Raw genomic sequence first — 144,179 nt, 5'->3', positions numbered from 1 at the left:
GGATGGGGACAAAAGTCCTCCCCTTCTCTGCCTGGACACTGATGTGGAGCCGCAAAAACTTTTCAAAGTCCGCACAGCAACACAAGAAAAGCCTTCAGGCAGCGCAAGTCGAGAGGGCTGGGTGGCTGGGTACTCAATTCCTCAGTCATTAAAGTCCCTTGATAAAACGAAAGTAGCGACTTTCTGTGAATTTTGCCGCCGCTCCGCGCCCCCTCGCAGATCCTCCTCTCTCAACTCTCCCATCGGCGCTCTTCTCAACGGTGACTGGCTCCGCGGGCCGTCGCCGGGAAAAGCGCGCGAAAAGTTAGCTCTTTTTTGTGTTTTATTTTTAGCCGGCGCCATTTTTTAGGCAGCCGCAGTTCGTAGGAGCGAGCTCCCTAGCACTCCGCGCTTGCACTTCGCGCTATTCGCGCTGTTTTAATTAAGCGCTATACCGAGCTGCTGCATATTTATTTGCACAAGCTGTTGTAAAAAAGGCTTCATTCTTTTCGCAATTCCTAGCGGAAAGAGGGCCACCATTCGAATAAAAATGTGGTTCCACAACATCGGCCGCAAGCACTTCACCCCGACGAAGACTAGTAACCTCCGCTGCTTCTGCGACGTACTGGGCATTTGTTCCAAGCGTCATGAAACTGCTTGCAAGCGCATCACAAAGCTGATAATCTCACTTAATTCACTGATCATTTTGCGCCATTATGCGCGTTATTGTTTTGACTTCATGGTTCCGCTCAACGTGCTATATAATAGCGACAGCTGATGCATACAATGCGCATACAATAGCCGCTTTAATTTCTGAAATAAAGGTCTTGCTTTTCAGCGCTAACGCGTGCAATGAGGGAAATTGTTAATTCATTAATAGGTTTATGTCGCAGGAGCGTGTAGGGGACTCTCGCAGAACTTGTCCAAAGAGTGTATATATATCCGCACATCAAAATTTTGTCTCTTTAGACCCACGAAATTAGACCTCGTCCTAATCTGGCAAAAACTGATGTTCGACCTAATTTGAATATTTACTGGTTACGTCCAAATTTCGGTGGGCCTCCCTCAGAATGTAGCCCCAGAAACCCCTTAAATTTGACCACTTCAAAAGGTGGCAAAATTAATGACCAACCTCATTTGCGTAGTGCGAATTCAGGGATTACCTCCAAACCTAGGTGAGCCATTGCCAAAATTTAGCTCTCTGGACCCCCGAAGTTTGACCTCGTCCGATTAGACCAAAATTGGTGTCCTACCTAATTTGCGTATGGCGAATTGAGTGGTGGCCTCCAAACCTAGGTGGCCTATTCCCAAAATTTAGCTCTCTGGACCCCCGAAATTTGTCCTCGCCCGAATTTGACCAAAATTGGTGTCCGGCCTATTTTAGTATGGGGAATTCAGTGGTAATCTACCAACCTAGAAGGGCCACCCCGGAAATGTGGCCCTCTGAATCCCCAAAATTTGACCTGGTCCGAGTCTGACCGGAAATTGGTGTCTATAACCTAATTTGCGTATGGCCAACTCAGTCTTGACTTCCAAATTTAGGTGGGCCCCCTTAATTATTTGCCTAGTTAACGGGCGTCATGTTCATTTTCGTAGCGTAGAGTAGCCGTCGGCCTTGAACCCGAGAGGTCTAGTGTGTACAAAGAAAACAATGCTGCTTGGTCTTGAGTTGACATAGGAGTATTTTGTACGTGCGCACCCTGTCGCAGTTATCGACATAAGGCCTGTACTTCTTCCACAGTTTGCCACTCAAGAGTTGAAAGCGTTGTGGGTCACGTTTCTTTAGTCTAGTCAAAGCAAAATAAAAAAATATTGGTCATACTAAAATTAGAGTTGGCACCAATGTGGATGAACTTCCGAAAAGGTGAAGTATCGGTGGTCGATAGGGCAAAATTTTGGAGTACGGACGACGGGAAATCGGTGCCCTGATCTTGGCTCTCGATTTCGGCTCGACGTCACTTCAAGGCTGCCGAAAGCAGGAGCTAGATCCGTTTCATTCTTAAGAGAAAAAAGTTGATATTCGATCGTTTTCAAGCAGCCGCGAAAATGTTTAACTACGAAAACAACTAAGCAGCTGCATGTGCACTGTGCGGTCCCAAACTCAGTCTAAACCTTATTGAAAAATTTTAGGATTACCATCAAAGCATTTGTTCCAGCCTCTTGCTAGCAACCATCGCATTAATGAAACTCCGCTCGTTAACAACTGCATAAACTTTACTTCCGCTAAAATTAGTTTGAGGTGAAAATACATTTAACTCAGCATCGGTATGCTGAGAATGTTCAGGAATGTTCAAATATATAGTAAATATTATGCTAAATATATTATGACGGGTTGAGACACACGGTAATGAAAAGTCAAAAGGAATGTGAGGTGTATGCAGCAAGCGGTTTTTGTTCATGCGGCAAGCGCTCGTAATTTGCACTTTCATTGCGCGTACGAGACGCTAATTTATGAGGCTCGCGGTGCAGTCAAGCAAGTCGCATGTCTTATTCGTGTCTTTATTCGATAACAGAGCGTGGAAAAAGCGCAAACTTAAGAGCGCGCGCGCGTGCCAGCCAATTTCCCGGACGGCGGAGGAGCGCTGCCCAAAAAAGCGTGCCGTGTGCAGCGCGCGCAGGCGGCGGGCGAGGATATTCGAGGAGGAAAGTGCCGGAGTGGAGGAGTGGCGTAGCCTGGTGGCAGAATCTGAACTACTTCCAAGATGGCGACCGTGGAACCGCCACCTGAGATGTGGAAAACCAGTTTCCTCCTCCTTCGCCGCGACCGGTCACCACCACTCCGCCGAGCGTCGGGGCAGCGCCGGCTGGGAGAGGAGGTCAATACCTCCCCTTGGGGGAAGGAGAATCAGCGATGGGTGCGCCACCAAGACGTCTACGAGGGTTCCCGCGAGAAGACAACAGGAGAGCTTCTGGATCTAGCCGGCAACGAGAGCGGTCGTCTCCCGCCGCCTCTCCCGGCAAATGCCGTGGGATAGCGGGCACGGAGTACGCTGCGCACACGGGAGGACCCGTCGTGCACGGGTGATGCTACATTCACACCAAATCGGTCTAGGGGCGGGGCCTCCGCTTTTCACGTGATCAGTGACGTCATGCCGTCGGCAAAAAATACATACCATAAAAAAGCGCGCTCCGCACGTTCCTTTCTGCCGTCGATCCGCGCGCGCGCTTCTCGATCTTCTCTATCCATTCCACTGTTTCCTCGCGACCCTGAGTGACGCTCCTGAACGTCAGGAACTCATTTTGCGACGCTACCTCAGCGACATACATGAGGAGGGAGGCTACTGACATTGATACCTGAAATGCGAAGAAGATTGTAAAAAGTCGGCGAGATCTCGGCTGACAACGGCCTTAAAGTATAGCTGCGCGGACTTCACGAGAGTTCGATGCGTCACCTAAAGGTAAGTTCCTTTCACAGTGACGGCGCTCTAGCCAGTAATATATGTATGTGTATGCGCATGCAAGCATCACTCGATTTTTCTTGTACCATTTAGCTGCAGCACGACAGCATTAAGGCGAACTGTGCAATGCTGTAATGTGAACTTTATACTGTACATAAGAGCAATAATTTCGCTTTTCGATTGTAGCAAGGATTGCGCAAAATTTATTAGCGTGCGCGCGAAAGAGAGAGAGAGTGTGTGTGTGTGTGTGTGAGTCATTTATACAAACCTGATAAATGCGTACCTCTTTACATGTTCTCCATGATTCATCATATGATGGAAAAATTCTTATGGACGTGCCTTTCCGGGTAGAGAAAGAAGTTGTAAAAATCTGCATCCTCGGCGAAGAATGCTGGAAGAATGACAACTCGGTATATGCAAGATTTGACATTGATGATGGTTATACCTAGCTGATTTTTTTTTATTCAACTAGCGTTAGGAATTTAGCCTTTCTGTAACCGCCTGTAACTACATATACAAATCTGCATGCACATGCATATAGATTCAAGAATGATATCAGGAGCCCTAGATATATATCTGTGTGTGTGTGTGTGTGTGTGTGTGTGTGTGTGTGTGTGTGTGTGTGTGTGTGTGTGTGTGTGTGTGCGTGTGTGTGTGTGTGTGTGTGTGTGTGCGCGTGCGCGCGCGCGCGCACGTATGCATATGCACTCGGTATTTCGGAAGCACTCAGTATTTCTTTGTTGAAGCGCGCGGGGAGAAAATATTAGAAATGGTGTTGACGGCAGCTTAATGATGTTAATTGAATTTACTATTACAATATATATGTTGTAAAAGCGGTATTATGCATATATTCATCGGCGGCAAAAATTTGCAGGACATGAGAAAATGTTTTTTTTTGTTTTTTTTTTCTGTAAAGTGCCGCAATTATGTCACAGCATATATGCCGGTCTAACTTTTATCTGTTTGACACCAGCTACATTGGTCTTCGATTCCATGACGCGTCCTGAAAAGTTTCGTCCCCGTTAGTACAACGAACAGAGCTTGATGCGAGGGCATCGACCGCGTCAACATTCCATGACCATAAACAGTTAAGAAATACTCAACAGAAACCTCTGGGGCTGCAGTGTTTGAGCCAGCAGTTCCTCCAGGGCCTTCAGAAATGCATAGAAAAATTGCGGAAGGTTGGGAAAAGTGCACTTCAATTTTTTATCATTGTCATAACGAGGAAGTTCTCTCCGAAACGAATTATTTTTTTTACTGTGCTTTCAGAAGGCTAGCCAGTTCTGTGCCAGAGAGTTCTGGCTTGCATGTGCAAAGTTCACCAGTAAAGGAATGTTCATCTCTGAAGCCTCTCCCTAAACGAAGGCACCTGTACGGCAAATGACCCCATTACAATCATTGACTTAGAAAGGCACAGTTTAGCCCTATTTCTCATTTCACCAAATAATTCAGCAGTTTCTTTTTTTTTTTTACTGAAGGGTATAGGATGATGCCTCAGTAACCTGTGATTCATTGATAATGGTGCCTTGACAAAGTAACTCAGGGGATGAATTTAGACAGGCAAGGTAGAGCAATAGGGCTAAAATTTTATATGGATAAAATGAAAGTAACACTTAACAGGCTAGGATTGCAAATAGGAGTTTACAATAGGTAGCAAGGACCTGGAAGTGGTTAGGAAATATGTCTTATAAGTACAGGTATAGCAACCGCCTGTCTCTTCGATGGCAGTCAAATAATTAGAAAAATAAAATTGATTTGGAGTACATTTGGCAGGTACTAGCTCTCAGATCATGAATGGTAGCTGCCCAGTAGTATACCTCAAGAAGTAAATAGTATATGTGACAGCTGTATCTTTTCGGTACTGCCTATTGGGCAGCAATGTGAAGGCTAAAAAAAGGTTTCAATATAACTTTTAGACAATGCAGACAGTTTTGATATAGAAAACGATAGGTTTAACACTAAGAGGCAGTAAGTGAGCAGAGACAGTGGTCAGGAATAAACGGGAGTATTAACATTCTAGTTGAAACCAAGAAGAAATGGACATTACAGGGCATTTCATATTCAGGCAAGCTAGCTGATGGTTGCTATAAGGTAACTGCATTGCATTTCAAGAGAAGGCAAACGTCACAGAGGGAGGCAGAAAGGTGGGCGGATCAGATCAGGAAGTTTGTGAGGACTAGGCGGGTGCAGCTGGCACAAGGAACGGTTAATTAGCTGATGTATACGGCAGAGGTCTTTGCCCTGCACACCTGATGGCAATGGTGTGCATTGAAAAGCACTCATAATACTTCCCCCCCAAAAAAAGAGTGTTTACCATGTTATGTCATTATTGCTATGCATACACCTGAGTCACGTGCACTGTATGCCATGTGCGAATGATCCTTTCTTCAGCTGGTTTTTACAGACAGTGCAGACTATATATATCTGGAAATTAGATTATGTTTCTGGTGCATTTCTAATTGCATGCATAGTTCATCTGTCTTTAATTCCTGCATATCGCTTCATTTTTTTGTTCTTCTTTGTAATGAAATTTTGTTCATTTCAATGTAAATAATGTACATAATAAATAAACTTGAATTTTCAATGACTTCGAAGTCTTCCCTGCATATCATGCCTTCTTCAAGAAAATGAATGCATCGATTGCTTTTACTTGCATAGAAAAGTTGATGCATGGTGTGAAAGCTACAGGTACTGCATGTTCTGCTAAATTTATGAAGGGCATGGGGTTATGCTTTCAGTTTAGAGATTTTGTTTTTAATTATATCAAGCAGAAATCTTCACCATTTGGGGTATAGTTTATGAGAAAATCCTCAGTTGGTTTCAGCTAGAGCCAGTTAGGTCCAGAATAGCCCCACGAGCTTAACTAGCTGGTCAAGATTTTTGTCCTGTTAAAAAAAATTGAATTGTTTAAATTAGAACGGTATGATCGAATGAGAGCAGGCATAATAAAAATGCAGCTTTGATGAATGCTGCTGTGAGAGATGGTAAACATTACTGTTATAATTAGCTTATTTTCTTTATTTCTTTTTCTTAACGGTGTAATTAATATTGTTAATAAGTGGAAGCAAACCATTTTTCTTGCCCCAGGATATGGTATTGAAGACTGCATGAAACACCTGAGCTGCAGCTAGAAGAAAATATGAGCACAGCATAAGAACGAACAAAGGGTATTAGGTATAGGACCATATACATATGTATAAAATGAAATAAAGTAAGATCCCGAGAGTAAAATGGATACACATTATATATATATATATATATATATATATATATATATATATATATATATATATATATATATATATATATATATATATATATAAAGATATGTGTGTGTGTGTGTGTGTGTGTGTGTGTGTGTGTGTGTGTGTGTGTGTGTGTGTGTGTGTGTGTGTGTGTGTGTGTGTGCCAGCTGGTGAATTCCATGACGACCTCATCATGATGGTTTTGTGCATGATCGAGGTAAGTGCCGACGAAACGCCATGCCAGCTAAAAATGTGCCATTTTATTAGCTGCATAGAATTAAGTTGCGCAGTATGCAGCTATAGATCGGTAAGCCTATAATTTTGATGATCGGCGTAGCTCCACAAATGCGCGGTTCGAATGATCACAATTAAAGGTATCGTTCAAGAACAATATCTCTAAGCTCACATCGAGTGCACATAGTAAGTTTGTATAATCATCACGCACATTTTGTTGCCGCAGCTATATTATAGTGTGAAACTGAACGAGATTCGCGCGCTCTTTCGGCGAAGATTTGCAAAAAAAAAAAGTGAATAAATAGCTGGAAAGAAAGACTAAAGCCCCTCATTGAGGGGCTTTAGGAAAGACTGCTTATGCTAGCATAAGGAATTTTAAGTTGCCGCTGCTGGCTAGCTACAACGAGTGCAGGGTACACAAGCGGCCGTTATGGCTTCAAAGTTGAAGCAGGCGACTTACCTCGGCGACGCTTTCCGCGCAGCCACAGCGCCGGAGCAAAGCTTTTTTTATGTGTTATGCCGATGCCATGACGTCAATGGTCACGTGAAAAGCGGAGGCTCCGCCCCTAGACCGATTTGGTGTGAATGTAGCATCGCCCGTCGTGCACGACCGCCCGTCTTCTGGTTCCCAACGGCGAAGCGACCGGTAAATACCGCTAGCTCTCGCCGCCTCCCACAGCAAACGCCGTGGTATGGCTTTGTCCGAAGAATGCGGCGCGCACGGCACGGGAGATCCCGGCCGCCATGTTCACGGCGCGCGCTAGTGACCGCCGCCGAAGTCGCACCCCCATTCCCCAGCCGGTGAATCAAAAGTCCTTCTTACGTAGCCTTGCCCTTCCAAGGAAAACCTTGTTGATGTATAGCTAGCCGGCATGCTCTGTATTATTTGCAAGTGCAATGGATAGCATTCGAGTATTAACTATGTGTTGTCCCTGTCCTTTGTCCCTTTGTTCCCTCCGCGGGTCGCTAGTGAGGACGTTGCACCTGCGGAGTGTGAGCGGGGTGGAATACCGTCCCCTAATAACCCCACAAGCGCCTGGTGCCAACATCAATTTCCCTCTATCCAAAATTACTTCCTTACCTTGAATTATAGGCCTTTAGGACGTCTTCCTCTACGAAGTGCAGATCACAAACCTTGCATTTCGAAGTCAGTTTTTAATCTTTTCTGTGAAGGGCTAGCTCCCATCTTTTAAATTCGATAGGGTCTTTCGGTGGCGCGAAGAAATGACGGCCTTTCGATACCCACTTTTGCACCCTGGGGCAAAGCAGGTCGGCATGGAAAGTACCGATGTCGCAAAATAAAAATAAAAAGAAAGAATTCAGCGAAAAGCAGCCGACGCTCACTGACTGGCGCGGGCACGTGTTTCAGAAGACTGCTGCAGCCGCCGACGCTGGCAGTGGGGCAGAGAGTGGCGGCGAGGGAGCAAGAGTAGTTATAATTTTACTACAGCCATGTAAGTGCAACGGCAACACGTCGATGGGTTATGTTACAGTCAACTAGAATATTGGGTAGTGTGCTTAAAGCCCAGGGGCTTTAAGTGTGCTCACTCCGCGGCGACTCTACGGGGAGCGGAGGACCCGCTAGCCCCGCGTCATAGAGTTAATACAAAGACTTTGTATTAACTCTATGCCCCGCGTACGTCGACAGGCGTCTGCTTCGCGGCGCCGGCACCAGGTGGCGCCACGGTAGACTTCACGGTAGGATTTTGCTCCTCCCGTCGCTGTCAGCCGGTTCAATTTGTCACTGCGTTGTGTGCATTTGTGGCTTTGTTGTTGCTCTGTAGTGTGCATGTTTTTTTAGCTCTTATCGGAGGTCACTTCAAGCATTTGTTCAGTAAAGGCCAGTTCAGTCTCTTGTTTAAGCTCCCGTCGAAAGTGAGTGTTCACTACACCACGTGCGTCGGTGTATGCGTGTTGTGCCTGGAGATCAGAACTCTTCATGCTTTTCTTTCGCACATGATGGGATAAGCGGACATGTGGCCTGTACTAACTGGTTACTTCACTGGGACAGACCTGCTAATAATAACAATTTTTATTTAGTATAGTTAGAACAAAATGCACATACGGAAGCGCCGAAGCCACAAGCGGGCTTGTGCGGCGACCACCGGCAGCCGCTGCAATCTTCGCGCCACATCAGAACTCCATCAGAGGCAAAAAAAAAGAAACATTTGGCACAACACACTATCAAAAATGCACTGATAACATCAGGACATATTATATGTTCTCTAACGCTTGAACAGCAACTCTCAATGTTTTGCGGGTGGTCAAAGGAAATACGTCGTCCGGTAGTCCGTTGAAGATGGCTGGAACATAATAGCGTCTTGTTGCTTTACCGTAATGAATGCGGACTCTCGGTTTAAGATAACGAGGAACATGTCTCAACGGTACCGGTTTCGTGTTTATGTGCCTGTATGCACTGCTCCAAAAATAGTTTAGTACTACAATTTGTTTAATAAGATTGTCAAAAGAAGGCAAACCGGCTGTTCTAAAGACACTGCTGGGCAAATTCTCCTGTGCCATGTAGAGGACGCTTGTAGCGATGTTTTTCAAAATCCTATTAACTCCATGTGAAAGAGCCGTTAAAAAAAAACACAAACCGTATCTTTAAACACTACCCCAAAGTATGGGCGATTAGTTTTCTGATAGAAAAAGGCATAATTGTTTTCAAATTAAACAACATGCAACACTTCTTTCTTACAAATGTGGGTCAACTGAGTATTCCTTGTCAGATCACTGTATATGGGTACACCAAGATACGTAACCGACGGGACGCTAGCTATAGGTTGACAAGAACACAGAGAGCAATATGAGGGGTGTAAATATATAGAACCTACATTTGGTAAATCTTTGTGCGGGTTACGAAAACAGACAAGTCGGGATTTGGGGCTATTTATTTGTATTAATTTTGAGACAAACCAATCACTAACTTTTATAGCGTCCTCCTGAATATTAGCCAGGACACATGAAAACTCAGGATTGCTTGATACTAGTAAAGTGTCATCGGCGTAAAGGAATATGGTGGATACTTTCAAGTGGTCACATATATCATTCACATATAAGTTGAACAACAAAGAAGGTAAAATAGACCATTGCGGGACAATAACGCACAACAGACTTACCGCATCACTGCAGATGGGCCCAAACCAAAATATGCCGGCCCGTCGTCAAAACCATTGCTACGCGCCGATGCAAGCCTGGCTATGTGCATTCTAAAGGTGGTCCAAAACTTGCCCTGTTCGGCGTTCCCAAAGATGACGATCTAAGGAAGCAATGGGAGATCAGCCTGACCGTCACTCGGACAAGCGGCTGGATGAGAGCTGTGCTGTTTGTGAGCTTCATTTCGAACCTCGTTTCGTTCTACGGGACTATGTTCATATTGTGAAGGGGGAAGAAGTCCGCATCCCTCGTGGGAAGCTAGCATTATCCCCCGATGCCACACCGACGCTATTGCCGAATCTGCCGGCCTATCTTTCAAAAAAGATACTGAAAAAAAGACAACAAAGAAAAAGGAAACCCACTGGCGTTGAAACTCATGAGCCCTCGAAAACAAAATTTTCAAGTCTGCCCGATATTCCCGTAACAACAGAGGAGTAGGAATCGGCCCTAGACGAACAAATTCTGAAAGTATTCTTGATATTTGGGAAGTGGTTAGAAATAGACTGCATAAAGAAGTTGGATGCCCCGTTCACGAAGAAGGCCGATCTGAAGAAGTAATAAGGTTTTATTAAGTCACCAGACTGCACTTCTATGTGAAAGGGGTTAATAAAAAAAAGGCAGAAAAACAAGAACGGGCGAAACACCTCAAACTAAGCCATTGCTAACGCTGCTGTGAAGTGCTGGAGCAAGTGAAGAAAATAAGCGGCAAATGCGTGAACATAAATATATGCAGCGGTGACAAATCTGTTAATATGTTTCATAAAGCAGTGACTTTATGTCTCTCCAAATAAATATGCATGTAGCTGCTAATGCTGTTTGAAAACCTTGTGGTGCGCCTCCTGTTCTGTGAAAAACGCGAATTGTAAATAATGCCTCTTCCCTTTTACTTTGTCAGAATTACGTGAATTCATTCCACCTGTCATCTCTATGTCCCTTTTGTTTTTGTGTGCTGCAGCTTGGGTGTTTGTGAATAAACAGTTGTTGCGGCCGACACTCCTTCATTCTTCGTTTATCCCTGGCATGAATCCCATGCTATAACTATTGACGTTAAGCATTAATGGAAAGAGCTGTATAACCCCCGAATATGCAGTGCATTATAATTTCTTTCCAGCGAAGCAATGCATGCACGAGTGACATACACTACGTGAACGTCCCAACGAGCCAAGCGCATTCATTAACGTTGTTTGAACATGTGCACAGCGCAGATGTAAAGTTCAGTTCAGCGTCCGCTTAGCCATTTCAGCAAAACCCACGCAAATGTCGCGGTAATATTTCAATTTGTCGGCGCGGCTATTGCGACGCCGGCCGACCGCAGCACTGGCTTTTACCCGTGGAGCGCGCGCGCTTCGAAGCACCTACCGTGGAGTAAAACCCCTCTATCTGGAAAGTAGCGAAACTCTCCTCCCTTCGGCTGCTTTCCTCCTCAATTCTCCTCTGATTTCACTCTCCCACCGGCGGGGGCGCTGCGCACGGCACGCTGAACCTGCCTGCGCTCGAGGGGCGCCGCGGAAGGGTCAATGATAGTGAATGGCGGGGGCTTTTTGTGCTGCCTTTTAAAGCGTTCTTTTAAATCTGCTTTGTACAGGTAACTACTAATCGATTTGAAAATGTTATGTTTGGTTTTAGCGGCACATATTGTTCGCAATAACAAAGAAGGAAGGAGAAGACATGCTCAAAACGGCAAGAAATGTTTGCACTCGGCATCGTGCTCGGGTACTCTGAATCATCAAGAACGGGAAATAAACTGAGCAGGCAATTATGGTTTCATCTGTGTTGGGTGACAGATAGATGACCCTGAATGAGAGCCAATGACCCCTTCAGAAATCTTCTGCATCTTTGCGCGTGAGCGGCAAACCGGCGAATTCTAACATGGATCGCTTCTGGCTAACCTATAAGCAAAAGCGTCGATTGTTGCATGCTTTCATTTTCAAACCACATCTGTAAGAAAACGATGAAGCAGTGTTCCTACAGCTGCTAATCAGAGGCAGTGTAGGTGAAAAAAAGTGGCTTTTATTTCTTCGCAAAATCAATTGATCGGCAAAATGACTCAGGCAAAATAGGGTCTTATTTTATTGTCACAATACTGGTTTGCTTTAAAGGTCGTAAGATGTGGCGCATACAAAATACACAGTTCCAAATACTGAAGAAATGTAGCGATAAACACTGTTGCACATTGGAACCAAGTAGCATCTTTGATTTTACTGACACATCACTGGTCGCTTTGAAAACGGTCCTAAGACTGGCGCAGGCACATTATTGAAAACACACATTTTCAAATAAAAATAAATGCACAGAAAAACACTGTTAGACAATTGGAAGATGCTGAGAAACCTTAACGAAATGAAAAGATAAGAAAACGAAGTGGAAGCAAATAATTTTCGTAGAAACATTTTTCACACACGCTACAATCCAATTTTAATTTCGATGATTATAAGCTTCAGATATGCACGAGAATATCTTTAAGAAATGCAAGCAGTTACCAGAAATTTTGAACAATTTACAGATTCATTCAGGCGACAGGCAAAATATTAATTGTATGCATATTTGCAAACCACAACTTTCACAAATGTTTCAAATTAATAAAACATGAAATTACGAATGCATACTGTCACCGAATCTGAGCTGCAGCGACCCGCATGCCTACGCTTTTGCTACCGTATTTACAACTAGTCACTGGAGATATTTTGGAGGCTTCATCTCGGACAAAAATCTGGATCCGTACTTTCACGAAAACACTCACAATCTCTTTTACAACATCTTGGCAGGCTGGGAAGCAAGATACCAATGAAATGCTATCTTTTATCCGGGCCTGCAGTTGTGCAGTGCTGATTGAATTTTTGAGGAGACCCTCTCTGTTACTGCGGAAAAAGTTCTCAGCAATTTTTACAGTTTCGATTACGGCTGGCGATGGGTTCGTCAGTGACATGTGAGACTGTGAAAAGTTCTACAACTCAATGAACCTTGCCGGTGCCGTGTTGGTAATCAGCGAAGCGCGGCAGTCGTTCTGTTCTACTTAAACACTGAAACGCGCAGCAGCACGGCATCGCGTGCACGAAACTGCACGCGCGCAAGCCACAGGAACGGTACGACGAGGCAGTTTAATGGCGGCAGCGAGAAAATAAAAAACAAGCAAAACAAGATTGTGCGCGCGTTGATGACGTATGGTGACGTGTTTGTTACGTCAGCGGGCCCGGCAGCCAACGACAAACCAGAAAACCCGCCCTCACTCTCTCTTTAGAGAAGGGAGCGAAGAGGAGCGAGGAGGAAAGCGCCGGGAGAGGGAAACGGCGGCAAAGATCTTACAATTTCGCTACTTTCCAGAGATAGAGGGGTTTTACCGTGGAGACGCGCGCAGCGCCACCGCCGCTCCCTGTCGACACCGGCGAGAACACCTCGAGCAGCGCCTGTGAGCACTCTAGTTCACTGTAGCTATGTGATACCTTGAGGCGCGGAGCCTTATGCAACCAAACCTCCCCCCATCTGACAACGCCATGGCAACACGTAACAGCTACGTGTGTGCCGGCCGCTCCATGCTTCCGCGCCGCGTGTAGCAGACGACGCACCCGGCAAGTAGCAAGAGTAAAGCAAGAGTAAAACCCCTTGATACTTTGAAAGTTACGCCAACGATTGAACTTTGCCGCCGCCGCGCTACCTCCTCGCCTCCTCCTCGCCCCTTGCGCGCCCCTTCGCTGAAGGCCGGCTCTCCGCCCGATTTCCTGAGCGACGATTGGTCTCCCTGCCGTTGCCCTTGGAAACCAACGCGCGTCCGGCGTTTTCCTTGTGTTTTCTTTTTCCTTCGCGCCATTTTTCTCCTAGTCTCGGCGAGCGAATATTGCGCGCTGTGCTTTTATTGCAGCGTGGAAACTCTATGCCGTGCTGTTGCGCGTACAACTGCAGCAAGCGGCCTGAAGATGGTTATGCGGTACTCATGATACCTCAAGGCAAGCGTGACGGCTTGCGCACGAGTCAAAGGATTCACAAGATTAGTCGAAAGAAGTTTATTCCTAGAAAGAACAGAGTTCTTTGCGACGTAAGGTGCCTTTCTCACTCCCCGTAATTACGCGTCACCTGATGCTGCTTTTTTATTCCTGCTTGCTCCTCAATATTTTTGCGGCGGCAGCATGTTCATTGTATAAAAATAGGGTTGTCTTCTGCAGCATGCTGAATATTCTGCGAGGCTCCAAGGCTCCATCATTTAACACGCTTCGACTTCTGTACAGTCAGAAACAGGGCGCTATAATCTGCTTTTTGCTGTCAGAAATAACTGGAAAATTACAGTCTCTCGATTGCATTTGTCGCGATTATGCTAGGATCCCTGGCCTCCTTCACTAAAAATCAAAATTCGGGCTTGTAGAGGAGCTAGCCTTTCCAGCTTGTACTTGTAGTGTGCGTCGGTTACTCGGGAGCAATTAATGCTGGCCCTGAAAAACTCTTTGGCAAGTAAACCAGAGGTATTGCGGGTAACCTGCACTAGTTAGGTCGTACGGCATATTTTTTTTTTCAATTCTTGAATGTGTTGCCACGCTTCGACGCACGCGTGAGTTAAAAAATATGCGTTCGTTTTATCAGGGATACGGCCAATGTGCAGGAGGTGTTCATATGATCACACACGCTTCACTTTGACCATGACTACTAGGCGTTGGCAGGTTAACTTCGCTTTGAAAGCTGGAGCTCTAAAACCGCGATTCCACGTGTTCATTTATTGCGAGAAAAGTTATCCCATCGATGTCAAATCAGCCGGAATCATTGCATCGATTTTCTGTATTTACGAAACTTAAACAATCAATAATGATTATAGTTATTATGTAAAAATAGGGGAACATTTTGCGAGCAACAATTCTTAACACTGTAACATATTACTCATTTCAATTGTATGCAAGATTTTTTTTTTCACCTAGCCTGAGTAATTATCTCATCGCTCTATGTTCTAGCTACATTTCACTGAAGACCAGTTTGAGCCACCAATATTACACGAACTCAAAAAAAAAAACAGGCTAAACGCAGTTCCATCAATTTTCCCTCACCGACCTGTCCTGAAGTAGAGGAAGCCTCCTCGACAGAGACATGAACCTCGCGCTGATAGTAGTCAGTTATTTCTGTGGCTTGCTCTTTTCCCACCTCCATTTATGAGAAAACAAGAAAGTATAAGAATTAAAAGTCAGTGTATAGTTGTCTCGTCAGATATTATGAGATAATAGAGATATGACTGACAACGTATAGTCAATGAAAATTAAAGTATATCAATGGGTCATGGGACGGCATCAGATTAAATAGTGATGGTTATGAATAGTGATAGGTAATGATGGTGACTGTTACGGATAATAATAGTAAATTATAGTAATAGGCCCGGATAGGGAGGTGCTAGTGTTCGTTGCGGATAGTAACAGTTACGATAGGTCTCTGGCATTAGTAGATATAGTGATAGATAGGATAGCGATAGTTAATGAATTGGCAGTTATATGCTTCCTCATTTCCGCACGTTGAAGACCTATGTGCACCTTGTAATTTTTTTATTTCATTGTTGCGTTCAATGAAATCAAGCTCTTTTACACAGCGCATGAGACCACAGCATGCTTGCCCCAGAACTTCAGTGTGTCGGCAATAGCGCCTACCACTTCTCCCAGTGTACCCTGCTGTCTTTTAACCACACGCGAAGTCAGTGAGGGGCCGCGTACTCATAAAATTATTTAATTCCTCCATCCGCATCATATCAAGACTGCCGTGGCAAACCTGTTCCTTGCCTCGAAGCAGCAAGGAACAGCTCAAAATTTGGTTTTATACAAAATTAACTAATGAACGCAGATTATCGCGGATCGCTAACTAGCACAGTGCCATTACACTTGGCCTAAGCTTTCCAACGGTATACGGTTCGATGTTGTAGCTAAAATTTAGATTTTAATTGCAATTTACTAAATATCAATTTGGCCCAGTAATTGATCGAAGCACATGTACAATTAACCAATAATCCAATCTCATGGTTGATCACGTGACATATACTATGCTTAGAGAGATAGCTTGACAGTAGCGAAATAGACTAAGTCCTGCTTTAACCTTCTTTAATCTTGAAGTTCAAGCAGGGGTGTGAAACTCCCTATACCTCCCAGCGGCCACGAATTACAGACGCTAGCGCCAAACTCCCCATTATAGGATTATAGCGGGCGGGGGCGCGTAAAAAATGGACATGACGGGGGAGGCCGTATAGCGGACTGGTCCAAAAAAACGGTGCGCTGAAGGGGGTGTCGGTAGGTTGCTTCAAGCAGCGCGGATCGCGCGCTCGCGTGCGCCCGCGCCCGGGAAAACGCTCTGCCCGTGGATTTTCTACCGCATCATCGTTCTGCCGCGGCGCGACCGGCTCGCGGCAGGAACAGTGTGATGGAAAGAAAAACCACAAGCATAGCGCTCTCGAGGGCACAGGCGCTCGCGAGCCAGCGTACCCGACCGCAGCAAGAAATAGCACATAGAACAGCAGATATTGTTTCTCTTTTTTATTAACTGCACGTGAAACAGAAAATGAAAAGATGCGACAAGGTATCCCTCACACACACGCACTTTACATAGCTAACAGTTTACAGTAGTGTTATGTGTTCTGCGCTAACATTGTAATCTTGCATGCTTGCTTTATCACTACAAAAGAACCGGGTTTGCGGGCAATGCTTCTGTCAGCATGTGTACAGTTGATATGAAATTAAATAAATGATGCACCATATTCATTCTACGCATTCCATACCATCAAAGCAATGTAGAAACATGAGCAAATAGCTGCGTTCTAGTTACTATAGTGGTTGGTATTTGATGCAAGTAATCACATGTCACTGTGCTATACATAACCAAAATGCATGATTAAAAATTTACACTACCCTTCCTGGAAGAACCGTCTTCTTCGAAACGCACGTCTCTCCACAGTAAATGAAGGTAACAAGTTCAACAACACGAAACACAGCAGATATCGCCGGCTGTAATGGCCAGCACAATCAGCAGACGAGATGGGTCCACGCAACGGGAGGTGCACGCAGATAAGTCTCTCGTCTCACGAAGGGGCGAAGAGCCAGCAAGAATGAGATGCACAGAGTAAAAGAACCGCGACGAAAAATCGCGACTTTGGCCGATAAGCCAACACACAGAGAATTCACAGCGCCAGGCTACGCAGACAACGGTTCCAATTCAAAACGAGCGGAGTCGTAACGGTTGCAGCGGTTCACGCGAGGACGAAGCCACGCAGCGCAGTCGGCGGCGCCGTCAGTGCGAGGGGAAAATTTAGGCGCGAGGGAGAAGTCCTCCTCCCAGCTTTTTCTTCCCTCCTTTCGCCCCCGCTTGGGAGAATTAGACGGGACGGAAGTGCCCCTGAGTTTCCGCGGCCTGGTTCAAGGCACCAGCCTGGATCGTTTTCCGAAGTTTTACCGCGGTGACAGATTTCACGCTCTAAAAAAAACAAACACAAAGTCAGAGGCAGTACTAGATTAAGTGCACAAAGTAAAACCTTATCATGAGACTTAAAAAGTGTCTGTAGCACAGAACTCGCCTGAAAGCTTTGTTTATCAGTATTCCCCATTCAAACAGTTCTAAGAAGAAACCAATCAATTCATGAACTTTACTTTCGGCATTCTCAATGCTTTTCTCGCAATTTTTCAAAAATTTTGTGCACTCCTGGAGCGCAGACCTGGCCCAAAAGCTCGCGCTTCACTCACTGCTGCGGCCGGCCGGCGGGCGTCAAGGGGAAAAAGCGTGTCGTGCTACTTTCAAATTATCAAGGGACTTTTCTCTTGCTTAAAGTCCCTTGATAATTTGAAAGTAGAGACGCTCTCCTCCGCACCGCGCTTTCCTCCTCGATTCTCCTCGCGCGGCGGCGGCGAGCGCTGCGCACGACACGCTTTTTCCCCTTGACGCCCGCCGGCCGGCCGCAGCAGTGAGTGAAGCGCGAGCTTTTGGGACAGGTCTACGCTTCAGGAGTGCACAAAATTTTTGAAAAATTGCGAGAAAAGCATTGAGAATGCCGAAAGTAAAGTTCATGAATTGATTGGTTTCTTCTTAGAACTGTTTGAAAGGGGAATACTGATAAACAAAGCTTTCAGGCGAGTTCTGTGCTACAGACACTTTTTAAGTCTTATGATAAGGTTTTACTTTGTGCACTTAATCTAGTACTGCCTCTGACTTTGTGTTTGTTTTTTTTAGAGCGTGAAATCTGTCACCGCGGTAAAACTTCGGAAAACGATCCAGGCTGGTGCTTTGAACTTTAAGATCAGAGAAGGTTAAAGCAGGACTTAGTCAATTTCGCTACTGTCAAGCTATCTCTCTAAGCATGGTATATGTCACGTGATCAACCATGAGATTGGATTACTGGTTAATTGTACATGTATTTCGATCAATTACTGAGCCAAATTAATTGATATTTAGTAAATTGCAATTAAAATCTAAATTTTAGCTGCAACATCAAACCGTATACCGTTGGAAAGCTTAGGCCAAGTGTAATGTCACTGTGCTAGTTAGCGATCCGCGATAATCTGCGTTAATTAGTTAATTTTGCATAAAAGCAAATTTTGAGCTGTTCCTTGCTGCTTCGAGGCAAGGAACAGGTTTGCCACGGCAGTCTCGATATGATGCTGATGGAGGAATTAAATAATTTTATGAGTACGCGGCCCCTCACTGACTTCGCGTGTGGTTAAAAGACAGCAGGGTACACTGGGAGAAGTGGTGGGCCCTATTGCCGACACACTGAAGTTCTGGGGCAAGCATGCTGTGGTCTCATGCGCTATGTAAAAGAGCTTGATTTCATTGAACGCAACAATCAAATAAAAAAATTACAAGGTGCACATAGGTCTTCAATGTGCGGAAATGAGAAAGCATATAACTGCCAATTCATTACCTATCGCTATCATATCTATCACTATATCTACTAATGCCAGAGACCTATCATAACTGTTACTATCCGCAACGAACACTAGCACCTCCCTATCCGGGCCTATTACTATAATTTACTATTATTATCCGTAACAGTCACCATCATTACCTATCACTATTCATAACCATCACTATTTAATCTGATGCCGTCCCATGACCCATTGATATACTTTAATTTTCATTGACTATACGTTGTCAGTCATATCTCTATTATCTCATAATATCTGACGAGACAACTATACATTGACTTTTAATTCTTGCTTGTTTTCTCATAAATGGAGGTGGGAAAAGAGCAAGCCACAGAAATAACTGACTACTATCAGCGCGAGGTTCATGTCTCTGTCGAGGAGGCTTCCTCTACTTCGGGACAGGTCGGTGAGAGAAAATTGATGGAACTGCGTTTAGCCTGTTTTTTTTTTTTTTTTGAGTTCGTGTAATATTGGTGGCTCAAACTGGTCTTCAGTGAAATGTAGCTAGAACATAGAGCGATGAGATAATTACTCAGGCTAGGTGAAAAAAAAAATCTTGCATACAATTGAAATGAGTAATATGTTACAGTGTTAAGAATTGTTGCTCGCAAAATGTTCCCCTATTTTTACATAATAACTATAATCATTATTGATTGTTTAAGTTTCGTAAATACAGAAAATTGATGCAATGATTCCGGCTGATTTGACATCGATGGGATAACTTTTCTCGCAATAAATGAACACGCGGAATCGCGGTTTTAGAGCTCCAGCTTTCAAAGGGAAGGTAACCTGCCAACGCCTAGTAGTCATGGTCAAAGTGAAGCGTGTGTGATCATATGAACATCTCCTGCACATTGGCCGTATCCCTGATAAAACGAACACATATTTTTTAACCCACGCGTGCGTCGAAGCATGGCAAGACACATTCAAGAATTGAAAAAAAAAAATGCCATACGACCTAACTAGTGCAGATTACCCGCAATACCTCGGGTTTACTTGCCAAAGAGTTTTTCAGGGCCAGCATTCATTGCTCCCGAGTAACCGACGCACACTACAAGTAAAAGCTGGAAAGGCTAGCTCCTCTACAAGCCCGAATTTTGATTTTTAGTGAAGGAGGCCAGGGATCCTAGCATAATCGCGACAAATGCAATCGAGAGACTGTAATTTTCCAGTTATTTCTGACAGCAAAAAGCAGATTATAGCGCCCTGTTTCTGACTGTACAGAAGTCGAAGCGTGTTAAATGATGGAGCCTTGGAGCCTCGCAGAATATTCAGCATGCTGCAGAAGACAACCCTATTTTTATACAATGAACATGCTGCCGCCGCAAAAATATTGAGGAGCAAGCAGGAATAAAAAAGCAGCATCAGGTGACGCGTTATTACGGGGAGTGAGAAAGGCACCCGACGTCGCAAACAACTCTGTTCTTTCTAGGAATAAACGTCTTTCGACTAATCTTGTGAATCCATTGACTCGTGCGCAAGCCGTCACGCTTGCCTTGAGATATCATGAATACCGCATAACCATCTTCAGGCCGCTTGCTGCAGTTGTACGCGCAACAGCACGGCATAGAGCTTGCACGCTGCAATAAAAGCACAGCGCGCAATATTCGCTCGCCCAGACTAGGAGAAAAATGGCGCGATGGAAAAAGAAAACACAAGGAAAACGCCGGACGCGCGTCGGTTTCCAAGGACAACGGCAGGGAGACCAATCGTCGCTCAGGAAATCGGGCGGAGAGCCGGCCTTCAGCGAAGGGGCGAGGACGAGGCGAGGATGTAGCCCGGCGGCGGCAAAGTTCAATCGTTGGCGTAACTTTCAAAGCATCAAGGGGTTTTAAGCAAGAGTCGACTGCAGCGCCGCTAGTTCTCGCGACCGCCACTTGGGACACCACCACTTGGGACGCGGAGCTGTGAAACTGAGTTTGTTCTAGTAACGTTGCTGCGAACAGCAGTACGCGGGGCCGAAGCTCAAGTATGGGCACCGTGCATAAACCCAGAGGGCGGCACTCGCCTAGGCACTCGCGGCGAACAGGCAGCACCACGAGTGAGCGCCGGATGAATTTTGTAGTGGCCCGCGCGGCCGCCTGGGTAGGGCGCGCGCTTGAAAAAGGCGGCCTGTGCAGCGAAATGGTGGCAGTTTCGCCCAGCTAGAGTGACGTAGCAAAGCACAAACAATACGGAAGCCACACGACACAACAGGGAGAGACAACGACGAGCCCTGGCCACCCGCTGGGCGTTTATTTCTAGGCTGGAAACTCGAGAAACAGAAGACGACAGGGGAAGTGCGCGCAGTTGGAAGAAGCCGAGCAAAAAAAACGAAGGAGGTGGGGGGGCGCAAGAAACACGGTAAAAATGTAAAAAAATACATAACACATTTGTAGAGCACACCCCTCCCCCAAGTGTTGTACATCTTCACAAAGGCCAGCCTCGAACGCCCCAAGCTGTGCTGGTTGAGGAAAAAAAAAAAAAGCTGCGGAATCTAGCGGCCGAGAAGGATGGAACGAGTATGGGAGAAGAATAGGAATTAATGAAGCTGGAGTCAAAGAAGAGAAAAAAGCCTAAAAAAAAGCGACAAGCTAAAAACTCGAGAACGCACGATTACAGGGGCCTGAAAATGCCGCAGGCACTTATATTACGCAGGCGGCGCTGTTTTTCTGATGAGGCGGTTGGCACTTTTCTCGATGATAAAGGAAAGGATGGCAGATGGCACGCGGTCGCTGATACAGCGATCATAGCTATGAGAATGGAAACCTTCTACAACACTGCACAACAAGCGATCTGCGGTGTCTAATAAACATGCATGTCTTCCTCTGTCGCATGTCAGAATTGTAGCATGCCTCATTTTCTCCTTCGTTGAAAGAACGTCCTGCCTGAAATCCCGACTTGAATGCTAGTTTTTCGTGTTTTTTTTAACGTTAAAGTCACAAAATTAAGTTTGGCAGGGGAAGGTAGCAGGTGGCAGCCAGCCGCTCGACCACTTGTTTGGAGCAGGATGGCGTGTAATGAATGCAGGATCTGTTCAGAGCAAATAAGTAAAAAAAAGGCATTTTTTTTACCTTTTTTTTTTACTATAGTCTCGATTGAGCAGTATGGCATGAGAAACAGCTCATCATTCGAGGTTCAACAGCTCAGTATAGACATCGAAATGCCATTAACACAACTAAATAAATAATGCGTATGGAATGGTAGACAGGGGCTTTATGAATCACATCTACAGAGGGCGAAGCGGACAGCTAGTACTTCAACGGCAGATATGGAAGCTTTTTTTACATAGTATCGTTTGGTTTGCAATACATTCCAGGAAGACAAGATGTTTGTCTACGTAGCTGAAAGTTTTAGCGAATACTTGGGGAAATGATTAAAGCGGGTTAGAGATATCGGCCAATTGTCCGATGTAGGTTGCAGAATGCAGGGCAGGCAAATAGAAAAGTTTACAGTTAAAGTGCGGAATTTGGTTGGGGGAGGGGGGGGGGTGCGTAAAAGCGAAGGATGGCAAGGGAAAGAAAACGTCAGGCTGGGGGACGGACAAAGGAAACCCCCAAGAGGAGAAGGAAAGTAGTGGCATAAGCGTGGAAGGAAAATAGGAACGAGCCGAGAGGAAAAGATATACTGAAAGCAAGCAAAAAAAAAATTGTCAAGCTAAATTTGCTAAACTAAGCGCAAGACATAGTAAATGCGCAATTAAAACGCTCTATTCCCGTTGATTACTCTGCGTAGTTTTGGTGCTCATGCAAGCTATCGTAGACAGCGAAATATAGACCACAGACCAGCTTGAATATTCAATTAAAGAGCACTGCTGAATCTGCATTGGAGTAATGTGAAAGCACGGATGCTGCTGTTGGTTGCTTCTGGTTGTTTCTAGTTGTTTAATTCGCTTCGTTTGCCCATTTCAGTCTGATATTTTCAACATGCGCGATAATCCCTTCCTATCCGCTTTTTCGGCTCTACTTCCGGTTGCGTGACGTCACATACTTTACCTCATATTAATTCACTTCTTGTTTAGCCATTTTTTAGCAACTTTACTTTACCCCTGTCAAGCGCGCAAAATAAAGTGCACTTACGGCGAGTGTCACTTACAAAAAGTGCACTCTACCGCTGCTAAACAGCTTAACATAAGTACACTTGCCAAAGTGTGCACTATAGTGAACTAGAATATTCTAGTTTACTATAGTGTGCACTCAGGTCGGAGCATGCGTTCGCAAAACAGACTTCGAGGGCTGAGCACGTAGCCTCGCCGGCAGAAATTTCTTCGTCACAAATGTATTATGTAATGAGATATGTATACAAGTTGATTTTACGTGTTTTGTGCATATTTTCATTTGATGAAATGTTTTATATTAGCGACGGGCAAAATATCAAATAACAAAAACGTGATGTAACCGCGTACGCAACTTCCACATTATGAGTGGTGCGCCACTGCGGCTACGCCATTTTCAGTTAGGGGGCGGTTGTTATTGTTCATGATGTTCGTTGATAAAGGGCATGGAGGAAGGAAATAACTTAGGAGAGGCCCTGACGTCACGTTTTTGAAGCTGGCGCGGCCGCGCCGCGACCGGACGCTGCAATGTCTCTCCTCCTCCTTTACCCTCCGCATTTTCTATCTCCCACGTAGCTCGGGCCCTTAGCAACGTTGTTGCTAGTGGCCCGAGTTTTCCTAGCAACAACTATGCCGTTGCTAATGGCCCGACTTGGCTAACCCTAAATTTTGACGTCATTTCCGCCACACTTTCTCCAATGCATTGGAAATGGCAAGGGCCTCTCCTAAGTTGTTTCTTTCCTCCATGATAAAGGGTCTACGAATCCTGGCCCGGTGTCAAATTTTAAGCATTTTTTAATGTTTTACTACTTCAAAAAGCAGTTCCCTGAACTTCGCGCTTGGAAGTTCCAATTTCTTTTTCAAAACATGTTTTTCAGTTGCTAGTTTCGTACCAACGAGTGCTTATGAGAGTGCACTTCGCTTTCCAGTTTAGCACTGCGTAGCGTAAAGTCTCTTTCAAACTGCGAAGTGCACTCCGCGGAAGTGCACTTACCGGGGTATTAGTCTTTGGTACTTTCAACTTGCGCGCTAATCCCTTCCTATGCCCCTTTTCGGCTCTACTTCCGGTTGCGTGGCGTCACATCCTCTACCTCACATCAATTCACTTCTTGTATAGGGATTCATTCCGCCGACTTTGAGCAGAGAGGAGGTGCGTTCTATGGTCTCAATCGACTGCGGCCGCTCGAGCACAAGTTGGATTCGACGGATTTTGGATATTCGACGAACGGACGCCGACGATATCAATTCTTCTAAGGTGGGCTTTCCTCGTCTCGTTCCGATTTTTGGGACTTTGATGTGTTCGACGAGCCACGTAGTGAGCTAAGCCTGAGATTAGGCCTAGCGGTGAGAAGCCACCGGCGGCGGAAGCTCCTCTCGGAGACTGCCTTAACCATGAGAGAGACCGTAGAAGGTACGGATATAGATACAGAAGAATTGAACGTGCCGGGACAATGGTACGTTAGTAAGAAGAAAGGGAAAGCGGCTGCCCTAGTGAACGACGAGGCACGCAATATGGAACGCCAGCGAGCCGCCGAGAAGCTCCCAGGCAGGAAGATGGCGGCAAAGTCGGTCGAAAGGCAATTTGCACGTATTCCGGACGGCGCCGAGAAAATAGTCATGAGGCCGCGCGGCGGTCTCGTACGTCTGATGAAATACGGAAGTGCGTATTTGGCTGACGTAATAGTTAGGGCGGCTGGTGTGAGCCCAGACGCGGCCGGGGAAGATATCATCTCATTCAATGTGAAGCAACATTCCATTCTTGTTGCCACCGCCAGCGCGGAAAGGAAGAGAAAGTACGCCGACTTGAAGCTCCTCGCGTTTGAAGGAGAAAAAATCGAACTGACTACGTACATCGCTATTCCAGAGGACTGCGGGAAAGGCGTCATACATGAAGTCCCTTTGTCCTTCTCGGACGAAGATATTTTGAAAAGGCTGCAAGTCCACGGGAATCCTCCGGTCCTGGGGGTGCGAAGACTGGGAAGAAACTCGAGGACAGTTTTAATACTGTTTGAAGACAAGGAGGTGCCGCGGTGGGTGAGACTCACGCCCGTGGCGCAACGCTGCGTTCTCTACCGCAAGAAGTTTGAAGTTTGCAACGGCTGAGGCAGGCTCGGAAACCGCGAAGACGTCTGCCCGGACCCCGCAAATGTGAAATGCCGTGGCTGTGGCATGGAATAACCACCACAAGACCATTTCTGTGAGTGCAAGTGTCAACTGTGCGGGAAAGGACACCCGCTTGGTGACAAAAAATGTCGAGAACTCTACCGCGTTCCATACGAGGTAAAGAAGAGGAAATGGGAACGCAAGGTCAACAAGCAACAGCAGCAGCAACACCAAGTCGAAGCGATCGTCGAGCAAAATCACCGAGGTCGTTCCAAGGTCAAGCGTGGAAACGAGGACTTTCGCACCAGAAACGACTCCTTCCCGAGGCTGGAGGAGACTACCGAAGGGCGACAGCTGCGCGGCCGATCGAGTTCCAGCTCCAGGGGGCGTTCTGGATCCAGACGCAGCTGGAGATCGAGTTCCAGGGACCCGGAGAACCCGTGGACTAAGAAGCGGAGCCTGAGCAGGGACCGTAAAAATGTAAGCTTTGAGAGTGGGGCTTCCCAGGCAAATGATAAGAAGGACGAGGAGATCTATAAATTAAGGAAAGAAGTTGTGGAGCTTAAAGATATCATTAATAACCCAAGCATCCTTGGTCGACCATTTACGTGTGGCCGACGTTCGGAAAATGGTCGGCAGCCTACTTAGTCGGCTAGTAAACCACGGCAAGCGGTGGGCCCGGAGGTGGCCGCCAGCCATTTCGGCAAGTAGTTCGCAGCGGGCTTTGGCCCGACTTTTTGGGCGAACTAAATGCCGGGCACGGCGCCAGGTTAATGGCAAGAGTGCGGCAATGCATCGGCCCGACTGTTGAGGCGGTACATTGAAAAACGTTATGAGCACGACTGCTACTTTTTTTTAAATTTGCCTGTTACTTGGCTTTGGTTTTTCGCGATGTTATGTAATTTGTGCTCAGTATGGAACACATGCTATTTAGTGTAAATGTTTTGTTACATTAATTAATGCTATTGTTTGTTTAACTTGTCGCTCACATTTTTAGTGAACCCTGTAGCTGTTAGTAAAATTATTTACCGAGTTCTGATAAACAGCAAGCCACAAGGTGACCGCGATTTCATGTGTAGATCATGTCATTATACTGTTTGCTTGTTACGAAGCGCAGCAGTAGGTGATGTAACATCAGTTATATTTTGGCGCACAAGCTCCCGTACACCCCATTTATCCCGCATCACTCACTGAAATTCGTCCGCTATATGGCAGAGCACTTGAGTAGACGCAACTTCGCATTGTAAGGGAGGAGAAGGCAATTGTGTAAAATAAAAGAAGCGGACAGATAGAAGAAAAAAAGAACACGGGGGCAGAAATTATGCGTAGGGCACTGGCAAGCCTTGGCCGCGGCGAACGCTCCGGCAGGCGAGCAAAATTCTAAAAACACGACTTCGCAGCTGGAGAAGAGAAATGCGTACACGGAGGGAGTCCCGAACGAAACAAACCGACCTCGCGCTCGGACGTTTCGAAGGAAGGGCGGAAAAGAGGGGGAAATGGTGGGAAGGGCGGGGAAACTGTGTCACCCCCGCAGCTCGATAGTTTGTAGCGAGCGTTCCTAACTGGGCGAGAGAAGAGATGTGTACACGCCGACTTTGAAGAGAGCATGCAGTTTTGTGGTATTTGTATACTATCTTTGAAGGAGCTCTTTTCGAACAAAGTTGTCTTACGATCAAATGCATAAAGAAAAAAACGAAGGAAAATGATTATTGTCCAGGTTATTAATCGCATACTTTTTTTCTCAAAACAGTCTGGTAAAGCTAAGAGCCGCGAGAAAACGGGCCAGCGTCCTTGTCATTTGGTTTTGTTTCTTTGCCTGTTGCCCATTCATCCTCTTTTACGACCTGCCGGGGTGGGACGGGCGGCTCTTTTCATTTTTTTTTTCGGAAGTCGGAGGGGCGCATTTTCGCAGCGAGCGGTCCGATTCTACAATGGACCGGAAACTACCCCCCTCTCCTCCCCCGCTTCTTGTCAACAGTTCTTGGAAGACTCGGCAGCTTGTGCTCGTGGGTGCGTGCGTGCTTTCAAGTTCATTGCAGAAGTGTAGAGCGCGATCAAGAGACGATCTCGAGCGCGCGAGGACGCTGTACGTGCGAACGAAATGTTGGAAATGTAAGCGCGTTTTCCAAAGTTGCGCGTTATTAATTAAAATTACAAGACAGTCAACTTTGTTACCTTCAATAGCTAGGCGCTGGACAACCAGACCTCTTTTTCATTCGCATTTATATATTGTCAGGACAAGTGACTGTAGTAGTTTTCAACCGCTGTATCCTTTCAGTAACTCCGCCAAGCCATCCTGAAGTAACGCGCTCCTCCGGCGCGTTTGGACACAAAAAATCGAAGATGCTCCGCTTTTTCTGTTTTTTTTTTTTCCTTTTTTCTTTTTGCTCAAATAATGGGAGTGTGGTTTCATAGGAACGAAACAGATGATTTTTATTTATTTTATTAGTATTTCGCTTTTGTTTTACAGATTGTTTTGAATTATGGCTTCTATATCTTCCTGCTTGTTACTGTCCACTCCTGGTCCGCGAGAGACATATTTTCTCAACACATCCTGCATATCAATATGAGTTTGAGACCCCTATGTGATACAGAGTGATTGAAAATTGAGAATATTTATTGAGAGCTACACGAGGTACGCGCAATAAAAGAAGCTAATTGAAAAGAATTCTTTCCTGAAGCAGCTGCCGCAATTTCGGGTTTTTGTTGTGGCTTGAAGACTAATAATATGGAGAACTTTTAGTTTTAAGGCGTGAACATGTATCGGAAGTGATTAAAGCGAATTATCTGTCGTACGTACTAAGCCGAGAGATCGCTTGTAGAATAGCCCTGCATATTGAAGGAATGCTGCATAGGTCCAGAAACTTAAGACTTCTGCTTGAAAAGTACCGGGATAAGAGAGTAGAAACTATCATGACGTCATAGGCGTGAACGTCAACCATTTACATAGCAGGGAACCAAAGAGATCTTATTGATAAACATGGAAATAGCAAAGCACATTGGGACAATAAATAATGTTTCAGTAAAACAACAAACAGTACCGAAGATATAAGGTAGCGGCAAGAAATATATAATGCAGTGGGTTTCTGGTCACACGTTGTATATAAATAATGCGCAGCTGCAACAGGACTCCCTCGGGAGCTCTGACCACCTAACAAATTTCCAGACAGTCGATTGCTCGATCCTTTGTGCTCACACATATACGCGTGAGCCGCAGGCTTGCGTCTTGCAAGACAAGAACCGAGTTCAAATCACTTCGCTGTACAAGTGACCTTCCTGAGGTGGATGTGCCGCGTCAACAACCTCTGGATAAAGCTTTGCTCTCCAAGAGCTAACAGCTGGCTATATCTAGGTGGGACGCACTAGCATGGGGAACAGTAGACAACGGGGTCACCGAAAGAATACGATCGACCGCGTTCCTATTCTGCCAAATTATCAATCCCACGGACTTCACCACACGTTGTTCGAACGCTTCGCGCGGCCTTCCACTGTGCGACGAAAAAGCTCACGGCGCTAGGCAGCGGAATGTCCAAGCTGCGACGCAGTCCTTAAGGACACGTGTGTGAGACCCGACCTAACCAAAGTTGATACACTGCGGATCAATATGCCAGCTGTAAAGCCTGTCTTAATTTGGTAGGGATCGAATACGCCACACTCAGTGCGCCACCGAAAGTCTCTTACAGCATACGGGAGATTGGGTGCAACAGGCGTCTCCCACTTTGCATACCTTTGGCACATATGTATAGGGGCGCAGAATAGCAGAGCGCTTCGCAGAGATTAGATACTGCTATGGCTATCCATGCTCCATCTACAAACATATCTCCTCTAACTATGCGAACACGTGCGCCTGTCTTTCCCCTGACCATGCACTACAAACATCTGCCTTCTACTTCCAAGCCAGTATAAAAGTTAAGGCCGCCCAACGTAACCTATGTGATCCACTAACTCGGATACCCGATAGCGCACAACAAAGGGCAGAAATGAAGACAAGGCGGAACCCAAACAGGCGCCACCACCTAGCTATAGTGAAAATATAATCAAAGTAGATTGATTTTGCAAGAGGAATACACAAGAACACACGTGCTAAGCCATGCAGGGTCGTATCATTGGGAGGCTGGATCAATAAACAATCAAGGAACACAGATGTGGGAAAGTTGGCACCTGTGTGCACTAGGCTTTATCAGAAGTTTCGCGCGTACGTTAATTAGCTATAACTTTAGGATAAACAAGATGTCCGAGATTATTGAGTTAATAGTCTATTCCGACATCGGCACGAAGCCGTGTGTGAGGCATGCACGTACGCACGCACGCACTTACGCACGTCTGCAGTCGCACAGAGTAAATTGTTCCACGACCTTACACAGTGGTACGATGGAATAGTTAATAATAATTGAAAGAAGGAAATAAAAATTAGGGGGACGCTCAAGCTTCCCCTTAACATTCGACGGGATACAACGCCTTCTCATTCTTCTATCTCTCTATTTCGGTGGACAACCGCAGTTAATTGTAAATTGGTTATAGGAAAGTAAAGACGCAGCATCTGTCACAGATCCCGGTGGAAACCTGGACCGCATCTCCATATTTACTACCACATTCCGAATATTTCAGACAAAATTCGACAATACTAAAGCGAAAACCGGGTTAGCGAGGTGGCTTTTGGACCAAATGAGCTGTAACGCTTCGCATATATACATATATGCTGCACTCTCGATAATTGAAACTCGGGTATATTGCCGACATGAGGGTAAATGGAACAGCTTGGGACAAATATTTGCTCGCCCCAGTTAAAACACGGGGATTAGGAAAGCTTTATTCCTGATATATCAATATGCCGAGGCCGACTGTCTTTATCCAGAACACAAATGTGGTCCTGATAGTTTTCACATAAAAATGGAAGGCGCGTAAAGAGCCGATCGCCCGGACGATTCGCCGTCGAACGTAACTTCCTGCGAACACAAGCATTGTGCAAGAAGTAACCTTTGGTTCTTTTGAGAAAATTCAAAGGGATTGCGTTTTGAGAATCCCGCGCAACATGATCGGATCGATCGGCTCCTGCACCAGTGGCGGTATACATTGTGTTAAATTCTTCAACGTCAGCCTCACACGCAGAAATATGGTATGAAATGTCAGAATATATATAAAGTTCCTCGAATTCCTTTTTCCCCAGCCGCGTATTCCCTGCTGCTATAATATATCATTAAATAACAATGTGCATATCAAAGTAAAGTCTCCTGCAATACAGCAGGTTTCCCCTCTACGTTCCATGAGGCAGTCGGCTTAGCAGGAGAAAAGTGGAAAATTCGTATAATTGAAACAGCTATTTTTATGCAATATTGAATTATACCGCGTGCATGATACATATTGACACTATATCATTTGAGCCTGCTGATAGAATTATACATTGCGCAACAGAAGGTGAAATTAACTGTTATTTATACATATTTTGAAATAAAGCTTTAACCGCGCGCTAATTGAGCCGCGGCGGGTATGGTACACTCTGTAGTTGATCGCGAGCTGTAATGAAGTTATGCTTGAATTTGTGAACTGGTAGGCGCTGATTGTCTGTTTGAAGCATACTTAGTATTAAGTGGGTAAGATTTGCGCGGTAAACTGCTATGAACCTAGGAGTGTAATTGTTCATTTTTTATGGTTAAATGGTAACCTCTGAATTTAAACAACCTCATCATAAAGTGTAGGGCCCGTGGCGCGCCGCGCATTCGAAGGCCACTTCCCAATGCTCCCTGCGCGCGGCCTGTTTCCCTCTCCCCGCTCGTTCGGGGATAACCGGTCCCGCGCGAGGGGGCTATAAAACAAGGCACGCGCCGCCGTCTCGCCCTCTCTTGGTCCCTGCCTCTTCGTTCCTGCTTCGCTCCTGCTTCGCGCCTGAATCTTCTACACGGAAGACGACCCGCAGGCTGCAGCCCCCCGGACGACGACCTAGCACCGACTTCGACGATCCCTGTGAGATTAAAGATGTTTGTTACACGGCCCGCTGTGTATTTGTCGTGCGTATCCCTCGGGCAGAGGAATAGTCCACATGGGTGCTAATTCAGCCCCACGTTGGGCGCCAGTTGTGGGCGCCCACAATTTCATCGTCCGGCGTTGCGCCACTGAGCTATGCTCCAGCATTCGCGCCGGCTCCTCCCCAGGTATTGCGTCGCTCATATGCCGAAGTTACTTCAAGTCCACCTCCTGAGCCAGCATATGCCTATGCTTCGCCCCCTATGCGTTCGGCACCAACAGCGTTTGCTCCCCCCTTGCGTCAGACACCATCTCCATGGCGCACTGCAGACAACAGGCCTATTTGCTACCACTGCGGCATCCCTGGGCACACTACATGCTACTGCCGGCGCCGAATAAATATGGCCTTTGCAGCGCGGCCTGCGCCACCTTATTTGGCCCCCCAATTCCCCGTCCCATCGGGTCCTCCAACAGCATCCCCTGACCCTCCGGACTTCCTGCCTCGTCGTTCGCCATCACCACGTCGCCGCTCCATTTCGCCAATGCGCCGACGACCCGCTACTCAGCCGGAAAACTAACCGCTGCAGTTCGCGAGGCACGAACTGCGTATTCGACAGAATTTCAAAGTCCTCGTCTTAATCCCGCGAATGTTACTGCTGTCATCGTTGAAGGTGTTCATACTCTTGCGCTCGTCGACACCGGTGCCGCTGTATCAGTTATCAGCCAAAAACTCTGCCGCTCCCTCCGAAAAGTGACTACGCCTCTCGAGGGACTATCGCTTCGTACCGCATCCGCTCACAGTATACAGCCGACAGCTATCTGCACTGCTCGCGTCGTCATTGCTGCAGCCTTGTACATAATCGAATTCGTCGTTCTTCCCACATGTTCTCATGACGTCATTCTCGGCTGGGATTTCCTGTCCCAGCATCATGCTATCATTGACTGCGCCAGTCCTCAAGTAGAGCTCATTGAATCGAGTGATGCACCGTCTGATGCCCTGCTCCACGAGCCGTGTCCTCGTTTTGCGACCAAACTCCTCGTAGCTCATGACACAACCATCCCACCCGTTAGCGCTGTTCTGGTTCCCCTCACTGCCTCTTTTACACCGCCGCGACAGTCCTCTTTGTGCCCTCTAACGTTGTCTGCCGCCGCCGCCACTTACCGCTGCCATTTGCTGTCCTTGACATGAACAACGGCGCTAGCACACTTCTGGTAGCTAATCCTCTTGCGTCTCCCGCTATGTTGATCGAAGGGGAGTGTCTTGGCCGCATCAAGCCCGTGGACCTTCTATTCGCCTTTGATGATGAGTCATTCCCTGTTTGCCAAGTTGACGCCTTGACCCCAACTCGTGTGGCTTCCGATCCGCTACAGCGGGACCTTTTTGACCATTCTGTGGACAGCGCTCTAGAGCCACGCAACCGCGAGCAACTTCTTGACCTTCTACACCAATTCCGCTCCTCCTTCGACATCCCGCAATCTTCCTTGGGCCGCACGACGACCATTTCCCACCTCATCGACACTGGCGCTCATCCACCTCTCCATCAGCGGCCGTGTCGTGTGTCCCCGACTGAGCGCCGTGTTATTGCCCAACAAGTCGATGACATGCTCCAACGCGGTGTAATTAGAGAATCCTGTAGCCCATGGTCGTCTCCTGGGGTCCTAGTTAAAAAGAAGGATGGCTCCATACGATTTTGTGTTGATTATCGCCGTCTCAACAAAATTACTCGTCGTGATGTGTACCCCCTCCCACGAATCGACGATGCCCTAGACTGCTTGCAAGGCGCAGAATTCTTTTCCTCACTCGATTTACGCTCCGGGTATTGGCAGGTGCCCATGGCATAGGCGGATCGTCCTAAGACCGCCTTTATTACTCCAGACGGACTATACAAATTTAATGTTTAGCCATTCGGACTCTGTAACGCCCCAGCCACATTTGAAAGAATGATGGACACTGTACTGCGCGGCCTGAAATGGAACATCTGTTTATGCTACCTTGATGATATCGTCGTCTTTTCAACCGACTTCCCGACCCACCTGACTCGACTTCGCGAGGTCTTCACCTGCCTAACCCGCGCCGGTCTTCAACTGAACCTCAAAAAGTGCCGCTTTGGTGCCCGCCAGCTCACAATACTCGGACATGTTGTGTGTAAAGATGGAGTTCTGCCTGATCCTGAGAAGCTGCGCGCCGTCGCTGACTTTCCGAAACCGACCACTTTGAAACAACTGCGAAGCTTCGTGGGCCTCTGCTCGTACTTTCGTCGTTTTGTTCGGAATTTCGCAACCATCATAGCCCCCCTTACACAGCTCTTGAAAGGCACCCCTAACCTCTCCTCTTGGCCGCCAGCCTGCGATGATGCATTCGCGACACTGCGAAATGTTCTAACGTCACCGCCAATCCTTCGCCATTACGACCCTACTGCACCTACAGAACTTCACACCGATGCCAGCGGTGCCGGCTTCGGCGCCGTCCTCGCCCAGCGCAAGCCTGGCTTCTCCGAATACGTTGTCGCCTACGCCAGCCGTGCTCTCACCAAAGCCGAGTCCAACTACTCCGTTACCGAAAAGGAGTACTTAGCAATCGTGTGGGCTGTAACGAAGTTCCGCCCTTACTTACACGGCCACTCCTTCGAGGTAGTTACAGATCATCACGCTCTCTGCTGGCTCGCGTCTCTCAAGGATCCGTCTGGCCGTCTCGGGCGCTGGGCTCTCAGGCTTCAGGAATACGACATCCGTGTAGTGTACCGCTCTGGCCGCAAGCACTTTGACGCCGACGCTCTTTCTCGGTCACCGGTGTGCTCGCCTAACTCATCGTCCCCTCCTCAAACACTCTTGTCAGCACTCACCATTGAGGATATGCCTTTCGAGCAACGACAAGATCCTTGGGTTTCTAACCTGCTAGATATCCTTGGCACTACTTCCGCGGCTACGCATCCTCGGGCACTCCGCCGACAGGCCTCCCATTTCGCCATTTGGGACGGCCTTCTCTACCGAAGGAACTACAACTCAGACGGCAGAACGTGGCTTCTTGTCATTCCGCGCCACCTCCGCTCCGAGGTTTGTGCCCACCATCATAGTGACCCGCAAAGCGCTCATGCCGGCGTCCTGAAAACCTATGATTGAATTCGTCAAAGGTACTACTGGCGGGGAATGTACAATTTCGTACGTCGCTACATTCGCTCTTGTACCGCCTGTCAACAACGCAAGATTTCTCGCCACCCTGCTGGCCCTCTTCAGCCTTTACCGTGTCCAGCTCGCCCGTTTGATCGCGTAGGAATCGACCTTTATGGTCCGCTACCATGCAGTGCCGCTGGTAATCGATGGGTCATCGTCGCCGTCGACCACCTGACCCGTTACGCCGAGACTGCTGCACTTCCCGCGGCGACAGCCCGAGAGGTAGCCCATTTTCTTCTGCACCACTTCATTCTTCGACACGGCGCCCCCCGCGAGCTACTGAGTGATAGAGGTCGTGTCTTTCTTTCCGAAGTAGTCCAAGAGCTCCTGTCGTCTTGTAAATCGATACATCGAGCTACAACTGCGTACCACCCGCAAACAAATGGCCTCACGGAGCGCTTCAACCGTACGCTTGGGGACATGCTCGCAATGTATGTTACATCTGAATCTGGAAGCTCCAACTGGGACCAAGTACTGCCATTCGTAACGTTCGCGTACAACACTGCCACCCAAGCAACAACTGGTTTTTCTCCCTTCTTTTTCTAATACGGCCGTGAACCATCTTGTACTCTGGACACAATTTTGCCATACCATCCAGATGCCTCTGAGTACAGTGCTTTGTCAGACATTGTACAGAAGGCCGAGGAATGCCGTCAGCTAGCTCGCACGTTTACCTCCAGCACTCAAGGCTATCGCAAAGATCAGCATGATACCGATACTCGTGCTCCCACGTTCCAGGCCGACAGCTTCGTTTGGCTATGCGTTCCTGCCACCAACAAACTAGACACCAAATACCACGGACCTTATCGCGTCTTGGAACGCACATCCCCTGTGAACTACGTCATCGAGCCAGCCACCCCTTCTTCCGACCACCGCCGTCGCGGCCGCGAGATTGTCCACGTTAGCCGCCTCAAGCCATATTACAACCCTCTGGTCGTCTCTTCTCCCTGAGTCGCCAGGATGGCGACTTCTTCACGTGGGGGAAATGTAAAGAAGACAAAGAACGGAAAACGCTGCGGCATCGCCATCACCATCGCTTGGCTCCGGCGCCCATCTCTCGTGCTGAAGCTGTGCCCTGCGGCTGGCAATTCGACCCTGCTGTGCCCGAATTACTGGCAGCGCTAGACGTTCAAACGAACTATTAAATCCACATATCAATATATATATATATATATATATTGGTGTGGGCACTGATCGCGCAGGAAGACTTGCTGAGCCGTTTGGAAACAAGGCTGCTGCTGCTGGCTGCGGTGGCAGAATTGGCTCATTTTGCTGCAGTCTGGGTCCTTGGGTATCTCCTGCCCCAAAATGCTCGCCTTTTAATATGAAGGGACACTCACTATACCGATCAGGTAAGTCCAATTAGCACATATTTTGTTCGATACGACAATATACTGCAACTGTTTCTGGAGCGCGTATATATATGCGCATCTTGTTACTACGTACATTTTTTTTTTTATAATCGATGTATGCGCATTGCGGTCTGATTGCGCAGGAAGACGTGCTGAGCCGACTTGGAAACGATGCTGCGGCGGTGGAATTAGCTCTTTTCGCTGCAGTCCGAGGTCCGATCTCCTCTGCCCCAAAACGCCCGTCTTTCACTTCTTCATATCGAAGTGCATGCTCTGACATGTGTACCGATCAGGTAAGTCAAATTAGCGCTGATTTTCTTCTATACGATAATGCACTGCAACTAATTATGTATTGTTTTCAGACTTATGCGCATCTTGTTACTGTAAATGCATATTTTGTAATTGGTGCGCGCGCCTTGCGCTGATCGTGCAGGGAGGCGATATCAGCTGATCTGGAAACTGGCTGCCACAGTGGAAGCTCGTTTCACCGAAGTCCGAAGTCCTTGGTCTCCTCTACACTAAAACGCTGGCCTTTCACTTCTTTATGGCGGTGCACTTGCCGGACAGGTATTAGCGCTGATTTTGTTCGGAAAATTCGATTATTCGAGTCACATCGATGGGACGCATGCAACCCAGTTAAATGTCAAATGCTATCACTGATATAAATATTGCAGCACCCCTCGCCATAGGAGCGATCAGAAGCTTTACAAGCATAATCGCTGCTGCCAAGCCGAAGCTCGTGTCAGGACTGAGTACAAGATTTATGCCGTGTTTTTTTTTTTCTGCTGTAATGATGTCTATACGTGAAAATTGATGATTGAGTGATGCGGTATGCTGGCAAGGTGAGCCAGCGCGTTCATTTTGTGGATTTTGGAATTATATATGTGATGCCCACAGATCTGAGCCGTTTCACATTGATTTTGCTCTGTGCGCTTGCTTTCTGGGCAAGCAGTTGTATTTTCATCGTGCGGATTATTTCCTGGTGCTCACATGCTCATGAGGTGTTCAACTAACTTGTTTCAAGCTTTAAAAATTTACAACGGGTTCTATAAGCTTCTACGACAGTGACCTAAGACATTTGCGGGTGGGCCTCATGCAAACTACTGTATACTGTACCATAGTGTATATATTTCTTTTATTTTTACCTACTCTTTTCTTTCTCCCTATCACTCACCTCTTTGATTTCCTCTACCTTCTCCTCGCTATCCCTTTATTTCCGCCGCCCCAGTTCAGGTGCTTCAGATATAAGATAGCAGATACCGGGGCTGGCAAACATCTTTTCTTTCCTTTGTACATACAATAAATAACCACTACACACAGCTTCTACGAGTTGGGCTGTCTAAATAGTCGCCTTGGCTGATAAGACAATTTTTTAGATAATGCTCGGTTGTTAAATAACGAAAATAAATCAGATGACTTATCGTTAAATATCCGTTCGCTTTTGCTGTAAAAGTTCCATCTAGTTCGAGAAAATTAAGCTGTATTCTACGGAATAAACTTATTGTAGGTTTCATGTAAATATCGCGGAAACAGTTTGTTCTGCCGCGTTGGAATCCCTCATACGCGCTCTATGACAAGCGCGGACACTTGGTTTTGCTAGTTTGGTTTTGCTAATGCTGCAAATGAATTGCAGCATTAGCATGCAAGAACGCGCTTCGGGAGGATAAGGTTTGAGTGCGCTACGGTTGCAAATTGCAACATCATGACTCCAGCAAAACGAAGTGATCGCGCCTTTTCCGCGGATTCACAGATCCTGATTACCTATTGCGGCTTTGCGCTAATGCGTTTTCAGTAGAGTCGCATGAAAGTCAGGCGCATAAAATATATTGATGTGATAGTGCAGTTGGTGGCAGTGAGCAGACATTATTTACTCTACTTTTCCACCCTATATTTGCCTGCAATGTAAAGGTCTAGACGAAAATGAAATATTTAATTAAAACACTTGTCTTCGTACAGCTGACCAAGATGGAACCTGCCGCAGATCCGACCAGTCGCAGACATCAAGTGATCGACAGGCTGCCAAAAGAAGAAAACCAAGCCTCAAGCCCATCTTCCAAATGTGGCACACGCGTGTTCTATAGTCAGTCATATATCCACGCTTATTAAAAAGCAAATCGCGAGCTTTTTCTGAACGCTGTTGACAAATAAATTTTTCACCAAATACTGCAGCTTTTGTTTCTTCATGGCATCATAAAAGCTACTGCTTTTCTTGATACATTTGCATGTGCTACCCCGTTATATATGCATGGACCACGATATATTAAATGCATGGCATGAATACCTGCACGAGGGGTGATGCCGGCCACTAACCGGCGTCGGGAAGCAACCGGCCGACGTACGGTCTTTCGTCAGCAAAATAGCTAGGGCAGACGAGCGGCCGACCATTCAGTAACGCTGGCAAATGGCCGGCCCATGTGCGGCAGGTGGTCAGTCACGTCGGGCCAAAAGGCCGGGCCGTAGTCGATTGCCGAAAATCGGCCGACGTTAGGTCAGTGTCAATCCCCGACGCCGGCCCTCATTCGGGTGCCGAAGGTCGGCCGGCCACTTTTTGGTCGGCGAGAAAGGTCGGCCCTACCTTTTGCCACACACTTTTTTTTTGCTTGGGAAGCTCACTCAAGAGTTGTATAGACCAAAAGGGCAAGCGCATACTGGGTCCCTCTCTCCCCATAGAGCGCCACCAAAATTGGTATCGAAACCTGCCCTGACCCCTAAGTCTGCGACTTCCACGCAGCCTGCGGCACCGGAGGAGGAAAATATGATTGTAGAATCGGCTAGACCGCCCCCAATGAAACGCAAAGGGGAAGACGCCGATCCATTGGTAGCACTAGAAAGAAGATTAAAAGCCAAAACCGAAGCTAAATTTGAACCTTTCATGACCCAAATTATGGGAGCAATAAACCAAATTCAAAGCCAGATCCAAACCCTTACGGGCGAAGCACAACTTCAAAGGGCAGAATTAGTTGCCATCGGAGAATGGCAGCAAAAAGCTGAGGAAAAATTTGATCAGCTCCATAATGGCCAGAGGCGCACCAAGTGAGTCTTTACTCTGGCAGTGGAACTGTCGCGGCTTCCAACGCAAGCGCGCGTTAGTGCAAGAGTACTTGACGCTATTAGATGAGACACCACTAGCTATAGCCCTGCAAGAGACGAGTAAAGCAGCAAAACTCTTGGGATACCAATCTTTTTCAAGTGACAGAGGTGAGAAATCCCGCGTCACAACATTGGTTAAGAGGAACATTGCTGCAATCATGCACGAAATCAATTTGAAAGAAATTGAGGCAGTGCTATTGGAAATTTTTACGGGACGAAAAGAGCAACCAAGCCTGTTCCTCAAATTTATATAGTACGCCACAGCAGAGAAAGGTGAGATTCAGGGCCCTCTTTCGCAAAGCGATAATCACAGCCGGGAGTAACCCCTTGCTAATAGTCGGTGACTTCAATGCGGCGCACCCGGAATGGGGTTACGCTAAACAAGATCCTAAAGGCAGGCACTTATGGGAAGACGCGCACGAGCTGGGGCTCACATTGCACACGGACCCTAGTTTTCCATCCAGGGTGGGTAACAGCGTCTGCGTAGACACTTCCCCTGACTTGACCTTCTCCAAAAATGTGAAAGACCTGAGCTGGCAAAATTCGGAGCAAAATTTTGGCAGCGACCATTTTATTCTCGCCTCGATCCTTTTAAAAGGAGTAAAGACGCGCCGTATGTGTCAACCGAGGGTTACGCAATGGGAACTATTTAGGGAAAAGCGAGAGAAGGCTGCCGAAAGGAAGATTACAAACATAGAAAAATGGACGAAGACCCTCATGCGTCACGTTGGAGAGGCAACAAAGAATCTTGAAGGGGACGATGCCCAGGAGATAGCTGATAGCAAACTGCCTCACATGTGGGAGGCAAAACATGGTATGGAGCGCAGACTAAAGAAGCAAAAATGGACCCTAATCTTAGAAGGAGGATAGCTAGACATAATAAAGAAATTGAAAATTATGCGGTTAAATTATGCGAACAGAATTGGTGCAGCAGATGCGACGAGATGGAAGGGGGCATGAGCCTTTCCAGAACGTGGGGTCTGCTGAGACACCTATTAGATCCGAACAACTCAAAATCCCAGTCAGTAATTATATTATCAAAAGCCAGGCACGCGTTTAAGGGTACAGACGCGGAATTTATGGATGCACTAGTCAACATGTACATTGGCGATACTCATAGTGCCCCCCTTCCAGAGTATGACTGAGCTCCCAACGAGGAGCTGGAGGCACCCATCACTGAGGCGGAGGTCAGGGCAGAAATATTGGGACTAAAAACAAAATCGGCCCCGGGCCCTGACGGGATAACTAACAAAATTTTAAGAAACCTGGATGATGACTCCATCAGCGCTCTTACTGAGTATATGCAAGAAATTTGGACTAAAGGGCACTGCCTCGGCAGTGGAAGTCGGCAAACGTAATTCTAATCCCAAAACCGGGCAAACCCCCGAAACTAGAAAATCTAAGACCTATTTATCTATCTCATGCATGGGAAAATTGATGGAGCATGTAGTCCAGACACGCCTGACGCGCTTTATGGAGAAACACGACCTGTGGCCGCACGAGATGGTCGGCTTTCGACCGGGTTTGAGCACGCAGGACGTGATGCTCCGACTCAAATACGACATAATCGACTCGCGTTCTAGAGACGCCAAAGTGATTCTCGGCCTGGACTTGACAAAGGCTTTTGAAAGTTAAACACGAAGCGATCCTCCACGGTCTCCAAGAAATCGGAGTAGGTGAACGAACATATGAGTACATCAAGGACTTCTTGTCAAACAGAACTGCCTGCATAAAGTTTCAAGACATTCAGTCCCCCACAGTGAAGTTAGGGAGCAGGGGGACGCCGCAGGTCTCGGTTCTCTCCCCATTCCTTTTCAACGTGGCGATGAGGGGCCTCCCAGAAGCTCTGAGGAGCATAAAGGGGCTAAATTTCAGTATTTATGCGGATGACATAAATCTCTGGGTTAACCAGGGTAGTGATGCGAGCATTGAGGAGCGCCTGCAGGCGGCGGCGGACACTGTCGTAGACTACGCTGCCAGTAAGGGTCTATCATGCTCGCCGCAAAAATCAGAACTATTCGTCTATAACCCAAAGTCACTCCGATCCAAGCGCAGCTGGGAATTTGACATTAAAGTAGAAGGAAAACCAGTTCCAAAGGTAGATCAAATCAGAATCTTAGGACTATTCATTCAGGAAAATGGATATAATGATGGAACAATCAGAAAGCTAGAGGGATTCGCCACACAAGCCATTGGAATATTTAGAAGAATCGCGTTGAAAGGACAAGGCCTGAAGGAAAGAAGCTTGCTTAAACTCATCCAAGCTTACGTAAGTCGCGTGAGCTATGCCACGCCGTTCTTAAATATCAGGTCGGAGGAGAAAAAGAGGTTAGACTCTCTCATTCGACGGTGCATAAAGAGGGCCCTGGGCTTACCAATTACCACATCCACAGAGAAGCTCCTTTCTATGGGAGTGCACAATAGCTGGGACGAAATAGCGGAGGCTGTCAGAGTTTCGCAGCTGGAAAGATTAAGTCGAACGACCACGGGCAGAACTATACTCGAAATGGTAGGCCTGCAGACAGATAGGGGACTACGAGAAAAATCAAGTATCCCACAGGGCTGCCGAGAAAATCTAATCATTCCCCCCCCCCCCCTCCCTCGTAACATGCATCCCATATTCAACACAGAGAGGAGGGAGAAGAGAGCAGAAGCACTAATCAGACGCTTCGATTCGATGGACAGCAAGTCGGTTGCGTACGTGGATGCGGCAAGTGGCAAAACGGGGGCGGCGGTCGCCTCGGTGGTCGACAGCCGAGGTGCCCCGTGTCAGCCGCAACGCTGAAACGGCTGAAGAAGTTGCAATAGCGCTCGCTTGCGTCGGAACGCAAGCCAATTTCATAATCAGCGATAGCAAAACGGCTATTTTGAACAAGAGCAAAGTAGAGTTCTGGGCTAGTTGGTAATACATGATAAGTGGGAGGCTTAGCGTGGAACAGACAAGGACAGGAGAGGCACACAGGACGAGCGCTCGTCCTGTGTGCCTCTCCTGTCCTTGTCTGTTCCGCGCTAAGCCTCCCACTTATCGGCTATTTTGAATTTTGGAAAGGGTAGGGTCTCGCCGGAAGCGGCAAGGATTCTGGCCAGTAGACGACTAAACAGGAAAATTCGCCTAATTTGGACCCCTGCACACACGTCCGTTTCTGGCAACGAAGTGGCCCACGAGTTAGCCCGAGCTCTCTACTTCCGGGTAACTGTGGAGCCGCCCGATTGCCGGAACATGGACGAGCGTCTGCAAAATTATACGGAGATTCTTCAAAATTACAGGTTAAGCATGAGACTAGTGCCATCACCGGATAAAAGTCTAAACAATAGGGAGGCAGTCGCATGGCGGCGCCTGCAAGCTGGGAACTTTGTAAACCCGGTCTGGGCATATTATGTCCAAATGGAAGATAGGAGAAACGATAAATGCAAGCACTGTGGGGAGAGAGGGACCCTCGGCCATATAATCTGGGAATGTACTAGCTCCCCATGGGCTAAAACAAATATAAATTGTATAGAAGCCTGGGAAGCCGTGCTGCGGAGCGAGGTCCCTGCTCCACAGTTACAAGCCATCCGCCTGGCGGAAAAAGCCGCGAAGAGCCAAGACCCTTTTGCCTGCTTCTGATCGCGGAGGTCTCTGCTCCCGTCCCTTAGGCCTGCCTGCTGGGGGCGGGAATTGGGGGCCTCCTTATCTGGTGGAAAATAAAGTTATCATCTTCTTGTTTAGCCATTTTAGTCTTTGACACTTTCAAATTGCGCGCCAATCCCTTCCTATGCCCTTTTTTTCGCTCTACTTCCGGTTGCGTGGCGTCACATCCACTACCAACGTTCTATAAACGATGTCCACTATGTGCACCCCATTCTCTTTCCGCCTTCACTCCAACCTTCCTCCCTTTCCTTACGGCGCGGTTCAGATGTCCACAGAACAAGTGTGGCAGATACTGTGCCTTTCCTTTCCAGTGAACCAGTCATTCTAATTAATTACCAAATTAACATATTGGCCTAATTATTTTTTCGGACACATTACGTCACCCTCTATCGATTGCACTGCTCGTTAACCTCTAGCACTTCTCTATTACTCACAACTGCTGCGGACACGATTTTGTGGGCACGGTCTGCGGACAGAAATCTGTTAATATAGCGAAGTAAAGCTTTCACATTAATAAAAATTGTGCAATGAACAACTACACCATGAGCGCGGCCTACTGGGCGCGCATGGCGGTCCCAGTAGACGTGCATTCCATTTGTCGGGCATGCCAGTTGGCAGCATGCAGATAGCGCTGATGCCTATGAGTTGCCCAATTTAATTCTTTTTTGCAGGTTAAGAAAGGATGCTCATGCAGGTGAAGGTAGTGTCCTCTTTCGGAAAAAATGCTTCGCGGAAAATCTGGACGCGGCAAGCCCGGGCATGATTGCCAGCTTACTGTTCGTTGGACGGCAGCGATCAGAACTTAGCATTGCTTCGCATCGTAAAGCTTATTCGGGACATTAAAAATATTTTATCAGGCCAGCGAAAATGTGTACAACAGCAGCAACCCAGGGACTACAACCTAGCAATTAATTTGTGGCCATAGAATGCCGCGAATCGAAAGAACGAACGGCGAATGCGCCTCACGCACAGCAGATCCACCGAGTCTCCGCTGCACGGCTGAGCGCACGGGCCACTACAAAAATTTGCTCCCCGCCGCGAGGGGCGCGCACGTCGCGCCGCGAGTTACTCCAGGGTCGGTATTACAAAACTGCGGTCAGTTCGGAACGCTCTGTGATTGGTTGGAAGCACTTCCGCTCAAAGCCTCGGAACTGAACGCTTTTACGTCACTGCACCTTCTGAGAGGCCTACGATATGCAATATGCTACAACGCCATGAAAATCATCTCGCCAGCGCAGTCTAGAAACGTCGACGAGAAGCAGCAGACATTTTACAAATAAAACATACAAATTTTACCTCACGTCCCGTAAGCATTTCCTCTTCACTTCTCTCTGCTGGCGCATGTGCAGAAGCGACGAAGCACTCCAATAACGAAGGTCTGGGAACCTGGACAGGCCGCGGAAACAGGGGCACTTCCGTCCCGTCTAATTCTCCCAAGCGGGGGCGAAAGGAGGAAAGAAAAAGCTGGGAGGAGGACTTCTCCCTCGCGCCTAAATTTTCCCCTCGCGCTGACGGCGCCGCCGACTGCGCTGCGTGGCTTGCTTCGTCCTCGCGTGAACCGCTGCAACCGTTACGACTCCGCTCGTTTTGAATTAGAACCGTCGTCTGCGTCGGTCGTCTGCGTAGCCTAGCGCTGTGAATTCTCTGCGTGTTGGCTTATCGGCCAAAGTCGCGATTTTTCGTCGCGGTTCTGTGCATCTCATTCCTGCTGGCTCTTCGCCCCTTCGCGAGACGAGAGCTAGACTTGTCTGCGTGCACCTACAGTTCCGTGGACTCATCTCGTCTGCTGATTGTGCTGGCCATTACAGTCGGCGGTATCCGCTGTGTTTCGTGTTAAACTTGTTACCTTCATATACTGTGGAGAGACGTGCGTTTCGAAGAAGACGGTTCTTCCAGGAAGGATAGCGTAAATTTTTAATCATGCATTTTAGTTATGTATAGCACAGTGACATGTGATTACTTGCATCAAATACCAACCACTAGATAACTAGAACGCAGGTATTTGCTCATGTTTCTACATTGCTTTGATGGTATGGGATGCGTAGAATGAATATGTGCATCATTCATTAAATTTCATATCAACTGTACACATGCTGTCAGAAACAGTGCCGGCAAACTGGGTTCTTTTGTAGTGATAAAGCAAGCATGCAAGATTAATGTTAGCGCAGAACACATAACACTACTGTAAACTGTTAGCTATGTAAAGCGCCTGTGTGTGAGGGATACCTTGTCCCATCTTTTCATTTTCTGTTTCACGTGCAGTTAATAAAAAAGGGAAACGATATCTGCTGTTCTCTGTGCTATTTCTTGCTGCGGTCGGGTACGCTTGCTCGCGAGCGCTTGCGCCCTCGAGAACGCTATGCTTGTGGTTTTTCTTTCCATCACACTGTTCCTGCCGTGAGCCGGTCGCGCCGCGGCAGAACGATGATGCGGTAGAAAATCCACGGGCACAGCGTTCTCCTGGGCGCTGGCGCACGCGAGCGCGCGACCCGCGCTGCTTGAAGCAACCTACCGACACCCCCTTCAGCGCACCCTTTTTTGGACCAGTCCGCTATACGGCCTCCCCCGTCAAGTCCATTTTTTACGCGCCCCCTCCCGCTATAATCCTATAATGGGGAGTTTGGCGCTAGCGTCTGTAATTCGTGGCCGCTGGGAGGTATAGACAAGCGTCAGCCCGTGACGTCAGTGGAGATGCGGCGGCGCTGGCGACAGCAGTGAGTTTCGTGGTGTAGGCAAAAGCATAGGCCGTCTGCATTGGATGCGAGGCGCTTGCTGCATTTTCGACCATAATTACCGATATTCCTGCAATGTGTGGTGCGGTTGGTTGCGCCAAAAGATACAAAAAAGAAAATGGTACCTGTTTTCACTTGTTTCTTGCGGTCGGATAAAGATGAGAGCGAATGACAGAGGCGTTGAGCGCGACAATTGTAGACCCTTCGGCGACAGGTTGCCTTGGAAGTTAACGTGCGTTGCACTTCTGCACTGAAACTTGATCAGTTCGTTTGCAATTTTTAAATGTCGCGATTGCTTTTCGGCCACATGGCGAATAGCGCAATAACAAACGCCTGCAGCTCGTTCATGTTTTGGTGTATATACTACCATGGATTCCGTGCGCGTATGATCTTAATCGAACGCAGCTAGGAAACCGCGCTGCGAGTTTCATTGATCTGCGGTACTACCATATTTTCGTACAGAAAAGGGCACAAAAGCTGCTGCAAAGGCAACTGCAGTTACCTTAAACTGTCACTCCAGCGCTATATATTGCCGAAACAGGCCAATATAGTTGCGAAGTAGCTTTTCTCTGTTTTCACTTTCCCGAATGTCAACGAGTGATGTGCACTTCATCAACGGTCCTAGAAATCGAGTGAACATCGTTAGGATCCGGACAAAGTCAAGCAGCGCTATTTCTTAAAGTATTCAATTTTATTTTTGTAGGTCACTAAGATCATAATGAACGAATTAACCACGTACAACCAGCTCTGATCGAGAAATATATTTAATTGTAGTATATATACGGTACATTAAGTTTAATGTCCTAAAGTGGAATTACCCCGCCGGGGCGGCGCAGTGGTTACGGCGCTCGGCTACTGTTCCCAAGGACGCGGGATCGAATCCCGGCCTCGGTGGCAGCTTTTCGATGGAGGCGAAAAGCAAGGCGCCCGTGTGCTGTGCGATGTCAGTGCACGTTAAAGAACCCCAGGTGGTCGAAATTTCCGGAGTCCTCCACTACGGCGTCTCTCATAGCCTGAGTTGCTTTGGGACGTTAAACCCCACAAACCAACCAACCTAAAGTGGAATTGACTATGAGGGATGAAAAATAAGCAGAATAAGAGACGCGCATTTGAATAAAAATTTCCCCGATATATTAAAAAATCCTCAGCAGATCGCGCAAATTGCGTTGCAAGTGATGGACATCGTGGAGAACATTGGGCATTTGCGCTCATAGTAAAAAAAAAAAAGCAAAACACAAAATACAGCATTCTTACAAGCCTTCACGTATATATTAACCTGTGGATGACCCTGATTACGTCTGTGCGGTATTCAACGATACTAAACAGACGTCGAACGTCTTTTTATCGAGCAGGATAAAACAAGTTGGCAGCGCGCCCACTAGGCGAATGTTACAAAGAACTAGAAGATTGAGTTCTTATTCAGTGAAATTATATGACTTAATTTGCTGGTATGCAGTGAGCTAAAAGTATGATTTCTAGTTCAGTATAGTTGCCGGTAATATCGTTATTTAGAGTCAAGGTGCTTGGAGCAGCAGAAATTCTACCCACCAAAATAGTCGTCATATGAAAAACGCACTTCCAATCATTTATATCATCGTCCTTGCATGCGCTAACAATAGGCCCGAAAGTTGGACAGTATTCACAATATATTAGTTTTTCTTATACATTGTGATTTCTCGTTTTCATTTAATTTAATGAGTCACTACAGTCCAACGTTGCTATAGTCGCCCACCGTAGCCGCGCGCTGTTGAGGCCACGGAGAAGGAAGCCAATGCAGCGCTGTTCGCCAGGTAATTCCAGCAATAAAAGGCTAATAAAGTGTTGAAGTACTCTCTAGATATAGATCAAACTATTTCTACCACAATCAAAGCTTACGCTTCAGAATATTTGCACGCGCGAACTGGTTTTGAAGGCGGCGTCGCTTGGCGCAGTGTAGGCACGCTGCGTTTTTGCCTACACCCCTTGTCGCTGCCGATCGCAGCGCCACCTTTGTTTACAAACATGACGCTTCTCTATAGACCAGCACCGTGTTTACAAACAAAGAGGGCGCTCGCGGCGTCGCAGCCGACTGGGAGTGAAAAATAGGGTTAGCGCCCATAGGAATACATGGAACCGAAATATTTCTAAGCAGTTTTCTCATTTCACAGGGCACCTGTGATGTCGTTATTCAGTACAAAGCAACTATGAACATCCTAGAACAGATGACGAAAGTATGAAATCTCATTAACAAAGCGAAGTATTTTTTAAATACCGCGAAACGTATGGGGGTGCAAGTTGGGAGGGCGACCCGTAGAAATACATGTAAACATAATTTACCGGAACATTTTTCTCATTTCGCAGAGCATCAGAAGTGGTGGCCGGTCGTTAATCGTTGACCAGCGCTTTGAAATGTGTGATAAAGTATGGTGCGTCATTACGAAGGCAGCCTGCTTTTAAAACTCCCCGAATAACCTGTGTTATGAATCCAGACACCGCCAAAAGGCAAGCTGGGTGTAGCGAATCGCGCAGTTTTGCTTACAGTCTGATGTGCTGCCGCTTAGGGTAAATAAGCTTGATAATACTGTCGCTCCAGTGATACGTGCTAGACAGAATTGCATTTAAAAAGCAGTTGTCAAACGCCATACGACAATATGAACCGAACGAGATTCGCGCATTTCAGCAGACGACAGCGTATCTGGCGATACCCACCGCGGCCGCCTCCAGCTCTAGAGCGTCTACTGGCGACAGCGCCGGTGGCGCATTGCCGTCTGCACCTGTGACCGGTCAGTTTATCGTGCTGTGAACTGTCCCGCAAGTCGTCATACTTGCAGTACTTGCAAGGGAATGCAGTGTGCCATGCAACATGATGTCAGGGCGTGATACAAGACGTTCAACAAAAAATGAGAAGGGTTCAACGCTGCTGAACCGAGTAAATTGTTGCGGTAAGTTGTGTTTACATGTGTTTCTATGGGTTGCCCTCCCAACTCGCACCCGCATACGTTTCGCGGTGTTTTAAAAATACTTCGCCTCGTTAATGAGATTTCATACTTTCGTGATCTATTCCAGGGCGTTCATGGTTGCTCCGTACCAAATAACGACATCACAGATGACCCGTGAAATTAGAAAACTGCTTTGGAATATTTCGCTTCCATGTATACCTAGGGGCGCTAAGCCTATTTTTCACCCCCAGTCGGACCACGCTGGCGATAGAAGCGCCACCGCATCGTGCCTACGTCACAGATCGGTGTTGGTGGTGTAGGCAAAAGCGCGAGCCGTCTGCATTGGATGCGCGGCGCTTGCCGTGTTTTTGATCATAATTCCCAATATTTCTGCAAACTGTGGTGCGGTTGACTGCGCCTCGAGGCACAAAAAATAAAATGGCAATTGTTTTAACATGTTTCTTGCGGTCGGATTAAGATGAGAGCTAAGGGCAGCGGCATTGAGCGCGACAAGTAGACTCTTCCGTGACGGATTGCCTTCGCGGTTAACGTGCGTTGCACTTCTGCACTGAAACTAGATCAGTTTGTTTGCGACCCTTAATTGTCATGATTGCTTTTCGGCTGCACGACGAATAGCGCAAGAACAAACGCCTGCAGCTCGTGCCCGTTTTGATATACTATCAAGTCAAGAAGTTTAGACGCGATATAATTCCGTGTGCATATATGACCCCGCGGGGAAGCCGCACTGTGAGTTCCATTCACCTGCAGTACTGCCCGGGTATATGTTCACACAGAAAAGGACACAAAAGCTGCTGCGAAGGTAATGGCAATTACCAATTGAGCGGTCACTCAGTGCGATATTGCCGAAATATGCACGCACTTGTATAGTAGCTTTTTTTTTCTGCTTTTACATTCGCGAGTTAACGATCTTCATCACCGGTTTTATAGTAAACATGTCCCGCAGCGTTATTTCTCATATTTTTTTAAAATTTAGTTTTGGAGGTCATTATAAGATCGTGACGAACGAATTAAATATCCACGTACAACCTAGCTCTGATCGAGTAGAATATTTAAGTATATAGGGTACATGGAGGTTAATGTCCCAAAGTGGAATCGGCTATGGAGTACAAAATCAGTAGAATAGGATGAAGCGCATTTGAATAAAAAATTTCCAAGTATATTAAAAACGCTCAGCAGTCGCGCAAATTTCGATGCAAGCGATCGTGAAGGAACATTGCATCTGCACTCATGCGTCTCTCCTATAGAGCAAAGAGAACAAAATGAGAGCATTCTTACGGGCATGTACATATTAAGCTGTGAATGATATTGGCTACGTCTGTAAGATGAGACAGACGTCAAACGTCTTTTTTATCGAGCAGGCGAAAACAAGTTGGCAGAGGCGAACATGTTACAAGAACTAAACGATTGAGTTCTTCTTATTAAATATGAAATTATATTACTTAAGTTGCTGGTAAAGGGAGCTAGAAATGTGATTTCTTTTTCACTATATATATATAGTTGCCGATAATTTCTTTAGTGTGAAATTGCTTGAAGCAGCAGAAAGTCAGTCAAAAGAGATGGTCATATAAAAAACACAATTCAGTCATTCATATTGTCGTCCTCCTTGCATGCGCCAGGAATAGGCCCGGGAGTTTAACAGTGTTCACTATTAGTCTCTCTTATACATTGCGCTTTCTCGTTTTTATTTAACTTAATCACTCACAGCAGTCGCCTACGTACCGTAGCTACGCGCTGTTGAGGCCACGGAGAAGGAAGCCAATGCAGCGCTCTTTGACAGGTAATTCCAGCAGTAATTGGCTGATAACGTGCTGAAACACTCTCTAAGCATAAACCAAACTATTTGTACGCACAAGCGAAGCTTACGTTTCAGGATATTCGCACTCGCAAACTGGTTGCGAAGGCAGCGTCGCTTGGCGCAGTGTAGGCACGCTGCGCTTTTGCCTACGCCCCTTGTCGCTGCCGATCGCAGCGCCACCTTTGTTCACATGACGTCACAGATGACGTCAGTATGCAGCCGACGCCATCTTTGCGTCCTGTTTTGACTAGTACTAGTACGGGGCGGCGGTTAGGTTAGCTGTTCGTGCGCGTCCGTTTGCTCTGTCACTCTGCCTCATGCCAGCACCGTTATAAAAACTCAGTCGGTATCATGAGTGACAGTTCGATTTATCAGCAAAGTGGGCGTGACGCGGACAGAGACCTGTACGAAACAAAACGGGTACAAACCCGTGTGCAGTCGATATGCGCAACTGCACGGTAAGCGTCGGCCTGTGCCCACGCATAAATATGTGCGACATTCATGAATTCCTTGTCCTACAGACGAGCTTCATCACAAGAAACCGATCGCAAGCCTACTGACCACTCGAAGAACGCAACTACGTTACAAGCGGCTGGGTTAAGAGCCGCGGTTGAAGCAGACGAACTCGCTCTTTGTGCAGTTACGTGCGTGCCGTCCAACGTTTATACCAACTAAACCGCTGAGTTTTTGTAGCTGATATTCTGCATAGAAATGGCGTTTAGTAGTCAGTATCTTTTATACAAAACATGTTTAGTGAACTTGCCTCAATCGATCGGAAGAAGTCGGATGTTTGCATCGTCTGTGGCGGTAAGGAAGCAAAAGAAACCGCTGCCACACGGCTGTCCACAGCGATGACACCGGTAGCGCCACCTCGTTGCCTTGCGGGCTCGAAATAACTTTTTGCAACAAAACTCTTAACATAGAGCGCAGTTTTGGCCAAGCTAAACTTGATTTGTTATTAGAGATAAATTTGTTTATAAAGTTCTCCAAACCTTCTGCAAAACAACTCTGCCCGCCTACGTTCCTTCGCCGAATCTGCATGCGGTCTGCTTTGATTAGCAGCCGACACAGACGATGCGAACATCCGACTTCTTCTGATCGAATGAGGCAAGTACGACAACACAAAGTTTAGCGAGTCCTCTTTGAAGGATTTTATTGCAACAAAATACGACGAGGAGGTTTTGGCGGCACGCTGAAGGCATGCGTATGCATGACTGCAAGCGATACATTGCCGCGCTGCTCTTTTACCGGGAATGTGTCGATATGTCTTCCGAGTGCGTGAAGAACAGTCGTGCACAGATAGTGACAACAGATGGCTGCTAGGACACGTCCGGAAGATTCCAGTCCAGCCCATTTTGACATACATTTCTCATCAGTTCAGTTCAGGCGTTCAGTCGTGTCCGACTCTTCGTGACCCTATGGACCATGTCACGCCACGCTTTCCGGTCTCTCACTATCTTCTTAACATCACATAGCTTCATCTGCAATGCCTCGAGAATGCCATCTAACCATCGCGTTCGCTGCCTACCCCTTCTCCGGCGACCCTCAACCTTTCCCAACATCAAATCTTTCTCCAGCGACTCCTCTCTTCTCATCAGATGACCAAAGTAGCTGAGCTTTAACTTTAGAATTTGACCCTCCAAAGAGCAGTCAGGGTTTATGGTCGACAATATCGACTGATTTGATCTTCTGGCAGTCCAAGGAACTCTTAAGAGTCTTCGCCAGCACCACAATTCAAACGCGTCAATTCTTCGGCGGTCAGCCTTTTTCACAGTCCAACTCTCGCATCCATACATCACAACTGGAAAGACCATAGCACGGGTTATACGGATCTTGGTTGGTAGACTAATGTCTCTGCTCTTTACTAGGCGGTCAAGGCTAACCATTGCTCTCTTTCCCAGAAGCAGGCGTCTCCTAATTTCATGGCTGCAGCCTCCTTCCGAGGTAATCTTGGCGCCCAAGAACAGAAAATCTGTCACAGCTTCCACTTCTTGTCCATTGATGCTCCAGGACTTGATAGGGCAAGACGCCATGATCTTCGTCTTTTTAATGTTCAGTTTAAGCCCAAACTTCTCACTCTCTTCTTGTACGCGCATCAGAAGTCTCTTGAGTTCCACTTCACTTTCTGCCATTAAAGTGGTATCATCCGCATATCTAAGGTTGTTGATACGTTTTCCAGCAATCTTCACTCCAGCTGAAGACTCGTCCAGACCGGCCTTCCTCATGATGCACTCTGCATATAGGTTAAATAGGCAGGGCGACAGTATGCAGCCTTGCCTCACTCCTTTCTCAATCGGAAACCAATCAGTAAGGCCATGCCCAGTTCTGACTGTGGCCTCTTGCCCTTCATAAAGGTTCCTGAGGAGACAGATGAGGTGAATTGGAACTCCCATCTCTTGGAGAGCTTGCCACAATCTGCTGTGATCTACGCAGTCAAACGCTTTCGCATAATCAATAAAGCAGAAGTAAATGGGTTTCTGGAACTCTCTTGCTTTTTCCATGATCCAGCGAAGGTTGGCAATTTGGTCTCTAGTTCCTCTGCCCTTGCGAAACCCAGCTTGCACGTCCGGAAGCTCCCGATCCACATACTGCTGCAGCCTACCTTGCAGGATTTTTAACATCACCTTGCTAGCATGCGAAATAAGCGCGATCGTGCGGTAGTTGGAACAATCTTTGGCACTATTCCATGATAATTGTGCGGTTGTGCCGTACCAGCCATACGTCGCATTAGTGCATCTCGGGGAAGTGTCTCGTTCGGGTGGAGTTGTTCATGTGTACTTCCGGAACCTTAAAATGCCGAGGTCTTTCGCGCAGCTCTTCAGCTTCCGTTGTTTACACTGTGCACGCGTCTATTACAGTCTACGATAGCTCAATAAACAACACATAGCCGCGGGTGCCACTGCTTGTAGAACCGCATGACAGCACTTGATACGTACGTTCGCCCTGTTCGTTCCGTGGACACAAAAATGGCCGATTGCGCCTCAATTACCCACAATGCACCGCGCACAGCGCGTCAGTGAATACCCCCTATAGGGAGTTTCACACCCCTGACCTGGACCTGGACACAAATTTCACAGCATCCTACACCGGGGCGGTCTCTCGCTTCTGTCACGTGCCTCACGTCACTACTCGGCAGAGCGCGTGGTCAGTCAAGTTAAGGCTCCTCCATTAGTCAAGTATGCCTGTTACGCCAACAGAGTTCGAGTGTCGTCTGCTTCTATGCTGCAAGGCAGCTTAGGGAGAAGCTCGAGCCTAGGTTATTTTTGTAGCGGACTAACCTTCCCCCATCGGGTACTCCAATCAGCGATGGTTACGATCTCATTTGTTCTTACTCTTTTCTTTTTGCGTACGCTGCTGACGGGGCACAAAGACGTCTCGACCAATTTGATACCACGGGTTCAACTTACTGAGATGAAATTTACCATGCATATACCACGCGGAGCGGGTTATGCGGTCGTTACAATTTTTTCGTAAATTCCTGGCTTCTTCATTAAAATATTATGTCAACATTGTCAAGTCCAGCCGTCACAAATGTAGAAATATTTTTACGTACAATGGAAACATGTCGAACGCGTAACGGGTTATTTACGTTGTCCTGCCTCAAAGGCAGAACCACGCACTCCTAATTCAATAAACAAAAGAACACAGAGTCAAATTTCTTTAATTAGAGTGCTCTAACAAAGTGCACACACTGCATTCTAAAAGGTGCACCAACAGTTCACATGGATTGCCCCAACATCACACCAAGGTCTTTCCCAATTTACTTTGAATAAATTACCTCCATAAATAATCGTACGATATGGCATTGTATATGCCGGTGATCCAGCTGTTGATACTCAGTATAAATGTTGTATAGTTTTGTAGTCAACACAAAGTAGCAGCGAGCAAAGCAGAAATTTCGGAGAGTTAATTTTTAAGTATTCATTTCGCTCAAAGCGCAGCAAGACGGTTTGTTGAGTTTTTGTCACCTTTGTCTTTCGTCCCGTCTTGGTGCGCTGTGATCGCAACAAATTCAATTGTAGCAGCATCGACGTTCAGTAGTTTAGAAACTATTAATCTTTGCTTGATTGTTGCGTTTAATTTTACTTCGGCTCCCTGCATCTCCTTAACATTTGAGAAGAATGTATTCACTTTTTTACGTTGTTTTTACATGTCGATTCTTTTTGCGTCTCATTTTTGGTGCCTCGTACATATTGTTTCGATGTATGCGAACGGAGAGGGTCATGAGAACTGCTTGAAAGTGTTACTCGCACCAGTAACCAAAACCAACATAATTACACAAAACAAAAATTTGTTCCGGGCTCTTTTTCCCTGCAATAACTTTTCTGTAATATGTCACTCCTAAAATATTCGAAAACTCGCACCAGTAACCAAAACCAACATAATTACACAAAACAAAAATTTGTTCCGGGCTCTTTTTCCCTGCAATAACTTTTCTGTAATATGTCACTCCTAAAATATTCGAGAAAATTTTCTGCATGGAATATGTATCGCTGTGTGCTCTTGCATGAATAGTATGTGCATTTAAATGGGCCTGAACTATACATAACTAGCCAAAGGATTGTATAAATATTCCATGCCTATTTTGCTCTTGTATTTGTTGCTAAATAAAATAAAATACAATAACAGCAAGCCACATGCTGGTCGGTCTTCACGTCGGCGCTGGAGCTTTTGAGCAACGGGCGCCTCATACACTCGCTTGCCTCTCTTCACAACTGCGGAGAGAGTGTTGAGAAGCATTTCCTTTAGTTTGGTCCGACGACCTGAAGCTTGGTTCGATGACCTGAACTATGGTCCAGCCCACAAAGCCAGAAACAGAACAAAAAAGGACCATTTCATTCAATGCGTTGTCGCGTGTGGAGATTTTTCGAGGCACCGGGACAGGAAGCGATGAGTATGCTACACCGCACTGCCCTAAAAGCGCCTTAAGAACTAGTCCAAAAGCTGTACCGACAAAAGAGCGGACACCCCGTCTACCGGTTCTAAACATACTGTGCGGAAGAAAGCTAATGAGCTTTGTTCCCACATCGCGGCCTTCCATTTTCATTGTAAAAAAAAAAAGAAAAAAGTTGGACTACTCTGCATGGTTCCAACATCCTAGGGCCAATGTTCGTGCTCTGTTCTTTTTGAAATTGTGCGTTCACCGACACTCTCAGACTTTCTCGCATCGCATCTTGTTTGTTGTGTGTGGCCTAGACGACCAATCGAATAATGGGTGACTCACCTATAAGCAGCAACTAATTTTCCAAAAGTACCTTCAAGACTTGCATCTTGAAGACGGCTATTGAAGAGAGTGCACACGAATTGACGACTGCATCTAAAGCTTTTTGAAAGGTCACTAGCCGTTGCAAACGTGAAGTATGCTGTACGAACTTCAAATGCATCGCCGAAAGGTAAGAGTATTCAACTTTTAAGATTGGTGGGTTAAAGGGCCCAAAGCAAACTTGTTTTCTCGTACAGATCTGATATATTCAGCTTTCGGATAGTTAGGATGATCGCGTATTCTGTGAAACAATGCTCAAGCTGGACAAGCGGTTTTTTAAACCTCGATCACTGCTTCAGGTGGGATGAAAATGTGGGATTCCCTACCATTGTACGCAATCCGATGAAATCCTTAGCAATTACCGTACTGCTGAAATGCACTGTAGAACCTTCCAAGGACTCAGTGTTTGAACCAGCGCCTTTTACTAGTTCGGCTACAGCACAGCAAAGGGATATTATAGAAGAGTTACAGAAATGTAATTCTCATTTTAGAGCACAGCTCTTCAGCACCCCCTCCTGCGTTTTGGGTCGTCATCGCCGTTGTCCCTCGTAACCAGCTGAGCAGCGCAGGCAGCGCGCGCTCCTGCCCCACCACCGTTTGCCACTGTGTTGCCATAGCTGCATATACCCTACCCCTCCCTACCTCCTCCGTGGCAGCAACCACGCATTTTCCAATTGCTGCGTGCACTCATAGCTGCCGCCACCGTTCGTCTCTGCGTGACCGCCCCCTTCCAGCGTGTGCGGCGGCAATCAGAGCGCCGGATCGGTGGCGGCGAATCTCGATATGTTCACCGCCCGAGCCGAAACGCATACCTCTATCTATCGAAACGTGAAATAGCTGATGAGCTGCGCTCAAATTTCGTATTAGGAAGTAACGTAATCGTCAGCAACATTTTTTTCCATTGCCACTGAGTTGAAACGCTGCTTGAAATTAAACATTTAGTTCAGGCTACTTTCCAGAAGATATTTATAGTGGCAGCCGTACCCAAAAATTCCGGGCGTCCCAGACTAACCAACGAAACGGTGCTCCTCCCTCAAGCCCTTATCAAAGCGAAGGTTCCCCCAGCCTAATTATAGCTATAATTATGCTAGAAAACAAACTTGCTCTGTATCAGTCTCATTTTGGTTTTATTCATAATTATTGCATTTTCCTTTTTTGTGCTGTTGGTTCCTCCAGCTTTCAAAAAGATTGTCAGTGAACAAATCAGTTCAGAATTTGGCCTTTTGTAAACTTTTGCTGTATGGATCAGGGCTGATTTGCAGTTTTTTCTTGTTTATTTTGCAAGGTGGCGACGAGGAAGCCGCCGCCGATATGGATACCCCCTTCCATCTCATCTCGACGAACAGCCTCTGCATCATGTGAGACGACGCGACAACGGCGCGACATTGGAGCGCGCGGATGCTGCTACGACTGAGGAAGAAAGGAACTCCCAATAAACAGCTTGGCACACTGGCTGTGCTTTGATGTGTCCTTCCCTGCCACGGATGTGGCCCGAGCTAGCGGCGCAGCTCAGCTCAGAACGCGAGCATCCATAGAACCCCCCTCCCCATTTTTTTTATTTGTTTGTAGACTTCGAAACCAGCACTCTAATCAAATCACATGCCAACATTTGTAAGCTTGACAAAGGCAAGCATGCATTGCCAAAGTATAGGACAGAGTACAAGCAGACTCAAGCACTGTTGAGCAGCTCAGGGAGCAGTAATAAAGCCATTTTCAAGCAGCTTTGGAGAAAAAATGAGTTTTGGAGCATGTTTCTAGGCTCAAACACTTTTAATAATGGCAATTTTTGCTTCCTGACATAAAAAAAAACCAACTTGATTCATTTTTATTCAACGTTCATTGCTTTGCTTACTATACATGCACCTCTGATAAGACAAACAGCCAAAACATGCACAGATCTTTAAAATAACAGAACTGACATCAGCAACAATTTGGAACAGACTAGCAACAAATGGAATGCTTGCTTTCACACTTCAAAACTGAACATCGTTTAATTAAAAGCTTTTCACTCTTGTGACTTGATAGGTTGATGTGGAGTCGACCACTTTGATGCACTCAAGCATCGTCACTGTAGTTTCAAGTTCACATTAATGAGGAACACATTTCTGCTATCTTATGCATATCCTTTTTGATTGTATGCCTGTACTGATAAATGTTTGTGCACTGGTCAGTAGTGCGTTCAGAGAGAGCAGGCAGCCCTGAAGGGTAGCCTTCTCTCCCTTCAGGTTCTTCACAGCCTTCTGCCAGAGGCTGTTAGCATTATCACTTGAGCTACAGTGAGGCTTCCTTAATTTCAACATGCTGGCAATAGGACCTGTATGGCTTTCCAACTGAGAACACTTTAATCTAAGTGGCGCCACCCCCATAGCAACTCAAGTACACTTTTGTCTGGCATTGGCATGACAGGCTCAATGGTGAAGTACCTGCTTGTTTTCACAGCAGAACCATTAGAACTCGTGTAGTTCTTTGCAGCTAGACAAGTTTCCTAACGGCTCGTGGTGGTTTGAGGTGTCTGCTTCGTTTACCAGCGGTGATTTAAAAGGCTGAGAGAAAGTGTTATATCATGCGCAAAGAGCATGTCTTTTGCAATTAATTCCGTCCAATCCGCCTTTTGACGGGAGTTTTCTGCGCATGCGCAAAGTCGTAGTGGCGACCGATGGAAACACATTGGAAGGCGTCGACGGCATTTCTCGGCGGCGCCAGTGCACGGGGGCTGGCGGCACCGGGCGGCGCGGTGACCGTCACAGGCTTGGCAAAGCGATGCCAACCACATCTGCTGCGTACGGTTGCCACTCTCTAGGCGTGCCGGGATGCAAGACGCGGTTTTGCAGGTTTCCTTGGGCGAGGCGCAACCAACAACGACGTGAAGCTTGAATTAGGGCCACCAAGCGTCAAGATGCGAATGGCCGACCTTAACAACCGACTGCGTACTCTCAACTGTGGAAAAAACACTTCGTTACAGGTATGTATGCATCTAAAAGAAATGTGCATGATGAAAAGTATCTACTGGAGTTTGCACCAAGCTTGTAACCCACCAGTGATAGCCGCAATGAGTATTTGTTCGGCGCATGCTTGCTTTATGTGCGACAGAGCCTGATGGCGATGTATTTTGTCATTTGTTTTCTTTATGTGCGAAGGGGCCGGGTAGTGCAGATATCACAGGTGGCTGTGTGCGCTAGACCGTAATATTTAGCATGCTTTATCGCGACTGCCGCCTGACTAAAACGGAAAAAAAATTGGGCGTTTGTTGTGATGCACCGCCGTTCGCGAGCCGAGTGGTTCAGCTGGTCATGAGGCTCGCGAACGGCAGTGCATTACAACAAACGGCGTATTTTTTTTCTTGTTAGTCAGGTGGCAGTCACGATAAAACATGCTAAATATAACGGCCTAGCACACACAGCCGCCTCTGATATCTAAGCTACCTAGCCCTTTTGCACATAAAGAAAATAAATAACAAAATACATCGCCATCAGGCCCCTGCGCAACTAAAGCAAACACGCACCGAAGAAATCAGTGCAGCCATCACTGGTGCGATACAGGCTGGGTGCAAACTCCAATAGGTACTTTTCATCATGCATATTTCCTTTACATGCATACATACCTGTAGTATCTGTTTTTGCCGCTCACCGAGCATATGACGCACTTGACACTCTTGCACGACGCACAGTATTTTTTTTTACCTTACAAACTCACATTCGTGCTCGCCAAAGCATTCGGATTTTGTTCCTTCGGTGTACTCAATCAGATGCACTTCGTTAGGGAGCTTGATAATCGTCGTCTTCATCCAACCGTTTGCAACAGCAAGGAAACCGCCAGGAACAAATAAGTCTCCTGGAGGTTTCATATGCTCGTTCACTGGCAGAGTGGATCGCTCTCGACGTAGAACAGCATTGGTTCCTGACCGAGATGCGCATCTGATATGTAGGATGGTTGGTTGGTTTGTGAGGTTTAACGTCCCAAAGCAACTCAGGCTATGAGAGACGCTAATAGATGCACATGTGTCACCAAGTCATTGATTCCGCAGAAATTGCGGCGGAGGCAGAAAAGTGGTGGATCCTTTCACAACAGAATGACCATTCTCTGTGCACAGAGAACCTTTGCACCACTGTGACCGCATCCATTCTGAGGGCAGAAACCGGCTACAGCACTGAATCATCCATTGGCAGAAAAATGCTGCGCGTTTCCTGCAGGTGCGCATTCCGGCCGGGACAATGCCCTTTTCAGGGGGTCTGTATAAGCGCCTCTCTGCCAAGCTTCGTAGAAGAAATCCTATACTCCGTTTCATACATCAAGTGCAACACTGCCAAAGATACAACTCAGGTTTGCGCTCTCCGCATCCGCGGTGAAAAATAGTGCCTGCTCTTGACGAGAGCAAATAATAGTTATTTTGTCTGCAAGCTTATTTTAGGTAGAAAGGATCGGATTTGGTGAATTTGTATGTTTTTATGTCGTTTTCGTTCGTGTCGCGTTTTTGCTGCCCCGCAACCTTGCCAGCTGTGCCACTAGATGGCGCTGACTGTGCCCTTCGCGCTGCGCATCGTTTATTTGAAAAAATGGTTCTTCCTTGTGCATTTTTTCTATAAGATCCGCATTGCGAAGATGTCTAGGCATGTGAAGCAAGTTATTGCAAACGCGTATGCTCGGAATAGAGTCCGTTTCCGCAAGAACCACTCGGCCACAAAACGAGCATGTAGTGATACGGCTCCATTTTTTTTTCTCGCGCACTACTTACGTAGCTTTCGCTGCGTTGCACCTGATGTATGAAACGGAGTATATAGCTGTACACTTGTAGATGACGCGAGGAGGGAGCGATGCCCATTGCACCATATCGGCGCCGCGGTGACCGCATTATGCTCGGTAACTCGAGACAGCCCACGCATATGCGCCGCTCTAAGTCATAGGAGATGATTCCACCTAACTCTGCCGCATCAACAACCCCCGGCTGCTTTGTCCTTTGAGATCCCTCTATCTCTCTCTCTGCCTCCGCGCTCTCCTGTCTGCCCAGAACCTGCACGCTAAGAGCATCTCATTCTGATGCATGAACATGATATGCTGCAATCACTGTCACTATTTTTCCGCCCCGAGGCCAAAAAAGGAGGGAGCTTTCGCTTTCTACCTGCGTTGGCGTGTCCATTTCGTATGGTGCGCTTTCGCGTCTGCTACACTGCCGTCCAATGTGTTTCTCGCCCACTCCCGCATGATGGCACCCCATCCTCTCGCAAAAGGCAGATTACTTCATTTTAAATTTACTCGTGAACAAACACTTATTATGCTCAATGCCCTTCTAGTTTATGAAAATTTTTTATTAGGCTCAGCACGAGATGCGCTATACTACGGCCACCAATGTGCTGCCATCATTTTGACTACAGCGGCCCCTGTACATTGCATTCGCAACACACAACATGCCATCACCCTGCTGCGTCTGTTAGTTGCTGAATGCACCGAATCTTATTTTTCGTAGGCAATACGATTAACAGCCCACTGAGCAGCAAAACTGTGCTCTGCTAAATTTGATGGCAAAACATTGAGGCAGCCCATTTGGAGCTGTTTTGGAGCAGGATGGAACAGGGAAAGCAGTTTAGAGGAAATGGAGCAGCATTTCCACCCCTGCACTTGCAGGCTGCAGGTGCTGCCGCACCACTGTAATACAAAACTGGAAGGTGATGTTGGCCTTGGATGCCACCATTCCCTCTTCTAGCGCCACGTGGCCCCTAAATGCACAACTCACACACTGTACATGAGTGCGGAAAGGCAGCTTGAGATCTAAAGAATGAACAAAAAATAACTAATATTTTATTGAACGTGTCCAGAATGTGCACCCTTAGTGCTCATTAAATAACAGTGCAGCATACAATGCAGCTCCAGTGCTTCTGTGCAGTCAATACTTATGTACACAAACAAATGCATGTAGGTATACTACAAAAAAAAATAGCAGAACAGAGGCAACAACTGACATCTTAATAGCAGCATGATTCATTTGCAGAAGACAGCTGCCAGGCAGGAAACCGAAAAAAGGGAAAAAAAAATCTGCCAAGGACAAGCCACTAAAGTTATTGCCAGTCAGGGAAGCAAATGGTATGCACATACGTCACAGACTGATCCACTTAGCCATTCGATTGCCTCATTGGTGCAAAAATATAAAGGCACCTTTGAGAGATTCACTCTCCCAAGTTCAACAACTGAAAGATTAAACAACTAACAGCTTTGCCTGCTAGGTAATAACTAGAACTGCCAAAAATTATGGTAGCCAGAGGAAAAGGCGCTCATATATCATAGCTCATGCTTCTTGGGACAGTAGCATGCTTGCTTCTGCGCATCTTTGTATGCCTTGCACCCCAAGTAATGGCTTCCAGTGTAGAAGGCATGTGCCGCAGCTTTGCAACCTGCAAAGAAAACAGCACTTTTCAAAAAATGCTGAGGTAATGAACGGCACCTGCCTTATTAGCTTGTTGTGGCAAGCACCGAAATGTTCCACAGGTAGGTAACCTGCAGTCAGCTAATAAGTGAAAGTAGAAAACTCTCCAGCTGAAAGTGTCTGTTGCTAAGAATGCTTCCTTGCTATACACTACCTTTGCAAAGTTATCTTTCTTTAAGAAAGCTGCAAGCAAGAAAATGCGCATGACACTGATAACATTAATTTTTATCTTCCCCTGCAAAAATAATCCAATATATATATATATATATATATATATATATATATATATATATATATATATATATATATGTTGCTCAGTGGCTGTGTACAAATAGTGCATTAATATAAATGTTGTAGTACACTTATAAATCAATCCTGAAAGTAGGTTCAACTAAAGGAGTAAAGATAACAAATTTTTGGTCACATGTTTTTTTTTTGTTTTATATGGAGCTTAAAACATTGCTTTCATGGATCATGAAGTGGCATCCGCCTATGACCAATAAATAATTTTAATCTAATTTCTTCCTTTCCGTTTTTCGGTTTGTGGTTGCTATGACGTAGAAGATATTGTGACAAAGGAAAGAAGAAAAAAAAGGTGCCATAACTGCTGGTTCATCATTTTAAAGGGATAAAACAGTGGAACTTAGGCATCAATTTTTTTTCGACGCAATAAAAAGATTGCTGCCTAAAATGTTCATTTCCACAGTGGTTTTGGTGGAAACGCTTAATTTTTACCGAGAATTTTTTTATCAGTACATGCGCCCCTTTTTATGTAGTCCAATTCTGGAAACCATGAGCAGCGACTGCGATGACAACTGGTGGCCATCAAAAAAAAGATGCACCGAAAATAAATATAAATTTCACTTGCCAGACAGTAATTAGACATTCGTCAGCAGTGAGTAATGTCCCTTTCAGTTTCCACACTCAAGGCTATTACGCGACAATAATGTCCGCCTCATCACCAAAGGTTTTATGGGACACTATCATTGCTTCATCCCCGGAATTCAAAACACTGTTGTGCCATCTAGTGGCAAAAGCTGAAAGCATACCTCTTACGATGCGAGAGGAGTGGTTTTTATTTAAGGACGCACTGAAGAAAGTGCAAAATATAATAAATTATGACAAGCACACAAAGGAGAAAAAAGAACAGTGTACATTTACAAAAATCAGCTATATTCTGCTAACATGTAGTCAAGTGGGGTACTAAAGTGAAAGTAATGGGGCTTCTCCGCAAGGTAGCATCTCAGTTGCTTTTATGCGAGCAAATTAAAATTGTAAACTTTCTTTTTTTTGATACTGTAGTGCTCGATTTATACTATATGAGGAAAGGTGTAATTTCCACCATAATCTAATGACATATTTTGGCCAGTGTTCTGTCCCTTTAATATATTGCAATGGTAAAGGTAACCTGCTTTGCGAGCCAGAATCCCAGTGAGTGAAGAAACCGCCATTACATTGCATTTTCCTTCATGCCTCAAGTGAGCTATCCTCCATTGTTGAAACACGAAGTGCGAGATGTTAAGAAGGAAATTCAATTACAAATTTTTTATCAGTCATAAGTAGGGGTGTGTAAATATTTAAATTAAAAAGAATATAGGGGAAAATGCCTGCGAACATCGAATCGAATATCCGAGCAGTGGAATAAAATAAATTTAAAAAATAACAAACACTATTCATCTTGCTTACTTCAGAATTTACATGGTATCCGCAAATAAAAAAAAAAAAAAACTACAATTGCACAGAATTGTATATCATACAAAAAAAATTCAGCATAAATTTTATACAAGACTCCATACACATTTTTTCCTTTTCTTATGGCTTGAACATGCATGGAACTGGGTGGAGCCATCATATTGCTGCTGAATATAGTAAAGGGACCAGAAGAAATGTCCGAATTAACTGAAAGATAGAATGGGCCTGACTGCCGGAAATCATTTGCATCACATTAATTTCTTTCGATGAACACCTGCACGATGGCTGTCTGCACTAGGGATGAAACCCAAGTGAGAACGACGTTTCTTTTTCTTTTTTTTTTCCTCGTTTCGTCAAGTGGTTCACTTGGCACACACTATCATGAAGGCCTTCTTCACAAATGGGAAGGTAGCACTTCACAAAATGGCCCTGTCATGTTTTCAGGATGTTTCACTGCATAGTCCATGGAGTCAAGCATTGTGGTGAAGCGTACAGTGCGCCAAAACTATGGTGAATTCCAAAATGTTGGTGAATTTGGCAATTTTCAAACAGACGAAAAATTCTGAAAATCACTTTTTCAAATACAAACACAAAGTGAATAACAAACATATTCGATTCATATTCCAAATTTAAATTCGCACTACCCTAGCCACAACCAAATACCACGTGGTCATTCATGTACAGTAATGTTTTGCACATCATTATAAAGAAGAAAGCATGCACTTGAAATATGATGTCTAAACTCCTCAGAAATCCCAGCATACTATGAGTACAGGTGTACAACTGTCTAGTCTTTTAACAGTATCATGTGAGTAGTATTTCAATGCCGTCCGATTAAATGTAGCCGTAAAATGTTTAACGACACATTGGTGGATGCAAGCATACAGCCACAAGACAACAGGCTGTCAGGCTGCTCAATTAATACATTACTTTCTATACTGCTCATGACCATTCACCATCCGGCAGAGGCAAGCAGGTAACGCTGATGCAAGTAAAATGAAAAGAAAAATTAACAGCATGACACAGTAGCAGTACATTTCTTATGAGCCATAATCAATAAAACGTTTTCACACATCTGTTCAATAATAATAATCATAATAATTATTATAATTATTATTATCATTATTATTATTACAACACAAAATAGCATATAAGTTCACAACCACAGGCCCATCAATACCAGCGTGGTGTATGTTGGACTTGGCCCAACAGATGCAGCCAGATACAGATAAAATAATGAAATAAAAGGATTCGAGTTACTAATTAAGAGATACATATCAACAAAACATAGTTTCATAGGAGGTTCAAAAACAGAAATACAAGACAAAAAGTACTTGCGAGTAGAGACAGTACAAGAGAAAGAGTTCATTCAGACAATCTGTGTTCCGATATCACACAACTGGAAAATTGAGTATTTTTGGCCTTCACAGTCTTAGTGCTGTCACATTTTGGGAGGATAAAGAAAATGTGAGAGATGGAGTGCAAATGCAGTATAAGTAGATACAATACAAATTATGAACAGGAGAAATACAGGTGCCCAAACAAGCTTTTGGAACACGGCATTTACAACAAAGAATAATTATTTGGAGGTCTAAGCATATGCATTGCACTTTACAGTGCGACCTGCACATTACACTCTGCAGTGCTTGTCTGTATCTCTGGACAGGGAGGAAATTCAGCTTTTTCATACTGTTTGGAAAACTTGTAGCATGCAACTCGTAGCAAATTTTGCAGCACACTTGCCAACCTGGCAATATTAAAAATCGGGAGATTTCACTCATGCTACTAAGGTGGGGTTGGCCATGTTCAATGTTTTGGGGGTGGGAGGCAACTGCGTCGGCCTTACGTTTCATACATTATCCTAACAGCCCTTTCATAGCAGCATGAACATTGCAGCTATGCCTGCTTTGCAGCAGCTGCTTTGGGAGCCTCTTAACGAGAGCATAGATTTTGCCACCACACCACTGCAAAGCATTCTAGAACACTGCATCAGTACAACAAGCCACATTCACTCTGCCTTGGCTTGATTCGGCTTTGTAAAGTTTCTTACTATTACGTAGAGGGAAAGCCAATGCCATCATCTATGCAAGTTCCCAAGGCAGCCCTTCTACCATTAGGATTATCTACCATTAGGATTATCTAAGCTTCATAGGAAACACTGCTACCAACTGTAGGACCATAAATTCTTGCCAAGAAGTACTACAAAAACAAATATTTTAGTCACAAATGCCCTAGCATTTAATATGCTGCCTATAAACTGCAACAACTGAGCAGAAAAGCATATAGGTGTAAAACTTGCTCAAAATGAGGGATTGCCTCCTCTGCTATTGGTCAAATATATAACACCACAGAAAAAAATTTTTTGCGCATAACAGGCACACTTCTCAGAGCAAATATTAAAGAAAAGAAGATACATTATCACTTGAACACTTGTAGGGGTTTTTTTTTTTTTTACTGACATCCAGGAAAACAGAAACATCCCAGTGATGTCATATGCTACTGCATTTTCACCACTATTGTTTTTGAACACTATGCTCGCACTTTGAAAAAGTCACCTAAGTGCCTCAAGTCACCCTGCCCTGCTGCGTTGTACACATAAAATAAGAAGCACAAAGCTGTTCTACTTCACCTAAGAGATATATAATATGGTGAGGCTTCCCAAAAAAAAAACAAATTATTGTGCCTCTGTCATACTCATGCACTCAAGTACAGCGTGTGGACATTTAGGTGAACACGAAACCACTTCTGCGTGCGTTGCGCAGCCACCACCTGCCTTCGAAATCTGCGGGGAACAGAAGTGTTACTTATCACAGTACCTTGTGCATCACAAAATATATTTTGCATCATGCACCATCAGCAATCACAGTAGCCACTGATGCATGTAACCTATTTGTCACCCTGGCTGAAATTGAACAAACTAATAACAGTTTAAAAAAATGTGGATTTGTGTTTACCATCCTCCTTTACTTTTTAATCACAACAGAAATTTCTGACATGAATTTTCATGAGCAGCTAATATCCGCGTTTTTTAAATTAGGCAGCTAAATAATGCTACTCTACACATTCAAAGAAGTCTGGCATTCCCGCACCAAGTATGCTGCTGTTCCGTGACACTTAGAGAGAATCAGAAAAAAAAAACTATGTTTGGCTTTGATAGTTTTCTTGCAAGATGAAACTGATAGCATAAGTGCAGCTGCTGATGGTGATGCTGGCGATTACAACGTGGCTGCAGGTTCCAAGGAGAGGTCTTACCAAAACTGTTTCCATGCATGTAGAAACAATGTTTTGGAACATATAATGTAGCGCTCAGTCAAAACTTGAGAGTATTCTGAGCAGTTCACTAGTGTTGGCAGCTGTGTTTGTAGGCACTTGAACAAGATAGAAGTTACACTAGACAAATAGACGCAGTAAATCACAGCTCACAATATTAGGCAAAGAAATTAAGTGATAACTGGATGAAGCAATTTTCCTGGCGACACGATGCACAATGGTGATAACCACTGCCGTCTGTGGTTGCTAGTACCTCCACACGAAACGATGAGACTTGGCAATAAAGCAGCATACATTCACTGCTGCTTTGTTTCCGCTTCTTCACTGCTAAGTTGCCTCACGTCATCAGGGAAGTATATCAGTGCTTTTTTTAAGGGAGGATGCGGAGCTAAAATCACAATTTTTACTAAAAAAACATGTTCATAAATTTTTATTATTTTGCATTGTTCATGTATTAATAAAAATTTTCACCAAGTTTGCTGTCATCTGCCCTGTAGAAAATGAAAATAATGTTTTCTTTTTGTGAGATGGGGCGCAACTCACCACTAAAAACGCCTATGAACGCTGATTTCAAGACTCAGCCGCAGAGCGGCCAAGAAACTGAACACGAAGTGTACCCCCAAGTTAGAATGCTTGTTTTTTGCGCTCTCTAGCCAAAAAGGGCCTACTATCAAGAGTACATTAGTAGAAAAAAAAAAAAAAAAAAAAGAAAGAAAAGGCAAATGTTGGGCCGTAGCGACAGAGGCTTGGCTGGTAAACCGAAATAAAAGTTTGGATTTACAAAAACACAGCATGTAACCTACGAACGCTGTTTTTGCATCACTGGGAGCCTTTCTAACCAATGTGTTCGACAAGCTTGTGGGGAACGAGCTCCCATCGTCCCCTTTAAAGTCGGCTTTCCCCCATGGTAGTTACCCTAGCTATCACAACATGGTGCCAGCGTGCATAACTAACTGTCGAGAGATGGCGCCAGCATCGCGGCAGCATGAGTGCCAAGGAAGGTTTAGTCCCTGCACACGAGGGGAAAGCCAGCTCCCTTCGGCATCGAGAACTCGACGCAAGCGGAACCATCATCGCGGCACTCCACAGTCGTCAGCAAAGCGAAGCCTTAACGTGACTTTTCCCGCCTGGTCGCCCTATCAGGCCTCGGAGCTTATCCCCTGCCCTAGCATGGGCGAACATCCACAAATTCAGACGACATAGATTCATTAGCGTGTTTTCTTGCTAGCTGGCGTTGTTGTTATTGCAGCAATAAATGCCTCTTTGTTTTCAGCACGCAGTGTTCCTTTGTTCCCAAGAGCACGGCCCGTAGTGGTCGGCGTGAGCTCGGAAGCGCACGCAATTATTGGGTGGGGGCAACGGTTTGAACTGTCAACTGCGACTAAGCGGGGAAAACGTATTTATTCCCCTATTACAACCCCACAAGCTGGAGATAGAATATGGAGCCTAGACGAAGAGGAATGCACAGCAAGCAACCAAGGAAAGAATTTGACGAGCGTAGACAAAAGCACTGGGCAGCTGTAAAGCTTAAAAAAAAAAAAATATAGGCAACTCGAACCAATCACTACAGAGCAGTGTCGTGTTGAAAAGGACGGCCCAAAGTATGCACCAGGTCATTATGATTTATTAATTAAGGTCATAAATGTGAATAGCATGTTCTGAAATCTTTCAACTCATTTTTCTCAGTTCGCACTTTTTACAAGATCACAACCGTAAAAAAAAATGCCGGGCTACGCGAGGGCTAAGTCAGGCAGCTTGTCCAAGCATCAGCACCCTGTAAAATTCTATATACAATTCCATACCTTACTCTAACCTGTCGCCAAAGACATCAGGTTGAGGTTGCGCTTCATACATTGTACAAGGCTACCCTTAACGTCCCTGTACATACATCCACTGAGCGCCTATACTCTATAGCGGTGTTCTTGCCCCTGGGATACCTCATAGAGCAACATCGAGACTGGCAAATGGCACGTCTTTCTAGCACCAAAAAGGACATTGGATACTTCAGCAAGTTGCACTCAAACCTATTGGCCTCCCTATAATTACCCCTCCTTCCCCATTCCCAAATAAACTAACCCCCTTCCAAAAAACGTTGCACCAAATACTAACCCAGGCAGACGTTCCACTCGCGTTTCCAATCATGTTCATCTTACTGATTCCACAATCGTTTACACAGATGCATCCCGAACTAACATCGGGGTGGCTGCTTACTCAATTGAGAGCTGCAACAAGGTAGTGACGCATACTCATGGACCTTACATAGATGCTCGTCCTACAGCGACTCTTGAGACCCTGCCAATAGTCACCAGTATTCAAGACCTTGCATAAGCACTACCTAATCCTTCAGGATATACCATATACACCGATTCAATACAGGCTATACGTGCCATCCATACGGGTTGCATTCCTGAAGAACTGCATAATGATCTATACAGAGCTCTTACCAAACTACGTCCCCACACTGTTACACTGAGGTGGATTCCTGGTCACGCTGGAATCCCAGGCAATGAGGTAGTGTATCGCCTCGCCCGCGAACTTCAGCACCGGGTGCCTGGGATTCCCTGGCCTTATCCACCCATATGGCACGCTACTCTTTTCTCAGAGCAAAACAGCGCAAATTTCACAACAGACAGAGAAGGGCAGACGAGACACAAAGCGCCTGTGTCTCGTCTGCCCTTCTCTGTCCGTTGTGAAGTTTGCGCTGTTTTGCTCTGTGATGAACCAACTAGCTCGAGATGCTTTCTTCAAATTTACTCTTTTCTACAAAAAAAAAAAAAAAAAAAAAAAAGAAGAAGAAAATTCACTATGACAACATTAGGGAAACCCTTCGTACACTTCCTTTTCCTGACAAATCCCTCCCTACCACCCAAATACACATTCTTCGACGCAAACAATTAAACACACTCCTTACTCCTGCCCAATCGTTTCTATACTGCATCAGACATTCCCCCACATGCCCGAATTGCTCTGAGCACCATGCAAACTTGAAACACTGCATGTTTTCCTGCCCTGTTGCAATTCAGTCACCCCACTTTCCACACCCTCCTACCCCAACGTGGCGAGATTGGTTAGCCTTTGACCAGCTGAATGACCAGTTGGCCTTCGCGACCCTGGTCTAGGACATTCTCGATGCTTAACAGTATGTTAAATAAAGTTGCACGGACGCTCGATGGAAGCGCACTGCGTGCGGCCTGCAGCGTTGCGCCGCCGTCAATGGGCAAGCGCGTCCTTGGGGAGTTTACAGTGGCGCCCGCTATTTCTGCTGCGGGTGCCACTGTTCGGGGACACGTCGCCGCCGGGGTCGCCGGCTCTGAGCGCGCGGTTTGCTTCCTTTCTGGACGCGTTCGCCTCGTGTCTGCGTGGCAAACGCAAACTTTTTTCTGTGCACGTGTGCAAGCATGCTAACGTTGAGATGGGATGCATTTGTTTTTTAGAGCGAAAGCCGTTCTAGGCTCATGGAGCGAAAATCTGTGCGCAGAAGCTGAGCCTGTAATCTGTGCGTCGCATCTGTGCACTGGTGTGTCAGTGAGATTAAGGAGGCAAGGAGGGAGATAAAGAATGAAAATGATTGATGGTGATAGGTAATGAATAAAAGCTGTAAATAGACATTGATAGAGGTAATGACTAATGCTAATGACTAATAATGGTTAATAATGACTAAAATGATTTGTAATGACCAGTATATCAAACTATGACATGTAATGACCGCAATTGATTAGAAATGAGTAAAAGTGCTTAGCGATGTGTGGTAATGACTATAATAGCTAGGCATGACTCATCATTACTGATAATGTCTACAAAATGACCAATATGTGAAACGACATGTAATGACCACTGCTGATTCTAAAGGAATAACCTGCTTAGTTATGAGTGGTAAGGGCTACAATGACTACGCAGGCAGACTCATCATGACTGGGAAACAACCAATATATCAAACGACGACTTGAAATGACGAACTGTGGCAAACGATGAGAGGCAAATGAAAGGAGAAGGGTAGGCTTTCGCCGTCCTCCGCTTAAGATACATCTAAGAGACCCCCTAATTTTATCTGCTGAGCTCGCTTCAAGCAAAGGCAGCAGCAAGGAGTAGAAATGCACTCGCTTCCTCTGAAATGAAAGTGGCGCTGAGGTTAAAAAGTCCAGATGCTGAAGCAAATGTCCTATCAGCTGCCATTGAATTTGCTACAAGGGACAGCAGATTGGACTTGTTGGCGATTAATTATAGGTTAACAGTGCAAATAACATGACGGGAATACAGGAGAAGAGGAGGACACAACCGCGCTAGTTGAGTCGTCCTCTTTTCTTGTGTTCCCGTCACATTGTTTAACCTATTTAGTTACCAGGGAGCTGGCCAGTGAACTAGGATTTTTAACGATGTGTTGTGAAGCAGATAAACACGATGAGGCAGCACCAGAAGCTTTTCTCGCAGGTGATGTTGCGAGGACATATCAGAAAAAGGCACGAAGAGTTTTTTTTTTTATATGCATACAATTTGTTCTAAATTTTGCCGCGCTAGTCTGAGTGGCCTTGCAAGCAAAGGAGCCTGTGCATACGACATTTGTTTATACTCTTCAGACTGTCTGAGCCGATGCGATAAACTGAAAGGCACGTTCCACAGAAAATCCGGCGCCCGCTCTGTTGGCGGAAAGTCGGAAAAATACCTCTCTGGTAAGAGGCACTTTAGTTGGTGGTATGGCCAGACACCTTTGGCACAATGAGAACGAACACATGACATGTTCAATGTGGCAGGAGCTGCCAAACCAGAGAGTCAATAAGATGTAAGGGTGAAAGCAGGACCTTTAGATCCCAAGTCAGGCACACTATACTCCTATAGGACACGTTCATACGGCTTCAGTAAAGAGGGGCTTTATATAGCTATGTGTAGGGTGGCTTAAGGCTGCATTCTAATGATATGTGACAGAGGCAGCAATTACGGGATACGGTGAATAAGCAGGTAGCAAAGTGCGGCTACTCCCATGAGGCTCTGCAAGGAGATTTAAGAACCCCAAGTTTTGTTTATCACTACCAGGTTGTTGCTTAATTTATGTGATATTTGGTAATAGTTTTGAGGCGACATGTCAGTCGTGCAAGAGCCTGTTGCAGGAAATATGAGTCAACTGGACCAGTTACAGGTTAATGAAAACCAAGGACAATGGAGGCTTGATGTACTCTGCAAAGGATGTAATCAAGCTTTGTCAGCTTACGAGCACCTTCATTAACAGGATGATGAAGTCTGAAAAGGTCCGGCGAAGTAGCAAGCTGTGTAAACTTTTTATTTCATCATTTTTTCTCACTGTACACAGTACCTGCAGCTCATCTATGAAAACAATGATCGTGCCCATGCTGAGGCGCTAAGTTGCTGCACCCACTGATAGCGAGCTGGGCTGGAAATGTGAACTCAACAGTAGAGCGACGTTTATGGCTATGGCATAAACCTCTCTCAAGAAAGATTTTCCATCTGCAAATGGTAATTTTCTTCCTTTCTTGTGTGGTCATTTAATAAGCGTACTCGGCTGCTCGCTGAATCTTGACTGCAGTTGCACTCTGAAGCATGAACATTCTTGTGATCGCAGCTAAGAATTTCACAACAGGAACACTCGATGCGCCTTCTTCCATTGAAAATTAAAAACCAGCAAAATTGTATGGGTTTACGAGCAGCCAATAAATATAGTAATAAAAACTTTCGGCGCATATCCGTAGCACCTTGAGGTAGACCGGCTCTATGAAGGACGCTTAGTTCGGTCATGCAAAATGCGGGAAGCCATGACGGATAGCGTTCTGGCGTACAAAGTTTAAAGTCTCCAACTGAGTCGAAGGTCCCAGATTATCATCTAGATTTAACCTAATAAACATCTTCATATGTCCACCGTAACATTTGTCAGAAAGAGATAGAAAGGTTGGTTACATGTCACATTTTCACAGAGGTTGCTCATAGTAGGACATTTTTTTTTATTGGATAGCGCTGAATGCTTAGAACAGGTTGATATCAATTTGTGTATAAAAGCTGTATGCAGGAATGAGTAAATGGTATAAAAATGACACACGGAAATCGCGACATAGTTAAGTAGTTATGCATTAGGCTACCATGGAAGCTGAACAGCTTCGAATTGTTCACAGCCGGGTGATTTTTTCATGTGACAAACAACTTGATCCAAATGCAACATCATGATAATGCGAGCTCTCCAATCGAGTGGCCTTGAATCACCCTCACATTAAGTTTTTCGGGGTACACTCCAGTATACATCCTTGCCGAGCAAGCGCTAAGTGCTGACATGGTTACACTAGACATGACAGTATATACTAATTCATGTTGCCAAATTGTGTGAAGCGGAGCTCTTATTCCCTTAAAATAAAAGGCTTCTACCACGCCGACGCCTTCCTGAAAGCGCAGCCAGGCGCAGCTCTCCCGAACGGTGGCGCCGCGGCGGCAGCGACGGGAAGTAGGTGCCTCCCGCCGGTTTCGGGTGACGTAGCAGGCCGCACCTAGTGCGCTTCCATCGAGCGGCCATGAAAGTTGTTTCCTCCTCCTCCACCATGTTTAAACTCTTTTGCCAAAGGCTACTTTTAAGGTGGTTTCTGGACAAAACTTTTCTTTGCAACAAGATAAGGTATTCTTCGGATTTCTAATTATTCTCTAAGATAAAAAAAGGTGTGAACTATATGGCGTATGATGACAATGAAAAAAAATGAAGTTTGTTCTTAAAGAGCTTAAAGTTCTTAAAGTAAGTGAAATCATCGGTAAACTCAGAATCTCAGTAGCAGTGGTTCTGCGGCTTATCACATGATGCTACTGCACGGCATGCTGTCACGAATTATCACCATATGAGGTTAGTGCTTTGAAAAAATAGAATATATCATATTTTTGCGATTCTAAGCATCTCCCTGACTGCACAAAAAAATTTTGGTAAAAAAAGTTTGCATGCGAATCTAAGCACCCCCATTTTTGCGAGGAAGAGAGCGTAGTCAAGACTGCCAGAATGCTTGCTGACTCAGTGGAGCCAGAGCCGTTGGAAACCCAAAGTATGGTGCCATCTCCAGCCTTTTGTGTTGCAGCGTCCCTGCACTGCATGACAGCTGGTGGCGCAGGACGGCAAAAGCTGGATAGCGACCCCGATTACTCTATCGGCATGTTATCACGTGGAATTGGAATCGGCGGCCATTCGGCAGATCTCGATAAGTTTCGCAGGCATCACGAGCTCGCGTTGCTTTGTTTGGTATCAGCTTTTCACATCAGTGATGGAAGTTGGAATGAGTCTGAAGAGGGTTGTCACAACTTTATCTTCAAGTACACTTCAGTCGCGCTTGCAGAAGACATTTGTTAAGTTTGTTTGCCAAATAAATTATTTCTTGCACCTGTCTCGACAAGATAATGACAGGAAAACAAGGGGGAAGGGAAGGCAATTTAGATTTTTCGAATCTAAGCACCCACCCTCCTTTTTGGGCCTCACGATTGTGAAAAAAGTTGGCACTTGGAATGAATAAACACGGTAGCAGTGGCATACAAAAAAAAAACAGACAATGTAGAGGAGAAAAAAGAAAATGGGACACAGTACATTCTAGGACACGCAAAACAGTCACAGCAGCAGCGAACAGAAAAAATGATAAACAATGGAGCAAGAAATCTGGGTGAAATAAAAAATATATCGAAATAAAATCAGTAGGTACAGAGACTACAGAATGAATATAGGGCAGTCAGGTAAGAAGAGCATTCTAAAAATCAGTTCGGAAAGAATGCAGTGAGCACTGAAATAGAACTAGGCGAGTATATACTATAGGTGTATTGTAGTCAGAAGGATGGACAGTGTCTGTTACATGATATGGATGTGTGGAAAATGGAAGATTTTCTTGCAGTTTTCAGCACTGATGTAAGGAAGATTTCAGCTACAAGGTCTAAACAAGATACAGAGCTATGCATACATTTAAACAGAAAAAGGTCAGCATGCATGCGTCTGAAATCCAGGGAAGGAAAGGGATTAGAACTAAATAAGGGAGATAGAGTCATAAAAGGTGAAGGGAAAAAAATTCGAATAAACTAACAAAAACCTTCTGTGCATATTATCAATGGCCTCTTCCAAACAACTATTGCATATACAAGAAGAGGAGAAGGTCTTAATAATAATAATAATAATAATAATAATAATAATAATAATAATAATAATAATAATAATAATAATAATAATAATAATAATAATAGCAATGCTTTTATTGGACATAACGAGACAAATAATAAATCAGCAGGTCAGCCCAACTCCTGTAGGCTTGTTGGACCATTCCCTGCAGTCAATATTTATTTTACTGCCTTCTGCAACACCTCCTTGGAAATGAATGGATGAATGAATGAACTTGAATACTTGAGTAGCACCCACTTTTCGTTACAGGCTTGCTCAAGCATGCAAGAGCTTCACTGTAAAGCAATGCATGCTGATACAGTAAAAGCCCGCTACAGTAAGCTCAAATACAATAAAAACTCAGATGTCAAAAAGTGAAACTGCAGTCTCAGTTCGTCATCCACAGATGACGATACATTTTTTTTTTTTTTGTTTACAGTAAAGACATTTTTAATAAATCCCGAACAGAGTAAAGTGCGTCTGGCCACGACGGCTTACTTCTTATGAAATAACCCAGAATCACGAGGCAAATTTATTATTCTTGTTCAGAGAAAAATAAATAAAGCTAAAACAATGTGTAGTGAACTACACGAGGATATACGAAGACAAGGATGAAGTAGGCGAGAATAGCACGAAGACGAGGATAAGGACGACGAAGTGCCGCTGCGCTGCTCGAGCTAGCTCGTGAAGACCTAGACTGGCTGTGTTCTTGTGTGGTTCGCCTTGCAACTTCGAGAGGGCTATTATCCCTGTTAAAACACAGTAAAAACCCCCTTTCACTTGGTGGAGGTGAGCATTTCCTGCCGCCCTGGAGCTCCGCAGCCGCACACTCCCGACACAAGCAATGACAAACGCTACCACCCCTAGTGCAACCGGCCCCTCATCCGCTGTGTTCTACGCTGGAGCTTTGCGCCAGCGTGATTCTCCTATCTTCAGCGGAACCGGCGACCATGACATGGAAGATTGGCTGGCCTCATACGAGCGGGTCAGTATTCACAACCACTGGGACGACAACCAAAAACTCAATAATGTCATTTTCTACCTAACGGACGTTGCAAACCTATGGTTCCGCAACCACGAGGCTGATATCACATCGTGGTCTACTTTCAAGGCTAGTTCTGCCGATATTTTCGGCCGGCCTGCAATGCGCAAATTGCGCGCTGAGTAACGCCTGCGCGGCCGTGCACAGCTTCCTAGTGAGAATTTTACCAGCTATATTGAAGATGTCGTAGACCTGTGCAAGCGCGTGGATGCTTCAATATCAGAGAGCACCAAGATTGATCACATTATGCAAGGAATTGATGATGATGCGTTCCAGATGCTTCTGGCTAAAAATCCAGCCACCATCGTCGACGTTATCAACGCATGCCACAACTTTGATGAATTACGCAAGCGCCATAACATCACTCGCTCTTCGCTCTCACACCCGGCGCCGCTTGCAGCTTTAACACCTGAAGCAGACCAGTCCACCTTGCTGCCACAAATAAAGCAGTTCGTTCGAGAAGAAGTTGCCCGTCAACTATCCCTCGTCCGCCAACAAGTTGCGGAAGCACTCCCCACGCTTCCTGAAGCTCCTGTTGCTCCTTTGACATACGTCGAAGCACCAGTCCAGTATAGTCAACCTGCTGTTCCAGCCCCTTTGACCTACGCGGCTGTGGCTGCGCGGCCACTGCCTGAGCCGTCACCACCCATGCAGCCTGTCCTACGCCCTGCACCGCTTCCTTAAACGGCCCCGCTTCATCCTCCCACTCCGCGCTATTACAACCCTTGGCGTACTTTGGACAATCGTCCTATTTGCTACTACAGTGGTTTCGCTGGACATGTGGCCCGTCGACGTCATCGTCGCATGGCCGAGCCTGCGTCTACTGATTACTCGCCACCGCTGCTTCGTTCTGCCCACTCTCCGCCTGCGTATGCCACAGAACAGCGTTCGTATACAACCCGTCGTTCTCCTTCTCCGCGTCGCCGGTCACTGTCACCAATGCGCCGTCGACCACCACCTGCTGACGAGGGAAACTAAGCTCCGCGGTTCCTGAGGCAAGAACTGCGTACTCTGCGAAAAGCTCAAGGCCTCATACTTCGCCCACGAACGTTATAATGATTTCTATCGATGATATGCGTTGGTCGATACGGGTGCTGCAGTGTCAATGATTCATGAGCAACTCTGCCGATGATTACGAAAAGTTACGTCATTTAACGGTTTGTCACTCCGCACTGCCAGTGAAGAGAGGATTGCACCTTTAGCAGCATGTACAGCGCGTGTCGTCATTGAAGGTATTTTGTACAGTGTCGAGTTCGTAGTTTTGTCATCTTGTTCCCACGACGTGATCCTCGGATGGGACTTCTTGTCTAAACATAACGCCGTGATCGATTGCGCCCGAGCTGAAGTAGAATTTTCTGCACTGTGCGATGCACTGCCTGACGACAACCGTTGAGTGTGTCCTCAAAAGCTCACCATCGCTGAAGATGTCGACGTAGCACCAGAGGACGCCGTCTGCATCCTTCATCCACCGCAAGCACCTGCTGCTGCCATCTGCTGTTCTCGATGTTCACGGTGGCTTCACGAAGCTACTCATCTACAATCCGTCTCCGCGCCCGAATACTCTGCAACGTGGGCAATCTCCCGGTTCTAATCAACCAGCCCACCTTCTCCCTGACCTGGACGCCTCCGAGACCTACTGCAGTAACTACATTGATGCTCTGCAGTCTGATCCGACGCCTGATTCGTTGCCAGCTGACTTCTTTCGAACTGCCATCGATGACGCTCTTCCTTCCACCTACCGGACTCAGCTTGTGGCCCTTTTACAGACATTTCACTTCGCTTTCGACGCTGCCCACACACCTCTCGGCCGTACTTCCACAGTCGCACATTACATTCAGACCGGCTCTAACTCGCCTTTTCGACAGCGCCCCTATCGTGTGTCAGCGGCAGAGCGTCGCGTGATCAATGAGCAAGTTGAGGACATGCTACAACGTGCTGTAATCCGTCCATCACAAAGCCCCTGGTCTTCACCAGTGGTGCTAGTGAAAAAGAAAGATGGCTCGTTTCGCTTTTGTATAGACTACCGGCACCTCAACAAAATTACCCACAACGACAATTACCCCCTTCCGCATATAGACGACGCTCTTGATTGCCTCCAAGGTGCCGCGTACTTTTCATCTCTTGATTTACATTCAGGTTACTGGCAAGTACCAATGGCCGCCTCTGACAGAGAGAAGACCGCATTTGTGATGCCGGATGGCTTCTATGAATTTAATGTGATGCCCTTCGGTCTGTGCAATGCGCCCGCCACATTCGAGAGGATGATGGATAACATCTTGCGGAAGTTCAAGAGGCACATCTGCCTCTGCTACTTGGACGACATTGTTGTCTTTTCCACCGACTTCGCTACGCACCTAGAGCGCTTGCAGCAAGTTTTGGTTTGCCTTACTGATGCCGGCCTGCAACTGAATCTCAAGAAGTGTCACTTTGGTGCCAGGGAGTTGACTATTTTGGGGCACACCATCTCTAAGGAAGGTGTTCGCCCTGATCCGGCCAAGCTGCGCGCAGTGGCGGAGTTTCCTAAGCCGGTTTCGCTCAAGCAACTTCGAGGCTTCATAGGTCTATGCTCCTATTTTCGGCGCTTCGTGCAGAATTTTGCTTCAATAATTGCACCCCTGACGAAACTACTCGGAGGAAACAATGACTTAACTACGTGGTCGGTCGAGTGCGATAAAGCGTTCAACGCATTGCGCAGTCTTTTGACTTCGCCACCAATCCTTCGCCACTACGACCCGACAGCACCCACCGAGGTCCATACTGATGCAGTGGCGTTTGCCTCGGAGCTGTCTTGGCACAATGGAAAAACGGTTTTCACAAATACGTCGTCGCGAACGCGAGTCGTGTCCTCTCTAAGCCGAATGCAACTACCAAATTGCGGAAAAGGAGTCATAAGGACTCTAGCCTCCGTCCTGTGTCTGCTGCGGTTTTATTTTCCTTATGTCTCACCAACTGGCCTACACATCTACCCTGCTAAGTTATGTGTCTCCAGACGTAGGCTCTTTTATGTGTTCTTTGTCCCTTGAAGAACAGTGTACCGCCCTGTGTTGTCTCTAGCCTCCGTCCTGTGTCTGCTGCGGTTTTATTTTCCTTATGTCTCACCAACTGGCCTACACATCTACCCTGCTAAGTTATGTGTCTCCGGACGTAGGCACTTTTATGTGTTCTTTGTCCCATGAAGAACAGTGTACCACCCTGTGTTGTCTCTAGCCTCCGTCCTGTGTCTGCAGCGGTTTTATTTTCCCTATGTCTCACCAACTGGCCTACACATCTACCCCGGAAAAAGAGTGTTTGGCAATTGTGTGGGCATTAACGAATTTCCGACCCTACCTTTACGGTCCCCAGTTTGACGTCGTCACGGACCACCACGCGTTATGTTGGCTGTCCTCTCTTAAAGACCCGTCCGGCCGCCTCGCACAATGGGCTCTCCGCCTACAGGAAGTTGACATCCGCATTATATATCGCTCTGGCCGTAAACACATGGACGCCGAGCACTGTCTCGTTCCCCCCTCTCCAACGAACCTGCTTGCTCCACGGCGGCTGATCCTGTCCTCTCCTCTCTAACCATCGCTGACATGCCTGCGGAGCAGCGCAGACCCGTGGCTCGCATCTCTTATCGACATCGTGTCCACTTCTCCTAACGCTGCTGCACCTCCTCGGGCTTTACGCCGTCAAGCACCACACTTTGCCCTATGAGATGGTCTCCTCTACCGCCGCAATTATATGACGGATGGTTAACGGTGGCTTCTCGTCATTCCCCGCCATTTACGACATGAAATTTGCGCCTCTTTCCATGCCGACCCTCAGTGTGCCCATCCTGGTGTAGTCAAGATGTTTCAAAGAATCTCTCAACGCTACTATTGGTGCGGCATGTACGGTTATATTCGCAAATACGTCTGCTCCTGCATCGCCTGTCAGCGCCGTAAGTCATCCACACCTCGTGCTTCTGGCCCCTTACAACCACTTCCATGCCCGGCCCGCCCTTTTGACCGCATTGGCGTTGACCTTTACGGACCACTTCCCTGCACGGTTTCTGGGAACCGGTGGATTATCGTCGGCATCGACCACCTCACCCGGTATGCCGAGACCGCCGCCTTACCCGCCGCTACTGCCTGTGAAGTTGCCCTGTTCTTACTACATCATTTTGTTCTTCGCCACGGCGCACCGCGAGAGCTGCTAAATGACCGAGGACGCGTCTTCCTATCCAACGTCGTTGAAGCTCTACTGGCCGAATGTCGCATCATACATCGGACCACAACGGCCTACCACCCTCAAACTAATGGGCTGACTGAGCGCTTCAATCGTACTCTCGGAAATATGCTGACGATGTACGTTGCCGCCGATCAGACTAACTGGGACGCTGTTCTTCCTTTCGTGACATACGCTTACAACACCGCCACGCAGTCAACTACTGGATTTAGCCCTTTTTTCCTCCTTTATGGGCGTGAGGTGTTGTCCACGATGGACACTATTTTACCATATCGTCCCGACTCCTCCGAGTGTACTCTCCTTTCAGACGTTGCCAAACATGAGGAGGAATGTCGCCAGTTGGCCCGGTGTTTTACATCGGTATCTCAAGGCCGCCAAAAGCATCACCATGACAAAGATCAGACGCCCCACATTTTTCCTGCAGGATCCCTTGTTTGGCTTTGGGTTCCTGGCACCCCACAGGGATTGTCATCAAAATTTCGAACTGAGTATCACGGCCCCTACCGCATTATCCGTCAAACCTCCCCTGTGAATTACATTGTAAAGCCATTCACTACCTCTTCGGACATGCGTCATCGCGGCCGCGAAACTGTGCACGTGAGCCGCCTCAAAACGTACTATGATCCGCTCCTCTTGCCCTCACCATAGGTCGCCAGGATGGCTCCTCCTCGCCCCGGGGGAAATTGTAGTGAACTACACGAGGATATACGAAGACAAGGATGAAGTAGGCGAGAATACCACGAAGATGAGGATAAGGACGACGAAGTGCCGCTGCGCTACTCGAGCTCGCTTGTGAAGACCTAGACTGGCTGTGTTCTTGTGTGGTTCACCTTGCAACTTCGAGAGGGCTATTATCCCTGTTAAAACACAGTAAAAACCCCCTTTCGCTTGGTGGAGGTGAGCATTTCCTGCCGCCCTGGAGCTCCGCATATGGGCTCCGGAATATGGGCCCTACTGCGGCTGCACCAAATGCCCACCACCGCCCACAATAAACGATCACCATGCTGCCACTGGTCAATCAGCATGGCGTTATTATTATTATTTTTTTTTTTACGCGGAAAGCCACGGCTACTCTAGCTTGACTCAAATCCACCCAATCAATTAAACACGATGGCTCAAAGTGGCTTTGATCGGCAGCTTCGCTCATTATGCTAGTGCGGTCTCTACGATGTGGCTGCAGATTCATCGGTGAAGGTTTCACAAAAAGCGTTCTAATGCAGGCAGAGGCCACTAATCGAAGATTTAAGGCAGTGACCGTATAATCGGAAAGCTCGGCCAAAAATCAGAATTCTTCAGGGAAAATCAGAAGGATTGGCGGCTATGTAGCTGTATATTGTGTAAGGACTGCATCAACACTATGTATCTTGCGAAAAATAGGTACCAGCAGTGACATTCAACTGATTTTCATACAAGGAACGATGCAAGTAATGCTCATATTACCTCCCACCTTGATTTGAAGGGCCTCTTAGTGCTGTAAGCAGCGCCATATACTGCAGTCTATGTGGCATGATACATGGTGCAGCTCACAACAATCAAACACAGCTGCTAGAACCAAAGTGAAAAACGAGGTGGATCTGAATGGGGGGCTGCCCCATTCATATCACACCACCTACAGCAAATGACAGACGTTAAGAGTGATCCTGCCATAGCCTTTGGCAGCACATGTAATAAAAATGAGTGCAAAAAAAAAAAAAAAAAGACACCAACTGCATAATGTTGATCGCAAGGCCCATCAAATTCATGCACATGAATTCAATGATGTGGCATGTTCTTACAAACAGACAGGCAGATTAAAACCAAGGCTTTGTGGAGGCAGTCCAGTGCGATATTCCGCAGTTTTTTTCTTCTCCGCATGATGCAATGTCACATTATGCTTCGTGTAGAGTTATGACATAATAACAACTAGTTAACACTAGCATTGATTTTTCAGTGTCGCTCACTGATGTGGTATGGGTCACACACTGATGTACACCGATGTATCAGCGCGTCGTCACTCTTCACTCGTAGTAATCAGCCTTCCAGGAACACATTCATGTAAGCGTGTCCTGCACAGCATTGGATAGCTGCCCATGTTTTTAAGTGAGTGAACAAATGCTCATTTCACAAAATGACAAGTGTAATGTCCTTTATTATTCAGCAGAACCTCACCAAATAATCTGTTATTTGCTAACTGATGCTACTGTTCACAAGTGTAACTGCCACCTTCGTGTAAGCAACTTCCAAGTTGCTATTTCTGAGAACGTAGTCTTCTGTGATCAGTTTGCACCACACAGCACTACCAGTCGCAGCCATTGTAGCTATGCGCGTCATCCGCAAATAACATTCCATTTCCCATTTGAATCTAACAAGTCTGGTGGAGTGCACAGCAAAAAGACAGCAAATACTAGGAATCATCTGATGCTCCAGAGAATAGCTCGAATGGTGAAAGTCGCAGGGTTGTGCACATTAGTTGCATGCACACTTCCACTCCAATTCATACTCCAACTTTGTCATATAATGCTGAGTGACTGCATGGCCGATGACTACACACAATGTTACTAGAAGACTAAGCATCACAAGGGATGATACTGCAACATGCCTAGCACCGCATGGCCTCCACTCAGGACCACAACGACGACGAAGCGGCTGTTGGTGCATGAGGGGCGCTCGGGATAGACCGTGTCTGAAGATTAAAAAGGCTTGTTTTTGGGTCTGTCTACACATCCCTGTGCGTCTGCACGACCCTACGTCTACTCGCACATCTACGGCTCCTTGGGTAGTGACAATAGACAGTATACACTATGTAGGTTCGTTTAGATATTCACCAAGCTGGAGCTGTTAACAATGAGTTGCCAAGCTAGAACTTGTGGAGAGCACTTATTGTGCACATACTACAGGCTCAGAACAATATGCATTTACCAAATGAAAGAAAATTAAAACATCTCTGCCTGGGCCACCACCGTACAAGGCCCTGTACAATATTGTACAGGGTAATTAAGGAAACTGGGAACACAATGTAACACAATGCATGCACAGCACAATTTCTTTCCTTTCACTGTTGACAGATAATTGCTTGAAAACCATGCCAAAAGAAACCTCACACCTGCTATGACGTCTCTGTAAAAGCCACAAATCCCAGTGGAAAACATTTCGGTTGAAAAAACGTCATCCGGCAGCAGTGGCCTCAGCCTAACTTGGAGTACGGTAAAGAAAATCACTGAAAAACTTTTCCTTCTTGCAAAGCTCCAAAAGTTCTGTGACGCATACAGGTATGAAAACGACGTACCCTGAGAGTTCTTCTCCTTGTGACTCCTGCTGGCCTTCTTATCACACACAGAGTCGAGACAGCTAAGAAACCTTGCATCACAATCATCCTTGTCAGCCAGGCAAGTGCCATAGCAGAGGTCATGCTTGTGACAACATGAATTCATTTCCTTGAAGGGAAGTTCCTTGGTTTCCAGCTATAAAGCACAAAGCAATAAGTAAGCAAGCATCCGCGGCACATTTGAGCAGGATGAAAATGGCCACTTCAACTGCCATACTTATTCTATGTTATGCCCACAGCTTTTTTACAGCACAAACTCTTAAATCAACTTAGATTCGAGAATTCATAAACACAATTCACTGAAACTAGAAAAATAGCACAAAGGGGTTGCCCCTATAAAGCTCCATCAGCAAGTAACAGCTACATGTGTGCCGGCCACTCTACACTTCTGTGCCACGTGTAGCAGATAACGCGCCCGGCAAGGAGCAAGAGTCGACTACAGAGCCATTAGTTCTTGCGACGGCCACTGGGGACACCTCTCTGGGCGGAGCTGTGGAACTGAGTTTGTTCTAATAACGCTGATCAAAAGATTGCACTGCAGCCAGAACTACTCCTAGCCGTAGCTGACGAAAGCAGTGAGTGGCTTTGACATTTCACAGGAATTCCTCAAGATGCAGTACTTCGCCTTGCCTTGAGACCTGACAGCGTGCGTGCTGGCTATAGACCTTATGCAAAATTGCTGCCATCTATCGGCCGCCACGTGCGTTTCCGCCATGTTCAAGGGTAGCTGCAGTGAGGAGCGGCAGGCGGCATAGGGGGTTGCGCAGCCGGCTGCGTTAATACTCGTTGTTCCCGATAATATTGACGTACTGTTGTGCCCCTTGTTGTACACAAAATTAAAAATAAGGGTGTAGAAGAAAAGAAGCAGCAAGTTACAACCCTTGAGCTTTTTTTTTTCTTCTTGAGGCTTGTGTTAATCTGCTCTCGCGTGGTTGTCACGCTAGGTACATTTTCGATCAACGGCGTGCGCGTGCATTGGAAGATTGCAAATCAGTACTCGGAGCTAAGGCAGACGAAATATATCGCCCACGGTGTGTTAAATTTGCCTGTAGACGAACTGCGCATCGCCTTTTCGCATAAAAGATGTGCAAAAGTGTTGTTTCTGATTTCCCTGTTGCGCCAATTCATCTCAGCTTTTAAGGTTTCATGCATACAAGCTGTCAACAAATTTCGCCCGTATGTATACGTCCAGGTATCCAGGTATCCAGAACAGGTTTCGGCACTTCAAAGGTGCCAGACTGCTCTCTTAAATTCCAGCGCGATATTCTAACGTCCTTACGCATTCAATTCATCGATGAATTGAATATAGTCAACTACGTCCAGGCTTCAGTTGCCGAGATACGTCTCCAGAACACGACCTGCAAAAGAAATGACTCTGAGTATATACGTGGCAGCAACTGCCCCTACCGTTTAGCTGCTCTCGTCTACCGCGCGTTCGCATGATTGTTGTTGCTATAGTCATAGCGATCACCATGCTGTTTGCTTTTTTTTATTAGTGCAAGATTCCTTTTCTGCGAGTTGTGCGAGGTGCATCAAAAAAAAGTTACGCCTTAATTTGGACCACACCAGTTTTCTCTTTTCCCACCCATATCACTGAAAAATGCCGTTTCTTAGTTTAACCTTCATGGCGCGCCATGAAACCCGTGTAATGAGGTAGGGATTGAAACTGTCAATCATTTGACAGTATCCACAGAGCAATTTCGTTTGTAGTGAGCCTTACCACGCTTAGCAGTGAGGTTTGCTACTGCAGCTATCGCAGTAGAAGCAAGAATGAACGCGCACATCTTCCAACTTTATTTTGTCTAAAAGTACCCAGCCCTATACATGCATGCATCACATTTTCTGTATGCTCATTGCTCAGTACATTCTACTATTGCCCTGAATTGCTGCTGGCAAATAATGTTTGTTGTTTTGCAATCTGGCAAAAAAAAAATCCAATGCATCACAGCTCCACACTGAAAACATTTGTGTTCTTTCAGTTGTCAACTGACTGGACGCCCCATAAATTCGGACTTTGCAAATGTGTTCGGCAGCTATAGAAAGAAAACCGCCCTTTAACATTAGACAGCCCGTATATGTTCGCTACTTTTTTGCAAAACGATTTCATGAAGAATGTCGCTAGTGTCAAATATTGCATGAGAACGCAGTGCGATTAGTGTTTTCATTCAATATCTTCACAAGCAAAGAAAGCCATTAAACCTCGTCCCCCCCCCCCCCCCCCCCCTCGTCTCACTACTAAGCTCACCCCTGACATGGACAACGAAAAACAATTGAAATATTTCAATTCTGTCCAGAATTACGGAAAGACAAAAAAATGCGGTATTGGAGAGGAGAAAGACTTTGCTGCAAAAACTGCGCATTGCACAAAGCACTGCTCGAACATGCGTCCACGATGGAGTTTGACATTGCATCTGGGTATAAGGCAGACCTCTGCTATGTGACTTAGCAGGCAGCAGTATCTGCTATATATTGATTTTCACGAAATAGAACCACGATGTGATGGCAACAGGAGCTACATATCTGAGGAGGATCAGAGCGCACGAAATCACGTCGTTGACCTGTCGCGTTTCGCCGGCAAATTCACGTGGTTGGGGGTTTTAGCCAGTAACATAGAATATGGGATCTGCAATATGGTTGATTACATGCTAACGAGATACATCAGCTGCCAAACGTTCAGACAGAGAATGGGAACAGTAGTGCACACGCTTCACTGGGAACTGTGAAGGTCCATCAGAGCGCAGTGTCTATTAGACATCAGTCCTATATTTAAAAAAAACAACCAAGAAACAACATTAGGCTCCTTCGTGTACGCGTAATGACATCGCAGACATGTTTTACACCCGGAAGCAATATCAATATGTTTTGCACTTTCATGGACGCGTATTTGGGTAGCGTATCATGGAATGCCCCGGAGCAACAACAAAGGTTTTGCCATTTGTAGCTATGCTGTTACCACCGTTTGCAAGGTTTGGCAGTGCAGTAACACTTCACAAAGTAATGTAGGCAGCGTGGGCAATTAATTGTCTATTATTCCGTCATTTTTTGCTTTGAATGCGAACAAATACACGAAAATCACAGCACAAAGCAGACGCAGCTAACGTGACAGCAGCAGCCGTAAGCGCAGCCGACGCACTCAACCCTTGAACATGGCGTCGTGTAGCACAGTTCCGATAGATGGCAAATTTTGCATACCGCACAGGTGCGAGGCTTTTACTGCAACATTTTATATGTAACTTCAATTTTGTGACAGTTCATGACAATCAGTTGTGAGAATGGTGACAGCAATGTCTGGAGGCTATTTCTAAAACATCCCTCCTCGTTTTCAATTCCTAACTAGAATATCTGACCAACAGAGCAAAAGTTGCGCTCACCAAACCTGGTGCAGACATCACGATCATACACGGCAGCATGACAAGCCAGCTACAGCCCCTTAACGTCTGCATCAACAAGCCTTTAAAGTAGGGGTTTTCAAACTTTTCTGTCTCAAGGAACCCCAATAGCCATCAAGATGTAGCAAGAAACACGCCAACTCGCCAGGCCATCACAAACAGGCAGTGTACGTTGAGGATGGACCCATCCTGGATTTTATTGTCGTTTAGTTCCCTTTTGTAAGCATTTGTTTGTTCTTTTCTTTTTGGCAATCAGCTTTGTTTTATTAAATGGCCTTCTCTCCCTCATGCTTACACCTCCAAATAAGAATGCAGAAAAGTAGTCCCAAAACCAACGTTCCACCTCGTTTGCATGCTCAGTCAAAGCCGGCGGCTTGATTGGCTGGGCTGTGCACCGAATCATGAGAGCGTGGTGTCAGGCTAGTTGGTATTGCATATCTAAATAAAAGCACTGGGAGCAAGACAAAACACGAAGAACGAAGAAGAAACGCAGACACATGTGCTGTGTCTGTGTTTCTTCTTCATTCTTCCGTGTTTCGTCTCGTTCCCAGCACTGTTATTTAGATACACAGAATCATGTTGACAACTAGCTCGGCTTTCACTGGTTATCTGCCGTTCCCTGCTCTGGTGGAGCGCAGCATAATTTTCTACTTTGGCAGACAATGATATTTTGGTGCAAATGGGTTCGCCGGCAGCAAAACTTCACCCGGCACCATCAAGGCCATCGAAACGCCCAGAAAAACACTCAATGAGATGTGCATAGCTTTTTTTTTTTTTTTTGTGGCTTGGCTACCTCAAATCTGCAGTGCCACATGCACTAATGCACAAATTTCAACACGCGTCATCTTGTGCACCATGGCCCTTTGCACTTTTTTGCCAATGTTCTACACTACGTATAATGACAGAGGTACTTGGCATGGTGCCAGGTGTGCTGAAGAGCTACCCATCAAGGTCCGTGCTGTGGATGCTGCCTACGCTGATGGCGCGAAGCTAGAAATGAGCTCGGATAAGAAAGCTAATGCTCAAAAATGGGTTTCAGTGGATCAGGCATATGCTTGGTCCGCACACGTAGAAGGAAGTGGACAGAGGTAGAGTAGGGTAAGAGGGCAGGCAGTCCAGGCAGAGCTAGCGGAACCCTCAAAAGCAGCTTGCGGAACCGCAGGGTTCCATAGAACCCTGAATGAGAACCCCTACTTTAAAGGATTGCATAAAAACTTTTTTATGCAGACTGATTCACTGAAACACTCAAGATAACTCCAACAGACCACCTCAAGTGCATATCACTGGAATTAACAAGCCAGATTGCTGCAGCCTGAAATGGCACTTAAGAAGGCTTAGCCGCATGCTCATCCTGAAAAAATCGCATTTCAAATGCACTTGAAACAGAAGGCTGCGCACCATACGAGGAGGACAGTGACAGGGAGACCAGCGACGGCAATAATGAGTAATTGGGGCTGGTTTGTGGCGAATATAGGTATGTTGTCTGCATTTGGTAGCTGCTGCTGTTTTAATTTTTCTCATTTTTCTGTTGGCTTACATTCTAGAAAATTTTTTTCTTTTGGCCTTCAACTTTCAGGTCCGCTTAGAATCGAGGCTCGCCTAGATTCAAGTAAATTAGGTAGATGACAAGGCTTGGTACAGCAGCACACGTGGCAGATAACTGGCATTTAATGACAATGAAGTGTGTTCAATCTGCTTGCAACTGTATTAGGTCTAGTGCAAATAAAACAACTTGTTATGAATGTGCAATGTGTTAAACATGTCAAATATAGCTGATATAGGAGCCATGCCAGTAACTCAAATGCATATGAGCAGCTGGGACACATGACAAGGGGGGCTAAAAAACTGCAAGGTGGTTGAATTGGATGTCTGCATTATGCAAATGTAAATGGCTCTGAAGTAGCTTTATGAAAGAAAGGTATGCAGTCTTTGTCACTTCGAGTGGTTAGAAAGATAGTATTGCCATAAGTGCATGCTAAATGCTATCACATTATACACAGAACCACCATTCAAAACTTATTTCTTGGCATACAAACAGCTTACATAATGCAAAGAGATCATTAACATCAGGCTCAGTAGACATGTACAGAAGAGCTTCCATAGTTTGAAAGCAAAAGACTGTTTGCTTGAAGCAACTGTCTTCGCATCCTGCTACTAAAGAAAGAAAACTGCACCAAATAAAAATGAAGTCTGCAAAAACTTCACCACCTGAAAGCCATAAGCACCACAGCCATTGGAGTCAGCTTTGTAACCAATCTTGGGTTTCGGTGATGATCCTAGTAACAAAGAAAAAGTGAAGAAAATAATACACAGAAATTGAGATCAAGGGGCAATGAGCGAAAAAAATGCAAACTTTCTGGAAACTAAAATGGCCTGGAAAAAAATCCAGTTTAGAAACCTGCCACACTACAGCAGGGATGCACAGGTGCTAAATCAAAATATTTAAAAAATGGAACAGCCCCAAATGCATTCAAACCTACTTGTACAAACCCATCAAACCCTTGCGACTAGTCATTTTGATATGCAGCCTTTGTCAAGAGCGTAGAGCCCAGGGGGTCTGCTTCAGAGCCATGTAGTGGCGCTGATTTAGCATTAATGGAGGTCCTTCCTACTGGAGGGGGCAGGATGAAAAATCTTACGGAACACTGGGAATGCATTACAAGCCACATGAAGTGGCTCAGAAGCAGACCCCCTGGGCTCTACACTTTTGACAAAGACTGTACCTGTGACAAGTACTGTGGCCTCTACCATGTTCTCCACTATGCTGACATGCTAGGAACAGTGCTCACATTCTTATGTAGAACCAGGGAAATGATCAGCTAAGGGGACCAGTAGTCTCACGGTGACTAACGTTGCCAAAGAAAACCAAGCAAGGGTTGAGTCCGAAAGCCGATCAAGAGTTTAGGAGGAGTCTGCAAGCCAAATGGCAACTAACAGTTACAGTACTTCATACATTTGCTAATATTTCTTTCTATACCCATGGGCTACTGTGGCACATGACACAACTAGGACTCACTGCATTTTCTCATAAATTCTTGAAGTAAGCACTCACACGAAATCCTGCCACAGCACCAAGTGTGTTTTTTTTTGCTGGTGACCTCATTTCTGCTTTTACCATATGAGATGAGGATAATGTGCCTATACAGAAGCAAAGATCATGGCCATAGCCAGTTGTCTGGAAGGAAGCTGGCTTTCCCACTGTATCTCAGCCAGTTTAGATAAGAGGGTGCCTTTGCTGGTGCTTATCAAGGAAGGTCCCTCCTTCATTCAGGGATGTTTCACACAGACAATGCTGACATTTTCTCAAAAAAATGCTAAAGTTCCCTTTCAGCCCACTGCTAAGCTGAAGCAAATTTTGCACCCACGCCAAAGTTTCTGTTTGACATCCACTATGTGTTTAACCCCCCTTCATGGATCACTGCCTTGTCGTGGCGGAGAGGCTTGCGAAACTCGATGCAGTCGTGAGTTCTGCTGTGTAGGGCCACCCAAGATAGACAGGTCACGGCAGAGAGTTCTGACAAAATGTGATTCACTGGAGAAGGTAATGGCAACCCACTCCAGTATTTCCTGCCAAGAAAACCCTATGGCCAGTCACAATACCATTAATGATATGGCGCCGGAAGATGAGCCCCCAGGTTGGAAGGCGTCCCACATGTTACTGGGGATGAACAAAGGGCGACTCCTAGTAGCTCCAGGACGAATGAAGCGGCTGGGCTAAAGCCAAAAGGACGCTCAGTTGTGGATGTGTCGGGAAGCGACCGGAAAGTCCGAAGTTGCAAGGAGATATATCACATAGCAACATGGAATGTAAAATCTATGACGCAAGGTAAACTGGATGTCGTCAGGCGAGAAATGGACAGATTGAACATTGATATCTTGGGTATCAGCGAGCTCAAGTGGACCGGAATGGGAGAGTTTAACTCCGGCGACGATTATGTCTTTTATTGTGGGCACGAATCCAAGAGAAGGAATGGGGTCGCTCTCATAGTAAACAGAAGAATGGGCAAAACAGTGCTAGGGTACAACCCCAAAAACGACCGAATGATTTCACTTCGGATCCAAGGTCACCCTTTCAACATAACAGTTATCCAAGTCTATGCACCGACCACTACTGCTGAAGAAGCTGACGTTGAGAGATTTTATGCGGACCTACAATGCCTTTTAGACCGCACCCCATCATCAGACGTTTTTCTCATAGGAGACTGGAATGCTAAGGTCGGGAGTGAAGAAATATCCGGAATTATAGGCAAGTTCGGTCTTGGCGAGCCAAATGAAGCTGGGCAGAGGCTAGTAGAGTTTTGTCAAGAAAACAACCTGACCATAGTGAATACTCATTTTCAACAGCACAAGAGGCGCCTGTACACATGGACTTCACCAGACGGTCTGTACAGGAATCAGATCGATTATATTCTTTGCCGGCAGAGATGGAGAAGCGCTATACAAGCAGTAAAAACAAGGCCTGGGGCCGATTGTGGCACCGATCATCAGCTTCTTGTTGCCAAATTTAAGCTTCGATTGAGGAAAACGCAGAAAACTAGAAGGCCTTTCAGGTATGATCTGGATCAAATTCCTTTAGAATATGCTGTGGAAGTGAGGAATCGATTTCAAGAATTAGATCTAGAAGACAGAGAGCCCGAAGAGATGTGGACTGATGTTCGTGATATAATACAAGAAGTTGCTACTAAAGTAGTTCCAAAGCAAAAGAAATGCAAAAAAGCAAACTGGTTATCTGAAGAGGCTTTGCAAATAGCTGAGGAAAGGAGGATGGCAAAAGTTATGGGGGAAAGAGAAAGATACAAGGTTCTCAATGCGGATTTTCAGAAAATAGCAAGGAGAGATAAGAATGCCTTCCTGAACATACAGTGCCAAGCAGTTGAGGACGACAGCCAATTAAGGAACACAAGAGCTCTGTATAAGAGATATCAAAGGAAGCTTCTGTGCCAAGCTGGGCGTGATAAAGGACAAACGAGGCAAGGACCTCACTGAAGCCTCAGAGATAAAGAAGAGGTGGCAGGAATACACAGAAGAACTGTACAAGAAGGACCCGGATGTGCAAACCCAACATAAGACGGTTGTGATTACTGATCTCGAGCCGGGCATCCTGAAGAGTGAAGTTGAATGGGCCTTAGCCAGCCTTGCTAAGAACAAAGCTAGCGGAATTGATGGCATTCCAGCTGAGTTGCTTCAAAACCTCAACCATGACGCTCTTAACATTCTGGATACATTATGTCAGAAGATTTGGACAACCTTGCAGTGGCCACAGGATTGGAAGAGGTCAGTTTACATCCCCACTCCAAAGAAAGGCAGTGCCAAAGATTGTTCCAACTACCGCACGATCGCGCTTATTTCGCATGCTAGCAAGGTGATGTTGAAAATCCTCCAAGGTAGGCTGCAGCAGTATGTGGATCGTGAGCTTCCAGATGTGCAAGCTGGGTTTCGCAAGGGAAGAGGAACTAGAGACCAAATTGCCAACCTTCGCTGGATCATGGAAAAAGCAAGAGAGTTCCTGAAACCCATCTACTTCTGCTTTATTGATTATGCGAAAGCGTTTGACTGCGTAGATCACAGCAGAATGTGGCAAGCTCTCCAAGAGATGGGAGTTCCAATTCACCTCATCTGTCTCCTCAGGAACCTGTATAAAGGACAAGAGGCCACAGTCAGAACTGGGCATGGTCTTACTGATTGGTTTCCGATTGAGAAAGGAGTGAGGCAAGGCTGCATACTGTCGCCCTGCCTATTTAACCTATATGCAGAGTGCATCATGAGGAAGGCCGGTCTGGACGAGTCTTCAGCTGGAGTGAAGATTGCTGGAAAACGTATCAACAACCTTAGATATGCGGATGATACCACTTTAATGGCAGAAAGAGAAGTGGAACTCAAGAGACTTCTGATGCGCGTACAAGAAGAGAGTGAGAAGTTTGGGCTTAAACTGAACATTAAAAAGACAAAGATGATGGCGTCTTGCCCTATCAAGTCCTGGAGCATCAAGGGACAAGAAGTGGAAGCTGTGACAGATTTTCTCTTCTTGGGCTCCAAGATTACCTCGGAAGGAGACTGCAGCCATGAAATTAGGAGACGCCTGCTTCTGGGAAAGAGAGCAATGGTTAGCCTTGACCGCCTAGTAAAGAGCAGAGACATTAGACTGCCAACCAAGATCCGTATAACTCGTGCTATGGTCTTTCCAGTTGTGATGTATGGATGAGAGAGTTGGATTGTGAAGAAGGCTGACCGCCGAAGAATTGACGCGTTTGAATTGTGGTGCTGGCGAAGACTCTTGAGAGTTTCTTGGACTGCCAGAAGATCAAATCAGTCGATACTGTCGACCATAAACCCTGACTGCTCATTGGAGGGTCAAATTCTAAAGTTAAAGCTCAGCTACTTTGGTCATCTGATGAGAAGAGAGGAGTCGCTGGAGAAAGATTTGATGTTGGGAAAGGTTTAGGGTTGCCGGAGAAGGGGTAGGCAGCGAACGCGATGGTTTGACGGCATCCTCGAGGCACTGCAGATGAAGTTATGTGATGTTAGGAAGATAGAGACCGGAAAGCGTGGCGTGACATGGTCCATAGGGTCACAAAGAGTCGGACACGACTGAACGGCTGAACTGAACTGATGTGTTTAACCACACTTAAAAATTTATGCTAACAGCAAGAATTTCTGGCCGAGCCACTGGCGCTACACACACACAGTGGCACCTAGTAATCACGTTACAAATGTAAGCAAATTTCTTATTGCTTAGATCTGCAAGTGGGAAGACATTCTGAATACATATTTGCTTGAAATTCCACAAGTCGCAAATGTTTACACCCGACAATTGGAAAAGTAAAGTACTCCCAACACTCATCAGATTTACGTCCAGTCAGCATAAATACATTGAGAGCCAAGAAATGCAACACTGGATTTAGTTCGGCATCAGCACTCAAGTGCTTTCAAGATGACAGTAAGCAGCAACCACTTTGTGAAAAGATCTGTAGGTCAAGGATGGTGCCAGGTGCCCACAGTGAACACCATCAAAATTCTCCCCACACTATATATATACATATTGCATTTTCGTTGGTACCTATTAGTCCATTCATGGTATGAGCACACTAGCAAACCAGTTTTAGCTTTTCCATTATGTCGTTCATGTGTTGCATGCATGCTGACTCAAACAAAAACATAAGGATGCTTTCATGCAGAAAATACACCGAGAATGAAAGGGTACTGGAACTTCACAAATAGAAAATTTCATATCTTTTTTTCTTTTCCGGATTGTGTCTTTTTGCACATTATTTTTTGTTTGTATTGCAATGCACAAGTACTTTTGTTTTTTGCTTACGCATCTGCGTCTTTTTTTTTTTTTTTTTCCCAGCACCTCTGCCCTTTTTCGAATGCGGCGGAAATTAAAAAAAAAAAAAGAAAAGAGAAAAGAAAAACTACCACAGTTTTTTTACTCTACTTTGCAACATGTGCTCGGAGCCTTGACAACTATATTTTGCAATGAGCCTGCATTGTCCGTAGACGGCACAAGAATGCTGTATTGGGCGAGTTGGTGCATTTGAATCATAGGAAACGTAGCGCACACGAGCGCTCGTGTGTGTATCCCTCATTATGTCCTTGTCTTCTTTGCGATACGTTCCCATTAAGTCCGTAGACGGGTTGGCTGAAAACTTCTTGAGCCTCGCACAATCCACCTAAGGGATTCATCGCGCTTATCACAATCCTACCGTGAAAGAAAAAAAAAAAACTTCATGCTCCATATCACATGCATTTGTGTCCATTCGCTAAAACAGATGTCATCTTATCGATTGTACCCGCTCGATCGCGCTATCGGCGTGGACACTAATTCACTTACCGTCAGCGCATTTGTACGCGCACTCAGGCTCCTTAGAGTCTTTCAGGACACCTTCAACTGTGTTCAGTCCGTTCCTAATCGCCTTTATCCCGAACTTCAAGTCATCCAGATAGCGCTCAGCTTGATGCGTCAGATGCCGTGCGTAATCAAATATTGTTTGTCCGGATACAATCCAAGCTATTATCGTTACGCCGACCGGAATAAGTCGATACCAACCATGGAATGACGGAAATATCATTGTTACGTCAGTCAAGCAAGGGAGTTAAACCTGCTAAAACCTCACGCATATTTAGCAAGACTGCAAACAGCACTACTTCCGCCATGACAGCACTAGGGCGGAAGCGGTACGTGGCTTGGCTCGACCCGGAAGCGTATTGACTACGGGATCCCGCCAGTCGTGATAAGCAACTATAGCAACGTAAGTCCAAGTTTTGGCGGACATCGCGTCACGGCGAGAATTTGTCACGTGAATTTTGACTTCCGGGTCGTTTTTGTGGTTTGGTTGCTGCTGGTATTGCTTGCAGGCGTGCGGTTTCGACCTTTATTCTCTTCATCTTTGCGCTCTTTGCGCTCAATTTGCTAGGAATGTGGTGTTGTGCTCGGCTTCCAACTACGGCAACTCAACAAGAACGCGATACAAGATGTTCAGAGTGCCGTCGAGTTGTGAACGGCGAAAACAGTTGGCCGTTCCAATCTGCTGGCTGACCGTCGACGGCGAGCTGCACGGGCAACTCGAGAATTTATTTCTCGAGTATAAAAGCTAGGAAATTTTGTGAAGTAGGTTGTTTGCTCTCCTTCAAGAGCACAAAGTTCTCGCTCGGGCAACTTTGGATATGCGCTACAGCCAAGCTTTCTAAGTCTTCAAAAGGTTCGCAATTTGTTTTGTTTGGCCTCAGTCAGTACAGCGTGGTATAATATTATAAGTACTGAACAATTTTCTCCCCGGCAATTTCTGCTAAATGCAAGTTTCTAGAACTACGGTCTGTGCTTACCAATCAGCTGTCGATCTCGTTGCCTGGTCAGCGTGTCGCCGTTAGTAGTTGGTAAGATTTATACAATTGTGTATACATTGCTGTGCAAGCAATTATGTTCCGATTTAACTCCAGATAACGAAACACGCTTTCACCAGCGAAGCAATCAGCGTGAGCATGCGAAAATTGCGGAGAAATACAAGCATTTTGAAAGCCTGCTAGTGCAGACCTAGTATACATGTAACTTTGGTGTTTATTATTGTCTTGTGTAGGAAGAGAGACAGTTAAAGGCTGTTGCAGTGATACAAATTAACAGCATTTTTCCATACTCTGGGTCAGAGTCATGAAATATTCACTTCAGGACAGCTATTTTTCATATTTCATTATATATATGCCACGTAGAAAAGCTGACAGCTGAGATACATGGTGTAAAACCAAATTTTGCTGTTCAGCAAAGCAGTTTTATAATGGTCTAGGTGATGCTTAACGTGTTCATTCAAAACTTAAATGAATACATCTACATAAGCTACATATAGGCTGTTAATGCATACATACTGGAATGTGGGAATGTATAACTTCTGCACCATATGCAATGTGTTCAAGGTAAAGGAGTCAAGCACGAAAAGCCAGGCATAAAGTCAACTTGTCTAGTGGTTCTTCACAATGAAAACATCAGTTGAAAGCAAGGTATCAACACTTAGCACAGCTTTGCTACGGAAGCTACTTGTGATGCAATGCAAGGTGCTGCATACATGAAGTTATGTTATTTTCACTCGCTGCATGGCCTTCAGATGGAAAACAAGGTGCTGGTGGCCATTGGCCATCTCAAGAAATGCAAGATTCTGCAAGGTAGGCAGAGGTTGGCCTAGCTATAGCAGCTTTTATGTATAAGGGTAAGAAATATGAATCTTGTCGAGGCAATTGATTTCTGTGCTCCGTACTAAGCATTTTCTTACAGCTTGCTATTAATCACCCACAGGTCTATTGAAGCTCATTTCTACAGCCCGTACTAGGCATTTTGTCACAATTTACTATTCCTTACTCCCAGCCTTGCTTGGAGGTCATTGATCACATGCTGTAAAAAATGTGCTGCAAAAGTTCTGCTGAAGAAAGTAATATAAGGTGTAATTATAGTACGAGAACGGTTTCCCATTTCCAAGAATCTTTGCTCTTTCATGGCTGTATAATAAAGACTAGTCACTTTTGTGTTGGCTATTTTCTTGTGCCTGACTGTTTATCTTGGTGCCCGTAGCAAAGCTGTGCTAAGTGTTGATACCTTGTTTTCAACTGATGTTTTCATTGTGAAGAACCACAAGACAAGTTGACTTTATGCCTGGCTTTTCGTGCTTGACTCCTTTACCTTGAACACATTGCATATGGTGCAGAAGTTATACATTCCCACATTCCAGTATGTATGCATTAACAGCCTATATGTGCCTACTGGAAACATCTGAAAGTATACAAAATCTAATTTTTCTGTCCAACCAGACCCAAAGCACAAAGTACACAACAGCAAAATAGTTACAGGCTCTTCCCAGCTTTGATTGGAAGAATTAATTGTTTCTCATCCTGAAGTTTCTGGAGGTTTCAAAACACACCTTTTGTTTTAGTACTTCCCTTTTTTGACCGACATAATGCAGCAATCAGTATCGGGGAATTAAGCATAGGAATTTCAAACATGTAGAGCTTCCACAGTTGCATGTGAATGGCGTAAAATGTCCCACACATTATGCTTGGATAATTTTGCTTACGAGTAGGGTTTTCTCGCATGAACTGCACCCTCGGCAAGTGGATATGTCTCTCTGACTGCTGGAATATAGCTATGTTACTAGCCAACCCAGGCCATCAACAAGCATTAGTAAAGGTTTTTGGCCATATAGTCTTGGCTATATGCATGTTGGGGTATGATGTATGCAGAATGAATACAGCAGTGCTAAAAATGTAACTCATACATCATGCATTGCATTTTCCTAATACAAATTAAGTAAAAATCAATGCTTGAAAGAGATTTTTTTTTTTTTCGTGATCCTCCTAATGTTTTCATTGATTGACAGTATGATGTTAGCCACGATACAGTTCTTTGGCATTCTACCTCCTACAGTTTCCAGAAAAAATAAAAGCACATATGTAAACAAAATCAATTGAGCTATCAAGAGCGTATGTAGCTTAAAATAGCGAAGATTGTGCACACTTCTAAGGCTTCAAACACTGATAAGTATATCTAGATCTTCTGAAGGAATAGCACAACACATTGTTAGAATCGCATGTCACAATTTTAGCGTTGTACCGGCCGTGCTTGCAGGCAGCTGAAGTACACAAGACAAGAAACCCTAGCTGCTCTGTCTCTCGGGCAGTGCAGCATAAACCGAGAAAGCTTTGTAAAGGCTGCAAAAAAAAGTGCACAATGTCCTCCTGGTATTTGCATGCTTTCAGATCTTAGCAGTCGCAGCTGCAACTTGCACGACAGTCCGCTCCTAAGCGCTAAAGAGTGACTGCCGGTAATCTAATTATCTGGCTTCTGCTAGCGCGAAATACTTCTAAAGAATGCTTAATCTAGTATATTTTAGAGTTATATGTAGCAACTGCGTGATAACATCAACGAAAAACGAACCTTGGCTGAATGAACGATGCATGTTAAACTTCAGCGCGAAGAGACGACACACGTTGTAATGACTGCACTTGCAATAATTTTTCAACCGTTTTCTTCAAACACGAAATGTTAAATAGGGTCATAACATGTGTCCAGATCACTATGACCTTTTCTACGACTTCATTCGCGCTTATAAACACGTGAAGAGTCGAATTTAAGCTTGTCGGTGCAGAGTTTCAAGCACAGCGCAGCAGACGCCCGTCTGGCAGAAAGACCCGGAAGTCGGAATTAACCAGCATGCTTTGCGGCTCGTTCAGATATAGCCACCTATAGCCACTGCCAAAAAGTAAAAGCGCAAATGCGTCAGTTGTGATGTGTCAGTGGGCGAGGCCCGCTGAGGAGCGTTTGCGTGTGCTAAAAAGTTGAAGGGAGGAGGAAAACCACGAAGGCGCAGATATTCAAATTTTGATTGCAAATAACTCTGCTTCCAAATACCGCATTTTAAAAATTCTTGCGGGAAGGTTATCTTATCGAAATTCTTTCACATACTAGGCATAGGGAAACTGTATCGCTATAGCTGTTTTGAGCTATGCCGTGCAACACCTTGGCTATGCTCGCATTTCCCGTACAGATACTGGAATTCGACGGCTTAACTTCAGCTTCAGTGTCATGGAGAGCGCCTAGAAAAAAACCCATGCACTTGCTCAGGCTGTGTGGGAAGGAGACGAACGACACCGTCTGCGCCGTGGTCCAGCCAAGCATGTCAGCTGCCGTGGTCCACTAGACTGCTACACCGTCATAGTTACACTGAAGAAGCATTTCAACCCGCAGCCATCCGAGGTCAGCAGACGGCTCACTTCCAATGATGAGACTAGTTGGAGGGAGAACTGTAAACTGGCTGCTGACTGCAACTTTGGAACACTGCCTATACAAACACAGCAGCCACCGAACAGTCAACCGGAGCAGTGTCGTCGCTATCACTTGTTAACCCGACTATGTTCCCATTACAAGCCGTTTGCACAACCAAAGCCACAACACGAAGCTAAGTTTAGAAAGTCTTACAAAAGTTCGCCGCTGTTGGCGCTAGCTGTGACGAACAAGATACACAGACATGCTGGTTTAAAGACGTAATGAGTAACGTTTAATTGCTACCGGCGTGGACACCAGGAGAAGGCCTGCATCACTATAAAGAAGCAAGGTAAATCAGCTATTTTACGGTGCCACAGCGCAGATGCTTCACAATTACACAATTTGGGACACAACGGCAGTCAGCATCGTCAATGCTGTATGACCTTGGCACTGTTGCTAACCTCTGCACATGATTCAAGTAACAGCTCGCTTGATCATGAAACACCATTTGATGCCGTCCGAGATGAACCGCAGGGGAGTGCACCCTCATCAACGAGGACACCTTTCACACATTGTGGCCCGAACAACCATGACGACATATACCCAATATACCTACTAGGTCGTGGTCAGGACAGATCGATCCTCTCACTAATGGGTAGCGCCGCCGTTGACGTTCCCAACAAAGGAGTGAACTGCAAGCTGCCACTTTTAGTTGTTATAGGCAGCGAATCCAGGCTCTTGGGAAGAAGGTGGTTTGGTGCACTTGGGATCGTGACAGTGACAAGACGACTGTGGAATATCTCAAAGAAAGATATAAAACTGTCTTCTCGGACGACGTTCCAGGATAAACATTGTTGTCTACCTGGGCTTGCTAAACGATGGTATAAGTAGTTCTTCAAAACAAGGCCATTCCCTCTTGCTCACATCCTCAGTGGAAGTAAAAATTGACAGATTGCAAGAATAAGGCACCCTTGAGCCAACATAACAATTTCTTCTCGCAAAGAATCTCGAGGCAAGATGTTGGGACCCTTAAACCTTTTGTTGGCTCCATGCAATTTTATATTTGTATATTCGTATATCCGTTCTTTTGGTTTGTGTACTATAAACTCTCAAACCAACTTTTCAATTGCTTGAACTTGCATCATGTCGGTAATATTCGAGTATATATTGAGTATTTTAGAAGTATGAAGTACAATAGTGTTTTAGAAGGGCGTTTTTGCGAACTATTCATGGCCTCATTATTCTTTAGGGGTAAAACATGCGTTCAAATTGCGTAAAATTAAGTTTACAAACTGTAAATTTGGGGCTGAATTACATTTAAAAATTTAGATAAAATAATGAAATATAAATAAAAAACAAAAAGAACTTAATCAAAATTATATGAAAAATAACGCATATGACCTGGTATAAGTTGCCCCCCCCCCCCCCCCCCCCCCCACTCAAAAAGAAGTTCCGGAGTCCCTGGCCTTTGGTTTTGCTGAACCCAAGGTGGCCTCCCCAGTCCGATTCATGAGCTAACTTAGCTACCTCCTTACTTCGGGATTCAGGCAGCACCAGCTTATCTACTGGTTGCCTCAGCAAGTTTTCCTTGCAGTAGAGAAAACTATCTACTTACGTTAGGCCACCTTTCTCGGCCTCGGCGCTTTTCCACGCTTCTCGCAACTCGTCACCGTTCCTCAGTTCCTCCTTCATGAAAACCGCCGAGGCACTGCTTTCTTCAGTTCATTGCCGCCGTGTCCTCCGTGACTCGTCTGCCGCTACTGTTCCCTTTGCCGGTTACTGCGTACTCTTCGGCGTGAGAAATTATGCCCTCTTTGATTGGCTCCACTTCCGGCTGCTCGCACAACCTTTGTTTCAGTTTGGCGCCCTTGTTGCCTGAAACCTGGCTGTTATTTTCAACTATGCCTTTCACACCGCACTTGTCCGTCAGGGACTCCCAGGCTTCCCCTGACAGCAAGCCATCCGTTCTAGACACCAACTTGTCGATCACTCTACCGCTTCCGTAATATCGGAGAGCATGCTTATGTTGCGTTTTAATGTTAGGGACACCACTATGAGTTTAGCTTGCACCTTCTCACCAAAGGCTGACACATTCGATAGATCCATGTGGCTCAACCAACCCCAGGGGAACTGCACTCTCGCGCACCACCATGATTTCCTCGCCTGTGTCTAGAATTACATTAATTTGTCTACCGACAGCCCAGCGATACCGGTATTAGATCGGTATGTGCGGCAACTAGTTCTGTCGCTACCCCTGCTGAAAGGTAGTCCCCTTTGGTGTTAGACGTCTTCTTGGATGGTCATCTGAAGTTATGTGGGAAATTGGCCTTCGTGTGTCCCATTGCCCCACATGAGAAACATTTGCTCTTTTGCTTCGTGTTCGGTTTCTCTGTGCATGCCGCGTCCCGTCTAGGTGGCTCAGACTCTCGCCTACCGTCTCGCGCGTTCGAGCTCTGCCCCTTTCTTTGCTCTTGCCTTTTCACTGCTCTATCTTCCCTTCAGCTTCCTCGAACGTGTGCAATCAAGCCACCAATGTTGGCGCTGTCTTCCATCCTCCCACTCCTGCAGTTACATATCGAAGGGCGTCCTCAGAAAAAGTGTTCTTAAGTTGGTCTGCCACTAGCAACTAAGCTAGCCCCTCAAACGTACTAATCCATCTTTCCTCTACATAGAAATTTAAGTAACTCTGCGGGCAAGTCGCAAACGTTCTCCAGCTTTTATTAGGCAGTATTTTTTATGTTAGGTACCTACTACGATAATCCCCTGCCGATAGCTTTAGTTCCTCTAACACAACCTTCTTCAGAACTTCGTACTCCCTATGCTTCGAAAGTGTCAAGCACGTCAACAGGAACTGTACCTTGTCCGCTATTAGTGGGAATACAATTTGGCCCTGCTGTTCCTTTGGGACCGCGTAGGCCTACAGCATGTGTTCCACAGAGTCGAACCAAAAGCAGGCGCTTCTGCCTCTACCGGAAACTTCAGGAGCGCTCCTGACAGCCATTTCGAGTACCGAGGAAACTCCGCTCATGTGTCACCTCTCTCCAACACCATGGTGTCCTGCTCCAGACTTACATCTTTGTTGATTACTGAGAATTTGGCAAGTTCAAGTTGGTACTTGAGAGCTCAATGTCGCTCCTCAGCAGTTCTTACTTCCGCATCTCAGGCACGGATGAACTGTCCAAAGAAACAACCGTTTCCTCTCCCTCACTCATCGTGCTCGCTTTCTGCTTCTCCAGATTCAAGTGCGCAAACCGGGTGACACCCCAGACAACCGAAACAATGCCAAGGTGAAAGGCAAAGAGGATTCACCCTCAGATGAGCCGCAGCTCGCTGGCATCAGACTTCCTTTGCTGTCACCTGTTTTATTGCCACTCCCTTCCTCGCCACGCAGCTTCTCCAAACTGGTCACCACCTTGCGTTGTTGGTCCACCATAGAGAGACTGCTGTTGGTTCTCTTGGAAGCTTCAGATTCCTGCTGTCAGCTCCTGGTCCTCCTGAGCCGCCGATGCTTTACTTGTTGCTACGTCGTCGCCTCTTCCTCCCTTCCTATCATACCTTGCAGGGATTCTTGCAGACTGTACCAGTGAATGTTGGTATCTGGCAACATTCACTTGACTTGAGGGGAAATGAACTGAAGCTTTATACAGGAATGTACATATTTACAACAGTTGAAACAACGAACATAACATAAAACTGGCTAAACTCTTGGGCATGGCCGAAGAGGCAAGGGATTAAGATCTAGCTCAGAACAACTTCTCCAGGCCGCAGGGCTTGGTTTTACCAACTTCGGGATTGGCCCACACTTTTCATCCCTCAATCACAACAAACTCGCACATGATTGGTTTACAAATATTTTGGCATGTCTTTCCGTAAGGTTATTCACTTCCTCCCAAAAAACAAACAGGGTAAAAGGGGCAATAAATGTTTCGTAACAAACAAAATTTAGAGAATGGACCTCAAAATGATTGGCTCACTAGGTTATATGCCATGCCCCATGCTTGTTACAAAAACTCTCTCCCCTTGGAAAGAAAACACACAGTAAACCACATCAAAACGCAGTCACACGTGTGCAACTGTCCCCCAAAGCTTGTGCACTTGACACCTCCTTTTACAAAGCAATTATCAGCGTTGCCATCAGAAGAGCCGCATTCTTACGCTCTGCATTTTATCCATCACTTTACACACGTGCCCAGTCATCCGTTCAGACTACCATCGTTGGCAACCGGGGTACACTAGAGCACCTGTGCCGATAATGGGCTCCCTGTTAAGGACGAAGGCCTTACACCTTTTAGACTGGCAGTGTTCTCTGAACAACATGCCGCTCTTCCAAAAGAGGCATTCGTTTCAAGGCTGCACTGCCTCCGGGCAATGGGTGCAGTCAGCGTAGTAAGAGGTCGTCGGTGTATACAGCTCGTAACGCTATTAAAAAAAAAAAAAGAACAAGAGCCCCCTGTGCGAAGCAGCGGCGATAACAAACTGCATGTCTCCACGTCTTCGAGTGCTACCGCAAAGTCCTCGGAGGCGGGAACTGCTTCTCTCTCTCCCTACGTTTTCGTTAAGCTGGACCCTGATGTCGCTACCTCTCTGTGCGCTTCTTTCCAACTCCTGCCCGAGGGCTAGTGATGGACGGCCGCAGCTGAGCGCTGAACAAGTGATCGAAAAAGAGTGGACGGTCCTAATGGTGCCGCATATATCCACCATCTCTTACAGAATACTGTGCGCTTAAAACGAAAATCTGCGGGACCATAACCCTGCACTTATAGCAATGACGGCAATGGTCCGACCTAGGAAAGGTATGGGGCAGACTTGGCGCAGTATTAACAAGTGCCAATGTTATTGCCTAGTGCAGTGTCGCTGGACTAGTGCAAATAAATGTACAAGACAAACACAGATTTTTAAGCACTAAGTATTCATAACAAGAAATAATTAACACAGAGCACAAACCAAAACAATAAAATATGGTGAGCCAGATATTAATGTCAAACAAATAACAGTGAAATGAATTGCTTAAAAATGACTGATTGAGAAAATACTTCGGAAATGTATTACAAGGCTACATAAAAAGGTAGTATTCGTTCACTGACTAGTAGTATCAAGTAAAGGAAAGAGAAAAAAAACTAACCATAACAATGGTGCTCTCGCTTCTCTCACAGTAGATAACAATGAGACAAAGAAAGTCGTTTACGTTGGTCTTGCCGCGTTCACCCTCATGAACAAACTTGGTTCCTGCAATCTTGTCATTTTCGGTATTGTGACAATGATCAGCCCACAACAAATCGCCCAGATCTTGCCTTTAATGAGCAGGAAACTCAGCGAGGGACTAAATCCTTTAGACCTTTTACAGCCTTAAGTAATGCGAGGCCGTGGTCGATGTTTGCAGCGGCGGCGGCAATCTCGTCAGCCTGCTTCGTCGTGAGCACCACACACCGCTGGCTAACCTCCTCGCGTTTGAGCACATCCGACAGCTGCTCCACCGCCAGGGAAAGGTCTCTGATGTCATAGCGAACGGCGCTGAGCTCCGACGTGCTGACCATCCGCTCCGGTACATTGTCGTCCCCTCCGTAGATGGTGGCAGTTGCAGGCAACTGCTGTTGGAGGTGGTTCAGCTCGTTATTGCACTCGGACAAGGTATCCTCCCGGCTGAGATGTGGAACCGGCGCTGCATTAACTTCTTCAAGACTGGTCAGTTGGCAGGTCTCGCTGGAGGTCGGATGGCTTGTCAGGAAACTTTCCAACTTGGACAACTGAGAATTTTGGAAAAAAAGAAAAAAGCATCTTCTTTAAACGGCTTTGGCACAACACTAAACAATTATTAATTCCAGCGTTGCCTGTACCTGCAAGGGATGATGTGAAAGAACAAATGTTAAAAGTGAATGCATCCGAGGACATACTATTAAGAGGACACTCAAGGAGAATAGTAAGAGATGCCAAAGCAATATTGCTGCTAAGCGATAGCCACTGTGGTATTGGTACCGAAACAGCGCTTTTATAACATAACATTGCCTAAAGGCAAAGTACCCGTGGAGTCGCAACCTGCGGATTCGCACAGCGGCTATGGCTGACGTATCATACAGATTCCTTTTGAGCGCTACAGCTAAGCTGCTGGTCATCATCTGTGAGTGCTTGCCAAAATACACTCCATTCTAATCTTATTCTCCTAGTTATTACCTTTCAGGGTCCGGATTCGCTGTTACTACCCAAAGTTAGTAATACTACCCATCTCATGTAGATTAATCTTCTCACCATATCCAATGCTTTGCTACCTATTGTAAGCTTTCGTTCCTTTTCGAGGCAGTTGAACATTTCTACATATTATTTTAAGGCCTACCTTCCTGCATTTCCTGTCTATGTCAATAAGCATTATTTGCAGTTCATCCCCCGAGTTACTTAGCAAGGCAATGCCATCAGCAAATCACAGATTACTGAGAAATTCTCCATCAGCCCTTATCCCTAACTGCTCCATTCCAAGTCTCTGAATACATCCTCTAAGCAAGCTGTGAATAGTACTGGTGAGATCATGCCTCCTTGCCTAACACCTTTCTTTATGGCAATTTTATTACTCTATGAAGCACTATGGTTACTGTGCAGTTACTATAGGTATCTTCCAATACTTTCACATGTAACTCACCTGCACCCTGATTTTGAGATGCCTGCATGATGTGTGAGGTTTGTACTCGATATTGATTTCGTGGATATGATCGATCGTAGTGCACCCTTTCTGAAAGCCTGCCTGATCCTTACCTTAGTACTTCAGTAAATAGCTTGTATGCAACGGATAGTAAGCTGATCGGTCTGCAAGTCTTTGATATACCCTGACTTATGGATCAAAATAATGTTAGCATTCTTCTATGATTCAAGCAGTCTAAAGGTAATAATGCATTGTGTATACAGGGTGGTCAGTTTTTCTTACACAGCCACCGTCTTTCAACAAGTCTGCAGTTACCTGATCCTCCCCAGCTGCCTTCCTTCTTTTTATTGCGCCTAATATTTTCGGTACGTTGTATGACATTACTGGAAGAACGATTAATTGCTCTGTGCATCTAATATTCTCATTATTGTCCTGGTGAATTTGGCTACTGCAAACTCTATTCACTATCAGGTTTAGCAGGGGGCAGTTGTGGCAATCCTGCATTGCGGAGATGCCATAATGTTCAGCGGTTTGAAACTAAAAGCACATAAAAAAATGTTTCTGACGTCAGCGCCAGTCTACCGGCCTCCTCTCTGCTGCGTGCCACTCGTTTGTCGGACACTTGAGATTCCGTTTGCAACGCCGTCCAACCGGAGCTCGGATTTCACCGACCCTGTGTCATGGTTTCGTTGTAGGCCCTCCCACTCTCTTTTTTTCTCTCTCATGTTGCATTGTGCGTGCCATGGTTGCCAGTAAACCATACAGATTGGTACAAAACTCCTCCACTCCTTTGACTATCCTATTCATATTCATTTAATCACTGATCCCTTATGTATGCCTCGAATATCCCATACACATGCATCAGCACAGTCATAAGCTGCTGAATTATATAGAAGACCACCCGACACAGATACCTATAAAGCACTGATCTAATCCTCCTGTACGCGTGTATTTTCTTGGCCTAGGAGTACCAATTTTTACTCAGTGCCCAAGAGTCATTGAAGATTCGATTCTCAACTTCGCCAACTTCCATCTGAAAAGTGAAGTTAGAGATATGGCACTCCCATGTGATATAGTCCCACGGATTCACACGACCTGCTGAACAATACAATCACCAATCGATATTTCGGACGTCCAATTTTCCGGACCTGCCTGAACATCCGGACCTCGCCATGGCACCGCCACACACTCCATAGAGTCAATGTATAACACCGACCGAAATTTCGAACATTTGAAATTCTTCTCACTCGATTTTCCGTACTTTTTCTTTCGATTCGCGACTCAAGAGCTACCGAAAGCGCAAACAACGCCGCTGCCATTTTGGTTTTCTGCAACCTCAAACCCACGAGTCATATCGTCCGATCGGAACCTCGCATACCCGGTATAGCCTCGCTAGCAGGCACTGCTTGCTGCATCGTCCCCCGCCAGTGCCAGCTGGCCAGCACTGCTGTGCTGCCAACGTGCGCAGTTGTCAGTCGCCGCGGTTGCCATTCATGCGTTGTGTGTTGTGCTGTTTACGTCACCGTGTCAACTACCGGAGACTAACGCCAGGCATTATCCGGACACTCAAGCACCTCATCGGTCACGCGTGCTTAGTCACATGGTGTTATGCGTGGACAGTGGCAAAACCTACAGTGTTGACTTGTCTGCACTCGGCATGCTTTCCGATGCATGAAGGCGGTGACTGAGGAGACACTGTGGAATTGCTGATAGCGCCAGTCAATCCCATCTGCTGACCTCATCGAGCACTTGCGCGCTCCAGGAGCCTTTCCCATGGAAGTGACGCTGGGGCAGTTTGCTAACGCTGACAGCGAGATCGAGCTCTGCGCTGAACTCATCAATGACGAAATTGTTCACCAGGTACTTGAAAGTCATGACTCTGGCTCCGACAGTGACGAGCCAGAGGCTGTGCTGCCAACTAGCAGTGAACCAACCCGAACTATGATGGTGCTTTCGGCTGTGTACAGCGAGAACGTCACCCTTGCCGACATGCAAGCAGACTTACTTTTACGTCAGCGTAGCGCCTCGCAGAGGCATATCGTCCACTTTTTCAAGCCGCTCGTTAAATAAAGTTATTTTTTTGCGTGAATTCGTTTTTTTCGGACTGCCTGATTTTCCGAATGCTATCTCGGCCCCTTGAGGGTCCGAAAAATCGGTCGGCGACTGTATAACCAAGCCGCGGAAACTCAGGGGCACTTCCGTCCCGTCTAATTCTCCCAAACGGGGGCGAAAGGAGGAAAGAAAAAGCTGGGAGGAGGACTTCTCCCTCGCGCCTAAATTTTCCCCTCGCACTGACGGCGCCGCCGACTGCGCTGCGTGGCTTGCTTCGTCCTCGCGTGAACCGCTGCAACCGTTACGACTCCGCTCGTTTTGAATTAGAACCGTCGTCTGCGTCGGTCGTCTGCGTAGCCTAGCGCTGTGAATTCTCTGCGTGTTGGCTTATCGGCCAAAGTCGCGATTTTTCGTCGCGGTTCTGTGCATCTCATTCCTGCTGGCTCTTCGCCCCTTCGTGAGACGAGAGACTTGTCTGCGTGCACCTCCAGTTCCGTGGACCCATCTCGTCTGCCGATTGTGCTGGCCATTACAGTCGGCGATATCCGCTGTGTTTCGTGTTGTTGAACTTGTTACCTTCATGTACTGTGGAGAGACGTGCGTTTCGAAGAAGACGGTTCTTCCAGGAAGGGTAGTGTAAATTTTTAATCATGCATTTTGGTTATGTATAGCACAGTGACATGTGATTACTTGCATCAAATACCAACCACTAGGTAACTAGAACGCAGGTATTTGCTCATGTTTCTACATTGCTTTGATGGTATGGAATGCGTAGAATGAATATTTGCATCATTTATTTAATTTCACATCAACTGTACACATGCTGACAGAAGCAGGGCCGGCAAACTGGGTTGTTTTGTAGTGATAAAGCAAGCATGCAAGATTACAATGTTAGCGCAGAACACATAACACTACTGTAAACTGTTAGCTATGTAAAGTGCGTGTGTGTGAGGGATACCTTGTCGCATCTTTTCATTTTCTGTTTCACGTGCAGTTAATAAAAAAAGAATATCTGCTGTTCTATGTGCTATTTCTTGCTGCGGTCGGGTACGCTTGCTCGCGAGCGCCTGCGCCCTCGAGAGCGCTATGCTTGTGGTTTTTCTTTCCATCACACTGTTCCTGCCGCGAGCCGGTCGCGCCGCGGCAGAACGATGATGCGGTAGAAAATCCACGGGCACAGCGTTTTCCCGGGCGCACGCGAGCGCGCGACCCACGCTGCTTGAAGCAACCTGCCGACACCCCCTTCAGCGCACCGTTTTTTTGGACCAGTCCACTATACGGCCTCCCCCGTCAAGTCCATTTTTTATGCGCCCCCTCCCGCTATAATCCTATAATGGGGATTGGCGCTAGCGTCTGTAATTCGTGGCCGCTGGGAGGTATAAGGTGTTTCACACCCCTGGTATAACCCCGATGCTGGCTGCAGTACAACCCCAAGCTTATCGGGTGGGCCAACATCAATTTTTGAATCCAACACCTGTGGTTGATGCTCGACGATTCGTCCATCATCATGCAATTTCTATGACAGTGACCATCACTGTCTCAACCAATCAGGGAATTTCCTTCCTTACTGCGCCATGCTTTTGGTAAATGGGAAGGTTGAATCTGAAATATTTTTGGGCGAGTCAAAGAGGCCATTTCTGATTTCAATTTCTATGGGTGGTGCTCTATGACTGGTCTTTTGCAGGCGTGTGAGCTCTACGATATCATCATGATCCTGACTAGTCAGCAAACTGCAGGCCATTTTTGATTGGTTTTGGTTTATGAGGTCTAACGTCCCAAAGCGACTCAGGCTATGAGAGACCCCATAGTGGAGGACTCCGGAAATTTAGACCGGCTGGGGTTCTTTAACATGCACTGACATTGCACAGCACACGGGTGGCTTGCTTTTTGCCTTTATCGAAAAGCAACCGCCGCAGCCGGGATTTGGTATCGCATCCTGGGGCACAGTAGTCGAGCGCCCTAACTACTGTGCCACCACAGTAGGGCACGGGCCATTCACATAACCTCTGTGATGTCAGCACTGTCTCAACCAATTAAAGAATTTCATCTGTCATAGTGTCAATGTTTTGTTGTGATGGGAACTCTATTGCTACATTAAATGATAAATGCAAAGGGAGCACCTAGGATGCTTTAAACCTTTAGGAGCACCGCTGCCAGAAAACTGCAGAGCCACACATTTAATGATTGCCAGCTAAACAATCCAGGTCTTGCGTCCCTAGAGATATATCGATCTGCTATACAATTTAACCTACAACGCTTTGCACCTGTTATCACCAGGTAAAAAAGCAGTGCCATAGCTTTTTTTGCAGATTACACCCCGCTCGTGAAGTGCAATGACAGAAATTTGAATTTGTGAAAAACCGCACTAAGGAACAACACGGAAAAAATACCGGTGCTGGGACAAGTCAGAGCTGTCGACACCTTCTGTTGGTCATGCAACTAATCCCAGGATGACACAATGTGCTGGCAACGGAAAAGAGATAGGGGAATGAACCCACAAGTCATCCCTAAAAGGGCCCTGCAACATGAATCAATTATGCACCCTTTCTTTGTTGCGTGCACCGTATGGTGCATCGTAACGCCTTAACAGCCAATGTGACTAATATCGTAGTACCTAATGCTAATATAACAACCAGTGTGACTAATATCGTAGTACCTAATACTAATATCCCCATTCCAGAATGAATCACTTCAAGTACATGGTATTGAAACACAAAGGTGGATCTTTGCAGCAGATAATGTGGCACTAAAATTAGGTGCTTCTTCTGTTGACTAATTGGGGGTCCTCTCTGAAATTGATTCCTTTATAACCAGAGACAATTAATCTAAAACATAATAAAATTGATCACTTTAATAGGAAAAAAAGCCAAGGAAAGAAGAATTAGCCACAAATGGAGGCTAAAATAAACTCGAGGGCAACAATTCCATTGTTCGTTTCAAATTTCCCAAGAGGGAAGTGCTGCTGTTCACACAGCTGATATTATGAAGACATTAAGAGAACAATGAAATTAATACAGTGCACAGGCCAAACTCTATAGCTCCCAAAATTACAACAAGTAGATATTGAGAGTCACACTGGCCTTGGACATATGGGAATGATGACGGCATTACAAAGCGAAGCTGTGGGCTGTTCTGACTCAACAGTTTATTGAATCCTTTACTTTTATATTGCCACACCGCTGCCCATCTTCTAGCGCCACCAAGTGGTCGAATGTTTTGGCGCGTGGCTGAGCGTTGTCCTCGTCTGTCTCGAGCTTCGCTTGATTAAAAAAAGGGCAGCTCGGTTGTTCTTCTGTTTGCTACATGTGTTGGTGACAGTTGGTGGATTGTTCAGGATAAGATCCCATGTATGTTGCCCCCGAAGACGTCAGTGACGCTGCCCATCGACGCTCAGACGCCACTCTCGTCCATAAAGCGAGCAGTCGCCTCCGAGGCCTACAACCTGAGTTCGAACCACTGAAAACACTGCTGCGAGCCATGACATCTACGACAGGCAGCCAGACAAGTCAGCATTCCAGCAACGCCCCACCGTACGTCCTTCTCGCACCTCGATCACCGCCATCATTCCACGGTGACCGGTTCGAGGATGTCGAAGACTGGTTGGCCAGTTTTGACCGTGTGGCCGCATTCAACCAATAGGACGACGAGCGGAAGCTAATGAATGTGTACTTCGCGGTACAAGACTCGGCCAAGACGTGGTTGGAGAACCACGAGGCGTTCTTTGTCAACTGGGCCGTCTTTCGCCGTGAGTTGCTCACAACATTCAGCTCGAGTGCGCGCAAAGAAAACGCAGAGATAGCAATTTGTTCGAGATCTCAGCAGTCAAATGAGAGCGTGGCCATGTTTGTAGAGGACATGACGCGACTTTTCAATCGGGCCGACCCCTACCATGCCCGAGGCAACGAAAGTATGGCACCTGGGGTGAAGGAACAATTGTTCGCTGGCCTCATTCGCGACCCTCCAAGAACTGTCGCAGATTTCGCGAGAGAAGCTACGAGCATGGAACGTTCACTGCAGGAACGCTGTACCCAATACGGCCGTCAGGCAAGTGTAGCAGCCACACCCTACTGCGCGTCCGTGCCAGCAGCTAGGGACGAGGCATTGCGGGAGCTTGTGAGGAGCATTGTCCGCGAAGAACTGCAGAACCTCCACTTGAATGCACCACCTGCAGTGAATTATTCTACCGGCGACGTCCTTCGCGATGAAATCCAGCGAGCGGTGCAGCCACTACCAGCACCACAACCAGAGCCATGCATAATGACATATAGTGATGTCCTACGTCGACTTGCCCCCGAGCCACATTCATTCCGCCCCGTTGCCGGACCACCGCCTCATTACCTGCGCCCCGTTGAGCAGCAACAAGATCTGCGCCCCGTCGAGCCGCAGCAAGACCAGCGTCCCGCCATCAGCAAGGCACACTTGTGGCGCACACCCAACAGACGGCCGCTCTGTTATCACTGCGGCGAGCTTGGCCACATTCTTCGCAATTGCCCATACCGGAGAATAGGCTTAAGAGGATTTTCACCAAACATGCCTCGACCTCGCTATGGCGAAAGACCACAGGAGATTGAGGAATACCTGGCTGCTAACGAGATGCACTCGACGTCACCGCAACGGCAGTCGCGATCGTCATCCCCGAGGCATTTTTCATCACCCAGTCGATACTCCTCCCCTGGGCAATTCAGAGGCACGTCCCCTCACCGGGAAAACTAAACACGGCGACCTCCGGGGGGTGAGGCCACTGCTATGTCTCAGATTAAACACCCTCCACCCGACGATTTGACGCAACAGCCTGAGCGGCGACGACCCGATCTGACGAACGTACCGACGTGCTGCGAACGCATTATTTCCGGGGAAATTTTTGTAACCGCCGACAGTTGGGACGTGACCGCACTTGTGGATACCAGCGCCGATTTTTCCGTCATGAGCAGCCAGCTAGCCACGGCACTCCGTAAGGTTCCGACGCCTTTGTCTGGGCCAATGATGCGCACTGCCGGTGGCCATGTGATGACGCCGATTGGCATGTGCACTTGCCGCATAGAGATCTGCGGTTTTACTTTCACTGGCACCTTTGCCATATTACAAGGCTGCTGCAAAGATCTGATTCTAGGCATGGATTTTCTTCAAGAGTATGGTGCTGTTATAGACCTTCGGGAGCAGCTCATGGTATCGTTTTCAACCAAGCGAGCTGTTGATAGCAACACAGACCTCCGGAAAACGCTGTTGCGCGTCTCTGATGACCACATAACAATTCCTCCGCGAGCGAGCAAGTTCGTCACAGTCAAATGTGATCACAGCACCGACACCCGTGGCATTGCCGAAGAAGCTAACATGTCACTGCTTTTCACTCGACAAGTTTATGTAGCTCGGAGCCTTGTTGAACTTGTCCGTGGACAAGCCGAAGTGTTAGTGATAAACTTCACGTGTGAACCCCAACAGTTGACGGCGAACACGACGGTCGCTTATTTTGAAGAACTTGGAGAATGTACAGGCCAGTACGCTTTATCCAGCACGTCAGACCTCGACAATGCAATGTCTGCAGTCATTCAGACCGATGTGAACCCACAACTCTTGCCCAGTCAGAAACAATCTTGTCAATTCGTTCCGCGATTGTTTTGCATCAACCTCCAAGGTTCGACAGACGCCACTAACGAAACACCGAATTATAGTTGCCGATGACCAATGTCCACTATGGCAGCGTCCTTACCGGGTGTCTTCAAAAGAATGTGACGCCATCCGCCGCCAAGTAACAAATGCTCCAGGACGACGTTATCCAACCGTCGACGAACCCCTGGGCTTCGCCTGTTGTCCTCGTCGCAAAGAAGGATGGAACCTTGAGGTTCTGCGTGGATTATAGACGCCTCAACAACGTCACAAAAAAGGATGTGTACCCCTGCCGCGCATAGACGACTCCCTCAATCGCCTTCGCCATGCCACTTACTTTTCATCACTTGACCTCCGCAATGGATATTGGCAAATAGAGGTTGACGAGTGAGACCTTGAGAAGACCGCTTTTATTACGCCGGACGGTTTGTATGAGTTTAAAGTGCTCCCGTTTGGCCTGTGCTCGGCCCCTGCCACTTTTCAACGAATGATGGACACCGTACTCTCTGGCCTGAAGTAGATGCCTCGTATATCTCGACAACGCTGTAATTTTCTCGGACACGTTCGACGAGCACCTGAAACGTTTGCGTGCTGTTTTGGAGGCCATCCGATCTGCCGGTCTCTCTCTAAAACCCGAAAAATGCCACTTTGCTTTTAATGAGCTGAAATTTCTCGGCCACATTGTCAGTGCTCGAGGTGTTAGCCCAGACCCAGAAAAGACGGCCGCTGTCGCTTCGTTCCCCAAACCAGAAGATAAACGAAGCTTGCGTCGATTTTTCAGCCTCTGCGCATACTATCGTCGCTTTGTTCACAATTTCTCTAAGATCGCTGAGCCTCTGACCCGCCTGACAAAAGACACCGAACCGTTCGTTTCGGGCCCCGACCAGGAAAAAGCCTTCACGGGACTCAAATCCCATCTCCAATGTACGCCTATACCTGGCCACTTCGACGAAGAGGCCGACACGGAACTGCACACGGATGCCAGTAACGTTGGCCTCAGTGCGGTCCTTGTTCAGTGGCAGGACGGTGCAGAACGTGTCATTGCTTACGCCAGTCGCACTTTGTCCCATTCTGAAGTTAACTATTCAACTACGGAAAAGGAGTGCCTCACTGTTGTGTAGGCAGTCATGAAATTTCGTCCGTACTTGTACGGTCGTCCGTTTCGTGTCGTGAGCGACCATCACTCACTGTGTTAATACCGTTTCTTGGGCTAGTTGGTTCATATTTGTATTGTGAAAAACTGCGCCGAAATAAACACACCACAAGACAGAAGACGGGACAAAGGCGCTACTCACACCTGAATTTATTGAAACCCACGAGTGATCTTATATAGGCGAAGTTTCCAAAGGGAAAGAAGGATGGGGAGAAAGATAGGGGAAATCATCAAATGACCATCGAGAACGCAAGGAAAGAAAAACTCGGTTAATGGATAGCAGAATCTAAAAACCTAATTTCGGAGGCCAGAAGAGATAATGAGGGGATGCTGATACACCTGCTGTCAAACTTCTTAATGTAGAAAGCCTCCAAACTAACACGTGCCGTTTTATCCTTACTCTTTCCAAGAATCTTCGTCTCATTCAACCTGGCCCCGCATCCGTTGCAGTTGATTACGTGCGCAACCAAATGTGCGTACTTGTCTTTTAAATCGGACAAATTTCGTGCATGTTCCCCCAAACGCTCGTTGATGCATCGGCCAGTTTGGCCTACGTACAACTTTCCACACGTCAAGGGAATAGCATAGACCACTCCAACAGAACACTTTGTGAACGGAGAGTCGTGCTTTATCTGGCAACCCCCTTTTCTTGGGTTGCAAATTCGGGGGCACAGCTTCCCCAACTTGTTAGGAGCCGAAAAAGCGACACACACGCCATGCCTGTTGGCCACTTTCCTCAGGTTGTGCGAGGTTTTGTGCATGTAAGGCACAACAAGCGGTTTCTGCGTCCTCCGTCTATCCTCTCCAGTACATCTTCGCGTTCCGCTCTTGAACTTTTGAAGGAGGGTCTCGCAAACTGCAACCAACACAGAGCAGGGGAACCCAGCCGCCGAAAGCCGGCTCATCTGATTATGGAAGCTGGATTGCAACTGATGCGGGCATGATTTCCTGAGCGAAGACTCTAAGCAATGCGAAGCTATTGCTCTTTTCACAGTTTTTGAATGCATAGAATCATAAGGCAAAAGATCTTTTTACCCACGTGCTAAAAAAAAAAGATCTTTTGCCTTATGATTCTATGCATTCAAAAACTGTGAAAAGAGCAATAGCTTCGCATTGCTTAGAGTCTTCGCTCAGGAAATCATGCCCGCATCAGTTGCAATCCAGCTTCCATAATCAGATGAGCCGGCTTTCGGCGGCTGGGTTCCCCTGCTCTGTGTTGGTTGCAGTTTGCGAGACCCTCCTTCAAAAGTTCAAGAGCGGAACGCGAAGATGTACTGGAGAGGATAGACGGAGGACACAGAAACCGCTTGTTGTGCCTTACATGCACAAAACCTCGCACAACCTGAGGAAAGTGGCCAACAGGCATGGCGTGTGTGTCGCTTTTTCGGCTCCTAACAAGTTGGGGAAGCTGTGCCCCCGAATTTGCAACCCAAGAAAAGGGGGTTGCCAGATAAAGCACGACTCTCCGTTCACAAAGTGTTCTGTTGGAGTGGTCTATGCTATTCCCTTGACGTGTGGAAAGTTGTACGTAGGCCAAACTGGCCGATGCATCAACGAGCGTTTGGGGGAACATGCACGAAATTTGTCCGATTTAAAAGACAAGTACGCACATTTGGTTGCGCACGTAATCAACTGCAACGGATGTGGGGCCAGGTTGAATGAGACGAAGATTCTTGGAAAGAGTAAGGATAAAACGGCACGTGTTAGTTTGGAGGCTTTCTACATTAAGAAGTTTGACAGCAGGTGTATCAGCATCCCCTCATTATCTCTTCTGGCCTCCGAAATTAGGTTTTTAGATTCTGCTATCCATTAACCGAGTTTTTCTTTCCTTGCGTTCTCGATGGTCGTTTGATGATTTCCCCTATCTTTCTCCCCATCCTTCTTTCCTTTTGGAAACTTCGCCTATATAAGATCACTCGTGGGTTTCAATAAATTCAGTTGTGAGTAGCGCCTTTGTCCCGTCTTCTGTCTTGTGGTGTGTTTATTTCGGCGCAGTTTTTCACAATACTCACTGTGTTGGCTGGCAAACCTGAAAAATCTATCGGGTCGGCTTGCTCGATGGAGCCTTCGGTTGCAAGAATTTGACGTTACAATTGTGCACAAGTCCGGCAAGAAACTCAGTGATACTGACTGTCTGTCCCGCGCCCCTACTCCCTGCCACACAGATGGCTCCGACGATGATACCACTTTCCTCGGCGTTATCACGACGTCCACCTTAGCCCGAAAGCAGCGGACCGATTCTGAACTTTTGCCTCTCATCGAATACCTCGAAGGAACCGTGTCATCTCCTCCTCAGCTCTTCAGGCACGGACTGTTGTCATTTTGCTTGCGCAATGGTGTGCTCTACAAGAAGAAATACGGTCCAACAGAAACTGTTCATCTACTAGTAGTACTCACCACGCTTCATGACGAAGTTCTTCGTGCGTGCCACGACAACCTTTCTTCCGGCCATCTTGGTTTTTCTCGCACATTGGCACGGATACGCCGAAAGTAATACTGGCCCAGGCTAGCTGCCATTGTGCACCGCTATGTCCGTACCTGCCGTGAGTGCCAGCGTCGGAAGACACCGCCCATTAAACCAGCTAGCCTCCTGAAGCCTATCGATCCCCTGAAATTCCCATTTCAACAGGTCGACATGGACTTACTGAGCCCATTCCCGAAGTTCTCCATGGGTAACAGGTATATAGCGGTTTCCACTGACTACCTCAGCCGCTACTATGAGACCAAGGCCATTTCCCGTGGTACCGCACAGGAAGTCGCGCATTTCTTCATTCACAACATTGTACTCCGTCACGGCGCCCCAACAGTCGTCTTAACTGACAGACTGATAGGGGAACCTCGTTTACGTCGGCACTCACGAGCGAGGTCTTTCGACTCAGTGGCACCACCCACCGCAAGACAACTGCCTATCATTCTCAAACTAATGGACTAACTGAGCGGCTTAACAAGACAATTGCCGACATGATTTCTATGTATGTAGACGACGATCATGGGAACTGGGACCGAATTCTGCCGTACATCACATTTGCATACAACACTGCACTCCAGGAAACTACATGCTTCACTCCATTTCATTTGGTCCATGGACGCAAACCTTTGACTATGCTGGATGCCATGCTTCTTCCGGATTCTGCTCCCTCCACTGTCGTGGGGGCTGACCAATTTATTCGTGACGCAGAAGCCGCATGCCAACTTGCCCGACAGCGAATTCGGCACCAACAAGTAAACGACACCCAGCGCTACAACCTGCGACACCGAGAGGTGACTTACACACCCGGCGATCAAGTCTGGGTTTGGAGCCCAATACGGTTGCGAGGGCGCTCTGAAAAGCTTCTGCGCCGTTACTTTGGACCCTACGAGGTGCTCTGCCGCCTCAGCGCGGTGAACTACGAGGTGCTACTACAAGGCACTGTCTGTTCCTCTCGGCATCCGAAATCTGAAATAGTTCACGTCGCCAGAATGAAGCCATACTACAATCGTTAAACCGTTTTAGGGCCCAAACCAGAGCCAGAGACTCCCGTATAACTTGCCCCGCTTTTCTATTGTTCCCCTACGTTTGCGGCATCGGGTCGATGCCTCTTGGAAGGGGGGCAATGCCACACCGCTGCCCATCTTCTAGTGCCACCAAGTGGCCGAATGTCTTGGCGCGTGGCTGAGCATCGTCCTCGTCTGTCTCGAGCTTCGCTTAATTAAAAAAAGGGCAGCTCGATTGTTCTTCTGTTTGCTACATGTGTTGGTGACAATATTGTAAGCAGAAATACTATTGTTTGCAAGCTCAGAATTCTGCCAATCGTTTTGCACTGAAGCCTGCAATGCACGAATACCCAGAATAATTGGCAGAGAAAAAAACACACTCTTTTACAGTTGCATTATGGCTTTCTCCTATCAGGAAGGACAAGAATAGACACAAAACCTGCTACAGTTTCTTGGCAAATTAAAGCGTAAGTGAAAAGAACCATGTTCGCAGGCACATACCATTTGTTCCATGGCACCTCCCGTTTCACCCTGGGCATCCACCTTTCCAGATCCAGGGCACTTATCGTCTCCAAACAAACATTTCTTCACTTTGTGTGGCAAAGGGATCGGAGGCGCTTCAGGGTCCGCCAGCATAGGAGTCGATGCCACCAATGGCTGGAAGGACATTTTCGACAGATCTGCTGTGATGTCTGCGCTACTGGGCCTAGCTGCCTTGTCACCTTCAGCGTTTGGCTCCAAGGTCACAGTGGCAACCTCCAGTAGGAACTGCCACATGTGTTTCTGGGCCTGGGGGAAGAAATGTGCAAAATGGACAATTTGAAATGGAATAGAAATTGACAACCATGCGACAGTGCTTCTTCTGTCTTTAGTAAGAAATGGGTGTTTATCAGAAATGTGAACCTGCAGTAGTAGTGTCATGCTCTTTAATAAGACAATATCATATGTACATATGAGGTCAAACGCATGTAAAGTCATCAAGACGGATTGCATGCACTGCTTGCAGGAAGCGAAGATCTATACAGTGGTATGACACAATGGAAAGAAAAACGCGTCGTTTCTAAAAAAAAAAAAATAATAATAAAGCACGGTGTCGCATAAGATACCTGCGCCAGCTTAATATTAAAAAAAGAATACGCTTTTAATGTCATTTAACTAAAAGTTAGGTAATACGCACAGGATCTCAGTGCTTCCGAAAACTATTTTAAAGCAGAAAGAGAGCGCGTGGTTCTGCAAAGTTGCTCGTCCTCTTATATAAGGTAAGCGCCCATCGTGACAGGCATAGTCAAGGAAAAGAATGAGAAGTACGTGATGCCTTCGAATATACTGCACAAAGATATTCGACTCGATCTAGCCGAAACTTTGGAACATTCGCCCGCCCCTACCATGCACGAACCGAGCGGTCCATCACAAGCCCTTTTTAAAGTACTTTGATAGCCTTTACAGTCGAAAAGCCGTGAACGGAAAACATGATCGGCGAAAGGAACGCGGACGTTGGAATCGAACGTGGTTTACCTGGCGATTGGCGGTGCCACTGACGAATTGCTTGAATTCCTCGGCGCGCTCAGTGTTGAGATCAGTAAGAACCTCCAGTATTCGATCTTCGAGCTCCGTAGAACTGCTGCTGGAATTTAAATAGTTGGTAATCTCTCCCGTCCGGTCTGTCGATGCCAACGTTGCCTGAAGTAGCTCGAGACGCCGCGTTCCTTTCTGAAAGAACATTTGCGCCGAACTGCACTCCACGCAGTCCTTGTGAGCTTCAAAAGATAGCATCAGGTCACCCGGGTCAATTTCATCCATTTCCAACAAGTCAGCAACTCAACGCTCTCAACAAAACGTTCGAAATCGGGCGCCAACTACAGACCTGCCGGTCACCGCCGATAACCCGCACCACATCAAGTGCAACACTACCAAAGCTACAGCTCTTGTTCGCGCTCTCCGCATCCGCGATAAAAAATAGTGCCTGCTCTTGACGAGAGAAAATAATAGTTGCTTTGTCTGCAAGCTTAATACATTTTACATTTGCCATCAATTTCATAAAAAGCACCATTTTTAGGGAAAAAAGGTCGGATTCGGCTAATTTGTATGTTTTTTTATGTCGTTTTCGTTCATGCCGCGTTTTGCTGCCCCGCAACCTTGCGAGCTGTGCCACCAGATGGCGCTGGCTGTGCCCTCCGCGCTGTGCATCTCTCTTTGAGAAAACGGTTCTTTGGTGCGCATTTTTCCTATAAGATCCGCTCTGTGAAGATGTCTAAGCATGCGAAGCATGTTATTGCAAACGTGTATGGTCGGAATAGAGACCGTTTCGGCAGGAACCACTCGCCTACAGAACGAGCGCGTAGTGATACGCCTCCTGTTTTTTTTCTTGCGGACTATTTGAGTAGCTTTCGCTGCGTTGCACCTGATGTACCGACCTTCTTTATTGGAATGCTCCGTCGCTTCTGCGCATGCGCCAGTTGAAAGAAAGGAGGAATAACTTGCCGGATGTGACGTAAAACTTGCTTTATGTTTTGTTTGTAAAATGTTTTCCGCTTCTGGTCGCCGTTTCTAGCGATAGAACGATAGCTGGGGCCGTATTACGCACCGCTCTCAAGTTTGAGAGCGTGACGTCAAAATGACGAGGCTCAGCTCAGACATGTGAAGTGTGACGACATCACGGCTTTAGCCAATTACAAGCAGGCTAGGGTGCTTAATAGCAAAGCCCCACCCCGGAAACTTTTATTTGCACGATAAAGGGGCCGTGTGCAAACATTTTTCGTGAAAACGCAGCGAATAAAAGTATAAATGTTCTATTTACCTAAGAAACATTGTTCGAAGCTATAATACGGCAACTAAAAATAGAAGCATTTTCAGTATTACAATTAAACGTGCGCCTAGGTAACGATTTCCGCCGCAAGGGTCAGCTGACGACAGCGAGGCGTGAACATGGCGGCCTGCAAAGAAACAGCTGATTTTCCCGTCTAGTTGCTGCTTTTTACGCGTAGTTTAAAATCGAGGTCCTCTGCGGATGTTGTTAGTTGCCGGAAAAATCTGACTGAACGCAGTAAAGGCTACGAACCTGCAGTGAACAGCTTGGTGAAAGTGTTTGTCACGAAAATAGCTTGCTGAAGAGTGTTTTTCATCAGTGCTTACCAGCGATGACAAGAGCGACGAGCGGTAGCCATGTGATCTAGTGTTGTTTCTTTGGAAAATACAAGAGGAAAATGAAGGCTACACTATTACTTCTGCCGATAGATGGAAGCTGACAGTATCAGTAAAGTAGGTGTCAGCCGCTATGCAAGAGCTCGCGACTGCAGTGCGGGAAACGAGATCCGACGCACGACCCTTCACCACTGACTTGTCGTGCAAGCCACAATGACTCGCTGCTGTGCTTCGCAACCAGTTGACTTCAGGCACATTGGGCTCGGTTCTTCATATTGCGATTGATGCTGCTGCTGCTCCATTCCGTTCATGTTCAGTAGCTGATGTTCTGTGTGAGGTACAGGGTCGTCCACTCTAAGTGCGAACACGGCTCCGCGTGGCCGCGCTCCGCGGAGCGCCAGCGGATCCGGCGCGTTCGCGCATCGAAGCAAAGCCGCGCAGGCGCACAGGGGCCCGGGGGAGGAGCTTCGTGTCGTCTGCTTTCCAGCAATGCAAGCGAGGTGCGCGCCAGCGCTGTAGCAGACGACACGAAGTTCCTCCCCCGGGCCCCTGTGCGCCTGCGCGGCTTTGCTTCGATGCGCGAACGCGCCGGATCTGCTGGCGCTTCGCGGAGCGCGGCCACGCGGAGCCGTGTTCGCACTTAAAGTGGACGACCCTGTACAGAAACCGACGTTTACGCTCCGTTTTGGTTTGTTCAAGAGAAAGAAAGCACTTTTTTTTTTTAATTTTCACCGAGGCGAGAACGAGTTTGTTCTACCAGACCTCAGTTTAGAGGCGATAAAGGTAGGCCTGAGCAGGGATGTCTAGTATGTTGCATTTCGCGCAGCGGTAAGAGTGACGGTGTTGGTCGCACATTGTTGCAAGGCCTCTCTGACGGTGTCATAGTTTCTGTTCGTGCTAGACGGTGTCCACACTGTCGGCAGGAAAAGCAAGCGTATCATGCATGTGATGCCGCGAGCGAGCTCGAAATCGGCTCAATTTCTGCGATCGCACTATGACAACTAGCTTTCAAGTGCCTTTATATCCATCAAAGAGTCTTTAGTGTTTCAAAATATGTTCATTTTACACACATTACGCATTCTCTTTCAATATTGTGTGAATTATGTACAAGCCTTTTCTATTAAAATACCAGTTTGAACAGAAGATGAATTTTTTTGGTTATTTGTTGAAAAGACTTAGAAAATAAATGCCAATGACAAAAGTAGCTGTGCAAAATGTGTATATCACACATTTATGGCGTAGTCATTTATTGGATGCTTATAGTTTAGCTTCGTCTACTGTCTTCAAGCTGTTTAGCATTCTTCTTGACAGTGTTGCACGTTTTATTAGTGTAAAATAACCTTTATTCACACATAGCCCCAGCAATGCATTTGTTATGATAGCAGTTATTTTATTGTCACTAAGATTTTTGTCATTCAGCAGTCATTCTGGGCACTGAAGCCAAGTAAAATGCACTATTCTCCTAGCAGCTGCTACAGCAGAGAGCAAGACGTCTAATAGTCTACCATCCAGCTGGCTTTGTTATATCTGATATATAAGCATTTTGTATACTGCACCATGCATACAGTACCTATTTGTATAGGTAGCTTCAATATGCAATGGAATGGCTTCTTTGGGCTTAGTAATTTATTCTCGAATGTACATGTCAATGTTGTATGGTCAATGTATATCAAGGTACATGTGCTTCTCTATATGCTGCCTCTTTTGTAGTAAAAACACTCAAGTGAAATGCTGCTGCCAAGAAATAAGTGTTTCTACTGAATATAAGTGGCAGTAAAAAAAAAAAAAAAAGATCTTTGTTGGTAGTATTTTCTGATTACAATCAGCATCATGAACATTTACTGCCTTGCTGTAATACTGCACTTTCCAGTTTAAGCATGTTTACACCACAGTGACCACAGCCAACTGTACCAGGCTGCAAGACGGTAGCAGAGAAGAGAGCGAGCTGGGACTGGGATGGCTTCGCGCTGGTGTAATCAGCCATGACTTCAGTGGGTAGTTGCCGTCTCATGGGTAACCAAAATATGACATCCACTTAGGCCCATCTTTTGCTAATCTCAACAGCTTTTGAGCATGCTTTAGCACTCAATTGAAGATCCATACTAAGTAGCCCACAGCCAGAATCGTAAACATTCGCAGGAATGCTTACAACGTGTGCCAATGCTGTTTAGGCAAGCATCATTGTAAGGACAGCCTTGTAACTTGGTAGTGATGATTACCTGCATAACAGAAGCACCCCGATTTCTTAGGCAGCAAATAAATTTAAACACTATAAATATTTGTCTCCTATTGCTTTTGCCATGAACAAAATTTCACTGCAACATGCATTCCTTGGCATACAGCCCGTCTCAGCATATTCAGGAAATGTATCTCTTGCCGAAGCCGAAATCTAAGTCAGTCTCTCCCTGCAAGGCTTGTTTTCAAAAAAAAAAAAAAAATCTTGTCCTCAGAAAAGACTTTCGGTCTTTGCAGAAATGAAAAGAAGCAGGCGTTTTTACGGCGCATTCCCTTTCAAGCCGCGAATGTGCCGCAGGCAGGGAGCGTGACAAATGGCCCGAGACCAGGGCGCGCTGGACAATCAATAGTCCCTTCATCCTGTGCTTTACATATAAAGGGCAGGTATACAGAACCCTTTCGACAGCTCTCGCTAGGTCATTTTGAAGACAACTGTTAAAAAACAATGCACGAGTGGGAACGAGACCTTTTGGTTGGAAAAAAAGCCTTGCAGAGAAGCCGACTTACAAGTGGTATTGCACACATCAATGCATATAATCAAGATCGTTCGATGACCAACACGGGTTTTTAGAGCTTAATCAAGAAAAAGACGCAGGTGTTCAGCAGACCTTCGATCACCTTTCGGTGCACAGGAGTACCGCTATCAAACATTATGGTGTCGCAGCGCTGGCAGACAAGGACAAGACTAGGGACACACACAACTGCGCTGAACTTACAACTTTATTTTGGACGCTTTTGATTCGCTCATATATAATTGACAGAAGGATGAAATGAAAAGAAGCAGGCGTTTTTACGGCGCATTCACAAACGCTAGACGAACGCGCCGTGGAGGAGGCGTTGGTCCGGCGGGGCAGCCAGGGTCACGAAATGCGTGTGTTCGCTTCGCATATCTGAGATAAAGCAGGCACAATACAAGTTTACTATGATCTTCAGAACTCTTCGGCAAACACACGCAGTCAATAACAAAATCTACTCACTATTGTGATGTTCACAACGTGCGTAGAACCCCTTGCCTAGCGACTTGTTTCCGTATCCTTGACGGCAATCATCGTTCCGCCCGATGGCTTCCGCTACCGACGCACTGCGTGATGCAAACGATCTTACATTCCCTACGTACGTTGGAAGCACGGTATAATCGTGGTTGGAAGCCTCCGGTAGCAAACAAATGCGGTGCGCTTGCCGCCGCGGTGACGACGCACTCGCCCGCAAGCCGCCGTTCATCGATGTTCGTCGGCAATCGTCGCGCAGTCACTACACTTTCTGCTTGTTCCCGAGTTGAACAGAGCCGGAGCAACTTGTCCGGCAAGTCAAACGCGTCCTCGTGCTTCATTCTTCGCTGTGGATCGCCGATACAATGCCTCAAAGCGGCGCATCGCAATTTACGCGGCCGCCATTTTCACTCTCAAACGTTTGAGACTGCTTCTGTCGCTCTCAAAAAAACGCTCTTAATTAGCGGCCATATTTAGGTGCTCAACGTCATCATTTCTTTCGTGTTCATGACGTCTGATGACGTCCACCGGTGACGCGAAACTGACCGGTCAGAACTGACCAATAGGACATAGGCCTTTGAGAGCGATTTTGAGAGCGATCCGTTTGAGAGCGGTGCGTATAGGCACTATAGTAATACGGCCCCTGGTCGCCAATGTCGCCATGTGTCCCCGGCTCCGTGATCGCTCACAAGCCGGACGGCTTTCTTGGCATCATAGTTTGAATATCGTAGCCGTGTGGCCGTGTTACTTTCCACTCCTTGAGCTTCGGCCTCGCGTAGTTCGTCAAGCGGCATGCTGTGATATTCCCATGCGTTCTCTTGTTACAGACACCGTCTCTGACCTGTAGACTCGACGCTAGTTCTGCCCGCCCTTGTCGATTGAACATGCCTGCAGTATGTTGCAAGTAACTGGTGTGGTCAGCATTCCATGTACTTACTTGCATTTCCCGAAATTTATACGAGTCGCAGCCTTTGGATAATCCGGAAGTACGTATACAATCGGACTGAGGTGTACAGCTGGTACAGCTACGGTACAGCGCAAGTAGCGTAACACATGGGATGCGAAAAACTCGTCTCCGATCGAGTGCGTAGTTGAATGGAATCTCGCTGTCATTTTTATCGTTGTCCTCTACTTCGACAGCACTATTTAGTAGCAGTGGTAAACGTTAATCACCTCGAAATACCAATATAAAAAGGCCGGTTGGAGCCTGTAATTTGTACGAAATTACCTCTCTATTTCAAGAGGTCGGTTAGTGTATCCGCAGGGCAATTCTTTTGCCATTTTCGTTGCTTTTATTGGATGTACAACCAGGAATTCGGTGTCCAATTGATGCAGGCAGCTTGGCACCGCTAATCTATTATGAAGCTCCGATGCGAAAGCCAGCCCGGGACTAACCAGGAAATAAAACCTCAACCGGGAAGGCCAGCTATTCATCACAGCTCTCAAGCGACTCGCTGCCAGCCTACTAGACTAGTCAAGTAACCGTGGAACCCAGGTATATTTTGAAGTAAACTTCTGTACTTAGGAAAGCCGGAAGGTAGACCGCCCGCGCAGAGAAAAAATGCTCTCCACATCTCCCGACGCAGTCCTGCCTCTAGTTTCGCTCCTAATGTTCAAGGCTCGAAGCGCAAGCTGTGAAAGTACTGGTATTTTTGCACAGTATTTATATTCCAGCTGCTCTAGCTCTAGACAGTTCTTGTTGTATTGAATTTGTGGTTGTTTTTTTCTTTTTTTTTTTTTTTGTGCTTACCATTGTAGACAAGCATGTAGACTAGTGTCAAAACAATAAAACAGTGCTGCGTTCGTGATTCCATCTTTGTCCAGTCATTGCCCTTGCAACTAGTTGCAGCATGCACCAAAAACAAAGTTTGCCAAGTAATTATTTCCTCTGCCTTAGGGAAAACAGGCCAGCTGTGAAAGCTACAAAGATATGGACTGATATCCCTTCATATTGTTTCACACAGTCATGCTAATGTGTTGCATTTTCAACGATTTAAGCAGTCTGCTTGCCAGCGCAAGACGGAACATTTATTGCGGACTGCATATTGGTTGTGTAGTGTCAAAATACACACATGCATCTTGATTTCAGGTCATACATTACCCTCGGGTGGTCACAAAATACTCCATATGTCATGATAGCCAATTGCAGCTATGGGATAAAAAAGGTATGTTGACATAAATCATTGCACAACAGTAACAAAACTGCGTAAATTCGCACTGTTAAAAATACTAAACACTACACAGCGAAAGTAATTTTGCTAGAACCATTGCTGTGACTGACATGGCAAACAGTGCTTGTTGCCTTTAGTGATGTGTTGAGCACAAGGCTTGCATGGAGATTTTAATCCTGTCAGTTAGGCGGAGTTATGTCCTGTTTTTGTTGTGTTATCATACATGCAGGCCAAAGTAATGCCATATGGTCCGTGGTTCCAACGCTGCAATTCTGAAAAAGTGACTGCCAACACAGGTCCGATGTACACTGTCCCACTGCTGACCGTATATATTCCTAAGTGATGTCCAAGTCCTGGGCAGACACTAATCGACGCGGCTCACAAAGCAACATTCCTGCCAAGGTGGTTGCCTACCATAAAAACCACATGCCATAACTGCCATTCTTGGCAGCCCAGAAGTAATGAAGTGCTCACGAAACACATTTGAGATGTGCAGTGAGTTTACACAAGAGGGAGTTGTTAATATGGTTAATTAGTCCTCCAGTGAAATTTACACTGTATTTATTTTGTTAAAGCGCCTTTTGTGAAGTAAAACAAGCTCCAAGTAGCCACAGGCACAAAGTAGGCAAATGGCAATACATATTGAAATACTCAATTGTGAATTGTGTTTTATTGTTGGATTCCGTTGAATGGACACTAATGAGGATGGAAAGCAGTTTTCCTGTATAGCTAAGATACAGTGTTCTAATCTTAAAGAGACCACACAAGTTGCTTTGGGTGTTAAACCATTAAAGAGACCACTTAAAATGAAAGCAGAGGTTTTAAAAGGATGGAAAGACCAAGAAACAGAACAAAGATGCTGCCATTACCGGCCAATTTTGCAAGTAAAATGCATGCTTCCACACAGGAGTTTTGGTGCAGATTACTGCAAGATGTATTGTGTCATGAGAAACTCTGACGTGGTAGTGACACGTCCTTTTCAGCAAGGTCATTATGAATCGACTCATGGGAAGGCTTCCAATTAAAATTTTCTCACCAATAAATACTATATGCCACAATTGCTGCCAGACAACACAGCCATAATGAGAGAAATAATCAAATATTTACTGAGACCAATGACTCAGTGGAGTTGTCCTCAGTGTCCCTTTAAAAGGGACACTGAGTATGCACTGATGCATGTGAGAAAATATTCTGAGGTAACACAATCTTTTCTCTAACAGAAGACTGGCAACTTCACCACAAAGAGGGAAAACAGCTGCCTGGGTACACTGGTACAGCACATACAGCAATCGTAATAATTAGCAGACATGCATTGCAATTCACAGAATGTCAGGAAATGTAATCGCTAGGTTAAATGTACTGGCATTAAATGTGCAAGCATATTTTGCAGATTGCCGAGATTTATTTGTTGCTTCAATTATTTCATATATATGGCCACACCTTTGGTCAACAAAAAAAGGGCGTGCAGGTGCCAGGAATTGGGTCAGATTAGATGTGCTACGTTTCTCTCCTGGAGGAGCAAAGAGAGAATCATTCTCCTGTAACCGGTTGACGGTGGATTCATCCAAATGTGAAGGTCCGATGTTCGACGACCCAAAAGTTACCTAAACGGGCATCACTGCCAGCCGTCGACCAGAGCATATGCAAGAGAGGTGGTCATGTGTAGCCTAAGCACGGACATCTGCACGAGAGAAGGCAAAAAAAAAAAAGAAAGAGCTCACACTTTGGGTATCACATCAAAAATATGTGTAAGCCCACTTAGCAATCAAAAGTGACGGACATTGTGCATGCATACAACGCATGAATATGTCAGCGCAACTTAACAGTGTAGGCCGTTCGTGTCATATCGTAATTATGGTGCAGTGAGGCTTGCTGATGAATTAAACAGGCTCTGGTCATCACAAACCTTTCAGCAGCACCTTCCCACAATCAAATGTCCTGACCTTTCAATAAGACAGCTTTCTCCTCCTCGCATTGCTAGAATGCATCAGAACGTTCTTGCTCACAGCATATAAATACGATCAATATGATAAAGCTCACCATGAATGTCATTACGGTTTCTTCCCCTCCCCCCTTATCATCTTCCTGCACTGTATGTACAGCTTTCTTGACCTATCCACATTCAAGGGCGAGCAACTCACAGTTGCTCGCCCAGAGCAAAGCATCAGAGAGGGCACTAGAAATTTTCCTTTGGTGTATTGTAGGACGCAGCCTAGCTGACAGGTGGTGTTGGCGGTATTCTAGACGCTGCCATTTGGAAAACTATCAGTACGAGCAGCAAAACACGGGGCCAAGATGAGAAGACAACAGCATGACAGACCACACTAGTTGGACCAGACATTCGATCGCGACTAAAGACGGACACAAAGATAACAGGGAAAGGGGGGCTAATTGTTCGTTAGTACTTTAACGCATATTGCAACAGCACGAAGGACAAAGAAGAAAACAACGGACGCAGAGCGTGAGTAGGTATGTGCCATCAACTTAGAGAACAACGACGACAACTGCAATATTAAATTTCCGCGCCCCTTGCTGTACCATTTCTTTCTGTCCCTTGCCCTTCCACGGCTGCAATAGCTCAAGGCCACAAAGACGAAACCAACAAACGACTGAATGAACTCATAAACGTGCAACTAGGTTGGGACTCGCATTGAGGCATGTTATCATTTTTAAATCGAAACGGAATAAATAATTAAGCCCAGAAGAACCTGGCAGAGGAAGAAAATCACAAACTATCAGAATGCATTAAAACAAATCGAGAAATAAAAACCAGAGAGCATTTTCACAACTCTAACATAATTTCCAACAAACGCCGCGGCACTTTTCCGTACCTGCCCACGATTTAGCCATAATGCAAAGAAAGGCAAGAAAAAAGTTGCGATGATGATAATGGCCGGCTCGGAAGGAGGCTGCTACTGGCTAATAGCTCAGGGGCTCAGGCGCGGATTGCGAAAGGGATGCGGTGAGATCGTGAGTACAGACTTTTGCATGACAACGTAATCGCCCAACGTCTTTCGTGTCAATATGGACATGGATCCATGGATCGCGATACAGTGTTGTAGGGCTCCCATTGTTCTCTTGTCACCTGCAGCAGCAACCGTTGTCGTAGAGCCCCGACATTTGTGTGGGTGCAACAGGCAAGGCTCAGAATTATCGGTCACCTGTGCTTGGGCTGCGATAAAAATGGCAGGTACATGTCCACTTGGCTACATTAAAAGTAGTGACTAACGTTCTTCCTGAAGGAACGACTGTTCATGTCAGTTCTAAATCCCGGATCCTAAGACGTGCGTATCGTGAAAGCTGGCCATCTGCCGATAATGCTCAATGGCTGGACCTTGTTTGCAGCATTTCTAAAATGTTTTGTTCGTTGCAAAGTTCTGCATGAAATATATGTGTATAACCTTTCTTGTATTTAAAACAGCATTTCGTGCACCAAAATCATCTACTACAGGTCAGTGCTCCATAGATTCAAAATAACAATTCTCTCACCTTTTACAACACTGCAGTGCCGTACATTTATGACCTGATTTATCTACAGCTATGAAAATAACTGTTTTGAAAGGGCTCGTGTTGTTATCATATACCATTTGCGTAGGCCTGTGTCGCTTTATATTACAGTTCCTTATTGCACATTTTCTTGACTCCTCCTTCAGTTTAAAGCATCTGAAAAGTTAGTGGCGATGTATGTACCTAACCATCGCGACCCGCCAAAGCTTATTAAGACGAATAAATGACTGAACCTCATTTTCAGTGAGTAGGATAAGGGAAAAATACCTATGGCGGTTTTTTTTTTCTTCTGTACATGTCATTAACCATGCAAATCTGGGTAGGAAATGAGGACATTGTTTTATTTTCTCTCAAATAGTCTGTCAGGTAAAAAAAAAAAATGCACACCTCATTCTCCACTTACCAGAACTACGAACTAAGAAGAGAAAACATTCTCCTCAACATTGTTTAGTCACAGTGGCTGTTGGCTACATAAAGAGGTGCTGATTTCCTTTCTGTTGTCTGGCCAGTAACTTAACAGCTTCTGTTCTGGTAGTCTTGATGCCATTGGCACTATAAGGAGGTTCTCACACTGCTTTGCTGTTTCATCACATTCCACATGACAGGTACAGTAATGCTGGTAATTCTGCATTCGTTGCTGTAGTCAAGGGTGGCACTGATGAATACGCTCAGTGTTAAGATAGATGTCTCCAGAGCTCAGTTGGATGATCCATGTCTGCACTTTGGACTTGGATGTAGGACAAACTGTTTCTCAGGCAAGAATGCAGTCGGTACACAGGCATACTGCCTTTGGCAGCAATGCATGTTGTGTATGAAATGGCATAATGTGCAGAAGTCCAAAGCATTTTCTGTACAATGTAGCAAATGCTTCACATCTAGGACAGTCTGCTGACTTTTTTCAACTATATTTTCTTTGTGACAGTCGAACACTCCGCGTCCAGATAAAAAAAGTATACCTAGCTTTAGGGGTAAGAAACACGGCAGGACATTTTAAAATGTAAATTTTCAAAATAGGAATGTTGCTCTGAGTATCTTTGAAACTTGACAGTAAAAGGTGATGTAACTGCCCGCTGCCTAGATTGCGGGCAGTAACGAGCCCACCATTAAAATGAAGGTCAGTGATGCAGTGATGCCCAACACAACCTCAGGGGTATGTACAGCCCCCTTGTTTTTCTAAGTCAGCTCCTTAACGAATGTAAATTTTTTTTTTGCACACTACTGAGAATTTTATTAATAGCGCTGGGAGATGAGCACATATGCAAAGGGAGGGACACATTGTCTTTAGCTGGCTTATAGTGGAAGAAACTATGACTTCCTTATGAAAGAAAGTACGGCAAATACAATAACAATCCTAACTTCAAAGCGACAGAGCCACGGTGCAAGCATAACAATCATGCCACAAGATGGAAGCGACGCTATGTGATCCCCAGCGGAAACCTATGCCTTGCTGTTTCACGGCGGCATAAGGCAGTATGTTTGCAGTTGTAAGGATTTCGCAATGTCTCGCATACAATATTGCATCATTGGATGCTCAGTGCACCTGCGTGAAGTTCCTACCAGGGGTGAAATTCTACCGTTTATTCCAATAGCAGCAGGAGCACTGGGAATTTCTGTGTGCATTGCATAAAAGGCTGCACGTGTATAGCTTTATGTTGATCTGTTATATCATGGTGCAAAGGTGCACATGTTTTGCAGCATTCTTAGGTTTGCTAGTAACCTGAAATACCACATAGTTTTTCAACACATTTTATGTAGTCCTTGTTCTTTAGTCCCTTTTTTTTTTTTTTTTCAAAGTACGACTTCCGCCCTTGTGTAAAGTGTTCATTTGCAATTTTTCATTAATGTCAGAGTCATAAATATTGCTTGTCCTATGCGACACATCAACAAAAATAAATACAACAACTGCTTCCCCTCTATAGTCTCGGATACAACTTAAGTCTGCAGTAACTGCCATGCACAATTTCTTCGTCACAGAAAATAGTCTGTTTAAGGTCTTTCTGATTACCTAAATAAGAAGCTAACCATCAGACAAAATTACCAGCTGAAGAATACTATTAATGCTTCTTGCTTGTTTGGTGTACTCACACATCAAAAACTGATTGTTTACCGTTCAGTGGAGTAACACACATGCCAGGAAACATTCATTGGTCATTGTTAGCAACTGCTGTTTTCTTTAAGTTCTATCCTGCTTAAACCATCCATGTCACGCCCCCAAACCTAGATATTTAAATGAAATCACAACAAAACAAAGTCTACCACCCATCACAAAAAAAAAAAAACATAACAGGAGGCAGACAACAGAGCTCCAAGAACTTCTGCTCGCTAAAGAGGTGACATGCCCACTCCAGGTGGAACAAGACCTCCATCCATACTTTTGCAAGCACTTTGTGAATTTCCAGGTTTTAACACCTCTCCTCTCCTCTAATGTTAGTGCGTGGGGGAGCCCCTGAAGGTGATTTAAATAAGACGAATAATGTTTCATTACAGCTATAGTTTAAAGCACTCAGTTACTAATTTAAAAATAGCTATTAGTTAAATAAGGCTGGTGATATCTATCACAGCTAGGAAAAATATTTTGTCCATAGCAATGCCGACACCGTCCCCAGCTTAGAGAAAATATAAATTCCTGCAAAACAGATATTCTGTTACTATTGTCATCACAGGGAAAGACCTACAGAAATATGCGAGTATTTTTACTCTTCTCCAGCAGCAAACTTCCCCTTGTTGTATAGCTAAGTACTATTAGAAATTTCATATGTTTAGTAAGAAAGCAGACAGAATTACAGAAAACAGTTGCATTTCTTGAGAAATTGTTATGAAAGGAATGCCTTCACTCAGTTCCTTGGCTGGGCTGTACACAGCTGAGAGATTTTGATGGGCAGTACGTTAAAAAAAAAAAAAAAAAGAGGAAAGTAGTAAACTTCGGAGGTTCACTGAAGTACAGATGCCTGTGGGACTAATGCGCAGCAACTCAATTTTTTTGTCTAAGTTATCGGTTAGATATAGAATAGCTTCTCAGCTTTTACATACTTCCAGTTATTTAAGTTTTGCACTGCTGCTTCCCTAAAAGGACACTGCAGACAGCTTCATCCTACTCATCTAAAGAAAATCGTTATATGGGTTCTACCAGGTAGGTAGATATTTTTTTGGCAGCAAGAGGTGCATTTATTACTCCGAAAACAATCAAAATGTAACATTTGATTTGCACCTGTGGTGTCATGACCAAAAGAACTACTTGTAGAGTAAAACCCATTCGCAGCACAAATAAAACAATGACAAGAAGGCTGTAAGCTTTGCTCTCGCAGAAATGGCATAGAACAGTCTGAAAAATTGTTGTGGCCTGTAGCACAGTATGGCTGCCCAAGAAGATAGAGTTACGGACTCGGCCGATGGAAGCCCGCAGCGTTACCAACTACTCCCTTCCCCTCTGACCTACAGGACTAGTGGAATAAGGGAGTAATTACTCATAAGCATCCACCAAAGCACAGCGATAAGGCTTCAAAGGAAAGCTATGCAGCTTTATCAAAACCTCTTTGGTTGAAAAAGCTGCATATCTTTTCTTGTAGCAATAAGGCTGCCATCGGTTGGATGGCAATGAGTAATCACATTTTATTGCAAGTCTGCTTAACCTTGGAGGGTTTCCCTAAGGCATATGAAATGAGCATTCGACGATTTTTTTTTTCTTTTTTTTTTTTTTTTTTTTTTCAGTGACCACGTGTTGAAATGTTTTGTGTCTGCATGGTCTTGCTTTGTGACTAAACTGTGCACAAGTGGAAGTTGATGAAGACAGTGATGCACAGCATGAGAAAGTGGCTGTATAGTGCGTGCGATGTCAAGGTGAAGCTAACCCGCCATGTCACGCGAAAGTGTGCTGGCACGTTTTATTGTTCATCGTCTTGTTTTGAATGTCCAAGTCGGCAATAAAGAAAAAAAAAAGCTATAGCTTAGTTGTTTAATGCAGCGCCCAGAGAATCTGACCTGTGTAGCTTGCCATGGGTTCAAATCACATTCGTAGCCGTGTGCCATTTATATGCTTTTTATTATGCACCTATCACATGGTGCGTGGCGTCACACTCCGACGACAAGAGAGTGGCTTTAGTTCCTCAGGGCTTCAGACCAGAAATTTGCTTGCAGGCAATTTTTATTTCTGCGCATGCACCATACTGTTGTACATGCACAGACAGACCACAAGGTCACAATTCAGAAAATGTAGTGTAGGCATCACAAATTTCTCCAGGAGAGCCCCCTTAATCCTTACGAGATGCAGCTTATGCTGCAAAACACACTTATCATCATTCAGTAGTGAACGGCTGTGTAGTCGTGCATTGGAGATCTGCCGGAGTAAACATTAAATAACATCATCGCGGTTTACTTACAAAAGTGGCCATTGGTGGCTTAGCTGTATTTTAGTTTCCATACTTTTTCAATCTATAAAACTTCTACCAGAGAAAATGCCTGTGTTTCATTATTAGAACACAGTAATTTATTGGTATAGACCAAGTTCATTTTGCCCTCACTATTCCCTTAAGTTGTTCTCATTTGAATGTGGATAGGTCAAGAAAGCTATGCATACAGTACAGGCAGATGATAAGGGGGGAGGGGAAGAAACCGTAATGACATTCATGGTGAGCTTTATCATATTGATCGTATTTATATGCTGTGAGCAAGAACGTTCTGATGCATTCTAGCAATGCGAGGAGGAGAAAGCTGTCTTATTGAAAGGTCAGGACATTTGATTGTGGGAAGGTGCTGCTGAAAGGTTTGTGATGACCAGAGCCTGTTTAATTCATCAGCAAGCCTCACTGCACCATAATTACGATATGACACGAACGGCCAACACTGTTAAGTTGCGCTGACATATTCATGCGTTGTATGCATGCACAGTGTACGCCATTTTTTGTTGCTGAGTGGGCTTACACATATTTTTGATGTGATACCCAAATGTGAGCTCTTTTTTTTTTTTTTTCCCTTCTTTAGCGCAGACGTCCGTACTTAGGCTACACATGACCACCTCTCTTGCATATGCTCTGGTCGACGGCTGGCAGAGATGCCCATTTAGGTAACGTTTGGGTCGTCGAACATCGGACCTTCACATTTGGATAAATCCACCGTCAACTGGTTACGGGAGAATGATTCTCTCCTTGCTCCTCCAGGAGAGAAACCTAGCACATATAATCTGACCCCTTTCCTGGCACCTACGCGCCCTTTTTTTTGTTGACCAAAGGTGTTGCCATATATATGAAATAAATAATTGGAGCAACAAATAAACCTCGGCAATCTGCAAAATATGCTTGCACATTTAATGCCATTACATTTAACCTAGCGACCACAATTCGTGACATTCTGTGAATTGCAATGCATGTCTGCTAATTATTGCGATTGCTGTATGTGCTGTACCAGCGTACCTGGGCAGCTGTTTTCCCTCTTTGTGGTGAAGTTGCCAGTCTTCTGTTGGAGCAAAGATTGTGTTACCTCAGAATATTTTCTCACATGCATCAGTGCATACTTTGCTTGAATGTTTCAGTGCACCTTTTTAAAGGGACAGTGAGGACAACTCCATTGAGTCATTGGTCTCAGTAAATATTTGATTATTTCTCTCATTATGGCTGTGTTGTCTGGCAGCAATTGTGGCATATAGTATTTATTGGTGAGAAAATTTAAATTGGAAGCATTCCCATGAGTCGATTCATGATGACTTTGCTGAAAAGGACGTGTCACTGCCATATTAGAGTGGCTCATGACACAATATATCTTTCAGTAATCTGAACCAAAACTTCTGTGTGGAAGCATGCATTTTACTTGCAAAATTGGCCAGTAATGGCAGCATCTTTGTTCTGTTTCTTGGTCTTTCCATCTTTTTAAAACCTCTGCTTTCATTTTAAATGGTCTCTTTAATGGTTTGTGGGGTTTAACGTCCCAAAGCGACTCGTGTGGTCTCTTTAAGATTAGAACACTGTATCTTAGCGATACAGGAAAACTGCTTTCCATCCTCCTTAGTGTCCCTTCAACGGAATCCAACAATAAAACACAATTCACAATTGAGTATTTCAATATGTATTGCCATTTGCCTACTTTGTGCCTGTGGCTACTTGGAGCTTGTTTTACTTCACAAAAGGCGGTTTAACAAAATAAATACAGTGTAAATTTCACTGGAGGACTAATTAACCATATTAACAACTCCCTCTTGTGTAAACTCACTGAACATCTCAAATGTGTTTCGTGAGCACTTCATTACTTCTGGGCTGCCAAGAATGGCAGTTATGGCATGTGGTTTTTATGGTAGGCAACCACCTTGGCAGGAATGTTGCTTTGTGAGCCGCGTCGATTAGTGTCTGCCCAGGACTTGGACATCACTTAGGAATATATACGGTCAGCAGTGGGACAGTGTACATCGGACCTGTGTTGGCAGTCACTTTTTCAGAATTGCAGCGTTGGAACCACGGACCATATGGCATTACTTTGGCCTGCATGTATGATAACACAACAAAAACAGGACATAACTCCACCTAACTGACAGGATTAAAATCTCCATGCAAGCCTTGTGCTCAACACATCACTAAAGGCAACAAGCACTGTTTGCCATGTCAGTCACAGCAATGGTTCTAGCAAAACTACTTTTGCTGTGTAGTGTTTAATATTTTTAACAGTGCAAATTTACGCAGGTTTGTTACTCTTGCAATGATTGATGTCCATATACTTTTTTTATCCCATAGCTGCAGTTGGCTATCATGACATATGGAGTATTTTGTGACCACCCGAGGGTATTGTATGACCTGAAATCAAGATGCATGTGTGTATTTTGACACTACACAACCAATATGCAGTCCGCAATAAATGTTCCGTCTTGCGCTGGCAAGCAGACTGCTTAAATCTTTGAAAATGCAACACATTAGCATGACTGTGTGAAACAATATGAAGGGACATCAGTCCATATCTTTGTAGCTTTCACAGCTGGCCTGTTTTCCCTAAGGCAGAGGAAATAATTACTTGGCAAACTTTGTTTTTGGTGCATGCTGCAACTAGTCGCAAGGGCAATGACTGGACAAAGATGGAATCACGAACGCAGCACTGTTTATTTATTGTTTTGACACTAGTCTACATGCTTGTCTACAATGATAAGCACAACAGAGCAAGTAGAAACAACATCGATCGAATAGGATGCCGTGGGGTGTTAAAAAAAAAGAACTACAGGAATTCGACACAACAAGAGCAGCTGGAAGATAAATACTGTGTAAAAATACCAGGAATTTCACAGCTTGCGCTTCGAGCCTTTAACTAGAGGCAGGACTGCGTTGGGAGATGTGGAGAGCATTTTTTCTTTGCGCGGGCGTTCTACCTCCCGGCACTCGTAAGTACAGAAGTTCACTTGAAAATATACCTGGGTTCCACGGTTGCATAACTAGTCCAGTAGGCCAGCAGCGAGTCGCTTGAGAGCTGTGATGAATAGCTGGCCTTCCCGGTTGAGGTTCTATTTCCTGGTTAGTGCCGGGCTGGCTCTCGCATCGAAGCTTCATAATAGATTAGCGGTGCCAAGCTGCCTGCATCAATTGGATACCGAATTCCTGGTTGTACATCCAATAAAGGCAACGAAAATGGCAAAAGAATTGCCCTGAGGATACACTAACCGACCTCTTGAAATAGAGAGGTAATTTCGTACAAATTACAGGCTCCAACCGGCCTTTTTATAATGGTATTTCGAGGTGATTAAAGTTTACCACTGCTACTAAATAGCGGTGTCGAAGTCAGGGACAACGATAAAAATGACAGCGAGATTCCATTCAACTACGCACTCGATCGGAGACGAATTTTTCGCATCCCATGTGTTGCGCTACTTGCGCTGTTCACCTCAGCAACCTCAGGACCTCAGTCCGATTGTATACGTACTTCCGGATGATCCAAAGGCAGTGACTCGTATAAATTTCGGGAAATGCAAGTAAGCACATGGAATGCTGACCACACCAGTTACTTGTAACATACTGCAGGCATGTTCCATCGACAAGGGCGGGCTGACATGCATCGCAGAACTAGCGTCGAGTCCACAGGTTGGAGTCGGTGTCTGTAACAAGAGAACGCATGGGAATATCACAGCATGCCGCTTGACGAACGCCGAAGCTCAAGGAGTATTATAACAAGTGGAAAGGAACACCTGAGAACACGGCCACACACGGCCACTCTGCTACGATATTCAAAGCAGAGAAGCGCCGTCGACGCCTCTCAGTGTGTTTTCATCAGTCGCCGCTGGGGCTTCGCGCATGCGCAGAAAACTCACGCAAAAGGCGGATCGCCGCGGGAACAATGGGAATGTTTCTCCTTGAGTTGCGCTCTCCGCCACCGCATGGGGCGCGACTCACTGTTCGCTCCGCGTCTGCTTCAGCGGCGGCGGGTGGCTTTTGCCTGGTTTCGCGCTGTTGCTCGCGAGTTTCGTGGTTAGTGCAGCCCCGATATTAAAGGACACAGAACGTAGATGATGCAGCGGCATGTCGTCAACGTACTACACACGTGAACGGATATGAAAAACCCTGTCGTTCAGCAAACGTTCGACAAGCATGGCGTACATTGCGGCATAGTAGCTACTTTTGTCCATTTTAGTCCGAATTTTTCCCAAGCCTGTACACGAAAAGGAACAAAAAAAAAACTGAATGAGAAGTGATCACATCGAAGCTTCTTCAAGGCTAACATAATAGCAACTCGTCTGCTACAGAAAAACCGTCTTTAGCGCTAGATGCGAAACCATTCATGTAACACCGAAGATGAAAATAATTTCATAAAAATGTAATGTAAATTGCAAAATGCTTGCATGATATAAAAGATTAGTATAACAGTCAAAGTAAACGTTGTATGATTGAGTTTTAAATGTTATTACAATTCATATATAAGCCAATGTGTGGTATTATACACATTATTTTAATTTTGCAAATAAACATTGTTTTAATGAAATTCTTACACGATATTAAGCTTGTTATGAAAACACTAAAAATGGTTTGATATTCATGACACCACTTGTGCTCGAAGTGGTAAAAAGAGGCCAATAAATGATGAAGGTGATACTCGATGCAATGACTTACAAATGAGTTCACCTGCTATATCGAAAGTATGCAAGAAGCTTTAAAGCGTTAAAGAAGGACACTCTCACTGAAGACTCATTTCAAGCCCTATATAGCGACCCATTGAGGCTCTCTTCGGGAAAGTAAGGTTAATGTGCGGAAGGGAATGACATATGCTAGATGCGAGGGCCGTAACAGCTAGCGGCACATGACTACATTGTCAAGACAGACGTTTCATCTGAGAGCAAAATCAAGGCACTGAAAAAAGTGATGGCATCTCCTACCATCCCATTTCCCAGTGTCACATATTCCGGTTTACCTTACGCCGCTGGATATATCGTTTAGTTAATCAACTTCGGGTGTGACGCTTGCTCTATTCTTCTTGAAACTAGCGAAAGAAGCAGCCCCATGTAGTACGCTCTTCTACGAGGACAATATTCTAGTGGACTGCATTATCCGAAACCAGAGCTTGTTGCCCTATTGGACAAGCTTTTTTCTATTTTTAGAAATAGCTGCTGTGCACCTACCATACACACAAATGTTTTCGAAGTACTTAAGATCCTGATTCAGTCAGCATTTCAGAATTCAACACTGAGTTGCCCGAAAGGAATTGACAACAGTTATGTTATTAGGTCCGCTTTTTTGATATTTGAAACATTTCTCAGAATTCTTCTTCTCAATTAATTATACCAGGAAAGTGACAGAGAAGACCGAGAGGCCAACTCCTTATGTGCACAAGCCGTGCAGGAAGATTTTGAGACTGAATTTTCTAGACGCAGGTCGCATTTTGATGAATTGATAAACATATAGTGCAATGTGTAATTTTGAAGGACAATTTTTTTTTATTGTTTGCCGCTCTTTTCGATTCTACTTAACTGTTTATGCCGATTTCCTTGATTAAAAGTAGTCGCGAGACTACATATACATCTTCGGTCTTTCAACTGACTGATATGTTTTGAACGAAGCTAGAACAGCCCACTCCACTAGACAAGTGAAATGTTTACTATATGAGTAAATTTTTGTTCTTTACTCTGAATCTGAAACACGTCATGAATTTTTGCCCGTGCCTCTTCTGATCTAAACGAAAACGGTAGCGGTTGACAGAATCTCCACCCAACAGTCCACCATGCACTCAGGTCAGGTCGCGCTGCACCTGCTTAAAACATTCAAAGGCACATTGCATAGCCTGGCAATTTTAGTTTTGTACAAAACTTAGGGGGTAAAAAATGTTGAAGTGTTCCCGAAGCTTCATTCGACCGTGCAAGGCCGCACTGACGAAGGAGCGCGCGCGTGAGCGGATTGTTGACTGTATTTTATTCCTCGTACACGATAAATATTCGATGTTGATTACGGATTTTGTATAAACCATAAGGGGCGAAATGTCAAGACCTGCCGGTTGCAACTGACGCGGGCGAAGCTAAAAGCGAGCGCGCGTTTCCCTTGCGCGTGAACGGCTGTAGCGGAGGAGCAGCAGTGGGGCGGTGGCGACCCCACCGAGGCGCGGCGGGCGGTAGAAACAGACCCCATTGGAGAGGCCGTAAGAGAAGAGAAGCGCTCTCTCCCTCGAGACCGGCCGTGTCCTCACATAGAGAGGGAAAACTGGGCAGGGAAACGAGCTACCACGGGCGAGAAAACCCGCCATGAATAGGGTTTTTTCGGCTAAAACTTTGTCCGCAGATTTCCCCAAACGCATTGAACGCCATGTTTTTACAACGTACCTAGATCACGACCTACTGTATAATACAGTAGGTCGTGACCTAGATGCTGACTATTATGTGCCTAGTTGAGTCTGAATTTGTCCCCAGATTCGTGGCGGGCTGGCGGGCTTTTCGGCTCTTTCCTCGTTGTCGCCGACGGCGTCCAGAGCTTTTGGATTGACGAGCTCTGGACGACGCCGTCGTCGGCGCATTCGGGCAGTGTTTGTAAAGTCTCCCAGTTTATTGGCGTGGTTTTGCTGCAGCGAAGGTAGTGCAACGCACCCTTAACATTAAACCATTCAACAGCAAAAGTCGGACGTTCGATTCATGGGTACCGAGCAAATTTGCGATGTCTGCGTCAACGATCTGACATCGGCCGTCGCTTCTCACGTAAGCCATTGTCATTGCTGTTGTTTCTTGACATAGTGCGCTGAGTGCAGCGGTAGGTGGGTGTCGTGTCCATTTTTGTCCGCGAAATCAATGCGAGAGGTGTCATTCAGCAGTGAATTAAGGTAAACAGCAACCCGGTACTTAATTGTTTTTGAGCTTGCAGATATGAAAGATCGAAATTAGCGTGCAATTTGTCAATTACTTATATCTCTGTGGCATGGATGCCACCTTCTAGCTTCGGAAAGCAATCTGAAGACGTTGCAAAACTCGTGTGTTTTATCAGAACATGTATCGATATATAAGTAGTATAGCAAAAATGGCTTTGGAAGGAATGAAATTGTTTCCAACAAAGCTTTGCGCAAATACATTTTTTTTTTCTATCAGGAGCTTGCGACAGCGCACAACGACAATGTAGGCACTATACTGTGTCAGCTTGCTGCTTATCTGCTTATCTGATTCTAATTTAAGATGATTAGCATCATTTGTTGTTTTAGTGGTTATTTTATTACATATACAAAAGGAAAGAAAAGATGTTTGCCAGCCCCGGTATCTGATATCTGAAGCACCTGAACAGGGGCGGTGGAATTAAAGGGATATCGAGGAAGGGGTAGAGGAAATCAAAGAGGTGAACGATAGGGAGAAAGGACAGGGTAGGTAAAAATAAAAAATATATATATACACTATGACACAATATACAGTAGTTCGCTTGAGGCCCAGAGTAACGAATGCAGCGAGCTGCCAAAATGCGGCCAGGACGGTAGCTTGCTTAACTTCCTTCAGGTCACTTGCAGCAGCCTTGTTACTGTATACGTGTTAGTAGACTATAAACTTGGGCTGATATCTCATATGCAATGCTGCTTGGTAGAGCACTCACTTCATTTCAGTGTTTACATGTGTCTATGCCATTTTTTGTTTTTACTTTCAGCAGTCTTGGAGATGCAGCCGCTCGTTTATTCTGGACAATTTTCGCATCCTTGGCTCCCTACATGTACAGTACATGTACCAAGGTATATATATGTGCATTATATTCAGTATTTTCATTTTATTTTTCAGTGCATGAGTATCGTTTCTGCTATGGATAGCAATTTGTTAAGTGACTGAAAAACATTTATAGCAACAATTAAAACATATGAGTGTCAATCTGTGAGGCCACATTGTTGCCATTGTCGTTGGTATCGTCTGGACATGCCACACCCTATACCCAATGAATATAGTCATTCCACCAAAATGAAATTGAATCTGGGTTGCAATACACACTTATACGCTATAATACCCCAGCACTCAACCCAACACTACGTCTCGTAACTGCCACACTTGTTGGCTGCTTACTGCACCGAGCTACTCCAGCACTTACTGTTAGCACTACACACCCATATATTTTTATTTATTGATTTATTTATTTCAAATACCCTAAGGGCCTTTGCGGGCAGTACATAGGGGGGGATTCATCACATAAACACAAATAATTTACATTACAAGCAAAGAAAAAGCTGTAACCAGAAATAGGTGCACAAAAAACCATGAACAATTTATGCAGTGACATCTAGATGCTAGAATCTAAGAAAGAAGACATATTGAATGGGAGCAGTTAGGGATAAGAGTAGATGGAGAATACCTCAGTAATCTGCGATTTGCTGATGACATTGCCTTGCTAAGCAACTCGGGGGATGAACTGCAATTAATGATTGATGACCTAGACAGGAAAAGTAGAAAGGTAGGCTTGAAAATCAATATGCAGAAGACTAAGGTAATGTTCAACAGCCTCTGGAAGGAACAGCAGTTTACATTAGGTAGCGAAATACTGGAAGTAGTAGGCGAATATGTCTACTTAGGACAGGTAGTTACCGCAGATCCGGACCACGAAAAGGAAATAACAAGAAGAATACGATTGGGATGGAGCGCATTTGGCAAGCACTCGCAGATTATGACTAGCAGTTTATCGGTATCGCTCAAGAGAAAAGCATACAACAGTTGCATCTTACCTGTACTTACCTATGGGACTGAAACGTGGAAGCTAACAAAGAGGGTTCTACTAAAGTTGAGGACAACGCAGAGGGCTATGGAAAGAAAAATGGTAGGGATACCATTAAGAGATAGGAAGCGTGCAGAGTGGGTCAGAGAAATAACTCAAGTCACTGACATTCTAATGGAAATCAAGAAGAAGAAATGGCCATGGGCAGGACATGTAGTGCGAGGAAAGGATAAGTGATGGTCGCTTAGGGCAACAAACTGGATTCCAAGGGGAGGAAAGCGTAGCAGGGGATGGCAGAAAATTAGGTGGGTGGATGAGATTAAGAAGTTTACAGGGGTCAAGTGGATGCAGCTCGCACAGGACCGGGTTAATTGGAGGAATATGGAAGAGGTTTTCGCTCTGCAGTGGGTATAGTCAGGCTGAGGATGATGACGACGATCTAGATACTTAAATTAGCATTACCTCATGATATAGACATCCGCTCACTTGTCCTTGTTGTCATCCATGGCTTGGGCTTACAACCTCCGACTGCTTGCTCCTTCACACCCTCATAGGATAGTCGTGCATGGCGTGTGAGTGCCGTAGATATAAACCAGTATCCTTCAATGCTCTAACCTCACCCAGTATTATTGAGCACTAGACTGGCTTCAGCATTTTGCGCTGCCCTAGCTTAAGCATCTGTTGCGAAATTAAATATTACCAGCCACATTCTCCTGATGTTATTCTTGCTTTAAATGGACATCAGTATACAGAACAACAGAATGATGATGAGAAATCGTATTTCCACAGATACAACACAAATGGAGTTTTAGGCCTCCGGAAAGCTTTAGATAAATATTTAACTTGATCTCAAACAGTTCAGGCCTGCCATAGTCAAGCCCCCACTTCGCTAAAAAAAGAAAAGCAAACAAACAGCAACAGCACGCTAAAATGCAAATGCATATGGATACATTGACGTCATTTGAGAGGCTACACATTTCACATTCATGCGACGCAATCGTGCGCAGCCACTGTGACTTCCTTGATACTGTCCAGACCTGTACCTGCTCATTGTGCCTTACGTTCCCTATTCCTGTGAACTGTTTCAAAGCTTTCTCCTTGTCAGCGGCTTGTGTTACCTTCCCACGCTTACAGCCACTTTTGCCCTTGCATGCAACATGCTTGATTCCATGATCTTGAAAAGGCTATAACAAGTTCCTGCATTCACATGGAAGCAAAGTTGTAAATATGTTGTAAGGCACAATGCTTTGGTGTTATACTGCTACACTTGTCTGTTTATTTATTTATCTGCTATTTCTGGGCAAGTTCTGTTATGTCTTTTTTTTTGTCTTACTGTTATATGTGCTTGGTTTTTCCATAACCACTTCTCTTGATGTCATACGACTCGAGATGCTTGGGGCATTAAACCCCATAAACCAGTTACCAACCAACCGTCTCTTGGCACTAGCCTGATTTCTATTATTCCACAGTTTTTCAGTGGCAAGAAAGCATGCTGTCATCAGTCTCTCCT

The 144,179-nt window shown here is 45.8% G+C and overlaps 2 protein-coding genes across 2 annotated transcripts; both read right to left on the bottom strand.

Moving 5' to 3' along the window:
- Nucleotides 1-60,717: 60,717 nt before the first annotated feature.
- Nucleotides 60,718-94,589, bottom strand: LOC146203533 (group XIIA secretory phospholipase A2-like). The gene is made up of 4 exons (XM_084588829.1): nucleotides 94,203-94,589; nucleotides 88,580-88,647; nucleotides 82,944-83,118; nucleotides 60,718-61,329 (listed from the first exon to the last, which is right to left on the bottom strand). The coding sequence occupies exons 1-4, from the start codon at nucleotides 94,438-94,440 to the stop codon at nucleotides 61,217-61,219; spliced, it is 594 nt and encodes a 197-aa protein (XP_084444955.1). The 5' UTR covers nucleotides 94,441-94,589; the 3' UTR covers nucleotides 60,718-61,216.
- Nucleotides 94,590-103,034: 8,445 nt separating this feature from the next.
- On the bottom strand, nucleotides 103,035-119,445 carry LOC146203532 (uncharacterized). The gene is made up of 3 exons (XM_084588827.1): nucleotides 119,039-119,445; nucleotides 118,025-118,312; nucleotides 103,035-104,356 (listed from the first exon to the last, which is right to left on the bottom strand). Exons 1-3 carry the CDS (start codon nucleotides 119,321-119,323, stop codon nucleotides 103,922-103,924), a joined length of 1,008 nt encoding a protein of 335 aa, XP_084444953.1. The 5' UTR covers nucleotides 119,324-119,445; the 3' UTR covers nucleotides 103,035-103,921.
- Nucleotides 119,446-144,179: the final 24,734 nt, after the last annotated feature.

Source organism: Amblyomma maculatum, chromosome 1, assembly GCF_055883805.1.
Source record: "Amblyomma maculatum isolate TAMU_Amacu chromosome 1, ASM5588380v1, whole genome shotgun sequence".
Lineage (NCBI taxonomy): Eukaryota > Metazoa > Arthropoda > Arachnida > Ixodida > Ixodidae > Amblyomma > Amblyomma maculatum.
This window is presented reverse-complemented; position numbering and strand designations above follow the sequence as displayed.

Bases quoted from the DNA above. Each gene is read 5' to 3' on its own strand.
- LOC146203533 (XM_084588829.1), bottom strand. From the start codon at position 94,440: ATGATATTTCCGTCATTCCATGGTTGGTATCGACTTATTCCGGTCGGC. The intron at 88,648-94,202 runs GTAAGTGAATTA...CTTTGTTACTAG, and splicing joins CGCGTACAAATGCGCTGACG to GATCATCACCGAAACCCAAG. The intron at 61,330-82,943 runs GTACGTCGTTTT...TTTTCTTTGCAG, and splicing joins CAAGGAGAAGAACTCTCAGG to GTTGCAAAGCTGCGGCACAT.
- LOC146203532 (XM_084588827.1), bottom strand. From the start codon at position 119,323: ATGGATGAAATTGACCCGGGTGACCTGATGCTATCTTTTGAAGCTCAC. The intron at 118,313-119,038 runs GTAAACCACGTT...TTCTTCCCCCAG, and splicing joins GTGGCACCGCCAATCGCCAG to GCCCAGAAACACATGTGGCA. The intron at 104,357-118,024 runs GTATGTGCCTGC...CAAAATTCTCAG, and splicing joins GAGGTGCCATGGAACAAATG to TTGTCCAAGTTGGAAAGTTT.